This window comes from Podarcis melisellensis, assembly GCF_964234715.1.
Source record: "Podarcis melisellensis genome assembly, chromosome: 12".
Lineage (NCBI taxonomy): Eukaryota > Metazoa > Chordata > Lepidosauria > Squamata > Lacertidae > Podarcis > Podarcis melisellensis.
Window position 1 is genome coordinate 41157449 of NC_138544.1, and position 144179 is coordinate 41301627.

Consider the following 144179-nt stretch of genomic DNA (forward strand, 5'->3'; position numbering starts at 1 on the left):
GTACTGATATCAGGCTGTAAAACTCTGCTCATATAATCTGTTTCCACCTCCATTTCCATCCAGATACTGAAATTAGCGCCAGAAAGAAGACATTCAGTAAGATCTTAGCAGAAAGACGAGAGCAGGCACAAAGAACCGTGTTAATTAACTGCCCATCCAAAATCAATGAGAAAAAACTACTCAAATACTTGTCATCTCATGGAAACATTAAGAATCACTTCTTCTATGAAAGTTACGTAAGTATTTTCAGCATTAGCAACTGAATTTGTGTGATTCAAATAGAAAGACCCAAGAGCAGATGGACTTGCGATAACTCATCTGTATCCTTTACAGAAGTGGATAGCATGGAAATTAGTGTTTGGCAGATTTTAAAATACTTGCATACAAAGGTCTCCCAAGGCAACTTACAAAATACAGTTAGTTTCATATACATAGGAGGAACATTTAGCTTTACAGTGGAACCTTCGTTCTCAAATGGCTTATGGTAGTTGACGAACACATCGGCTCCCGAACACCAAAAACCTGGAAGTAAAGTGTTCCGGTTTTTGAACATTTTTCAGAAGCCGAACATCTGATGCAGTTTCGCTTGAGTGCAGGAAGCTCCTTCAGCCAATCAGAAGCCACACCTTGGTTTTCGAATGTTTCGGGAGTCAAACGGACTTCCAGAACGAATTAAGTTTGAGAACCAAGGTACCACTGTAGTCTTAACATGTTTAAAAAAATGAAAAATCATTCTAATGCGCAGCCTATGTTTACAGATAAAATCTGTTATGTATCATACTACATAAATGTTACTATTTATTCTTTTCTATTACTTCAGGGGATGTATGCAGTAGTAGAATTTTCTGAGACCGACAGTATAGCTTCACTGCAGGATGCTACTGGTTCTGTACAGTTGGTGGATGAGTGTCCTGTTCCATTTAAATCCAGAATTTTTACAATAACATTGAAAAACCCACCAAGCCAAGCTTCCAATCAGACTCCAGTTTACCGTCATAAACAGGCAACTATTCAAGTTGGAGAGCTGCTGACGAACCTATGTAATGCTGACAGTGTAAGTTCATGTTTGCAATTTCTCTTATAAGAAATAAAGCAGCTTTTATAATTGTGTTGAATATGAAAGTGAAAAGCTGAATCAGAAACGCTGATCAGAAAGAGGGTGAATGGTTTTTAATGCATGTAGTAAATAGTTCCGTTAATATTTTTGGAAAAATCGGTGCAATACTTGTTAATACAATAGAACTGTTACCAATGGAATAAATATCAATTTGTGATTTTTCTCCAGATCTTTTAAATAGAACAGAGAATGGTCATGCTTACTGATAATGAAGTAGCTCTTGCATTTTCAATACTAAGAAGCTGAAAGCAAAATAAAGAACTTCAATGAAGGATTAGATAGTTCATGTTGGTAGTAGCTACTAATTAATCTGGATCATGAAAAACTAAATTTATAAACAGTGCTTCCATTCATGCTTCTGAGAGAGGCAGCAATAATAAATTGTATAATATCAAAATGAATTTTCATGTAAAGAAACTTAACTTTTTCAGAAATCTTGATTCCAGGAATAGGAATCATTAGTGAACTCTCTTTGCATCAAGTTGCCTGGCATGAAATCACCAGCACAGTACAGAGATTTTTAGAGAACACAATCAGTTAACTGAGCCTCACCATTGGCTCGCATAAACATCCTAGGACCCACCCAACATTCTTTGTGGTTAAACATTGCAGGAGAAGCCTTGTAGCATTGAGTAATTTTGTTGTTTGAATCGAACCTTGTGCGCCATTACAGATCATCAAGTTGCAAATTCCTGATAGAATTCTGATGAACTTCCATGCCTCCGGAACCCAATAACTTGCACTCATGTATGTTCTCAGTACATTTAGTGACAAAGTTCATCCTTTGTCTTCAAAGTCGATGCATTTATTCTGGGTGCAAAGCTATATAGTGTTAACTTATGTCTGTTACAGTGGCTGTGTTTGCACTTTGTAGTAAGCCATAGTTACTGACTTACTGTGACCAAGCAGATTGCTTCTGCTTCACTCCTCCCCAATAGTTTAGCTTTCCAAACATGGTTTGTTGGAAGTGAAACAAACCACGACCCCTGGTTTGGATGTGATGCTAAGCCAAGGATCATGACTTGCTGCTCCCACTCACTAGTTGAGAGGAACAAAGCAGGAACAGTTAGCACATTCACAGTAAACCGCCAATTATAATTTAATGACATGTGAACAGGGTGACTTTACATATTTGCTAAATGTATCACTTGGTACACTCGGATAACAGTAGATGTTAGAACTTGAGACATTCTGATGATTAATATTAGGATGAAAATGTCAGTAGGTTGTGGTGGCTTACAAATTCCATCCCTTTTAATCTTCAATAGTGCACAGTAATTTAGCAAGCACCAAATAGCAGGAACAATTAAGCCAGTAGGACTACCAAAAGGGGATGTTTTAAGCCAAGTATGTAAGAATTGCTGTATATAGAAGTTACTTGTGTCTTTTCTGAATCTGTTGATCTTCCATTGAACCAGTATCTATTGTGTTCAGTGCAGAGAGAAATGATGTTTAAAGGACTTGTATTTAAATAATCTTTACGGATGGATTTGGAAAGAAAGAATGCTGAGTTTACCCTCTGCTTGCTTTATGTTGTAAAGTTGTACCTTGCAGACAATGCAGCTGTTTCTCAACTCTCAAAGGTCACCCAAGTGCCTCACATAACGTGAGACTGAGTTCCCTCTCTCCCTTTTTTTGTCGTTGCAGGTGAGCGACCAGTTGTACATGCTCGTAGAGAAGTATCAGCTAACAGAAGAAAACACTAAGCTCCGATTTTTTACCTGCTCTTTAATTCAAGACATTGCAAGTGCTTATTTTCCAGACTGCATTGTGAAGCCCTTTGGCTCTTCTGTGAACAGCTTTGGTAAACTGGGATGTGACTTAGACATGTTTTTGGATCTGGATGCGATCCGAAAAAATGCTACCCAAAGGGTAAGGTCTTTCTCTAACAGCATCCTCCATTGGTTTGTAGTTTGATTAGAATGTGGAATGACTGTTTTGCAATCATGACCATTTTTATTAATTTTAATTATAAAATTTGTTTTAATTGCCATGATGCAAATCAAAGTTGGCGACATCTGCAGCTTTTTTGGTTTGTTTTTGTCATTTTGCACAGCTGTTACTGAGCTTCCTGAATGCCGTGCATTCATCTTAAGCTGCTTTTTGTGCATCCACGTCTCCCAGTCTTTAAGTATATATACTTACTAGTTTATTCATACAACTGAGCAACAGGTTAGTTCTAAGCTGGAAAAAGCCTACCCTTGCGTGTGTACGTTATGGCTTCATTTGCCGTACTCCATTCAAATGGAGGATCAAATATTTGTAGGCCTAATCCTTTCTCAAACATAAGCTTATAATTTATACATAGCTCCTTGGAGAGCATCTATTGACATTATCTTCAATTCAGCCACCAGAAGAATTGCATTGCAGTTGATGTATGAATTAATGTTACAGCTTCAACCCAAATTTCCAGCCTGTAACTAAAGGCTTTTTCTTCAAGTACGAAACAATATCATTGCATTGTCTGGTTACCGTGTGTGTGTGTGTACGTGTACTTCCCCTCCCTGCTAACCCTACTTCCTGGAATTCCCTGACACTGAAATTTGGAGATCCTACAAATTACTCATATTCAAGAGTGCTGTGTACATAGATGGTACTATAAAGACTAATTACCACCATCTTCAAGTGCATGGACCTCCTAGCAGCCATTAGAGCATCACCAGTACCTTATCCAGTCATTGTGGACAAACGGAAGAGTCCTGCTTATGCTGCAAGTGGTAAAGAAGGCACTGAATTCCAGAGCCTAAAGTCAAGGGTGGGAAACCAGTGGCTCTCTGGATGTTTATGGAGCCCAGTGCTCATTATCACCAACCAGTAGTGATGTGGGGTGAGAATATTTTGCGGAGAATATTCTCTGATAGAAAATTCTCCGGAGAATATTCTTCACAAACTGTAAATTCTAATGTAAGAACCAGTTTTACAACCCACATTTTAAAAACCTAGTAAATAATAAATGAACCTGAGATTTTAATTATTCCTTTTACTTTAAAAGCTACATTTCATACATACACAACATAATTAGAATTCAATGTTGATGGTAAATATACGGTTAGAGGCAGGCTTAGTGATTAACGTGAGTCATTCCCGTTGAATTTTCAATTTCAAGTTTCGTGCAAAAAATGAAAGAATGTGAACCCCCTGCATTGTCACATTGAATAAAAGTATCTGTACAGTTTTTGGTTGCCATCGGAACAAGTTTACCCATGAATAAACATGTATATTAACTAATTATATCATTTTCAATGCATTAAAATGAATATTCTCCTATTTTAAATGAAAATTCTCTAATATTCTTGTTAATCAAGAATATTCTCCAAAAGATTGTTTTTGAGAATTTAACATAACTACCAACTAATGGAGTCAAAGGTCAGGGATGATGGATTCAGGGAGTCCAGCAGCATGTGAAGGGCTACCGCTTCCCCACCCTGCCCTAAACTTTTGACAGCGTTTAGTGCTTTTATCAGCGTCACCCACAAAACAGTCTGCTCTCATGCATCTTTGCTTTCTGCAATGAAACTAGGACTTGGCTGCATTTTCTGTGTGCTGCATTGCAGCTGGTGGCCATGTTAACATGCTCCTGGACAATGAATACGCAGGCACAGGAAGGGTTAAACACAATGTCCACACGGGGATAAGCAAACTAAGCAGGTTTGTTCTAGGCAGCTGCAAAGCCGTGTACATTTCCTCTATGCAATTAGCCAATCTTATCTCAAACAGCAGCATATGCAAACTGTAGTAATGCGGTTCACGGTTCCATTTTTCTCATGACAGTATAATAAAATGCTGCCCCTCAGCACAAAGGAGTCCCAGATATACCACTTCCTCCTTTTGCGTAATTTTGCCAGAGTGTATTGGCCAACACTGCCTTGTTTTGCTCATGTAAACAGAGGCTGTGTGCTTAAAAACCATTTCCCCGTCACATGTGGGAAAGCCCTGACTTTCTCCAGGTTGGTTTTTCTCTCTACTGAGAGAACTGGCTCAGTTTCAGTCTTTGCCTTGAGGCAGCTTTTCTTGTCATGGATATGGATGGTGCATGTGTTTCTAATATCAGAGCATTTCTTTAACAGCATTGCTTTTATATAAAAAAAGTTAAATCTATTCCTCTGAAAGGTCCATTAGAGCTGGACATGATTCAGACTGGCTGGGCTCCAAGGGGTTGCATGCGGCATGTCTCTGTCCTTTCTCCTGCTGCAGCCTCCATATGCCCCTCTCCCTCCCAAGCTGAAGCAGCATCTAGAGCAAGCCAGGACAAGCTAGTGGAAACCAGGTAGAAGTGGGGCTCTTTGGATCCTGGACATTTAATTTTAGGGATATAACTGCTCTTCCCTGCTTCATATAACACCAGTGCTCCGAGATATGCATTGGTCGCTGATTTGCTACCAAGCCAAGTTCCAGGTGTTACTATTAGTATAAAAGTAAAGGGACCCCTGACCATTAGGTCCAGTCGTGTCCGACTCTGGGGTTGCGGCGCTCATCTCGCTTTATTGGCTGAGGAAGCCGACGTACAGCTTCCGGGTCATGTGGCCAGCATGACTAAGCTGCTTCTGGCAAACCAGAGCAGCGCACAGAAACGCCGTTTACCTTCCCACCAGAGCGGTACCTATTTATCTACTTTCACTTTGACGTGCTTTCGAACTGCTTGGTGGGCAGGAGCAGGGACCGAGCAACAGGAGCTCACCCCGTTGCAGGGATTCGAACCGCCAACCTTCTGATCGGCAAGTCCTAGGCTCTGTGGTTTAACCCACAGCGCCACCTGTGTCCCTACTGTATACTATTATACTAGATTTGTATACTATTAGTATACAAATTAGTATATTTTGTATACAAAGCCCTTAACAACTTGGGGACAGTTTGCTTGCAAGATATGCCCACTCAGCAGCTTTGATTGGCAGAACTGGCACTGTTACAGATGCCATGTAATACCCACTCCACATTTGTAAGGACTCGATCTTTTAGTGTGATGGCACCTACACTTTAGAACTCCCTGCCTATTGATATCAGCCAGGCACCTTCACTGTAGTCTTTGCTAAAAACATGTTGTTTAGACAGGCCTACCAAGATATCTAGAATGCCACTTTTGTTTTTAGATTATTGCTGGTTTTAAGTTTTTGAATGTTTTCATTGTTTTTACTAATAATTGTACAGTCATAACTTGGTTCACAAATGGAATCCATTCCGGAAGTCCGTTCGACTTCCAAAAACGTTTGAAATCCAAGGCGCGGCTTTCAATCGGCTGCAGGAGCTTCCTGCACTCAATCAGAAGCCATGGAAGCCGCATTGGACATTCGGCTTCCCAAAAATGTTCGCAAACTGGAACACTCACTTCCGGGTTTGCGGCATTCGTGAGGCAAAACATTTGAGTCGCAAGGCATTCGAGAACCAAGGTATGACTGTATTGTTTATTCCTTTTTTGTAAACCAATTTGAAGTTGTTGTTTTTTTATAATCAAGCAGTATAAAAATTATGTTAAATAAATAACCCACATCTTTTGAGTTCTAGGTATGTAACAATAATATTTTGCTCATTCGGGGGGGGGGAGACTAAAAAGAGGCAAGTCGGTAGAAGATGCAGGTGACAATCCTAATTTTCAAGTGCTCATCATCTTATACAAATTTCTGAAGAGGACGCTGTGTCAGGGGGCTTGCCTTTGTTTTGAAAGTTTGACTTATTCTGTCTCTTTTGTGTTAGAAAACAGGTCCCTTCAACATAGATTATCTAATGAAGAGAGTACCTTCTGAACGAATAGCAACGCAGAGGACCCTTTATGTGATTGGTGAATTTATTGATAACTTTGGCCCTGGGTGTGTCGGTGTCCAAAAAATACTTAATGCTCGCTGTCCATTGGTACGATTTTCTCATCAGCCTTCAGGATTTCAGTGTGACTTGACAGCTAATAATAGGTAAGCATTTTCAAATGTACATCCTACCGTCCAGGAAACTCAGGGCAAGGGCAGCCAGAAATACCCAGTAAGCTTAGTGATGTCTTTCCAGCCTGGTACTGCATCCATTGCACCAGAGAAAGGGAACCAGGTAATCTCCAGTTGGTGAGCTCTTAACTCCCATCAACCCCAGCCAGTTCAGCTGATGGTCAGGGATCATGGGAGTTGTAGTTTATCAACAGCTGGAAGGGTGCAGGTTCCCCACCCATACACTATACAGTATACCACACCATATTCGGTTTAGATATGGGTGCATAAGTGGCTATAGAGTGGCAATGTATATCAGCAGGAAAACGCAGATTTGGATCTGCTAGCATCAATATAATCTCTCCCCCCCCCCTTTATTCCTCACCCCACTCCAGCAATGGAGACAGATTGTTTTGACCAAGCAAGGCCGGATTATCAGACAGGCCAGCAAAGCCCTGGCCTCTGTCCATTGTAATGTGGCATTGGTGCAGCCTGCAAATTTCTCCCTAAAAAATTGTAGGTAAAAGGGTCCTTCTTAACCTCATAATTAGGTGCTGGTTTTGACAATGATGGCAGCACTAAAGGGGTGGGGAAGGTCTGTGGGGAAAGTCTTGGTCCACCAAGACTAACAGCAGTTTCCAAGTGGTCTGCTGAGAGAAACCACTTGAGAACCGCTGGAAAAAGTATACAGATGGGCATTAGTGTTGAGATATTAAAGAAAACTTTGTTTTTTCACTTGATGACCAGTAGGGGGAGCAGGCCTCTTGGTAATAACATTTCTGGCACAGTTTCTTTTTTCCCCCTTTGAGCGTTTTTTCCTTTCCTTTCTTAATTCCGTGTATAGGGGAAATACCAATTGTATGAATACTTTACAGTTGCCTTAATAATAAACCACAGGAGACACCTGTGTTGATGTTTTATTGACCAGATTAGCATTTGTGAACTTTGCCATGTTGAGTTCTCTGTGCCAGACAAAAGCTATTGTTTTGCCCTCTGCAAAGAAAGATCACAGTGCTTCTTTGTTACCACTCGTGTCTGACCCTGTCTGCCAGTCCTCCCTGAAGCCTCCTGATACCGTTTCAGATGGCCTTAGTTGCTTCCCTCTTTACCCTTCTGAGTGACAGCCCTATTCTTATGAGGAGAAATAGTGGGCGAAATCTAATTAAGTTCTACTCAAAGTTGAAATTAATAACCCTGCGTTAGCCATGAACATTAATTTCTCTGAGTATGTCTAGCATTGGATACAACCTAGTATCTCTTAATGGGTCCACTTCTGGGTTGCAGAGCAGATATACTAATAAGCGCAATGCCCTCTGCCTTTCTAAAGTTTGCATCTCTCCTGATAAGCCATCTCAGAGAACATCATACATTGAGAATTGTGATTCTGTGTTGATTTGACTCTTCAGCAATAAACCAGCAAAGGTTTATGCAAGCCTTACAGTTGTAGATCCTTTGTCTCCTGTGAAACAGTCTGTTGCCATTTCTTTAAAAAGGATGCATGCTCCCAGTTTTCTTGTTCGCAGGGGCTCTCCTTAGACTCTCGTGTGTTGCACTTATAAGTTGTTGACATTCTATATTGTCCCTTTGACCCTCTTCCATTCCTTTTCTAACAGAATTGCCCTGAAAAGCTCTGAGCTCCTGTATATCTACGGCAGCCTCGACCCGCGTGTGAGAGCTCTGGTGTTCAGTGTGCGATGCTGGGCACGGGTCCAAGCCATAACCAGCAGCATTCCTGGCCCCTGGATTACTAATTTCTCACTCACGATGATGGTCTTGTTTTTTCTGCAAAGAAGAAAGCCCCCCATCATTCCAACTTTGGATCAGCTGAAGGAGCTAGCTGGTAAGTGGGAGGATTTGATGAACATGTGCAGGTGGAATAATAATTATCAGATCTTTCCCCTGCCCTTCCTCCGGAAGGGACCCAGAGCAGATACAACAAAGCAGAAAAGACAGTGCACTTAAAAAAATAATCAAAATGCAAAACCAGATATCCTCACAGCTAAGTTTCACAGTTCCCAGCACTAGCTGCAGTTCCCAGACAGTCTTCAAGGGCAGCTCCAGATGAAGCACACTGCAGTAGTCCAGAAGGGAAGGTCATTGGAATGAATGACTGAGGCCAGGTTATCCCAGTCCATGAATGGCCAGAGCTAGGCATAAGCACTTGTAACCACAGAAGCTGCTTGGCAGTCCAGTTACAGATTTAAATCGAGATTCCAGACTATGCACCTGTTCCTTCAGGGAGAGTATAACCCCTCCCAGAACATCACAGTGGTTGCAATTTGTTTTTTTGTTGATAAAGCAATGGAAGGAGGGTAAAAGTTTTTACCTGTTAAGCATTGCAAATTGGAGCAGTTGCTTGGATTTTGCACCACTTTCTACCTCTGTCTTTCCAAAAGGAGAGGCCACTGTTAGGAGCAATGAGGACCCTGCTTACTCATTCAGGCATTCAAGGGGTAGTTTGTGTATTTGTTGCTGTTTCAGTTGTATTGACTTTTTTATATGCCGTATCTCATCCTGGGACCTTCCAGTGAAGGGTGAGTAAGAGATATAAATAATCATTGTCTTTTGTCTGTGCCTGAATTGTTTTAATGCTGAAGTGCTTGAACGGTTGTTTTTATAATTTGTCACACACTAATTTCTATGTGATTCACTTCATCCCTTATCAAATTCTATAGTGTCCATATGTGATAGTTCAAAAGTGTTTCTTTTTTGTTTCAGATGCAGAAGATAAGCACGTGATTGAAGGTCATGACTGTACCTTCGTTAGTGACTTGAACAAAATTAAGCCCACAGAAAACACAGAAACTCTAGGTAAGAAGGCCCCCTTGTAAATCTTTTCACCAGTCAGAGCTGAACTTGGGTCTCTTCTTTCCTTACTGTGCTTTTCCCCCTTTTTTTCTAGATGTACTACTGAGCGACTTCTTTGAATACTTTGGAAATTTTCATTTTAACAAGTATTCACTAAATATCAGGAAGGTAAAAGTATTTAACTTTCACACCCTTGCAGGGTTTATTGCCAGTCTTTACGTTAATGTATGAAAATGTCTTAATATTGGAGACGGGGTAGGGGGAGCAAAATTGATATTAGTAATTGTTCCTGCTTTGCTGTGTTGCTATGACTGTATTGTGCAGCCAGGATGGGTTGGCATTCAATTCAGAAACCTCCAAATGTATTATTTGGGTGAGAGAGGGGCTGTTTGCTGAATGGATGTGGGTGGCTTGTGACATTTTTTGAGCAGCGATATTGGGAGAACATTTTAATACCTTGCTAGTTCCCTGCTATGTTGGATCTAAATGGGCCTTGCTGGCCATAGCCTTAGGACAAAGCATCTAAGGCCACCCCTCGTTTTTTGATTTTTTTGCTGGTGCACAGACTCCTTGGGCTTATTCACAGATGGGGGCAAAAACTTGAATCTTTTCTCCTCTTGTCAGTTATTGTGAGTGAAAGAAATATGCAAATATGAATTTTGCTGTGTTTGAGTATGTGGCAATTGCTGCCTTTCCGCTCTTGAACTTTCCCTCTGAACCCAGTTCATTGTCTCTGCCACAATCCTGGCTTGCCCATTGAAATGCTTCTCTAAGGACACAGCATATTGCCTGTGTTCTGTAGTACAGGGGTAGGCAAAGTCAGGATTGTTGGTGTCTTTTGCTAGAGCTGCAAACCAGAGCCTGGCAGAAAAGATATTCTGTTAATATTGTAGAACAGGGTGCCTCTGAGCATATTTTATGCCTAGATATCTCCCCACACCACACCCCCCCAGGACTAGAACTGAACTGAGCACTCAGACCTTTCACACACGAATCCATTTCTGGTTAGCTTACTTCATTTCAGCAGTCTGCTATAAGCAAGAAAAGCCATTACATTTCTGGGAGTTGGAAACTCTTGCTCATCTACTGCAACTTACCAGAGATCCACCAGTAGATCCCGATCTCCCTTCTGCATAACTTTGCATAGAAACACCTGCTTTTCTTTTGAAAGACCCAGTAAATGGGTGGCGGTGGTAGCAGTTTTGGACTTTGCATGGGTTTCTGCTTATTTACGCTTGCCTCGGGGCAGTCAGTAATACAGGGTGCACATGTTAAATGATTTTTCTTTCACCACTGCCCCCTTTTTCTCCAAATATACAGGGGAAAGAGCAAAACAAGCCAGAAGCGTCTGCTCTTCACATACAGAACCCCTTTGAACAAAACCTTAATATCAGCAAGAACGTAAATGCAACACAGCTTGAAAGATTTGTCAGTTTGGCCAGAGAGAGCGCCTGGCTTTTGCAGCAGACGGGGAAGGGTCCGTCCAGCAGCAACCAGCGCTGGGGACTGGCAGCCCTTCTCCTAACATCAGCAGGAAATAATGCCAGCAAGGGTACGAGAAGGAAGAGGGGACCAGCCAGCGAACGGATCAAGGGCTTGTTGGAATCCTTGAAGCTTAGCGCTGAGAATGGGAAGAGGCCTTTTAGTACGCGGGCATAGTAGTTTCTGCAGCATCAACGATGATTGATGGCTCCGTATCTCTTGAGCATCCTGGTTTCTGCATGGAATGAAAAGGTAGTCGTAGCAGCGCAGCCTTCAGGTCTTCTGCAACTGGGGAGGTTGATATGCTGAATCTCCTCTTGCTCTACTTGACTGTGCTGCTCTTTTGGTTGAGAAATATTCAATTTTTTATGAATTAAGTTTATACTCAGTAGCGATCGGAAAGGCGCGAACAAAGGATCTGAGAATCTGGGCCTTGGAAATATTATTTGTTAAATAAGAGAGGGGGGGAAATGTACAGCAAACCTCTTCCTTCTGGGAACAGCTTGCACCTGCCAAGCACACTGATGCACAGCAAACCATTGTAGCCAAAGTACCTATATCCCGTTTTTGTAACCACACCCATAAACGATGCAAGGTGAAATAAAGTGAGCAAGGCAGAGTGGTACTGCTGTCGTGGAAGTCTTCAGTGCTGAACAAGAAATGTGTTTGTGAGCTTCAGTATGAGAACAAATACTGCAGATGATGCCTTTGTAGAAGCTGCCTTTGTGCACCCAAAACAAAAAACAGCGCTTTAAGTTTTTAAACACAATATTACCATTACCTTACTGTCATGTTGTCTCTGTATTTGAAATCTTCGTTTAATTTTAATACTTGAAAGGTTTGGGAAGTTGAAATCCAGGAGGACTGCAGCCTGTGTTGTTGATACTGCCTGGAACTTGTATTAACCTGCATTGAAAGCTCTGAATCGAGCTGTCACGGACCTTCCTGTGAATTTGCAGTTATTTTTTGTTGGTGTGATCTAAGGACTCATTACATGTGCAGGAGCCCAAAGCACAGCACACATAGCTCCTGCAAATTTAACAGCTTTCCCATTGAGCTCCATGTTGCAGGGTGGCACAGATCCAAGTACGCATCCCTGAATTAATTTGTGCTGTGCCTTTTGTGTACATGTGTGATTACGCGCACAAACCTCTTCCTTTTTTTGCTGGGGGGTGTTGCTTAATATTTTTGTAGGTGGCTGCTGTGCTTAACAACTCGCTCCATCTCCCCTCTGTTTCAGCATTGTCCTTATTTCTGACTCTCCTCTCAAAATCACTCCGTTCCTTTCACTTTGGAGACCTGTCACTTTGACTGCTCTTCTTCCTGCTGGAATGGCATTCTTTTCAGCCTGAAATAAATGGATGGTGACTGGCCTTCCAGACTCTGGTAGGCAGCTCCTCTAATGAATAATGGGGAACCATTAATATGAAATAATATTACCCCTTTTTCTATTTTTAAAAAGGCCAATTTTTCCTTTGACTATTTAACAGGCTTCTAAGGCTGCAGTGTGAAACTAAACGGCACATGATAAAAATGAATCAAGAGTGAAATGTTTAGCCTACTGTCTTCATCCTCTTAGTTTCTGTGTTAGTTATCCTGCTTGTTTTCCAAATCTTTGCATTGCTATCAAAGTGCCATAGGGTGGTCTCCCCCCCCCAATGGATGTGGATGGCTTCTGAAGCGCCTGAAATCAAGGGGGAGGAATGAGGTTGGGCCAGTCCACTGTTTGTCACGGAGTAGGCGAGGAGCCTGGCTGGCTGGAGACCAGCATCCTGTTTCTGACAGTGGACAGCCAAATTCTTCTGGGTATCTCACAGGAGGGCACAAAGGCTGCAGTCTTCCCCTGCTTCCGAGCAGCAGCAGAGCAGATTTATGGAGTGTGGGGTCCAATTCCATTTTAAAGCCATCTACAAGGCTGCGGGCACGTAACCTTCCATTCTGGGTGGAGCTGTGATTTCTTTGGCCTCCCCTGAATCTAGGAGCATAGGGACCTACCTGCCTTACATTGAGCCAGACCATGGTTCCAGCCAGCTCAGGACTGTCTACACTGACTGGCAGCGTTTTCAGGTAGGTTTCTCTCCCAGCCCTACCTGGAGATACCTGGGGGTTAAACCTGGGACCTTCAGCATGCAAAGCAGATGCTCTAACACTTGAGCTGCAGCCTTTCCTGCTGCCAGTCTGTTTCATTGGACAGCCTTGAGTTCAGGAGAAAAATAATACACTCACACCAGGTATAATTGTATAATCCTTTATCATGTGATCCCTGCATTGCAGCGGGTCAGGCTAGATGGGCTCTAAGGGTCCTTTCCAACTCTGCAATTCTGTGGTCATGTACTCTGTCCATTTTTAGAAAATAATGATAATAAATTAAAACTGAGTGGCCTTTCTCTGTAGGAAAGGTGCTCCAATCTCTTGATTAATTTAGTTGTCTTTTTCTGTACTTCCATTATCCCTACAATGTCCTCCTTGGGATGGGGGCAATCGGAACTGTGCACAGCATTCCAAACACAACTGGCAACCTGGTTTTTATATACACACATTATTGTATTGTGGTGTTTCAATCCTGTTGTATTGTTTTTGTTTTAACTACTTATCTGTGGTTTTATCTTGTATTTTTATCTTGTGAACCACACAGATCTTTTGATGAAGGGCTGTATAGAAAAGCAACAACGACAACAGGATTGGAACCCGCACTTAAAACTTTTAAGGCTCATATTATGTGGGTTTGACCCTGTAGAGTTTGAAGGGGGTAGGAGGAGGTGACACAAATATCTCTTCTAAAGATTTATGGGGGGGGGTCACCTCCTGACTTGCAAAAAGGGGCTGCCACGTCTTGTTTTGAAAACTTCAGGGAATCGAAACCCTCCCAGTTCACAAAGCAGGAAGCAGATCTAAAAGCACTTTGGGACGCCCAGCTTGACGGGTCACTTACAGTGCTAAGTATTTCTCCAGCTTTTAAGCACTTGCCGATGACACATTCAGCACACTTCTGTAAGAGTAAAGTGGGATGTGGATGACAGCTGCTGGCTTCCAGGTTTCGTGAGCTTCCCTCCAGTTCTTGTGCGCCTGAGCATTTTCTGCACGATGTGGTATCAAATGATGTTCATTGTTATTTTTATTAGCTGTCACTACTTTGAAGGCCATAATTGGTTTAAACATTGCATACTCAATGAACATTTGTGCAACTTACATTAATGAAACCCTAAGAAATTCAAAATGTCACAAAAGAGTGAGCAAGTTGTCATGTCCTCCAAGTTCATAGCAATGGATAATGAAGCCTTAAGATAGAGGCCTCAATCCTATACACATGCTTACCTGGGTGAAAGCCCCATTGAATTAGGTAGTGCATGCTTCTGGCATGTCAGTGACATAATTTGGCTTTGCTGTGCAGGTTTCTGAAACAAGCCTCATGCCGCATCCCTCATCCCTTGCTTGTTCCGCCCCCACCCCCCAATAAAAACATCCAGCAGTTACCCAAATACATTAGCCAGAACATAAAGGTTCCTTGTTAGGCAGTAAAGAGAAACAAGGCAATTTTTATCTAAGCAAATCTAGATTACACTCTGCCCTTCTAACAAATCAGGGTCTTTAGGCTTGAAAGTTTGAGGTAAGTATTTGGAACATGGCAAGTCAAAATTTGTGAAATAAAGCATTAATCAGAGCAAGGGTTAGGTGAAAGTGAAAGCTTTCAGTGAAAGCGATCTGGGTTGCCCTGTAGATAGTGTTGGCTGGTGCCTATTAGGATTGGCACAGCAGAAGACAGGGAGCCCAAACAGAAGGAGGACCCAAAGCCACAGGCAGGTGGAGCCAAATAATTCTGGCTTTCTTACCATGTTCCTTCCTGCTGAGTTACACAAGGGCATCCCAGTGGAGGAGGAGGAAGCTGAAAGCCAGGACCATCCTTTGGGCTGGTTGTAAGAAGACAGGCAGGTGGGGGCTGGCTAAGGGCCGGCTTAGGTTGCTGGGGCAGTGCCCTGTTCACTAAAACAGGCCAGCCCCTATGGGTCACAAGGAACAATTGTGAGTAGATTTAATTTGTTCTTTCTGGAATACATTTCTTCTACGAAATAGTAATGGCAGCATTGTCTGTTTCTGGTTCCCTGCCTCTTATCATCCCATCAACCCATCCTCCTTTGCCAGAATCGAATGAGCAATAGGCACTGCATTGTCATGCTGACTTGTAGGGGGAAGGAAGCCAAGTGCCGGTTGCTTCTTGCTCCCAAGCTGTCGTGAGCAGGGTTACTTGGACATGACAGTTGGGCAGAAGTGATAGGATTTTATGCTCCAAATACCGGTAAGAGAAATACTTCAGATCACATAGACCAAAGCTGACTTGATTCAGAGACACCTCATCACTCCGAATCTCCTGGATTATTATTATTTTTTAAAGGCTCTTCCGCTTATCACAGAAAAAGTCCATAAATATTAACCAGTGCCAGCTGTCAAAGTGTCCAGGTTTTCTCTCTCTGGTTTCGTACCCACCATTAAAATTGGTATGACTCTTTTTGGTGGAAAGGAGAAGGCTTTGTTTTTGTTTGCTTTTAATGCCAGGCAGGTTTTGGATTGCTCTAGTGAGCTGTCTGGATTAGCAGTTGCTAACTCCCAGGAGAATAAAATGTGCTTTCTCTGCTTTTTTTTGTTGCTGTTGCTTGTGTGGAGTTTTGTGGCTAAGGAGTCAAGGGCATCTGCTCAAACTTCACATCTTGGAAGGCCTCTAAATGTGCAGATCAGGGTGTGTTGCAATGAGAGGAAACCTCCAGCCAGCACTAGGTTCTGTCAAGACCCAAACCCAACCCAGTTTATTGCTCTGCAGGCACTGAAATCTTGCCACAGAAGACCAGGAAGGTAGTCTGGTCATGGGAGGAAGAAAGAAACAGGCACCCATAAAGGGAAATAAGCAGGCCACTAGTTTATTGAAGGAGCTTGGCATAATGTACAAGCAAAGCCAGCATGAAAGGCAGAGATCTATGCCCTCCGTATGAGATGGTCACAGAAAGTAGCATGGATGGCTAGCTGTGAGGACCCCTTGGCACCACTAAGGACCAGGCCTACTGTTAGGTAGAATGGGGTGGCATTTTTGTCAGGATCACAGGGAGTGAAATGTTAAATCTATCTGCATGTGGATCCCTGATTAAAATTGGCCCCACGCTTTGTTTTTGTTTTAACCATTAATACACTTGCAAGCAAGGGATGTGGGTGGCGCTGTGGGTTAAACCACAGAGCCTAGGACTTGCCGATCAGAAGGTCAGTAGTTCGAATCCCAGTAATGGAGTGAGCTCCCGTTGCTCAGTCCCAGCTCCTGCCAACCTGGTAGTTCGAATGCACGTCAAAGTGCAAGTAGATAAATAGGTACCGCTCCGGCAGGAAGGTAAACAGTGCTTCCATTATAATAATAATAATAATAATAATAATAATAATAATAATAATAATAATTTATTATTTGTACCCCGCCCATCTGGCTGGGTTTCCCCAGCCACTCTGGGCGGCTTCCAACAGAAATGAAAAATACACTAAAATGTCACATATTAAAAACTTCCCTGAACAGGGCTGCCTTCAGATGTCTTCTGAATGTCAGGTAGTTGTCCATCGCCTTGACATCCGGTGGGAGGGCATTCCACAGGGCGGGCGCCACCACCGAGAAGGCCCTCTGCCTGGTTCCCTGCAACTTGGCCTCTCGCAGGGAGGGAACCGCCAGAAGGCCCTTGGCGCTGGACCTCAGTGTCCGGGCAGAACGATGGGGGAGGAGATGCTCCTTCAGATATACTGGACCGAGGCCATTTAGGGCTTTAAAGGTCAGCACCAACACTTTGAATTGTGCTCGGAAACGTACTGGGAGCCAATGTAGGTCTTTCAAGACCGGTGTTATATGGTCTCGGCGGCCGCTCCCAGTCACCAGTCTAGCTGCCGCATTCTGGATTAGTTGTAGTTTCCGGGTCACCTTCAAAGGTAGCCCCACGTAGAGCGCATTGCAGTAGTCCAAGCGGGAGATAACCAGAGCATGTACCACTCTGGCAAGACAGTCCGCAGGCAGATAGGGTCTCAGCCTACGTACCAGATGGAGCTGGTAAACAGCTGCCCTGGATACAGATTTGACCTGTGCCTCCATGGACAGCTGTGAGTCCAAAATGACTCCCAGGCTGTGCACCTGGTCCTTCAGGGGCACAGTTACCCCATTCAGGACCAGGGAATCCTCCACACCTGCCCGCCTCCTGTCCCCCAAAAACAGTACTTCTGTCTTGTCAGGATTCAACCTCAATCTGTTAGCCGCCATCCATCCTCCAACCGCTTCCAGACACTCACACAGGACCTTTACCGCCTTCACTGGTTCTGATTTAAAAGAGAGGTAGAGCTGGGTATCATCTGCATACTGATGAACACCCAGCCCAAACCTCCTGATGATCCCTCCCAGCGGCTGCATGTAGATGTTGAAAAGCATGGGGGAGAGGACAGAACCCTGAGGCACCCCACAAGTGAGCGGCCAGGGGTCTGAACACTCATCCCCCACCACCACTTTCTGAACACGGCCCAGGAGGAAGGAGCGGAACCACTGTATAACAGTGCCCCCAGCTCCCAGCCCCTCAAGACGGTCCAGAAGGATGTCATGGTCGATGGTATCAAACGCCGCTGAGAGATCCAGCAGAACTAGGAAACAGCTCTCACCTTTGTCCCTAGCCCACCGGAGATCATCAACCAGTGCGACCAAGGCAGTTTCAGTCCCATGATGAGGCCTGAATCCCGACTGGAAGGGATCCAAATGGTCCGCTTCTTCCAGGCGTGCCTGGAGTTGTTCAGCAACCACTCGCTCAATCACCTTGCCTAAGAATGGAAGGTTTGAGACTGGGCGATAATTGGCCATCGTGGCCGCATCTAAAGATGATTTTTTAAGAAGCGGTTTGATAACCGCCTCTTTCAGCGGGTCTGGGAAGGCTCCCTCACAGAGGGAAGCATTCACCACCCCACGAAGCCCATCGCCCAGTCCTTCCCGGCTAGCTTTTATAAGCCAGGATGGGCAAGGATCCAGGAGACAGGTGGTTGGCTTCACTCGTCCAAGCAGCCTGTCCACATCCTCGGAGGTAACAGATTGAAATTGATCCCACACAACTTGACCAGACAGGACTCTAGCACTCTCCCGCCCCGGCCCTGCTCCCACGGTGGGGTCTACTTCTTCCCGAATCTGAGCGATTTTATCTGCAAAAAAATTTGCAAAATCATTGCAGGCGAACATGTGGCCCGTACTGGGCCCCGATGTTACAGGTGGTTCCGCTAAATTGTGAACCACCTGAAAGAGTCTCCTGCTGCTGTTTTCTGCAGATGCAATAGAGGCGGTGAAGAAAGTCTTCTTCGCCGTCGCTATCGCCACTTGGTAGGCTCGACGTTGAGCTCTAACCCGTGTCCGGTCAGATTCAGAATGAGTTATCCGCCACCGGCGCTCTAGCCGTCTCAACGATTGTTTCATTGCCCTCAGATCTGTGGAAAACCACGGGGCTCTCCGGGCTTCATGCACTGCTCTGGTTTGAGCCAGTGTGGTGTAGTGGTTAAGAGCGGTAGTCTCGTAATCTGGGGAACCGGGTTTGCGTCTCCGCTCCTCCACATGCAGCTGCTGGGTGACCTTGGGCCAGTCACACTTCTTTGAAGTCTCTCAGCCCCACTCACCTCACAAAGTGTTTGTTGTGGGGGAGGAAGGGAAAGGAGAATGTTAGCCGCTTTAAGACTCCTTAAAGGGAGTGAAAGGCGGGATATCAAATCCAAACTCTTCTTCTTCTTAGTCATGCTGGCCACATGACCCGGAAGCTGTACGCCGGCTCCCTTGGCCAATAAAGCGAGATGAGCGCCACAACCCCAGAGTCGGCCACGACTGGACCTAATGGTCAGGGGTACCTTTACCTTTACCTAACTTGCAAGCTACACAAGTAGAGTGCTACCTCTACTTACGAACACGATCCGTTCATAAGTAGAGCGCCGCAACTTCGTGTGCATGAAGCATGATAGAGCACTTCTGTGCATGCACGAAGTGCGCAGATTGCTTCTGTGCGTGTGCGCACGGCGAACCCGGAAGTAAACACTTCTGGGTCTGCTGCATTCGTAACCTGAAAAGCCACAACGTGAAGCAAACGTAACACAAGGTATGACTGTATTGTGTTCTTTTTGACCCTGTTTCCCTGGGTGGCCTCAGGGATAAATTTGGGAGGCAAAAGAGATGTCACCCTCTTTTGCATATTTCTTTTTTCTTCTTCTCACAAGCTCTTGATTTAAGACATGAAAACAAGCAGGCAAGTCTTCAAGTTACAGGCGTGTTTTTCTCTTGGGTGGAGTAAATAGAAATCCTTGCGGTTGGGCTATGTGTCTTGTGTAGCCAGCCTGCTTTTCATGGCACTTTTAATTAAACATTATATGATGAGAGAGACTGTGCTCTGAGGCAGGCTTGTGCTACAAGATACAGCTTAAGGAATTGAAGGGGGTGGGTGACTAGAAAAGCACCAAGAGCTTGAGAGTACAAATAATAAACAGATCTTAATTCACCTGCTTCCTGAATTGGAATTCTTCCGTTATCAGTAAAGACATCAGTCTGGGCAACGCCTGGGAACAGGTTGTCTTTCTGTGTTGATTTTACGCTAGCCAAAGAGTTTGTGGAAAGCAACCACTTGGACTCCTTTGAACAATATTTTGGTTTATATATTCCTCTCTGTGAGCGGCTTCACTTCACCTTTTATAAGAGACACAATGGCCAATTCAAATCACGCTGAAAAATAGGTGTGGGCGGGTTGACTAGAAACATCTGCCAAATATTAATTGCAAAACAATAAAAGGCATATTAGCCCAAAACCTTCAAATTCAGGAGGTGGCACATGGTTGCAAAATATATATTTTGAGTAACCTGACAAATGCATTTGGACTTAAGAAATATCATCTGTGGCATCTAGGTGAAGGGCATCACCTGCATGGACTCAAGAGTGTCAATTCTTTTTTAAAAAATGTGTGTATATGGATATCTATTGCTCAATGAATCAATAGATATGTTTTTTAACAACACAAAGCACACAACTCTAATATTTCAATCACCCTGTAATATATTGTGCTTCTGGATTTCAAGATTCCAGCTCCCATCAGCCCCAACTAGCATGGCCCAGGGACTTTGGGAGTTGCAGTCCAACATCTGGTGACCCATCACTTTCCCCCAACCCCTAGACCAGAGGTTTTCAAACTTGTTGAGTCCATGGCTCCGTTGACCGACTACATTCTTTCTGTGGCACCCCTGTGGGGCTCAAGAGCCCACTTATGTCACCCCTTGCCTGCAGAGCTGGCAGCCTCTAATCCTTTTTGAACACCCTCCCTTGTGGAGAGTTCCCTCAGCCTCCTCCCCTCTCATAGGGAGTCCTCCAGGCAGCTGCTGCTGCCCTGGTCTCTGAACTACCACCACCCCTGCCCCAAAGAGAGGTGCCTCTTCACACTGCCCCACAGGCGCCTGGGACTTGTCCGTCCATTCCCAACAGCAAGGGCTGGTGGACTAGCTGGCTGGGCTGCCTCGCCTGCTTGCTTGCTTACTCCAAGGCCGCCTCAGCTCCTGGCAACCAGCACCCCCTGGCCAGCCCCAAAGGCACCATTCACCTGCTGAGCTTGTATCCAGGGCTGCTGCAACAAACAGCCGCAAAAGCCTTTGGGAGGCAGAGACAAGAGGAGGCATCAGAAGAGGGAGGAGAGGGAAGAGGGACAGAGGCCAGTGTTGCCTGTGGCACCCCTGACCATCATTCAAAGCACACACTGGTTGAAAACCACTGTCCTGACTATCACATGCTTAGGAAAGAGAACATTCATGCCTGGAGGTGGGGATTTTGCTGTCTGTTTGCCACATGCAGCCCTACATTGGCTCCCAGTACGTTTCCGAGCACAATTCAAAGTGTTGGTGTTGACCTTAAACAGCCTCGGCCCAGTATACCTGAAAGAGTGTCGCCACCCCCATTGTTCTGCCCAGACGCTGAGGTCCAGCGCCAAGGGCCTTCTGGCGGTTCCCTCATTGCGAGAAGCAAAGCTACAGGGAGCCAGGCAGAGGGCCTTCTCGGTAGTGGCGCTCGCCCTGTGGAATGCCCTGCCATCAGAAGTCAAAGAGATAAACAATTACCTGACATTTAGAAGACATCTGAAGGCAGCCCTGTTTAGGGAAGTTTTTAATGTGTGACATTTTAATGTATTTTTCATCTTGGTTGGAAGTCGCCCAGAGTGGCTGGGGAAACCCAGCCAGATGGGCGGGGTACAAATAATAAATTATTATTATTATTATTATTATTATTATTATTATTATTATTATTATTAGTCTAGCCTTCCCTGTCTGGCTCCTGGGATTCTCCCCAGGCCACACCTCTTACCCTTCTGGATCCATGTCCTCCTCTGGCGCTTTTGCCTGACTGGCATGCATCTTTGAATAGTGATAGTGCCTCTTGCTTGCTTACATGGAGATGGATGTGGTCCGGAACGGCAAACTCGGCAAAAGGCTTTAACATGTGAACGAGGGAGACCCGTAGCTCAGTGGTACAGCATCTGCCTTGCACCCAGAAGGTATCAAGTTCCATCCCTGGTAGCATCTCTAGGAAGGACTAGGAGAGACTTTTGCCCAAAACCCTGGAAAGCTGCTGGCTGTCAGTGTAGACAAGACTAAGCAAGATATACCAACGGTCTGACTCAGTATCAGGCAGCTTCCCATGTTTCTATGCATAGGCAAGGTTTGGATTACACAGAGCAATGGGCACAAAGAAGATGGAGATGGAGGCAACAGACCCCTTGCAGCTTCTTTTTGAAGGATGAGGTGTGCACAGCACAGCAAGCAGATGGAGTCCCGTGACTAGGCAAGCAAGCAGGGCACTCCTTTGAGTGGGCTGGGCTTGTGAGGTTGACCACCTCTCCTGGTATGTCACACGGAGGACCTTACGGTCTTCAAACAAAAACATCTTGGAGGTCCCGGGCCACAGGGAGGTTAGGCTGGCCTCAATCAGAGCTTTTTCGGCTGTGGCCTCGATCTGGTGGAACGCTCTGTCACAAGAGACTAGGGCCCTGCGGGACTTGACATCTTTCCGCAGGGCCTGCAAGACTGAGCTGTTCCACCAGGCCTTTGGCCAAGGCACAGTCTGACCACCTCCTTTGGTAATCCTCATAGAACTCAAGCCCAGTGGTTGCCATTAATTTGATTCTGAATTGATTTTAGAATGTATTTCAATTAACTAATTGTGATTTTATGTAAACCATGTTACTTTTACTGTTGTTGGCCACTCTGAGCCTGGCTTCGGCTGGGGAGGGTGGGATATAAATAAATTATTATTATTATTATTATTATTATTATTATTATTATTATTATTATTATTAATGCTGCCATGTCCTTGGCCTTGGAGATAGAGGTGGTGTCAGCTCCAATTCAGCATCTGATTTACTCTCAGTCGCCTTCCCCAAAGAAGAAGGCTCCACGTTTACAGGAGGAGGCACCTGAGGCAGTTTCGCAGCAGGAGGTTTCTGACTAGGAGTGGTCCGATGTCCCAGGGCAGAACACTCCTCTGTCAATGGTCCCTCCCCTGGATCCAGCTCTCCATTCACCAAACGGCTGGACTGCCCCCCAGCCTCAGATACCTCCTCAAGCAATTCCCTTCATCTAACTCTCTCTGCTCCCCTCCCATTGCTCCTCTGAGTCCAACCACACGCCCCATGACATCTCCATGGGGCTCATAACAGATGGCACACCCCAAAGAGAAGCAGAATGGTGGACTGGCCCAGTGGTCTTCAGCTGAGGAGATTGGGACCCTCTACCAGGTGATTGACACCTCATCCAAGGTGGGCCGCAATAGCACTACTTGTTGTTGCTGTTGTTTAGTCGTTTAGTCGTGTCTGACTCTTCGTGACCCCATGGACCAGAGCATGCCAGGCACCCCTGTCTTCCACTGCCTCCCGCAGTTTGGTCAAACTCATGCTGGTAGCTTCGAGAACACTATCCAACCATCTTGTCCTTTGTCGTCCCCTTCTCCTTGTGCCCTCCATCTTTCCCAACATCAGGGTCTTTTCCAGGGAGTCTTCTCTTCTCATGAGGTGGCCAAAGTATTGGAGGCTCAGCTTCAGGATCTGAATAGCACTACTACCACCCTACAAAGACTACTACCACCCTGCAAAGATATGAAAGCAATTGGGTGCCCAAATGCATGTTTTGGTTAAAGGTGGTGGGTCCAGGTGTGGGAAGCATGAAGACTGCTGGACTGGACAGACCTTCACCCGGCCACCTAGCAAGGTAATGATAAGCTTTCTACTGAGTCACATGGACTCCATTTCAGAACGTCCCACAGTGTGCTGCAGAGAGCCTCACCTCCCGAAATAATAAAAAACCCCTCTTGAAAGAGAGAGTAAAAAACCAACAAGGAGAATCTGAAAGTTCAGAAGCATTAATGGGAAAGGGATCTCCCTGGAGTCCCTATGCCAACAGAGGCCAGAGAACTGGGTTTTATTTATTTATGTGCAGCCGCTGGCATGTTTGTCCTCCCTATGCCCCAACCCTTTTGGACATGTTTATGAGCAGGCAGGGTTGCACTTGGCACGGATCCTGCTGCTCTCTGAGGCAAAACAGAGCCGGGGCCAACAGAACAGCCTCCTGCACACCCACAAACCCAAACAAATGGAGCAGTATCTCATCTGAAGCCAAAGAGCCCCAGGGATTCAAAAAATCTATTTCATTGCACGCTCTTCATTGGGGCATGCATTTGTTTTCATTGGGAGATGAACCCTTTCCGCAGCTTCATGTGGAATCTCCTTTCTCAACCATCTTTTTGAATGTTACAAAGAAGTTAAGGAGTTCATATTCAACGTAGGGGAGCAGTTAATATACTGAGGTATGAAACTGGAAGTTCAAACCTTGTCTTATCAGCCAGGACTTACCTTGCTGATGCCCCTCCAGCAAGTCTGTGACAAATATCATTGTTACTCAGAGATTTTTTCCCCTTCAGATGCATCTTACAATTTATAGCCAGTCCTTAGCTGTTAACCCGGATCCCCGGAGTGAAGGCCATGTAGAGAAAGGGGGTTCTATTCCTGAGAACCAGGACACAAATTATCTTAGCAGGAATTAAAACTCTGAGACCAAGCTTTGGGTGGGTGGGGGGTCACCTTGTTAGAAGCAAGACTTGGTTGTGTTCATGTTACCGTTTACTGTGACTCCAGCATGCTCCCACCCCCGATATTTTTAAGCCGGGTTCACATGACGATGTTAGCCACAATCCATCTGTGTCCCATAGCCGTAAGGGAAAAACTCCTCCTCAATGTGTTTTTCTTGAAACAAGCTCCCATCTGATTTGAAAGCAGAAACCACAGAATTACATTTGAAAGCTGCATCAGAAAATACTAGGAAGGACATTTTAATGCTAGAATCACAGAATCATAGCGTTGGAAGGGATGACAAGGGTCATTTAGCCCAACCCCCAGCAATGCAGGATTCTCAGTTAAAGCATCCGTGACATAAGGCCATCTAACCTCTGCTTAAAAACCTCCAAGGAAGGAGAGTCCACAGCCTCCCGAAGGAGAGCGTTCCACTGTTGAACAGCTCTTACTGTTCTTCCAGATGTTTAGTTGGAAAATCCTTTATTGTAACTTGAAGCCATTAGTTCGAGTCCTACCCTCCAGAATTCCGCCGTGCAATGGACACTTCAGGCTGCTCTTACACATGCACGCAGGTGAGCAGATCAAAGCTTCACTCAGTGCAGGGAAAGAAACCATCTGGTGAAGGTATCCCTACCCCTGCCTGGGGGGACTCCCAATAATCTTTCTAAGTCTCTCCATAGGGAAAACTGTCTATTATTCCTACTCTCTGCTTCCTGTTTCTAAACCAGTTTTTGATCTATAATAAGACCTCTCCTCTTTTTCCATCACTGCTTAGTGATCCGAGGAGTCTTTGCATACTTTTGACAAATTCCTTCAGCAATGTCAAGTGGATAACCTCTATTTAGATCATGGGTAGGCAAACTAAGGCCCGGGGGCCGGATCTGGCCGAATCACCTTCTAAATCCGGCTTGTGAACAGTGTGTTTTTACATGGGTAGAATATGTCCTTTTATTTAAAATGCATCTCTGGGTTATTTGGGGGCCTGCCTGGTGTTTTTACAAGAGTAGAATGTGTGATTTTATTTAAAATGCATCTCTGGGTTATTTGTGGGGCATAGGAATTCATTCATTCCCCCCCCCCAAAAAAAAATAATCCGGCCCCCCCACAAGGTCTGAGGGACAGTGGACTGGCCCCCTGCTGAAAAAATTTGCTGACCCCTGCTGTAGATGCTCATTGACCCTCTCAAAGAACTTTAACAGGTTGGTGAGACGAGGCTTACCCTTACATGCTGGTTCTGCTTCGGCAAGACTTGTTCTTCTACTTGCCTGGTGGTTTTTTCTTTGACAATGTTTTATACCAGTTTCCTGGAACAGATGTTACGCTCACTTCCTGGTAAGGGGCAGCGAGGGAGTGGCTGGGAGGCTGTTGCTGCATCTCTGCCCCATGACATGAGCTGCTCTTGAGCTCCTCTACTCATTTGGACAAAAAACTAGTTGACTTGCCTTCTGTAACCTTCAAATTCACACATATAACTTTATGCCAATGTATGTCTACAGACTCACACCCTGAATCTTTTAAGGACCTGGCCACAGGTTCATAGGTCCCCCATGCCTCCTAAAATGAATACTGTGACAATATGTATAAAGCATACAATAACTGGAGCTCTTACGTGAACTTCTAGTATGAACTACATAAGAACTCCTAGTTTGCCGATCTGAGTGTTTTGCTATTGGATTGACCCTCCTTAAATTTCCTCGCAGGTTCATTAACACAGGAGAATTTAAAGAGCTGCTAACTCGGAGCAGATATTTTGACCATGTTAGGCCTCTCCTTTCACAAGCATCTAAGCCCTGTGAAACCAAAGTACAAAGCACAAAAGATCAAAGTCCTGACCTGCTTAATGATGTAGCCAGGCGAAATCAAGGCAGACCCAAGAGGGATATTAGTAACCTTCTCAGCAAACGGTCTTAACACAGAAAAGATCGATTTCCAGCTGTTGGGAGAGGAAGGTTTGCTGAATACAAAGAATGACTGCTGGAAACAGCTGTTGCATACTACTGGGTGATGGGGGGGCGGGGAAGAGAGTAGGAAAAGGAGCACCATTAATTGGACCAACTTTTAGTAAAATCAGGCACAAGCTTATGAATGCCATCAGTGTGGACTTGAGACCAATGTGGGGCTGTGGAGCATTAATGCGTGGGAGTGCAGCTCTGGTACTTTTTTCACAGCAGGAGGGCTGGCATCACTTGTTGAAATATTTGCCAGTGTTGTATGTTTGGGAATGACCTACATTTTGGGGATCCTGAAGCTCAAACTGTTATGGCGGCCCCTTCACAACCTGCATTGAGGTTTGCGTCACCCCTGTTACTTTCTTCAATGGAGTTGTTCAATGACAGTTCACCACATTTAATTAACTACTACATCTCAGATTTTGATTAAAATGGCAGTCCTGCCCTATGCCTATTAGTTTTCGAGCCCCATGTTGAGCAAAAGATCCCTGTGTTGCAGGGTGCTGGACAAGATGATGCTCAGAGTCCCTTCCACCTCTATCATTTCTGGTTCTTCTAGCAACTTACACCCAGTTTCATCAGCAGAGAGCCTTCTTGCAATGTCATTTTCTGGAGACAAAGCGCAAAAAGAATCTAAGCACTGTTCAGGAGAACAGCCAACTTACCAACTTGCCTTTGCAGCAACTGCACTACTGACTCTCAAACTTTGGGATTGTCAACATAGGTACCACCAAAAATTAACCTATTTGAGCTGTGTGACTCAAATTGGATTTTCAAATTGGATCTCTTTGTTTTAAGCAATGTAGACTAAAGTCGCTTCAGGGGTCACTCCAGGGTTCAGGGCCCTGAATCTTAAGCTTCATTAGTTTCGTAATAGATCTGCCCATGGGATGGCCTGGCACATGGGCCCTTTTTTAGGCAGGCTCAGCCCAGACCCAGGAATACCCAGTGAATGTCATGACTGATGAGACATGAAAACCCAGGTCTGCCCAGTCAAAGTTTCACAGGTGAATCCCTGTACCACCTTTTATGTACTGAAGTTCTCATCCTGGGCCAGCAGGGGGATACTGTAGATAGTTATGCAAATAAGGGATTGAAAGTGACGTTCAGTGATTGGATAGTTTTAGAAAATTGTTACAGTTACGTTGTACTGGAGCTCTATATAAGCAGGCTGACTGAACCCTTCAGTTCAGTTCTGTTCTGGCCTGTGAATAAACAAGAGCTGTTTGAAGAATTGCTGTGTTGTCTGATATGTTCACCCACAACTTAATACCACCCTTTGCCCCAATCATGCATTTCTTGATTTTCCTTGGGGTTTAGGGTTAGGTCTGGGGATGATGAGCTCCTGCACTGCACCGCTGTTTGAGACTCCCAAATCCCTGTGCTTGGGAACACCCCACAGGAAGGAGTTAATGGGGAATCATAGGTAGCTAAAGCAGAGGAAGGAGACACACAGTGGTTTTGCCTTGGGATCAGTCTATTTTCTGCAGTCTGAACTGGGGACTGGTGCCAACCAGCAGATCAGCAGAATAGCCAGCCCTTCGCCGGACAGAAAGAAGCTCCTCATTGCCAGTGCAAAGGCACAACGTAAGAAGCCTTTCATTCAACGGAAACCTTAAGGCTAACTCTAGAGAACAAAGCCTTGCTTACGGTTACATCCTGAACTTAGGTCACAACATTGAATTCAGTGGAACTTAAGTGTGATTTTTTTACTAGTCTGGTGCAGTTAATAACCCGTTTGGCTTTAGAATAATAGAATTGTGGAGTTGGAAGGGACTCGGGGGGGGGGGTGTCATCTAGTCCAACCCCCTGCAATGCAGGAATCACAGTTAAAGAATCCTTGACAGTTGGCCATCCAACCTCTGTGAAGAGTCCACCGCATTCAAGGTAGTCTGTTCCACTGTCAAACAGCTCTCACCGTCAGAAGGTTCTTCCTAATATTTAGTTCCAACTTAGCACAGGCTGCGTGTGTATTTTTTACTGTGAATAGTTAAGTAAATGTTGGAGATCTTTATAATTTCCCTCCAACTTTTTCTACCTTTAAAAAAGACACAAAAATACCCACCCATTAGGGGAAAACCCCTGTTCCACCCCCACTTCCAGAATTTCTAGAATTTGTACATGTTTAAAACACAGTCACCCAAAGCAGAAGAACGGCCCTGCTAACATGTCACAGCCGACAGCTTTTGCTGCAGTTGTGCTGCAGTTTATACGGAATATGCCTCTCTTTGATTTCTGTTGCTATTTTCGCATACACATTTCCTCCTCTTTCGGCAGTGTTTCCCTGTAATGATGACACCCTGGGGGAATAAAGTGCAGGAAATTGTGAACTGTTTCTTTGCATTCCCAGCAGAAAAGAAATGGAACCAGCAAGCAGTTTTGCAGAGTGTTAAAACCAAGGGCCACCAGGAAGGCCACATCCTGGCTCATCAAGTCGCTGGATGATAATGCACACACCCCACCCCCGTGTGTACAAAGAAAAGAGACACTTGCCCCCCAGCACCCCCCCCATTTGACAGGAAGTTGTTTGCAGCAACTCAGTTGTGTTTCTGAGCAGGAGTGAGATGATTGCAATGATGGAGGAAGATGCTAGATTAAAAAACAAAAGCATGAGTGGTCTCCTGGTTCACTGCTGTGATGGATGCTGATACACACTGACAGCCACATGATAGCAGTGGTGACTGAAGACAAGAGCTGTGCAATCACATCTTTTTAATATAATCCTGGTGTAAGGAAAAGGCTCATACAGACTTTTTTTCAATAAGGAAAGTGAGAGATACCACTTGCTTTGACGCAATGTCATATAACCTCTCCTCAAACAAATCAGAGTGAATGTTTATTAAACAGCCAATGTCTAGTCTTCCTGCAAACGAAACAGGATAAATGCTCGACAAACAGGTAATTCGGTACCCCATGACATCTTTGCCCACACAGTGTATATATCCCTAAACTGTGTCTGTACTTAACAATCTGAGGCACTGTGTTTTCTAACCACTGTCTTTGCTCTGCTTTACTGAAGATCACCGAGTCTTGTAACAAGTGGATCATAATAGAATAATCTTAATGTTATATGGAGGGTATTAAAAACGAATCTGCCTTTATTTTGTGACATCTGAGATTCAGCACATTTCCTCCTTTAATAAACTGCTCTTCAAACGTTGCCTCTTGCATTTCTCCAGCACAGTTAGGTGGCTTGAGTTTCAGCTTCTGACAGCAGGAAAAGCAATACATTTGTAGTAATAACCACAAATTGACCTTCCTTATTGAAAATGTCAACTTTCTCTAATGAGAGCAGAGAGTCTTGGGCACTCCAAAGCTGATTTAGATTTCAAACACCAATTCCGGAATCTTTAACTTCTCTCCCACAACGTCACTCCCTTCTGAGCCATTAGTGTGTGCATTCAAAAGGCAACAAAAGACAAGGATGGTTCCTAGTGAGCGGCAAGGAGAAGCCACTTTGGATGACTACTGTGCCTTTTAAGTGGAATCATTTAAACTTAGAGCCAGTACAACTGCTAAACGCATGAATGCCACAAAGGGAAGGTTTCCTGCAAGCAGGGGGTTGGAGACCCCTTGGGAGTCCAACTCTACAGTTCTATGATTCTTGGGAGAGACGTGTAAAAGATTGCACTGTAAGCTTGCTTATCTCGGGAACAGTGCAACCCTATAACGCGAGTGGCGCTGTGGTCTAAACCACTGAGCCTTGGGCTTGCCGATCAGAAGGTTGGCGGTTCAAATCCCCGCAATGGGGTGAGCTCCCATTGTTCAGTCCCAGCTCCTGCCCACCTAGCAGTCCGAAACATGTCAAAGTGCAAGTAGATAAATAGGTACCTCTCATGGGAAGGTAAACGGCATTTCCGTGCGCTGCGCTGGTTCGCCAGAAAGTGGCTTAGTCATGCTGGCCGCATGACCCAGAAACTGTCTGCAGACAAACGCCGGCTCCTTCGGCCTATAGAGATGAGTGCGCAACCCCAGAGTCGTCCGCGACCGGACTTAATGGTCAGGGGTTGTTGTTGTTTAGTCATTTAGTCATGTCCGACTCTTCGTGACCCCATGGACCAGAGCCCGTCAGGGGTACCTTTACCATTACCTATATTTGTCTACTTAGAACTAAAGTCCCATCAAATTTGATGGGCTTCTAGGTAAGCGGGTATTACGACTGCAGCCTTCATAATTCCTGCTTGAAAGCCAGAGATATTGAGGGACATTCTTTCTCAATGAGAGCCAGAATGTGGAGCTAGTGATTTTCTGTATTTCTGAGATGAAAAGGAAACATCTCTCTCTCTCTCTCTCCATTCTGCTCACTACAGACTCTTCCTAATCAAAGGGAGTTTGCAAACTATGATGAAGGTGTCTTGTTGGTTTATTTGCTGAAGTTAGACTAAATACACAACGCAATAATACTGATATTTTCATCTGATATGTTACGGTTATATGACTCTTTGGGTTATTCTTTTTTCTTCTTCTTGCACTGTCTTTGAATTAAAACTTTTGTCTACCTGGAGATGCCAAGGATTCTGCATGTGCTCTGAACTACAGCCCTCTCTCAAAGACAGCGGTCGGCAAGGTTTACCTTGCCTGGGCCAGTTCACTCCAGCGGAGATCCCTCCATGGGCTGGATCGCACGCTCATGAGCACGTGCGCAGATGCAATTTCCAGTGCCATGAAAGCGAGTCCCCGTGCCGCGCTGCACCAGTTTAGCACAGCATGCAGGGACTCGCCAAGCGGGCGGCTCGGTTTGGGGGCGCCTCATGGGCTGGTTAAACGACCCCCATGGGCCACTTGTGGCCCATGAGCCTTAGGTTGCTGACCGCTGCTCAAAGAGAACTACTTGTTGCCCATGACTAGGATCAGATTCTGAATGTGATTTGGGTATTGTGACAGAACTAGGAGGGAGGGAAGTTTTTTTCTTTTTCACACAATGCAGTCCTTTTTTCAATATCCCCCCTCCGCAAAGTCTCCCTAGTTTATACAGGCTAAACATAACCAAACTGTGGAGGGATTACAAAGGATCAGAAAGACTTTAATAGTGCTGCTGATTGGAGCTGATGTATTTATTCAGCTTTTTCCCTTTGCTGCTGAAAGGCTACAGAGTTACTTCAGGTAACAATAATGGGAATCGGTGGAGCCCCATTCACATCCTATTTAAACTTGAAGGACTTAGACTTAAACAGATTTGCTCCTGTTGAAATCAGGAGGAATACATCACGTTAAAATGAAGTACCGTGGCTTAACTAGGCTATGGATTAGAGCCAGGCAACTTGTAGCCTAAGCGTGAGCAAGGCAGAGCTGAATCAAAGTTTTTGAAAAACAGAACACAGGTCGTGCCCCATCTTTTACAGCAAGACATGCATAGATTTCACATTCTTTTTAAATACAGTCCGCAGGAAATGCTGTATGGCATATGATAACGTTTAACTACACAGAGGTCTGGACCAAATTCAAGTGCTGCCAGTGAGCAGATCAAAGCAAGAAACATATATTTATGCTTTATATAGAGGAAACCTTGCAAAAGAAAAAAGAAAAAGGAAAGGAAAAGGGCAATGAATATGTTTAAAGCCTAGCTGGAGGGAAGAACTATATTATGAACCCCTTGTAAAACAAAGGATGAAGTAGAGCTATGATTCTGTTTTTACTGGAAGTCCTGTTTATTATGGCACATACGTCCAGATAAACTCCACAAAGTCTTGTGCTCTTTGTGTAAATATATTTGGCTTCTTTGAAGCAAAGGATAAAAAGGATATGATAAGAGACATTATGCTACGCAAATTTATTGCTTTCTTAACCAAATGCAGAAGCCTCAAAAGCTACAGGGAGTGGTCTGTGCTTTCCACCTTGAGAAGGACACCCTGATTGCTGTGGGGTTAGGCCACAAATGACTTTGGTCACATCACTCATAGTGGGAGAGGAGAGCTGGCAGGACTTAGTTCCGTTCTCTGTCCTCTTTAAACACTGGCCAACTGCTTGCACAAATATTATTAATACATGTTGAGTGAAGCCTTTTATGGAAGTTCATAGCAGCCTTCGAGGCTTCCATGCTGCCAAATGACTGTGGAAGTAAAATAAAATAAAGATTTAAAAGTATGCGCTTGTCAAAAAGCTTTGGGTTGTTGTAGGCTAAACAGCACCCACGTTAATTGATTATATTTGCATCCTAATTCTCTGCCAAAGGAACCCAGGTTCAATTTATCAAAAAACTAAAATACTGGTCTTCTCCATGAGGAATTGAGTTTCTAAATGACTTTTGGACAAGCAAGTTAAAACCTTCAAGTATTGAGGCTTTGTTTTTCAGGGTCCTAGATGGCTTATGGTAAAAGCATTTTGGCCCAGAGCTAATAACAGCACAGCTGGGGTTGCTCATTTTTATTGGACAAAAGGAAGCTGTTCAATTCTTCCAGCAGGTAAATTCTGTAGAGTCTGTGTCTCAGTTATTGTTTGGGATTCCAGTTTGGCTCAACAATAAAACTACTATTTAAAGAGAATCCAGAATAGATATTTGAGAAGCTGAAGCACTAGCCAATACAGTATGTGGAAGTTGGCTTATCATCTGCTGAGACTTCAGCATGGATAACCACTCTAAACATTTATTTGCCTGCAACCACTGGGATTATTACCATCAGTGTTTGCTGACTCATATGTGTGTTGTCTCTTGAAGAACCAGCAACTTGATTTGCTTACCATTGTCCTTTCCAAGGAATTAATGGCTACTTTAGCAGAGGGGTGAGGAACCTATGGCCCTGCAGATGTTGCAGCCCACAACTCCCATCATCTCCAGCCACCGAACATGCTCACTGGGGCTTATGGGAGTTGGAGTCCTGCAACATCTAGAGGGCCACAGGTCCCCCAGCCCTTCTTCAGAGTACTGTGTTGTAAATCCAAAATGTGGGGCAAAGACATTTATCTATAAATAATCACTGGCATACTGGGGCCTCTTCCAGGAAGTGTGGCTCTCCTGCCCTGTTCTTTTACCTTCATCATTCCCAGCACCCTGTTTACTGAAGATGGTGCAAGGTTTAGGTGAGCTCTTGACGTTTCTAGGTTTAATGCCTGATGGTTTGCTCTATGGACAGGCCATATGACAGGAATTCCTTCTGCAGATTGCCTGAGGAAGTGGAAACTCTGATTCGTGTTTTCTTCCAATGCATTTCCCATCCGAAAGGCAGATGTGAAGTGCTTAGCTCTCAGTTTGAATCTTACCACCAAGGTTGTTTTTCTTTTAGCAGACACCAGGCTTAATGTTACCGGGGGGGGGGGGGCTGCTGCTACGTTTTGTTGTTGCTATTAACACATAGTAAACTGACTGAGTTAATAACAAATTACCTGAAGCATGTGGGCTATCCTGGTAACATGTATTATTTATTTATTATTGAATTTCCCTTTGCATACACGTGGGAGAACATTGCAGTCTGGACACTCTGATACTGATATTGTGGTAGCCACAATTTCAGAGGAAGACTCCCAAGAAAGGAAAATGCTGCATTATAATTCATCAAGAAGCCCAACTCTATTCATCCGTGTCTGAATGAAAAGAATGGTTTCCTGTCCTATTACGCATTATTTAATTCAGTGTTGCTATGTTGATTGTATTATTATAAGTCACTGCTGTTGTAAAGGGTAACTGCTTATTTCCACTGTAATTGAATCGCCACTGCTTGTACTTTTTGCATTTCCTTTTTCTCTGATCTCATTGCTTACTTTTGATGAAGTGGACTCTTGCCTGTGGAAGCTTATGCCATTCTAAATGTCTTTAAGCTTCCACAAGAGTTAAGTCTCTAGTGAACTCAGTAGACTATGCAGTGGTTCAAAGGGTGTGGTCCACAGGCCACCAGTGGTCCATGAGCTTCATGCAGGTGGTCTATGGTGGAGTGGCTTAGTATGTATGAAGAACAGTGTGTGTGTGTGTGTGTGTGTGTGTGTGTGTGTGAGAGAGAGAGAGAGAGAGAGAGAAAGAGAGAGAGAGAGAGAGAGAATATTTGCATCATCAACACCATACTCTAACCAACTGAGCTATTCACTGGAGACACACACAGAGAGAGAGAGAGAGAGAGAGAGAGAGAGAGAGAGAGAGAGAGAGAGAGAGAGAGCGCGTACCTGCTCTGGCAGTCTTGGCAGTCCACCTGGAAGGTGAGTGGGATGGGCCAGAAATAATAGGGTGGGGCAGGGGCAGGTTTGCAAGACATAGAAAGGAGTGGAAACTCACTACAGCGGAATGAAGGAAGAAGCTAAGAGAGAGAGTAACTCTGAGTGTCAATTTAGAATGAAAGTAGTCAAGGTTTCAAGCTGAGTTATATCACACAAAATACTGAATAACTTTAACACAACATGCACACCCATTGCATTATCCATCCATCCATCCATCCATCCATCCATCCATCCATTACATTTATATACCACCTTTCCTCCAAGGAGATCCAAAGTTGTGTATATCCCCACAAGGACCCTGTGAGGTAGCTTATACTGAAAGATAGTGACTGGCCCTAGGTCATCCAGTGAGCTTCAAGGCCAAGTAGGAATTTGAACCCTGGCCTGGTCTCCCAGGTCCTAGTCCAGCGCTTGCATTTTTACTGCTTCTTTTATTTCTTACTGTACAGTGGTACTTCAGGTTACATATGCTTCAGGTTACATACGCTTCAGGTTACAGACTCCGCTAACCCAGAAATGGTCTTCAGGTTAAGAACTTTGCTTCAGGATGAGAACAGAAGTCGGGCTCCAGCGGCACAGCGGCAGGAGGAGGCCCCATTAGCTAAAGTGGTGCTTCAGGTTAAGAACAGTTTCAGGTTAAGAACAGACCTCCGGAACGAATTAAGTACTTAACCTGAGGGACCACTGTACTGCATTAAAATTTGAATTCCATATTGTTTTAATATAATACTTAATACATAGAATAATATGCATGTCTGAAGAGCAACATATAAGCAATACTGAGCCTGAATCATGTGCTCCATTCTGATAAACATAATATAGCCCATGAGCATAATGCATTGTGAGGATGTCAAGGCCAAACCGTGGGTTAGCAGACTGAGGTGAGCCAGGAACCCTGAACTGTGGTGGAAAAGCCAGCCAGCGGGATCAGAGAGTAAATCAGAAGTGAGGACAAACCAGGAGACAAGATCAATGAGCAATCCAGAACTAATGAAAAATCAATAAGGACTATGCCAGAGCTCAGGAAGTCATTGCAGCTCAAGCAATGCTAAGCTAGGAAGCCATATTGTACTCTTTCCTGCCTATGGGGAACCAATGACCGACCTGAGTGGATGGAGTCAGGGTACTGCACCACTACCTGCAGTCTCAGGGATCACCACATGGGGCAGCTGTCTGTGGATCTTGGCAGCTCCTAAAGTTAGCTTAGATGGGGGAGAAATTTATGAGGCAAGAGTGAACCAGACCCTCTGCATGCCTTGCTATCCCATGCTATCTTCTGTCAGTAAGAAACTGATGATGAAGCTATTGCCTTGTTTCTCAGACATCCCTGGCAGCTTCCACAGATGTTTACATCAACCCTGGCAAGCCTTCCTCCAGCCACAGCTTCCAAACAAATGTCCTAGGTAGTTCCTGGGCGTGGAGCCCACCAGTCACACCCATCTGGTCCCAAACATTTGGCCTGCTGCACAGGCCTCTGTGCCTCCCATCCTCCATCCATTTCCTATGGAGCTGGAGGCAGCACCACCTGTTTCTTCTTTTCCCCTGCAGCTGTCGAAGCATCTGCGCAGCTTAAGAAGCCGCAACAGAAGCTTCCATCTATTCTCCTGGTATCCTAAGGACACACACCTTAAGACGTAGGCATAAGATCACTGCTGTTTCCTGAGGGAAGCGCACATGTTGTGTCTGGGGTGTGTGTGTGCGCCTGACATGGAACTGGCATTAAATAATTCTCAAACCTGGCGTCCATATTTTGTGCCCTACAGCCTGGCCTGTTCTTTATCCCGTATTTATTTAAACAGCCACAAGCAGGATCCTGCACAGCTATTTTGGTCACTTCCTCTAGAGAGTTCCTCCAATTGTTGGCTAGCACTGTGTGAGTCACCAAGTCACTGAGCCACACTTCCTGTAGTGCTCGCTCGCAGCTGGGAAGATGGCCTTCTGCTTTCTCTTTGTTTGACAAAGCATCCAGAAGCAGCTCAGACTATGCTCACTGTTATAGGAATTCTAAGGTCTTATATATATATATAATAAATAGATATAGATATATTATACACACCCTATGAAAAATGACCATGCAGAAATCTTTCCTGGTCACCAAGACCTTTGCAAAAGTTTGTAATGCAAGGAGGTCAGACACCCCCATTTCAAAGAGGCCAAGTAATCATTGAGCTTATGGACTAATTTCTTTCTGGAAATCCAATCAGGGCTGATAAGGATTGTCATGCTGACCCAGACCAATGATCTGCTCATTGCAATGTGTGCACAGTGCAGGAGCAAGGAACTCCTGGGGACTCCTCTAGACCTCTCTATCCAGCTCTCAAGATTCCCCCTAGACTACTCTTCCCTCAGTGGCCCTGCCTTGCTCTCTACTTGCCTGGAAAGTGCCAATGAACTGTAATAATGCCTCTTGCTTGCCTGGGCAGAGAGAGAGAGAGAGAGAGAGAGAGAGGGAGGGAGAGAGAGAGATTTGTCAGAGAAATCTGACTTTTGCATGGCTGGAATGTAGCCAACTACACAAAGGTAAAAGACACATCAGTTGTTCTGCCCACTCTGGCCATGTCCATTGCAGCCGGTGTATGCGTGTAACCCCAGAACGCTGCCCATGAGGTGATGCAGCCCTCAGACTAAAACAGAAACACACACACACAAAGAAACCCTGGTATAGTGAATTCTCCCAACCCTGGTTGGCTAGATGTCCCAGGGGAATTTGCAATGTTTGCCCTATTCATCTTCTACACTGATTACACGTATATAGTATTTCAGCATGAATAATGCTGATTAAGCTGACCCTCTGTATAGTTAATCCTTTTTTAAAGCTAGATATACAATGGACCTCAGAACATTCTGTGGGAATGACTTAAGGGAGCACCCATCGTTTGCTGCATTTGAGCTTGCTCAAGCTGAGAAGCTGTACCTCACCGCTTGATGAAGCTTGTGATCCTCACCTGCCCTGATCTTAATCCACCTGAGTGACCACCAACCTCCTCCTCGACCTAAAAAGCCCCATGATCTCCAGTCCACTAGTGGCCTGGACTGTGTTCACTTGCCTGCCTCAGTCTCTTAGAGTGCACTTCTCACTCTTCCTGATGCCTCAGAACCCACCGTTTCCCTGGTGATAGGTTCCCCCTCCCCTGAACTGTCAGCTGGCCCTGCGATGTCCTCCAACATCCTGTGAGCAGGGCCGGATTTAGGTTTGATGAGGCCCTAAGCTACTGGAGGTAATGGGGCCATTTATATGTCCAGCTGTCCTTTGTCAACAACAAAGTGTCGCTGTTTTTTGTGCTGAATATAATAATAATAATAATAATAATAATAATAATAATAATAATAATAATAAATTTGATTTATATCCCGCCCTCCCCAGCCTTAGCCGGGCTCAGGGCGGCTAACAACAATAAAACAGTACAAAACTACAGCATAAACAACACTCTAAAATCATTCATTATAAAATCTGCTATATGGTAATTTACGAACCTAATAGGCACCCTATATATAGAAATGAGCAAACCAGTGATATTTTAGGGAGCAGGCTAGCAGGCTGGGCCTATTACTTACATCATAGGAGCCTACACAACACAAAACACTGTTGCTGTATGTAGGTTTTATTTTATTTGGTTTTTTATCTTATATTTTGGAAATGTACATCCAGGTTTTTTCCCTTTAAATTTTTTTGGGGCCCCCAAGAGAGTGGGGCCCTAAGCTATAGCTTGTTTAGCTTATACGTAAATCAGTACCTCCTAAGTCCCCAACCTCCCGTTCCCCATGTTCAGCTTGTCCCGGTGGTGTCCTGCCAGTTCATGACACAGGGGTGTTCTGCCAGCATATCTGTCACAGAGGCAGTGTATCCAGAACTCTTCCAATGTTGCAGGGCTTCTGTTTTATTCCATTTTATTAATGTATTCATATCCTGCCCTTCTAGTGTAAAAACACCTCTCAGGCCACCTTGCAACATAAAGCATTAACAATTTCATAAAACAATTACAAAAAAAAAGAAAGGAAGAGATCAGGCAGGCAGGAAGAGGAAAAGCAGCAGCTGGTGAGAAAAGCAGTGATTTTTTTTGGGGGGGGGTGGCAGGGGCTATGGAAGGTGTCTCGCTCTGTTACCTGGAGCCAGGTGTAGCATTAGCTTTACATTACTGTTTTGGGAATAACCAGGGATATCCAGGGATATTTTGCCCATGACCATCAGAGCCCTTTAGAGCCACAATGAGCAGAATTGCATATATACTTTAGCTGTTTGTTGTCATGGACCTGATACAATCTTTTGCAGATGGCTGAAAGAAATGCAAACCAATTATGTGTACTTCATGTGGAGAAACCTCAGCTGAAGCATCACACTAAATTGCCAGATTGTTAGATGGTTCACTCATATGACAACGAAAGCTTGTGTTTGAAATCACACCTCATCTCTCCTAAGAGCTTGCATATGCTGAAAATTAGAAACATCAATGCTCAGATTCATAGGAAAAATGACACATGGGGGGGGGTGGTAGGGAGAAGTTTAATCGCCTGGGTCCACCCTTCCATCTTAGAGAAAGAAGAATAAAGAAAGTGGATACTAAGAGCAAATCAATGGATCACCTGCAGCTGAGATGAGTTGACTTCTTTCCTTTGTACTTCATGCACTGAATGCTAAAGTGCATCTGTGTGGCATATGTCACCTGGCCCATATGTTTCGAACATGTTAGGAAGCTCTAGTTCTGATGAGCTGCTATGCAATGGATGAGCAATAAGCGTACCTAAAAATACACCTAGCAGTTCTATTTCATATACTTGTGGAATGCATTTTTTGAACCTGATACAAGGAAGAAATATGATCATGGAGTGAAGTGTGCATTTTGTATTTCTTTTCAAACCAAACCAAACACCTGTTTCTTATTGTTGAGACCAGGTAGGCCTAAACTCTGTTCAGACACTCAAAAGTGCAAGCAGTGAATACTGGGAGGGGGAGACTCTGGCCCTCAACCTGTGCCTTAACAGAGCATCTGCAGGGTGCCTCCACATGTATAACTTGTCACACACATCCATGTGCTCATTGTACACATTTTGAACTCTTGACTAGGGCCTAGGTCATGGGTAGGCAAACTAAGGCCCGGGGGCGGATCCAGCCCAATTGCCTTCTAAATCCAGCCCATGGACGGTCCGGGAATCAGCGTGTTTTTAGAATGTGTCCTTTTATTTAAAATGCATCTCTGGGTTATTTGTGGGGCATAGGAATTTGTTCATTTTCTCTCTCCAAAATACAGTCCTCCCCGCCACAAGGTCTGAGGGACAGTGGACCGGCCCCCAGCTGAATAAGTTTGCTGACCCCTGGCTTAGGTTTTCTCTCATATGTATATCCCACTGTTCCTCTGAGAAGCTGAGGTTGACATTCATACATAAGCTCATCCTGTGTTTTGGTGTCACATTTACTGGCCCAAAAATGGTGACCCTTTTTTGGGAGGGGAGGTTGGGGTGAAAAGTCAGCAAATGCTGTTTTCCCGCAGGACTACTTCACCAGAACTCTGTACTGGCTCCTTTTTCTTACCCACCAGATTTTTCCTGGTTTTGGAGACACCATAGCTCAATGGTAAAAAGGTAAAGGACCCCTGACAGTTAAGTCCAGTCGCAGACGACTCTGGGGTTGTGGCGCTCATCTCACTTTACTGGCTGAGGGAGCTGACGTTTGTCTGCAGGCAGTTTTCCCAGGTCATGTGGCCAGCATGACTAAGCTGTTTTTGGCGAAACCAGAGCAGTGAATGGAAATGCCGTTTACCTTCCCGCCGGAGCAGTACCTATTTATCTACTTGCACTTTGATGTGCTTTCAAACTGCTAGGTTGGCAGGAGCTGGGACTGAGCAACGGGAGCTCACCCCGTCGTGGGGATTCAAACCTCCGACCTTCCGATCGGCAAGCCCTAGGCTCAGGGGTTTAGAACACAGCGCCACTCGCACCCCCTTCCTCAATGGTAGACTAACAATATAACTTAACTTTGCAATAAGTCTATTTGCATACGAAATGCCTTTAAATGAAAATACCTTATGACTTCTTACTTTCCATATATGAAAACTTGTAATGTCTGCTTAGAGTGTTTTCCACTTCCTTTATTATTTAACCAGTTATGTAATTTTTTAGTAATTTAAATTTAGCCTATTTATTTATTTTAATTTAGTGGTCCCTCATATTCTAAGGTCCTATGTTGTTGCTTACAATCTTGTATGTAAATCCAGGACTGATTTGGTCCTTGATTATATGTTTATTCATCACAGAGCACCCTCTCTCCCTAAATTAGGTCCAGCTATTTGCCTGGGATGATTTACACAGAGAAAATGCATTCAGATTATCTTCTGTTTCTACTGGAGGAGCTAATTCAGAGCCTGCTGCTGCCTAGAATTTATCTTCAATAAACAATGAATTCTCCGTCTGGGAAGAAGACACTAAAATCATCACCTATTTGTAAAGGGTAATTACCATTTCTTCTAAGCAGACACTAATGTTTATTGTTAGTATCAACAATCTACATGCAAGAGTCTAGATTTCAAAGAAAGCAGATGGTAAAAGGGACTCTTCAGAAAACTAGAGTGAAATAGAGTTCATATGTGTTTGCAAGACTTATCTGTTGCCTTTCTGAAGACAGCATGATTGGCTTTGCAGAATAGGAGAAGCCAGTCAGAGGAAAATAAAAGCGGAGTAAGGGATCTTGTCTGGTTTAATCATGTTGTAAAGAGACCCACCCACTGTAGCGTTTGCAAGATTATAAATCATCCACAGACTGGATTAGAGGGAACAAACTTTACAGATTAGTGCCCTGCTACCAAAAGTACATACTAAACTGAAATTAGTCAGGTACTCCTTAACTTCCCTGATGATCTTACCCAGAAATGATTTCCCCCATATAACAATTTCTAAGTCACTTTAGTTCCTACTAACATCACACCTATCATCTCAAGATGTTGTTTTGTCTATTGAATCTTGATTGCTTATTCAGGTGCCCTATAAGATGTTGGCAATGCACCTGGCAGGGCTCTAAACACAGGCCTACAAGCAGGATTTTTTCTCCTAGCCCAGAAGTAACCAACCCATATAATATTGGACTACAGCTCCCATCATCCCTAGCTGGCATGGTCATTTGCCAGAGATCATGAGAGCTATAATCCAACAACATCTGGAGGGCACCAAGTTGGTTATCCCTGGCCCAGCCCGTGGGAAAAGGAAGAGAGCAGGAATCTGTAGGCTGAGCTGTATTTAAAGGGACATCCTGTTTTCCATCATGAGAGAATGGTGGCCATTTTGGTTGCTGTGATCCCAAGCAAATTCACCAAGCAACCCCCGAAAAACCACTTTTTGGGGCCGCAATCTCATGTGGCACCCCAAAATGCATGTTTTTGGGGCACTGTGCCCAAAAAGTGCTTTTTTGGGTGGGGAAACCGTGATACAAATTTCGCAAGATCACAGCAACCAAAATGGTTGCTTTTGCAATAAAAAAAATGAGAAGGCTACGTTTGGGAAGACAGCGCCCCAGATTTTGGCTTCAAAGTGTTGGAAAGTATGCAGTGGGCAGGGGAAGAATGTCTGCCTCAAGAAATATCTGTTTTAGAGATCTAGATGGGGACCTAACAAAAGCACTGGCTCATGTTCTTCAAGATCTTTGTTCTAAGGGGTGCTCAATTTGTATTTGTAAACACACCCACACAAACACCCACACAGACTCCTTTTTAGAAAGACGCTTTTGTGGCACAGTTTGACCACTTTCCTCCTCAGTTTGCTGAGCTGTCGAGGCACGAAAGGGAAAGATGGTCATTGAAATATTACTGTCATGCTGCACAAGAAAACAGGAAGATAAATCACCTTCTGTGTCCTGGTTGCCCAGGGCAACTCCTAATGGATGGGCCTACTCAGGTAAAATCTTACTGCCTTGTCTTTTTTAAAAAAAAAAAAAAATCCAAACAAACTTAAGATGTATTGCCAGATGAAGGGGCTAAACACATGTATCGCTTCACTCAAAAATGTATACGTCCCGCTCTCTTGCATTTTCATCGTTCAGAAATGCTAAAAGGCCCCAGGAAGGCCACCAGAATCCCTTCTGTCTCTCTCACTCCCTCAAGCCGAGAACGGGGCTAGGGCTCATTAAATGCTGCTGTCAGTAGGCCTGGATCCCGTCCCCACACAGCGCCAAGTGATTTTAACCAGGTACACAGAATTAAGAAGAGTTCAGAAGTTCAGGGAGTTGGGACCTGGCAAGTCACCGCCAGGTACAGAGCAAAGCGGCATCCATTTTGGGGATGTTGTTTGTTTGAGGTTTTTGGAGGGAGCAATTTGTGGGGATTCATCAAGAGAAGAACTGATTTGCATGACCCGTTTTTGAGTTTTGACCCTCTCAAGTTTTTTGTGCGGTGAAGAAGTTGGGATTGGAAAGCTCTGTATGGTGACATCACAAGCTACCACATCCTAGAAACCAAAACACTGTGTGAAAATGGTAGGGTGAATCACATCCCGTGGCCTTCAGGCACGTTGGTGACACCCACACACCATGGCTTCCCCTAAATAATCCTGGGAACTGTAGTTTACACCCCACAGAGCTACAATTCCCAGCACCCTTAACACATAAAGTTTCCGGGCTTCTTTGGGGGGAAGCCATAGGCCTGGGGCGGATGTGATCTAGGAATTGTTCACTGTGCTTGTTCGGCGCTGCAAGGAAGACACAGTCTCCACATCCTCAAATGACTTCACGCTTTATCACCTCTCTGGTCTGAGGCCTAATACTGAAAGCATTTTCTAGTACTAAGCACTGATGATTCCTTACTCAAACTCATCTCCAATAACAAATGGAGAGTACAATTCCTTTCAAAACAGAAGTCTGCATTTCGCTATTGCCCTACCTCACAAAATATAGAGAAACCTGTAAACAAAAAAGAGGGGGCAATCAAGCAGGTTTAAACATTGCATTTTTATACCACCTTCCAATAATCTCAGGGCAGCGTACATATCCCTCCCATTATCCTCACATCACTCCTGCGAGGTAGCCACTAGACTGAGGTCACCTGTGAGATTTGTGACTGCCGTCCTCCCCCCACCGCAGCCACTGTAACACACCACCATGAAAACATTGGTGCTTATATGCTTCACAAGTTTCTTCAACCTCTAGAAGACTGTACAGTGGTACCTCAGGTTAAGTACTTAATTCGTTCTGGAGGTCCGTACTTAACCTGAAACTGTTCTTAACCTGAAGCACCTCTTTAGCTAATGGGGCCTCCTGCTGCTGCTGCGCCACCGGAGCCCGATTTCTGTTCTCATCCTGAAGCAAAGTTCTTAACTCGAGGTACTATTTCTGGGTTAGCGGAGTCTGTAACCTGAAGCGTATGTAACCCGAGGTACCACTGTACTTTGAAGAATCTTTTCTGCTCGGTACCTTATGCTCTCAAATGGCAACATCATAATGAGGCACCATTTCATATACAACGAACATACCTTTCCCTTATAAAATCATGCATGCATCAGTGATGTTATATATTACTCCCTCACAAAAACAAACCTGAGCATCTGGCTTAAGCTTGCAAACCCAGGAAATTTGATGGCTGAAATTACAGCTGTGGGCCTTCTCTTGGTGCAGTTAAATAGACCACTGTATCATAATGTTGAGGATATTAGAGATGTATATTATTTCTTCTAACATTCCACAAGATTTTTGGAGGATGGAAACAGGGCAGTGTTGTTTTATAGTACCACAACTATATTTCTTTGGGGCCTGTGGTAACTTTGATGGACTCAAACATGCTCTGCATTTCTCTGTAGTTACCATTCTTGCCAACTATGCAGCATTTTACAGAGTTCTCCTTGAAATTCAGCTTGCTCCCCACTTAGGTTGAAATGCCATGCAAAAACATAGGCTGCGATCCTAACCCCACTTGCTTGGGGGTAAGTCCCACTGAATTCAATAGGGTTTACTTCCCAGTAGGATTGTTAGGATTTCTGTTAGTCAATCGGTGCAAGTCAAGTTATGCTTCTTGTAGTTTAGTCTCTTTCTCTTGTTATGAATTCACCCAGAGCTTTTAATGCTGAACTGACATTGAGGTCTATGTGACCTTTGTGCTATTTAATTTTTTGCTGTTAAATAGCTGTAGCTCATTTTACCCTTGATGAGAAGAGTCCTGGTTTCACTCTGCTTTGCTTCTTTACTGTTCTGAATTGTGTGCTCTACTGTACAACCTGTGTGTACTCCTTGCGATTTGTTTCCTTATCTGTAACCTGGCAATGTGAAAATACATAGTGGGCAGTTATCATAGTGGGCAAAATGAAGGCTTGTGCTTTCTGAGAGGGGTAATATCTATTTCAATTTGGCTTTTTAACAGTGAGGTCTCGTGCAAAGGTGATAAAGAAATCTTGAGCAAGACCCCTGTATTATTATTTTTATCAGTCCAATGTATGTGTGTTGCAGTTAATGTATTCCAGGTAAACCCCACGTTTTTCATATGGACAATATCTCCTGTGTTCTGGGTATTACTTTGGCATACAACGACTGGCATTATGTTTGGTATTGGGGGCTGCTGGAAATGAAATGGGTAAGTTGTGTTTCGGTGATAATCAAAGGAAACGGAAGTAGGGAAGTGTTGAAAGAGACCACCTACGAAATGCACATGACAAAACGCCCGCTTACAAATGTGCTAATGAACTTCCAAACCAACAATGACTGTGGATGTTTAATATCTTATCTTTACTTACTGGATTTTCCATGGTAAGTAATTACAGTCAAACCTCGGTTTTCGAACGCCTCGGCTGCCAAACGTTTCCGAATGGCGAAGACCCGGAAGTGAATGCTTCCATTTTCAAATGCACCTCGCAATCGAACGGCTTCTGAGGTGTGTTTCTCAAATTTCCCCATTGAACTTGCTGGCAGCCCTTTGATCCTCGCTTTTCAAATGTTCAAACAGACTTCCAGAACGGATTACGTTCGAAAGCTGAGGTTCCACTGTATCTAAATTAAATATATCTAAAAAAGTAAAATCTGGTGTTTTGATGACAATGGCATCACGTGGATGCTACAAAAGAAAGTTATGGACCTGAGCAACATCAATTCCAAAATACATTCATGTTTGGAAGCTCCTTTATCAGTGGCAGGTATAAATATTCTGAGCAAAGAAATAGTCTTTTCTTGAATTAATCCTGGGATGGACAAGGCATGAACTCTAGCAAGCTCTTCTATACTAATAAACTTGTTAGTTCTGCAGTGACTAAAAATGTGGCGGCTTTCCCATGGAGAATAACAAAGTACGCTGGCTTGCAAAGTACGGTATGTTTTCACTTTGCGTCTTTGGTGGAATTAGGTTATGGTTCACAGAGTTCCATAAATATTCTCATTTAGTTATGCATGGAATAATTTATATATTTCATGTAGTTCCATTTCTAGCCTGCCCCATCCCTAGGACTTCGAGTGGGTCATAGTTTTAAAATAACAGCACCAGATAAAAATAAGACCCCCTTCCGAAACACCAAACAGAATTTTTGCTGACAGCTTAATCCTGCTCACCAAAAGCGAAATGAAAAGGTTTACGTTGCTTCTGAAAAAAGGTTGAGGTTTACCTTTGGCTGGGTACTCCTCCAAATGTTATGCATTTCCTACAAAGCAGCTTTTATATGTAGTAAAGTAGATGAAATATATGTGAATGGTGACCTTTCCTATATGGTTTTCCCCATTTCATACGGGGAAGTGCTTTCAGGTCTGGAATGTGGAGCATTTGAAACAGCCCAGAGTCTTCTAAGGAAGAGAGTCTCCTGGGGCAGTGTTTGAAGTGTTTCCCTACAACTGTATGAAAATGGCAAGTTCTGGCTAACAGAAATGAAACAGAGGTCTCTTCCACATATTGAGGGAAGTGCCCGCCCCCTCAATGGAAGCACAATTGACTTTTGTGCTTTTGTTGCAATGTGTGAAGTGGAAACTTGTGCATCTCCCACACAGGAAGCACAAAAAAAGAAGCATGGCACTTCTAGATAACCTGTTTATTGAGAATTCATCCTGATTTGTTTGCAGGGAAACCAGATGACACTGGCTGTTCGATGAACATTTATTCTGACGATGATACATCCCACACTTTCCTGTCACATTTCTCACTCCAAACAGTTTTATTTTGGAGTAAGTGGGTTTGTTGTGCAAGAGGACAAAATTGTGCAACCTAAATTTGCCAGTATGTGATTGAATCACCCCCCCTCCAATAGTGACAGTTTGGAAGCACTGCAAGAGTGGAGTCTTATGATCTGTTTTGTTGCATGTAGCACAAAAGAGTCCCCAGAAATAAGCCTAGCTAGTATCACCTGGTGAAATGAGACCTTCCAAAAAGAAACAAATCCCACTGTCTTTCTCCTTTGGAGAGAAGATTCATTTATTTCATTTCTTAATGTATATTTTTGTATAGGTACATAGGTAAAGGTAAAGGTACCCCTGACTATTAGGTCCAGTCGCGGACGACTAAGCTGCTTCTGGCGAACCAGAGCAGCGCACGGAAATCCGTTTACCTTCCCGCCGGAGCGGTACCTATTTATCTACTTGCACTTTGACAGGCAGGAGCTGGGACTGAACTTGCACTTTGATAGGCAGGAGCTGGGACTGAACAACGGGAGTTCACCCCATTGTGGGATTTGAACCGCGGACCTTTTGATCAGCAAGCCCTAGGCTCTGTGGTTTAGACCACAGCACCACCTGTGTCCCTTATAGGAGCATAGCAGAAGTCAATTAATTCAATAATTTCTTGCCATGTTTCTAAATGTGGAAATATTTTGTGGTGATGGGATGTTTTTGCTCTCCTCTTTTATATAGTGCTAAATAAACAATCCCTTTTGATGCTCATTTCTCTGTGAAGATGTTTGATCCTTATCACGCCACTCCCTTATCACTCCGCTTTCATTACATAATTCCAGTGTTCATTCCTGACAGATATTCTGCATAGGTATCCCAGAATCAAGAATTCTAGAACACGTGAAAACACAAACCATTTCTACAGTACATCAAAATAAAAGCAGTTTATTTACTGATGTCATTTATTAAAAAGTGTTTGTACTTTTTAATGAGCAAAACATCAGCTTTGATAGGAGTGTTTTGGTTGGTTGGTTGGTTTTGTATTTCTGAGTCAAATACATATTTAAAGCAAATTCGCCTGCTTACATAGAAAACTGCAACCTACTTCCGAGCAGTTTTGTGATACCCCCCCCCCAATTTCCTTGTGATGAATTTTAAACACCGTATGGTTAGGACCAACGTTCTTTTCTAAAAATCTCACTTATAACAAAAATATTTTCCTTCTGCAGGAAGTAGATACTTAATAGTGTACTTATCAAAATAGATTGATACCTGAGCCTTCAGCTCTTAATTAAGCAAAACACATGGGGTGGTTTCTTTTTCTGAAATTCTGAGTTGGGAAGAACAGAAGGCAGACTGTTTTTGTTTGGTATTCATTTCTCATCATGCTTTTTTCAGTTCCTAGTTAAATATTGGAAGCTATGTTATATCTCATGGGAAGGAACTATTGCAGTGCCAGCGTTTTGCCTTAGAGAAGCTGGATGAATCAATTTCTGAAAAGGGGGAGAAGCTTACATTAGAAGTTTAAAAGAGTGGGCCACGATCCACAGATACCAGTCTGCTAATGCAACTTCCCCAGTGCCCTGGCACCAGAACCCCCAGGGACATACCACAGCCACACAGTACTAACACTCAGGCAGCTTCATCCTGTCAATTGCCAAACACACAGAGACCCACAATGTCACCCCTAAGGCTGCCTAACTGGTCAGGGGAGTTACAAGACCAGAAACCAATGACTTTCCGTTCCTCTAATAACTCTACATGCACCAACTGCAACCACTGCCGAGACATAAATGGGAAGCCATTGTCCAGGGGCTGTGTTCGTGTGTGAAAGAAGGAGGCATAATAGAATTTATTTGTTTGTTTCTTATGCTTTAAACTTGTTTTTAACTTTTTGTGGTTTTACTGTCTGGTTTTATGTTTTCCTATTGTTGTAAACTGCTGTGAAACATGTTTATGATACAGCGGTGTATAATTCCCCCCCCCCTAAATAAATGAATATAAATAATTTGAGGAACCTTACCTTTTCTGCTGAACCAGGTAACAAATCAGCATGGGGATTGTGGAAAGCACCAATGGTGATCTTCAGGCGCAGGGTCAAATGCAGCCCTCCAGGCCTCTCTACTTGGCCTGTAGGAGCCAGCCACACCCACACACCCCCTCCCTGGCTTTCAGGGCCTCACATGGTAATATGGGGATATGTGTGGCTGACATTGACTTGCATCCCTCCCCATATCTGTTTCCACTAAGCTCAATGAAACAGACACATGCCATGACATCTCCTCCAATCCAATCCAATTTGTTGGTGGCCAGGAAATTCTTAATATAAGGCAACACAACATCACATATTTTACACATCATGCTGGGGAGATAACATGGAGGTGCAGGCTGGCCACCTCCTCATGTGCCCCTTTCCTATTTCACCAATTAAGAGTTCATCCTCTTAATTTTATTGATGCACATTTTAAACCTTTTTGCATTAAAATTGTTTTAGACTTTTATCCTTTTATTGCATGGTTTTTGTTTTTGAAAAATAACCATTTAATGTTGTAAACCACTTTGATATATTTTTATCATTTAGTGGTATAGAAATATTTTTTATAAATAAATAATGATAAATAAATTATCTGTAGGTCCTATGACTTCAAGAGCTATAGAAATCAGTCAGGTTGCATCTAACCTCCAGTTCATTATCCATGAAGGCAGTGCCTGCTAGTTCAGCAAAGAAAGAACTTTATTTTTGAAAGTTCTGATGTCATTAGTGCTATTTAAAGAGGCAAACGGTGGCTAGATGATAGTGTCTGGGTTACCCCAGTTTCCTGGTTTATTTAAAATGCTGATGTATCAAATAATCTACTGGGACAAAAGCAGGAAGGAAGGAAGCAAGCATAAAAATAAGCTGCCACTAATGGAGGAGAATGAAACTCTTTGAGATAATGACCACCCCTAAGCAAATTATTCAGTGGCTTAATACGTTATCTACAAAGCTGAGATATTGACATGGATATGATGTTGACAAATTCATTGGTGTCCATGAAACTTCAAACCTTTTGAGCAGAGGGCTCTGGAAAATAACATGGCTGGAATTGTGCTAACTCTAGTGCCAAAGGATATCTGCTGTGGAATTTGAAGAGTCAGAACTTCCAGCTTAACATGACTTTGGAGAAAAAAATGGAAAAAGTGTGGGTGGTTTCCCCGTTAAATATTTGAAAGCAGGGCTTTCTGTAACAAGGAAATGCTCCCCACCCAGTGTGACTTTTCTCCCATTCTCTTCATCCTTCGATCTGTTTAACTGCCTCCCCTGCTCCTGGTCAGCCTCCTCCTTTGAAGAGTGCTGGATAATGCTTTCAATATGCCATGATCTGTAGCCAAGGTTTTCTGATCATGGTTTGTTGTAGAAAAAGAAACCATGATCCCTGATTCAGATGTAACACTCAGCCTGAGGTTATTGTTTGTTTCCTCCCAGTGCAAATATGATCGTGGTAGAATGTTATCTCTCGTTTATCACAGGGATGGGGTATCTCAGGCCCAGTAACCCACTGTGGCCCTCCAGGTCTCTCCATCTGATCATTGGAGCTCTCCAAAGGCCACACCCCCTATTCTCAGGCCACACCCCTCACTGGCCCTGCTTTACATCCTGCCTGGCTGGAATGCGTCCTTGACCTTTGATAATGCCTCTCGCTTGCCTAGATGGAGATTAGAGAGATGCTTGAGTGTGTGTAGAAAATAGCCTATAGCGCAAGGGTAAAATTTACATTAGTTGCTCTGCTTACTTTTGTCCCTGACTCCACCCACTACTGGTCTGTGGCCTCTGGAAGCTTCCTCACCTCTGGTTTACAATGGTGTCCAATTGAGGCCTTTATCTAGCCATGCCTGCCAAATATAATATTCTTATTCTTAATTGAAACTGACGTTGTGCTGCAAATCAGTGGGTGTGCCTGGTCTTTGATTGCTTGGAAAACAAGACTTATCCCATCTCTGCTAGCATCCCACATAGCTGTGAAAAAATATGTCAGAATGTGGGTGTGAGACACCTACCATCTTGTTCTGGTGATTAATCTTGCTAGCCCATAAACTAGAGAAATTCTATATTTGGTTTCAAGTTCCATTCTGTTCCTCATTCCAGGCGAGGCAACTAAAGTCAACGGAAGGCATGTCTAGAAAAGCTCCATGCCATTTTCTCTCCACCTTAGCTGGTTTTTCCTACCTGACACCTGAGTTTTCACCTACCCATTTTGAAAACATGTCTAATAATTCCACGCTGAAAAGAAATCATTGTGAAAAGCTGAAACACGAATATATATGAAAGATTAATATGTCGCTGCTTTCCCCCCCCGCAGGTGCCTCTATGGGCCCACCCTAGTTGGAAAAGCATTGAAATTTATCAGAGTGAGGGCCAAGTCAGAAGAGGCACTGGAATCCACAATTGCACCTTCTAACCTTTCATTTAAGAACATTAGAAGAGCCTGTTAGATCCATCCAAAAGCCCATCTGGTCAGAAAGCATTTTGTTATAGTCCGATGTTCAGTACAGTTTTTATACGTTCCATATGTTGGGTTTATTTTATCAAGTTTACTAATCACATCCTTATTATTTATGACTACCTAATTTGTTATACTAAATTCTTCTTAGCAGATACTTGTTAACATGCATAGGATTTCAGGTTTTATCCCAACTTGTTTCATAATTGCCTTGCGTGTTGGGGTAGAATTCCAGTTTGCTCAAGTAAGTCCCAAAACAGGATAGGAGCGCAATAGCACTCTGCCTTCCTGGGATTCCCAGCAAATAATAATAATAATAATAATAATAATAATAATAATAATAATAATAATACAGTGGTACCTCGGGTTAAGAACTTAATTCATTCCAGAGGTCCGTTCTTAGCCTGAAACTGTTCTTAACCTGCGATACCACTTTAGCTAAATGGGCCTCCCGCTGCTGCCGCACGATTTCTGTTCTCATGCTGAAGCAAAGTTCTTAACCTGAGGTACTATTTCTGGGTTAGCAGAGTCTGTAACCTGAAGCGTCTGTAACCTGAGGTACCACTGTAATGGCATTCAGGAGCATACAGCCTCCAATGGTGAAGGTAGAGCATAGCCATCCTGGCTAGTATTCATAGATAGCCTAATCTTGCAGGAGCCAGAGACGTGTGTCTGTTTCTGTAATGCTTTCCTCCTTTAGCCATTTCCTTAATCTACACCCCCTTGCTCCCCGCTGCTACTTGCCTTGACTTGGACAACAGACAAGTATCATTATACTTAATGGAATAAAGCAGCTTCAGAGGGCTGTTTAGTATTGGAAAGCAATATAGGGGTTAAGGGCTAACTCCCTGTTCCCTTGCACTGTGACCCTGATCCAACTAAGATGCTGCTTTCAAATGAAAAAGGGAAAGGCAGGGGACTCCGTTAAACATCTCCCTGCTGGAGTTTCCCTTTTGCCCTCTAAGAAACTGAGCAACAAATTCCTCTGGCCACTAGGTGGAGTAAAAGGGCAGCTGAGGCTTTGCGCTGAAATTTCTTTAACAGTTTTGCAATGATAATTAAATAGATTTGAGCCCTTCGCTTAATTGGAGCATGCTCTTTGGAATATCAAAGGAGCTCTATGTGTGTTAGGCTTAAATACTAGCAAAGGACTGGCTCTTCTCCACCATGTCATTTTTCTCAAGAGTAAAGGGTATTAGTCTTGACATGCTGGCCTGATTCCAGGGTAGGTAATTGCAGCCTATTCAGCCTTTTTAAATCCCCCTTGTGGTTTCAATGGGATTTGCTGTCCTTTCCTTCTTACACTGGTAGCAGAGCATTCCGGCATCTGTGCTCTGCCTGTGACTAAAGAGATGCTTGCATTTTAGGGGCGGGCAAAACAATGCCCCACCATGAGCGGTTTTTCATAGGGCTTGCTTATTTATTTATAGATCTGGATTTTGCTCTCAATGGAACTAAGCCCAAGTGTTTTTGTTTCAAAGGACGGATTAAAGTTGATCCTCGCTTTCGCTGTGTGTGTTCCCCCCACTGCTCCCTCAAATTCATGTATGTGTGCGTGTGTTTTTATTTGTTTATTTTTTTAAAGCATTCATCTTAGGAAGACAGGGTGCTATTAATGGCTATGGATTTTAACAATTGCTTCTGAGGTGTGTACAGAAGCCCAAAGCTGTATTGCCATGAAATAGCGTGACATCAGGCATGTATTATCTTAAGCCTGGGATCTAATCCAGATGTTCCAAACTAGTTTTGCAGGAACAATTTCATCCTTGCATTTAATTAGGTCTGTAATTATTTCTGGTACACATGTCTGTGTTAAGACATGTTAGCTGCTTCCTTCCTCTTGCAAGTCAGGAGATCTTGCCTACATTCTAGCATCCAAATACAGAAGCCTAATAGGTGCATGTGTAGCAATGAGCCCTTTTAGGGCCTGTCCACACAACCGCTTGGCCCAAAGCCCTTTGCCCTAGTCACATTGTGCCTATGGGAGCAATGACACTCTTGAGGCCCCCCCCATCACCCACCTGCCTGCAACTCCGCCTTGACAATTATGGACAAATCTCCCAAAATATGAGCAAGCCACAAAGGAAATATTCAATTGGTGACACACAAAACACCCTGTTGTGCATTTCTGCACGGTCAAGGGATCCCCCCAGCCAAAGGAATGCACATGGCACATCAAAGAAAACATTTGCAGCCATTTCTGCAGCTCTGGGTTCCTATGCACATCAATCAGCTATTTCCAGGTCTGTGCTCTATGGAGCAGTTGCAGCATCCCCCCTCCACCCGTTGATGTATTTTCCCCTGGCAGGTTGTAAGCACGCAGCCAGAGGCTGTGCCTGCATGGAAGCTTCCTCCGCTCATCCCTTTTCAATCCCCTCCTGGTTCAGGAGAGGGTGGGGAAGCAACAGCCACTTCACTTACCTGACCTGCCTTTTCCACCTCTTCTTCTGACACACCCTGTGCTCCAGCCTCTAGCTCTGAAGCTTCCCAGCCTCCAACTCTTCTCTTCTGGCTGGTACAGTCCCCCCCATCACTGCCCCCCTCTCCCACATCAGACTCTGCCCCTCTTTCCCCAGTGCACACTTGTCAGCATCCTGCCAGTCCCTGACATGCACTGAGTTGAGAGGGCAAGAACACGTGGACATGCCCCAAGTGTAAGGATAGGTGAATCTATCCATTTTAGTTTCCTTCTGTTTCTCATTTTCCCAGTCTTCAGCTCAGTTCTCCATATTTCTGTATCCATTCATAAATATATATATTTTAGTCGTTATGAAACTTCACCAACATTTTAGCGCAGATTTCTCCTAATATATATCTTTGGGTGGAATTTTGCTTAATGTGCGTATTTTGCAAAGCATTTTTCCAATATAATGCATTTCTGTTTGTTCTTTTTCACTAACATGTACATTTTTATACACACTTAATGGTAGCATATGCACCTTTATAAGCATTATTTATCTAGAGAACTGCATTGCAAACTTCGGAGAAGCGTGAATTTCACAAGTTGGCTGCATTTCTGTCAGTATATTGTTTCAGAAAGTGTGAATTTAAATGTGGACTGCATCAAATTTCTCCCCTAGTCCCACACAAATGGATGATTTGGCTGCTGATACCCATTTTAGCAGGTGCTGGGCATGCTTCTTGGTCAGGTATGCTCAGGTATCAAGACAGAGGTTGACCCACACTGAGCACATCTGCTCAGCCTCCCTCATGTCAGTCTCTGGCATGAAATTCCACACATGCCTTTTATTTAGGAAAGAACACAAGCGTATGTTATCTTACTCCTCTGGAATTTTACAGTTCCTTAGCATGTTAGTTTAGCCATAATTGGCTTGCAGGGTCTCTTGAAATGTATCTCTCGACACAAAGTTCTCCTTTCCGTCAAGCTTTAGGGCTGGTTCATTTCTCCAGCATTGAATGCTGAGCATTAGATTGCAAACGTACCTAATCCATCTCTCCTCCCCCATGACTAGAAATCCTGCGGTTAAAATAACACAGCCTCTATTCAGAGCACAAACTTAGAGTCGCTAGCCAAAGTGGGATTGAAAGAACTCTCAGCAGGCGGGTCTGTGTTAGGGTGGCTTTTTAAAAATCCTGCTTCTTCCGATCCATGAGAGGAAAGCAAAGTGTCTCCTCTTTGCATTCAAGGTAATGATTTTCTGGGCTCTGTGTGTGAGAGAGAGAGTGTTGCCGTCTACGTGTGTGTGAATGTGGCCACAAAACTGCTGTTGCTATTATGAGAAGTGTTTAGTGGCAAAGGCTTTGAACTGTTCACAGCTGGTCTTGTGGCTATTTCTGTACATGCAACCTGAGTGAAATTATCCCAGTACCCTGAGCAGATAGGAGCAAACCAGCACTCCTGTGTCACATGGAGAAGAGGGCAATGTGTTTGGAAAACTGTTTGTGAGTCTTGGGACATCGATGGCACAACTGGATGTTGCTGCTGTGGAGTTGATCTGATGTAGTAACGCTCCACTCCTGGCTGGTTTTGTCTGGTTGAATATTCAGCACAGCCTCTCTCCAGGTCTCTCGGTGTAATCCCTATGCCAAAGGCTAAAGCTGTGCCTGACTTGGATCGCACTAGCTGTGTTTACAGTGTATGTCTTAATGCTGTTATAGTAACCACAAGACTGCCCTGTGTTCCAGAGTATTTCTTTAATGCAGCCTTGCCAGATAATTAAGCACCTCTCTGTCTGCTGGGTTCCTTTCAAAGGCACAGTGAGGGTTTGCTTCTGGTGAAAACCTCTTTTATGCTGAAATGCAAATAACAAAGCAGCTCTGCAAAATGCTGGATTAAGGGAACTCTCCATATAGTACTCTGATATGCAAACAGTACCTGCTCCTTCCTCCTCTCCGTGCTGTGCAGATAATCAGAGGGGAATCTCAAACCACATTCTGGTTCAGGTTTGGCAATCAGTCATCACCATTAAAAAAAACAACCAACCAAAACTGGAAGAAAGGGAATTGCTTTGTGGGCTCCCTCATAGGTGCCATATGCTTAGACACCTGCATGTAGGATAATAATAATAATAATAATAATAATAATAATAATAATAATAATAATAAATTATTTATTCCCCAGCCACTCTGGATGGCTTCCAACAGAACATTAAAATACAATAGTCTCATTTATACAAATGCACTGTCTCATTTATACAAATGAGACAGTGACTGGCCCAAGGCCATGACTGTTTGGAGATTTAAACCCTAGTCTCTCAGGTCCTGGTCTAGTACTCTAACCACTACACCACATTGAGTCTTTCTTAGTATGTGTGGAGATGCAATGCAGGCAATGCACATATGTGATGCACATCATTTTCCTGCATGCTGAAAAAGATCATGTGTTTGCACATGTTGGCCCTTGGGATTATAGCCAGGCCCTTCCTGGGCCAAACTCCTCCATGGTTTGCTGCAGACACTCATTGAGTGCTTCTGCCTGGCTGGAATGTGTCCTTGAACTGTGATGCCTCTGGCTTGGAGATATGTGTATGTACCGGTATATATGTGTGTAAACCTCTAAAGCTTGCACTGCTAGAATATAGCCTACTGTACAATGCACATTCATTGCTCCGCCCACTTTTGCCTCTTGCCCTCCCTGCCATTGGCATGTGGCTCCTGGCTGGTTGACCACAAGGAATTGTGGCCCATTAGATTGAAAAAGGTTCCCTACCTCTGTAGTACAAACATATATATCTCCCTCCCTTTAAAATACACACTTGTATGTATTTAGAAATGTTAGGTGCCTGTCTTCAATGTCATCTTCAATGTCACTGTTTTTATGAGACTTGTGGTTGATGAAGGATGCAAGGCTCCTGTTTGCCTGAGAATGGGTAGCATGGCTGTGAAGCAAGTCAGTAGTTCTGGCAGAGGTATGCACATCCCCAGTGGTGGTTGGTGCTCATTGAGGCTAGTGGGGCAGAAGGCAGAGAGCCAACAGCAATAGTTGGAGCCAGAGTCAGTGGCAGAGGCAACTACCAGTAATTCTAGTTTGGTCCCCACGTAAAGTGTCTAAAAAGGAGGAAGAATCTGACAGCCAGGGCCACCCCCGGACTAGATTTAAGTAAGACGGCAGGCAGGTGTGGGCTGGCTGACAGCCAGAGGTGGATTTAGGGGAGTGCAACTGGTTTGATCACACTCAGTGCAGAGCATTATAGTGGGCTAGGAGAGCTGAAAATAATGCCAATATATTTAACATTTGGCAACCAATGCACCCCTTTGGCTTCGGATAGTATATGGGTAGAAGTGTCTAAAAAGCCCAGGACACAAAATCGGCTATGTTGGCTCTGTAGCAGAAGTAATGTATTTAGCATTAAGTCTGGAAAATGTATACTTGATTCTGACCAATCGTAGAGCATAGGAGGCTTAGTTTGGTCAGAATTGAGCACACACTTCCATCAACAAGTACAGTGGTACCTCAGGTTAAGTACTTAATTCGTTCTGGAGGTTCGTTCTTAACCTGAAACTGTTCTTAACCTAAAGCACCACTTTAGCTAATGGGGCTTCCTGCTGCCGCTGCGCCACCGGAGCACGATTTCTGTTCTCATCCTGAAGCAGAGTTCTTAACCCGAGGTACTATTTCTGGGTTAGCGGAGTCTGTAACCTGAAATGTATGTAACCTGAAGCGTATGTAACCCGAGGTACCACTGTATACCCTTCCTTACAATGATGCAAGCCACCATCATTGCAGTGCTTCACAGGTGCCGCCACACTACCCATATAAAGGAGGCTGAGGTGGCCAAGTGGCAGGGCAGCACATTCCGTTTTGCCCCAGGTGGCAAAATGGGACACGCCACCCCTGCTTCATGATGATGGTACTTCTTTTTGTTGCATTGAGAGAGATGCTGCCCTAGGGTTTCCCACTTTTGTGGCATGCAAGTCAGGGTTGCTCTGAATACAGACGGCCACTTTGTAAACACACTCTATTTTTGGTAAGAGCTGCATGAAAGATGCAAAGCTGATGTGTTCAGAACAAAGAAATGTGGTTGCGTTTCAATATAGAAAGTCCAGCTGATGTCATTTTAACTCCACACAATAGTGCCAAGAATTTTCTAAGTTCCATATCAAGACTTAGTTTAAAACACACACACTGAAAGCGTTTGCTCATGTGGAAAAATGAACTTTTGTGGAAAATATTTATGGGAACCTGCCAGAGAAGTATGTTAGCCCTTTTAAAATGGACTTGAATTACATATATAGAAAAACAAGGCACTTATGTGATCTTGCTTTCCAGATTGTTTGCAAAACCTTGGTTTTTCAAGTATCTTACAGCCTTAATTAGCATTTCTTTTTTAAAAAAATGAAAGTGGCACATGTTGTGTGCATTCATTTTTCTGGAACTATGGAGTCATTCTTCATAACTGGGTCCCCCTTTAGAAAATGGAGCTTCCTGGGTTTAGACCAGAGGAAGCGCGGTACTTCCGGGTTTCACCACTCGCGCATGCACAGATGGTCAAAATGACATCACACGCATGCACGGAAGTGGCGAAACGCAACCCGCGCAGATGCGCTGTCGCATCTTACGTTCTGTTCAGGATGCGAACGGGGTTCCGGAATGGATCCCGTTCGCATACCGAGGTACCACCGTATGCAGAAGCATTTCTGCCTCCTATGGTGGATTAAAATGTTTTCTGCTCTGCAGGACTGATGCATGCTGCAAACAAACTGAAAGAACTCTCTCAGGTCCTCTGAGATTATAATGAAAGGGCTAGAAGCACCTGCGTCAGGTCTCTTGTCCAGAATACACGCAGATAACCAGAGTGAATCCAATGCAGAAATAGAATCAGCATGGCTGGGTATTTGCCAAGTGCCTTTACCCCAGCCAGGCAGCCACTGACATGAATCTTCTGCACCTGCTCTTTCACATCACCACTGCAACCTTCTTGTTCACGCATCTCTTGCTCTGCCCCAAACTATGGAGTATTAGCCAAAAAAGAACCAGGAGATGCCACTGACAGCTCCTTCATTGGTTCCCCATGTAGCAGGCAAATGGGTGCTACAAGGATGCAGAAAAGGAGCAGGACAGCAGGTAATGGTGGTGGTGAAGAGAAAGGCTTATGGTGGGAGGGGGAACCTTGGGGTCTACAATTCCATGATTCTACGATTCTAGTATTAAAATGCCATTTTCTGATGCAGCTTTTTAATGTATTTTCCTCTAAAGGCTTTCCTCCATCGAGGAAAGAGTTAATTGAAATTGGCAGTTAGATCCAAGCCAACTGGAATCAGTGGGACACCCATCAGGTTCAATATAAATACCTTGACAGTCAGGGAGTTACAGGCTGGGCAGTTAGACACATTTTCCCTCCGTTTAATTTCTGATGGAGAAAGGGTTCTTCACCGGAATCGACAATACAGGCACATTAGCCTCATAGGGATGCTTATAGCCACTGGCCTAGTCATCCCTCATGTTCAGCCAAGCATCTTGTGATTATGTCAGTGCCGATTATTCCAGCTTTTCGTTTCTGCACTTGCAGCGTCTACTGGAAGATCTGTGAGCTCAGAATAATCTAGCTAAACAAAGGGGATGTCCTGAGCAAAGAGCTTCAGGCTTTATACAGCTGTGGCTGTGCATTCTCCACTGGACATGTGCAAAAGAAGCTGGTGAGAATACTCAGGATTCATTTGCACTTGTGATTCACTTATACTCAGGATTCATTCAATACTAGGGCGTGACGAGGCACCAAAAGTCTTAAATTGGGACCCCAGTATGCCCGGCACTGGTTTTCTACTCTCTATACTGCCAGGCTGCTGGCTGGGAAAGGAAATTGCAGCTGGTTAGAGATAGAACAACCGTTGAGATGTTTTCACCGGAAGCAATATCTTCATAATCACCATCAACAGTAATAATAATAATAATAATACGAATCAGAATCCTCCTGGCTATCAAGTGGTGCTTGAGAGGGACTCTCCTGTCATTTCTCACTACAGATATTCCAGATTGGCTGAACACTCTGTCTGGGAACTTCCTCATTGAGGGGAATTGCCAAGCCAAGGGAGGGAAATCTTGTTCATCCACACCCCCTTCCAGGCAAACACCCAGCAGCCACATGCAGACCCTCCAAATGTTTTTCCAGGGACAGTCCCAGATTTACAGAAGCCGTCGTGGTTTCTGATTTGATCCCCGAATGCCCTGCTTTTCCTTAGGGCATCCATATTTTCATTGGAGAAATGTTGGAGGCCATGGAGGCAAGGAGATAAGTAACTATACAACCTTTAAAAGACATCTAAAAGCAGTCCTGTATAGAGAAGTTTTTTTAATGTTTAATTATGTGTTTATATATGCTGGAAGCCAACCAGAGTGGCTGGGGCAACCCAGTCAGATGGGCTGGGTATAAATAATAACATGATGATGATGATGATGATGATGATGATGATGATGGAATAGGATGTCCCCATTTTCATCAGATAAATGTTGGAGGGTATGAACATGCCAGGAGTGAGTGTGACCAGAAGCAAAAGTGGGTGGAGCAACTAATTTTACCTTAGTAGACTGCTTTCTCTGCACTCTCACCTGTCTCCTAGACAAGCAAGAGACATTTTATCAGAGTTCAAGGACACATTCCCAACAGGGAAAAGCACTCAAGGAGGGTCTAAAGGAGGCTGGTAAGGGGCTGTGCCTGAGGAGAGTCCCAAGGTCCAAGCAAAGAGGTATGGAGGACCACATTGAGTCCCAGGACCAGAGGTTCCCCACCCTTGCACCCTTGTTTCCACATTACCTGCCTGCTTCCTCACCTGCTCTAGGTTTATTATCAGTACTCGGACCTCAGTACCTGACAGAGAATATTTTGTCAGAGATTTGAGATGCCTAATTCTTAATGACTTTCACCAGGCCAAAGCCTCTAGATTATGATGCTGAGCAAGTCCCACTAAAATGAGATTCTGTGCAGCTTGTTTTTCATTTCATTTAGTTTTTTTAAAAAAGCTGTTGAAATAGTCAAGCTGTATATTCTCGAATCCTTTGAAATTTACGCCTGTAATAATGAATTACTCACTAAAAGAGTGATTGCGTCCTGCAAAAATGAAAACTTGGTTAATAAGTGTGTGTGTGTGTGAGAGAGAGAGAGAGAGAAAGAGAGAGAGAGGGGGGGGGGAGAGATGGATGCAAGATTCTCTCCCCCCCCCCACAAGGAGCAAAGAATTAGTCAGGAAAACATCTACCCACAAAACTGCTGTTACTTTAGCTGCATAACTTAACACAGAACTAACTTTGGAAAGTTACTTAAATGAATATTTGGAACCCATGAAAATAAAGCATGTTGCTATGCAGAGTGATAACAAGTTGCAGAGGATTGTGGGGGTTTTTTTTTTAATGGCTTTTTGAAAGTGCACCAGTTATTTGGTCAGATGCCAAAGACACAATTTGTTAAAAGTTACTTAGAAGGACAAAGCGTTTTTCATAGTTAAAAATGCTTTCAAAACAAGGGCTAATCTGGTGTGTGTGTGTGTGTGTGTGTGTGTGTGTTACCAAAATAGCACCCACAGATGCAAATACACCTGCATAGGCCCTCCATAGTGCCCAAAGGGCCCTCCCGCTGCTGATAATAAGCTCTAGAGAAGCACTCTGTTGCAGCCAACAGAAGATATTGAGGAAGTATTTATCCAGTTTGCAAAAGTGCTCACCTCGGGCTAACAGGCCTTACTTTTACTGAGATTAAATAAAACTTACTCCCATATCTGTATACCTGGACAATGGACTGTACTGATAACTGGTAACAAGATTGTTTGCTCCCGAGCCAACAGAGATGTGTGATTACTCTGTGTCGCTTTCTGAGTTCACTATTTCAATAGTTGCCTAGTGGGTCAATGTGGCATTGCCAATTCACATATACACCCACCTATACAGAGATGGAAACGCCTGTATCTGCATACGCCTTTGAATCTACCTACTGTCTAGTAGCTTGAACCCTGCAATTTCTCTTCTCACCTCCACTCCGCAACTGAGCCACCTCACCAGAACTTATTTTCCAAGGAGCAGTCTGTCATGTGCTCTGCTTACTTTTATCAGTTTGGGCTTTAAATAATCTGGGGTCAACTGACCTTTCTCAGACCCAAATGACCCCAATCAGTTAACCAGCACCAAAGCAACCCCCCCCCACAAAACCCTGAGGTTAATTTCCACCCTATGAAAGTTGGCTGGAGAAGGGTGTAGCAGATGGACCTATTGACCCTTTGCAGATTAATTTACCTGCTGCTGCAGGATCACCCACACATTATGAATATTTATATTTCCCCCCCCACCCATTTGTTACCCTATCTCTCCCCAAAAAAGCTCCGTTCAGCTCACCATAGCTGACATCCTAAAAACATGCATACTAAGCTGTCAAAAACTCATAAGAGCAACAAGCAGTCAAAACAGAAACAGATTGCAAAGAAAGAATTAGTCATATGTGAGAATCATATTTAACCTACAGCCTTCAGCAGACTGTGGCATTAAAAATGAAGCAAATTTAAAATGAGCACAATTGAAACTACATTCCATCCATCTCAATCCAGTATTTTTGCTTGGAATCAAATCCTTTTTCTAGTTGCAGACAATGATTCTCGTTCCCACTACCCTTTCTTAGGAAATGGGCCCCCTGTGCTCATTTAGAAGTGCAGTTAAGAGAGTGATAAAACAAGGAGGTCTGGACTGTGGATGAACTGTTGATTGGCCTGCACAGCAGGACCTTAGTTCTGTCACTGCTTGGCATCACTTGTCCATGGAAGAAGATTAGTCAAAGGTTGCAAAGAGCAAAAGGAATCCTACACGGAGCTTCCTTATCCTTCTTGCTTTGATAGGCCTGTGTGCTTTGTGCAAGGATTCCCTGGGGGAAGAATTCCCGCCTTAGCTAGCTTCTTATATCAGCACATTTTGGTCCGTAGTATCACTTTCTGTGTTATTTCTGTTGAACAATCTTTGATACCTCCAACAATTATTTTGTTTTGTTCACCTTCAAAGTTCACTTCCCTGGAAAGAAGGGAATCACATTACAGCAAGGAAAGCTAAAGTAAACTTAACTGAGCTTTTCCAACTGCTGCTCATTTTGAAACTGAATTGGAGGTGGCGAAATAAAGGGAAGACCACCAAGACTCTTGTATTCTGTATAGACTTCTTCACTGTATTTTGATAATCCAAAGCAGTGAATAGGAAACAAAAACAAATCAATGTTTGTAACAATGCAAAACAAATGTACAAAAAAAAATGTTGGCAATGAAACTGTGGTCTTCACGCTATGCACTCACATGCTTGCTTGTTCACACTTAGCCATGGTTTGGCTTAGCATTGTGTGCAAATTGGGCCAATGACTCTCTGATGTCAGGTGCATAATTGTCCAGGAGTCCCAAGTTTCCAACACATGATGGATTGGATGTTACTTTGCTCATGCATTGACAACTCCTGTGAATGAAAATGTGCACTTGAGATAATGTGTAATCCAAATTTGAAGCTTAAGCAAGCAGGTCAGACCAAAGGCAATGAAGACCCTTTGGACTGAGGGACAAAGTAAATGGTTGGAGATTCATGGTCAGCCCCCCAACCTCTTTTTTTTAAAAAAGGAATTTTCATAAAGACGCACATAGCAGGTGAAGGTTAGGACTTGGGGTGGGGGGCTGTTCATAGTTTTTGAACATCCTGTCTAATGAGACTCTGACAGGTATGAACTAAATGGGTCAAGGGGACACATTTGTAAAGCCTTTGAAGGCATTGGGCATATTCTGCAGAGCAAACCTGGAGTTGCCATTGAATGTACACTTAACAAGGAGCTGCAGCCAACTGGAGAGCCCCGATATATTTTTGTCATACTAGGTGTGTACATCTATACGTACATACAATGTACACACATTGTGTGCGTACTCAATACATCTTATGCATATGCTTTACATTTAAAGTGTGAAGTGGTCTTTATCAATAGGCTTCAAATACCTTAAACATTTTCTTCAAAGTCTAGAATAATTTAGGATTATCTCACTTGTATGCGTGGTATTGGCTGTGTCCACACTGGGCATTTACTGTGAAATTGGTATGCTTTATTCATCCATTTTTATGGGGCATCTGCACAATGTCCTGAACAAAACATTACCCTTTCATGTTTTCTCTGTTCAGTTGCTGTTTCATTCTAGAGCTAAGAAAAGCTTACTTTTTCCTTTTTTAACGATGTGGAATAGTAGTGCAATTTCCCCAGGCCTATTGCCCTGCTTTTCTACCCAGGATAGATTGCTCTTGCCATTTGCTTCTCTGTGACCTGCCTCTTCTCTCTAGGAAACTTCCTTTTCCACATGCACTGCCATTATACGGTACCTGTTCTCTCTTCCCCACTCCCAAAGTTCAGCTGTGGTGGAGGGCAGGGGGAATCATGATTGGAAGTGCATGAAAGGAAGTTCACCCACAATGAAAATTGTCCCCTTCCAATAGTTTGGGCTTGGGGAAATGGGACTGCTCATTTGTCTACAGAATTCTAGAAGGCTGCTATTCTACTTCCAGCTTAAAGCAGAACATCAATGATTGGGTGCTGCTAAATCTCCCATATACAGTTGCTCTGCCCACACACTATGTAAGGAAGATTTGCAGAGTTCAGTGACTGTTCAGCACCAGATGTGTATTATCTCATCTCATACATATGCTGTAAAGGGGAAAAAAATGTTTGAGCCAGAATATTCCTTCTCATCTGAAGAGGCATGACTGGTACCACCAGTTTGTGCTGACATGAGTAATAACCTACCCAACCATCTCCCATATCAAGCTGTGGGAGGGAATGAGAAGAACAAACGCTCCAGGTAGAAACCTAGCTAGAGCCCACTCATCTGGCATGCCTCTTATATAATGAATCCCTATGCAAATGCACCAGCTCCTCTGAGTCTGCTTAAATTCCTACTGATATGTGGATCATATGCTTTATTGTTGCAAAGGGGTGTAACTGTGTGTTCCTCCCTTCATCAGCTGCTGGCCCACCCTGGTCAGGGATATGGCAGGAGGGACTGGTGAATCTTCCATTCCACCTGCATGCTGACATAAAGTGGGGAAGTCCTGCCTCTTCCATGTTGGCATAATCTGAAAAGGTCAGCTGGAGTTGGAAGGAAGTGAGCAACAGTCAACCAAACCCTCTAGCCAGTGCATAACCACGGAGAAGGCTTACTAGAAGGAGACAAGAGAAGGGATTGCAACTTAGTGCCATGTTATCTCCTTGCCCTTTCTCCCATCAGTTCCTTGGACCTCCAGAAGTCTTTTCTAGAGGCTTTTGCTAGCCGGCTGCTGTCATTACATAGGACTTGGGCTCTCCTGGAGCAGATGCACATCTTTGAAATGCAACTCTAATCCTTCTGTGTCTAAGTCAGGGGAGGGAGGATGATTTAAAGGCCAAAGAAGTGCACTGGTGCGGGGTGCTTGGGGAAGCACTGTGACTCTGTGGTAGAGCCCATGCTCTACATGCAAAGGAGCCCAGGTTAAATCCTCAACATCTCTAAGTAGGGCTGGGAACAACCCCTGCCTGAATCCCTGGAGGGCCACTGCAAAGGCTTTGTGGTTAGAAAAAGTAAAAGTAGGAGGGGGGGATCAAATAAAAATAGTGGAAGTATACAAAAAAGAACAACATTATTTTCCATCTTCTTGTAGGTTTCATTTCATTTTGAAAAACACAATTTTATTTGATAGTTTGTTATTGTTTATATTTTGAATTAGATCTATATATGGGGGCACCAAAATCTTTTAAATGCATACGGCCTCTAAAGGTCTTAATCCGACCCTGCCTATGTGATCTAACTTACTAAACCTTAATGCTTCAAAAGGTTGCTGGTTATATTTTTGTCATATTTTGGAACGTTTGCAAACTAAAAGTGGCAGTTTAACCCTCATCATGCATGTTAACCTACTTCTTCCTCTGGTCAGCTTATTTGAGTGAGTTTGTATCTGATAACAGTTTCTTTATTTGGCATACAGGGGTCTGGCAAATAGCACCTCAGGAGGTGACATTATCATCCCAGCTGTGAAATAACAGGCAGCACCCTTCCTTATCCCTGTTTTACTACACCACTGGTCCACAAGCACTTATTCCACAATAAATATATTCTTATTCCTTCATGCAGAGTTTCACAGATGTCCTTTATCCTCAAGATATGCCTTCAATTGGGCTGTTCTAGTCTCTCATTATGCAACAGTCCATTTTCAAGAGGTTAATTGCTACGTTTTTCTTATTTTATTTTCATTTTGCCAGCAGCACATTCCTTAGTGCCTTTCCTTATTAACCTTCAAGATTAAGCTGTAGGTGATTATGTGCTTTCCATGTGGAAATGCTGTTCTCTTTTGGCTAAAAGACTGGGAGCTGGTTCAAATGGCTTGTAAATGCCACCTCAGTGTGAGCTTGGCTAATAAACAGTTGCAACTGTATAAAGGATGGATAGGGTTTTACAAAATGCAGACCTGGCTGAATGTCTGGAGATCATTACTGAGCAAGAAGAGGCCCGTTGGCCCTTCTTTCTTAGAAAGTGTGACATGTAAGCCTTCCTGAGCCGCTTGGAAAAAGAGTGGGATATAAATGAAAAAAATAAAATAAACCTAATTGATGGGTAGAATTTTCCAAGCTTACCATTCACTCAGCAGAATCCCATTGTGTCCTAAACTAGATACTGTATGGTGTTCTGTAGATGCAGTTAATGTGCAGTTTGTTTTAGAAAACATGAATAGCAGTTGTGGGGTCACAGGGGGCTGATAAGGAAAGTTTACCCTTCTTTTCCCCTCTGCCTTGGTCATGATGTAAACCAGGGGTCAGCAAGGTTTACCTTGCCTGGGCCAGTTCACTCCAGCGGAGATCCCTCTGTGGGCCGGATTGCGTGTGTGTGTGAGAGAGAGCGCACGCGTGATTTCCGGTGCCACAGAAGCAAGTCGTCGTGCTGTGCTGGTTTAGCGCAGTGCGCGGGGACTTGCTGAGCAGGTGGCTCAGTTTGGGGGCAGCTCATGGGCTGGTTAAACGATCCCCGTGGGCTGCTTGTGGCCCATGGGCCTTAGGTTGTCGACCCCTGATGTAAACTGTGGTAAAAAGAGTTATATCCAGCTAGATGATGTTATCAGAAAGGGGAGGCTTTGTTTTGGAGTTACATTAGTTGGAATACAGATCTTGAACAAGTCAGACCTGTAACAGGTCTCTTAATACTGGGGGGGGGGGGAGTCTCCCTGAAACTGCTCTTTCTGTTGGCAGGGAAGCCTGCAGTTTGGTTCCAGTAATGGAGATGGATGAAACAAATGCATTTCAAAGGAAACAAATGCATTTTAAGTTCACATGTTCAGATGCAAGTCATTAAGTGATGTGCAGGCTTGTGTGAACCAACCGTTGGAGGCAGTAAGTCCTATTCTGTGTCCAAATTCTCTATCTGTGTAGCACAGCATCATATTCATCCTTTTCACCAGGCTGTAGTAAACCTTCCATCATAAACTGCATTGATTTACAGAGATGATCTTGAAAAAGATGAGCCTACTGGAAAAGTTGAGATAATCTGAAAGTATCCAGCCTTCAGGGAACAGAGTAATAGTAATAACATAGAAAAAAAACCTCCTCTTACCTAGCAGCTCTGACTTAGTACTATTCCAATTAGATGCTGTGTAGTGCGTTCTAGAGACCACTGGAAGGTGAAATCCCTGCAGGGAAGGATTTGTGAGATTCTGCAGGAAATTGGTATTACATGTAATTGTTTCCTGCTGAGAAAGATCTAAGAGAAAGTTGAAGAAAAGCTGCTAGGCTTTTCAGCAATCACCTCTTGAATATAGATTGAAAATGAATTTCACTCCCTGCGTACCTACCATAGGGGCCCCAAAGTATATTTTGCTAGAATAATGCCTCATTACGTAATACTGGTGAACTGCAAAATAGTTTACCCTGTAAGTCAGAAGTCTACTGCATCTCCAATAAGCAAGGTGTTGGATAACATTAGCTAGGATGACCTGCTGCTTGGAGTATATGCCTGGAAATAAAGGGACAAAATTGAACTTGAAAAACAAGCCCTGGTTACAACTTTCAGAGGGGGTAGCCCTGTGGCTCAAAGGTGTAAAAAAAAAAAAAAGACAAACAGTTGTTAGAGCTGGCCCCAAACTGTTTTGATTCCTGAAACGAAGGGTGAGCTCACTATTCCTATATAATCTGGATGGACAGGTACCATCAGAGCACTGCAAATGGCTGAGGGGTTCAGCAGGGGACAAAGAATAGTGTGTGTGTATGAATGTTGCCACCACTGTCCAGCATCATCTACGTAAGGTAGCTGCCTGCCTCTGCCTAATGGTAGGGACATCCCTGTAATAAGTTTTGGTGGGTGAGTCCCCACTTCAACAGATGCACAGTGTTATCCTTGTTTGACATATGCACATGCCTAAATCCTAGGGGTATGCTTTGGAAGGGTCCCAAATGCCAACTTGAAGTAGGGAGCCTCAGAAGGAATACTGGGCTTGTCCGAGGTGAAGCAGGATCTGTACAAGGTGCCCCAAGTCAAAGTGGGGATTCCACTCCCAGTGGCCTTGTTGGCAGCTCAGGTGCTGTCAGGGAACTGCCATCTAAAGCGCCGGGGGCGCAAAGGCTCACTGAGGTTGAGAGAGGAGTAGCAGCGGAAGAGGGAACCAGTAGAGGGCGAGCAAGAACTCCAAGGGAAAGTGAGTCGGAGGGATGGCTCAGAGACGCTTCCAGCGAAAACAGTGGGGAGGTCTCAGGACCTCCTATAGGGACACCCACACCTCGCCGGAAACTGTCACGCCGAGAGGCCAGACGACGTGTTTCCGTTAAAGAGCTTTTATGTTGGAAACGATTCCGAAAGCAGCCACTTTCGGATTCTACTAGTGATTGACGCAGCCATGCTGGAGGGGCTCCGTCACAGGCAGAGGTTTGAAAACCTGATCAAACTCTGAGGGACTTGCATTTTACGCACAAGCAGCTCATCGTCCCACCACAGGTGCCAAAGAAGTCAGCACTATTCTCCCCATAGGCAATTGAGGCTTGCCAAATCCTTCTAATGAGCATGGAAAATAAGTCATAGGTGAGATTTTTAACTGGGCACTTTCTTGCTCTGCCTCTCAACCAGTGTGCTGCAATGAACATTTGACCTGCAGAACAAATAATAATCCTTTGCAATATACTCTTTGAAATGAGAAGACACGGACATTGCCTTGAGTTTCATGGTGACAGACGAAAGGCAGGATATAAATACTGTATAATAAAAGTAAAAACAATGGTGCCTGGTTTTAGATACACTGCAAAAAGATGCTGCTTGCAATCAACTTAAATTCCCAGCTAAAAACTTTCAGTTTAGCCCAAATGCACAACTGTCTTCTCTCCATGCTGGCTTACAGTGCAATCCTATCCATGTCTACTCAGAAGTAAGTCCTATTGAATTCAAGCAGAGTTAGGACTGCAGCCTTATTACTCAGTTGCTTCTTTCATTTGTTTGGCTGCTCATGGGTTTCTGCAGAGCCATTTTAACCAGACATATCCTGGGGTGCACTGTTCCCACATCTCCCTCTAGATTTGCAAAAGTAGGCCATTGCCAGCCAGCTGCTGGTTAGGGTGCCCCTCCTTGTTGAACACAGGCTCTGTATTATTTATCTACCCAGGCAACTGTTCCAAACTCAAAGGCTTTGAAGTCAACAAAACAGGGGAAAGTAGCAGATCACTGCTGTAATTATTGCAAACAAAAAACAGAATTTTAAAAATGTACCGTAATTATTATTCTTTTTACAATGTGTCTCACTTTCTTGCTTCCAACTGGTGCCAGATTTATGTCCTTAGATCTCCAAGAAAATTGCTACTTGGACTTTGTTCACTTGGACACTAAGATGCATTTGCTCTCCAGAGCGAGTTTGCTGGCTCCACAGCTCCTGGTAATTTTAGAAGGAATGATGGTCCCTTAGAAACAGGGACGGTAATACCACAGTAGTACAGCAGCCGGCTGCAGGAAATAAACTGTATAACAAGTACAGAGGACCACAAGGCTCTTTAATCTTCAACACTGCTCTTTGTCATGCTACTCATTATTCCCTTTCCCTGTTGTTTGCAGGCATGTGCATATTTTAAAGCAAGGACACACATTTATATGCTGGCTGAAAAAGAAGGCTATGGGCCTACACAAGATAGGGGAGAATTTCCTTCCCTCCCAAGCTCATGCTCACATTGTTCATTAAGCTGCAACTGCACTGTCCTAAGGACAGATTGATTCTAAATGGAAATGATGCGGTTTCTGAAATGTGCCCACCCACCATTTCATAGAATCATACCATTGAAGGGACCCCAAGGGGCATCTAATCCAACCCCCCTGCAATGCAGGAATCACAACTAAAGAATGACTGTCCAATGGCCATCCAGTCTCTCCAATGAAGGAGAGTCCACCACCTTCTGAGGTAGACGGTTCCACTGTCAACCTGCTCTTATTCCTGATGTTTAGTCAGAGTCTACTTTCTTGCAGTTTGAATCCATCACTTTGGGTCCTCTGGAGTAACAGAAAACAATCTTGCTCCTCCTTCCGTGTCACAGCCCTTCATATATTTGAAGATGACTATCATTGATCTCTTTGAGGGGGGGCTTTCTTTTTTGAAATAAATTTATGTATTTGTTTTCCAGATTACAGTTTTATAATCACATATCCAACATACAACATAAAGAGAAGATTCCATAGAATCTCCTGGACTTCCCTCCTCCCCTTTGTGGGTCCTATTATTAGTCATTTCCTCCTGCATCTTTTATAATAATCCAAATCTTTTACATCTTCATTATATCCAAAATCCACCACTAAACTACAAGTGTTATTCCATTCCTACTAACAATTTTAACTGTTTACAATGGTTTTTAAGATAAATTATAAATTTTCCCCGTTCTTTATTAAAATTTTGGTCTTCCTGATTTCTGATTCTTCCGGTCATTTTTGCCATTTCGGCATAATCCATTAACTTAATCTACCATTCTTCTCTGGTCAGGACTTTATCTTCTTTCCATATCATATAATCTCTTTGTCTTCTCTTCTCCAGGCTAAACATACCCAACTCCCTCAACCGTTCCTCATAAGGTTTGGTTTCCAGACCCTTTATCATCTTGGCCACCTCCTCTGCACATCTATATGAATTGGTATTGAGGTTCTAACAAAGGTTCTGTTAGTTGCTTTTTAATCTCCTCACATCTCCTCACAGTCAGCTCACACATTTGCCACAAATGTAGAGAATTCACTTGTGCTATCTGCACGTATGACCCAGGCTTGAGTGTTGAGTAATCTAGTGATGGCAGATCTAATGAAAGAACTGCATGTGCGAATGAGCCCTGAGCTGCGTAATGACCTAGGCTTTTTCTCGAGTCTGGAGTGCATTTATGGAGGCTGCACTGAAAGATCCCCAGACTGCATGACTTAATGAATAAAGCACATTGTTCACAGAGGGTCTCACCAGAGGCAAAACTTTGAAAAGTGCAAGAGTCACTGTTTTGTGGACCTCTAACTGCTTTATCATATGGTCGGAGAAACCTGGCAGTTCTCATATGGCAGCATATGAACTCATTTGAAAGATTTCTGTCAGATCACCCAAACAGATAGTCAAGTTCTAGCTGAGAGGCATGGCCAGTAGAACAAACGAATTCCCTGCATGGATTTCTCAACCATTCATTCCTTTGTGAGGCTCACATAAAGGGAAATTATTTGTTTCGCCCCTATTCAATGTACTGAGAAAGTCTCTGACTTAGGCAGAGTTCAGTAAAACTGGCAGCCCTCTTGAATGCCACATAATATTATCCAAGCTCAAACTACTAACTGAGCATCAAGCGCAAAAGCAGTTGAGTTGTCTATAGTAATCACACACAGTCCTTTGCCTGTACTTCAACCATGCTAGAATTTATTGATCTAGGGCAGGGTGGGGGAACCTGTGGTCTTCCAGCTGCTGGAACTTACCCTAGTGTAAGCCTGGAAAATGGGTGGTTGAAGGTGGGGATGGGCAAATCCTGGATCTTAACTTTCTTCAGCTTATTCATGTGACCTGGCAACCTGGCAGAACTTGTGCCCGTGAAACGGTAAAGGTAAAGGGACCCCTGACCGTTAGGTCCAGTCGTGGATGACTCTGTGGTTGTGGCGCTCATCTCGCTTTACTGGCCGAGGGACCTGGCATACAGCTTCCAGGTCATGTGGCCAGCATGACTAAGCTGCTTCTGGCAAACCAGAGCAGCGAACGGAAATGCCGTTTACCTTCCTGCCAGAGTGGGACCTATTTATCTACTTGCACTTTGACATGCTTTCGAACTGCTAGGTTGGCAGGTAGTGTAATTCAACTCTATTTCAAAGGGTTATTTCCCCTTTGCAAAGCTTAGGCTGGCTCAGCTGGCAGTAGCCCCACTCCTGAATGGGGTTTGGATCTGGGTTACTTTATGCTGGCTAAACTTAAGGAAGCGTAACTTATGCTGGCTTCCCATACAGGCAACTACCCATTTATGTACATACAAGACATGGGCAACAGTGCATCACCGCAAACAAAAAGGGGTGAAAATGCCTGTAAAAGAGTGTGAAAATTGGAAAAATTGCACACAAACAGCATCTAGCAATTCCACAGGCCTTTGCAAGTGAAATCCCAGGAGCCCTTGCACTGACCTTTGAGGCCTGTGGAGAGTTCGAGTTTGAGCAACAAGGTTTGGAGGGAGCAACTGTGTGCTTGCAGGCTTTTTCAATGGTGCTCCCAATATACATGACTTCACTTAAATGTGTGATACCTCGGAATGTAACCCCCGTGTAAATGGGGAGTTGCCTGTATTTAGGATTGCTCCCTAACATAGGTACGAATTTATTATGGGCAGGCAGGTCAGGAACAATTTTGTAGCCTTGTAACTTTTGTTGACTTATTAGCAAGGATCTTTTTTTGGCTCATCCCTTCTTAGGAATTCTCTACTTCCTGACTGCAAAAAGAGGACAACTCATATATTTTGTTTAATTCAGAAAACAATCCTAAGCATATGTAATTGACTTGCAATTGACCTCTTCTTAAAGTTATCTGCTTCATCTTTTACTGATGTATGGTGGGCCTGAGTACTTTCCCTGAACCCCTCTTTGATCTAGCAGGTCAGCATTTGCAAAGCTTATCTTAATTACCCATCCCCTTGTTTAGGTAGTCTCAAGAAAGACTCCCCAAAGAAGCTTAGGGAGCAGCTGAGATGAAGCAAGAACAAATTAATGGCCATTTGATAAGATTCATAAAAGGCAGCGAGATAGATCATCCATTTATCTGGCAGCCAAATGTATAGAGTAAATAAGTATGCTCTTTGCCTCTGTATTATCTCAGATGTCATGCTTTCTTTGGATTAGCAGAGAGGTGAAGAGAAGTAACAACAGCACCAGTTCTGCTTTATCTCTCCATGGGATTTGAATTGAAGTCTGATGCCCTATCAAGCTAAGGGATGTGTTTGTCTATGTGTTTGCTACCCTTCTGTAGCTACAGAGTATCTTCTAATTTGTGTGGAAAGTAGGATACCTGTTTTAGAAGGAGTTTCCTGCCCTGTCTTCCATGCTACAGCCGCATATCCCCTCCCCCCCAAAAAAAATCTGGAGGCTCAGGAGACCCTCCTATACGATGTTCGATTGCGTGTGGGGAGCCGTGAGGTGAAGGAAAGGATGTTGTTAGCTAAAAGTTGAAGCAAAGGTGTGACTTTATGTCTAAAGGCCTTGGATAGAACAAACACCATTAGATGTACTGTTGGATAAGTGTTTCATGGCTCTAACATTTGTTTTAAAAAAATACAAATTGTGTGTGCTTGTGTGTGTGTGTGTGTTAACAAAAGCTTCCTCTTCTTGGCAATGTGTGACCAGGAGGAGGCTAGACTTGTTCACATTGCACAACTGTGGTTTAGTGCTGCATCCAAACACTTCCTAAGTTTATCTCACTGTTTTATGCATAGAATTGCAGCCTTTGTCCTAGGCCAAACCAGTATTCCTTCTAGGATTACGAAAGAGATTCATAGGCTGCTCTAGAGCAAATGCTGACCTGAGGACTGCACCTGCTAGCATCATGTGTGAGGTACAGAGAATAAGCCTGTGGGATATGTCAAGGAGCACATTGGCAAAAAGGATTCCTTGCTTGGCTTCCTTCATTGCCTCCCACAAGCCCTCCTGTTCTTCATGCGAAAGAATGTTTAGGAAGCTGTTAAAACTGTTAAGAAATTTAATCACCACATGACCAAGGTCAAAAATGGTGTGAAAAAGGAAGCAAAGTGCTAGTAAAAAAGAAAAAGAAAAAGAGGCAACTCCCCCCTCTTTCCAGATTGTTGCGGTAAAGCACTGGGTGCTCCTCTGCTTTAGATGAAAATACAGGGGTGCATATTTTTTCTAAACAGGTGGCTAGCCATCGTGGGACATTTTTCCCTGGGAAGGCTAATTGTGACTTTGTTTTTGAATAGCGCCTGTTGAACATGTAATATATTGCAGCTCTAAGATCTTCTGTGTAGGATAAGAGGAGTTGCAGAGCTTGCACATTTAATCTGCATATGTGATGAGTTAGTTATGGTCGCCTTCAGGTATTTGGCAGTTTCGAGATATACTCTGAAATGCAAACCAGGCCTCAAGGGCTTTAGAGAAAACTGTGTAAAAAAAAGAGAGAGTTTTGAATGAAAAAATTAACACACATATTAACTTCTGCAAAGTGAAACCAGCTGGCAGCTGCTAAAGTCTGCTCATGTCATTGAGGCTGCAATCCCACACCTACTTCCTTAGGAGTATGCCTCATTGAGCTCAGCGAGACTTACTTACAAGTAGACACATGTAGGATTGCCTTGTTAATCACTCCTTTCATGCCCAGCTGAGTGATTTGTTAAAAGTATATATACACAATTTCATTTTCAGAAATAAGTTGCAATTTGCACTCCTTTAAGCTGTCAAATAATTCTGGGAACTGTCGTTCGTTAAACCCACTCTACCAATGGCCTCTCTCTGTGGGTAATAGGCAACTCTCAGCACCCTCAGCAAACTGTGGTACCCAGATTTCTTTGGGGGAAATCATGACTGTTAAAGCAGTATAATGTTGCTGCAAATGTATGGGATGCATGTGACCTACGGCATCATAATCTAAACAACTCATGAGATGTAAAGGACAGGGGAAGAAATAGGGAGTGGGCTCTGTCTTCTAAAAGCAGAGGAAAATCACTGACCCTGGTCAAGCAAAGCTGAGGATGGGGCAACATCTGCCAATCTAGGTGCTTGTGCTTTGGGGAATAATCACTTGCAGCCAGGCCTTGATCCCACTGAAGACAACAGTATCACCCATCTTGGTTTTCAACAGACACACCACTTCACTTACCACAACATGACTCATCAAAAGTAATATGTGATAAGGGGACACAATGTGAAGGGGAGATATAGTTTAACCTCTCATCATCTCACACCATAAAAAACACAGACTGAAGCTTCCATGCATAAGCGAAGTGGTGTATGCTTTCCCCAATAGGCCGCTGCTGCCATTCTCCAGAGCATTCCTTTATTAGGGAATTGTCTTAGATTTTAGCTCCCCTTGTAAGAGTAAATAATGGCCATCCATCCCATTTTTCCACAGACAGCTTTGCCCCTTCTCCCGTTCTTCTGCTTGCAGGGAAGGTTTGCTACCCTTCTTTGTTATTGTCACATTCACACATGACATTTAAAACCCTCTTATACTAGTGAAACAGTCATCACTTCCCCCCAAGAATGCAGGAAACTGTTGCTTTTAAAGGGTGCTGAGAGCTGTTAGGAGGCCCAAACATCACCTGGCATGGTGGGGAAAGTTTCACCTAATAATTTTCTGTGTCACACTCTTGTTAAATGACAAAAAAATGAATCAGTCTAAAAAATGTAATGCTTTATATTAACACCCAACATGTTTGACCTTCCAGTTGAACCCTAATCCCCAGATTCCCAGCTTTCATTTTTCAGAATGAGTAAGTTAATTGCATTTGTAGAACCTGAGATACGCAACAAAATGTACAGGTGTTATTCTTTGCAAAAAAAAAAGTTGCTCCCACCTTTCAGTGCTTTTCTTTGCCTCCCGCCCCACAGTGACAATAATTCCTGTGGATGCCTGGTACAAGTATTATGCTTTCTTCTTGAACAAATAACTCTTCTATGCATTTTGAATGAAGCAAAGTCAGTGTGCCTCAGCTGACAGGGACCCTGAAGAACATGGTTCTTGCTCTGCATAGATAAGACAAGTGCAAGGTGGAAGGATGAACTCCGTTCATAGGAAATGAATCCATAATAAACAGGATATAAAAAGATATGGGGAAACATGCGACCACAGTAGGAAGGGATGGAGCGGTGCACTTCTCTTTCCAACAGTGGCCATGCAGATGCTTTAAGGGAGCTGTGAATCATGGTCTGAAGCAACACCCCCCCCCCCTTAGTCTGAAGTGGTACAACCTGGGCACAGGTTTACCATGTCAATGGTTACATAGTCATGGTGTCTTCATATAGCAGTAAAACCGGGGGGGGGGGGGAGGAACAGCCCCAGGGTTTCCCTCCCTGAGCAAGAGCGACTTCATCTACTGAAGTACCTGGGTAATCAACAGGCTCCCCTTGCTGTGACAAGTAAATGAGATGATAGTGAGACTTCAAGTTTGTTTGTGACTCATCATCCAGAGTCCTGCCTCTTTTGGGATGATATTGTTACCCATATAGTGGCAAAAGCAGCATCAGCGCTGTGCAGAGTGTGAATATTTCAAGTGGGCCGGGGCGGGGGGGGGGGGTTACCTTAATTTTTCATGGCATACATTTTGGAACAAGGATTCTCAAGCTGTGTCCTGTAAGAGGTGTGGGAGGGAGGCTCTTATGGCACATGGCCTGAGAATCTCTGTTCTAGAGAAGTGGGAGAAACCCCTGAGGAAGTTTACTGATATTATCAAAAGTTCTTTTGCTGCACAATCCTTTGCTTGGTGGCATTGGAAGCTGCCTGAGACTGAGTGAGATTGTTGGTCCTTCCATTTTAGTACCCTAGCAGTGGCTCTCTGGGGTTTCAGATGGGGGTCTCTCTCCCAGTCCTCCCCAGAGATGAAAGGGATTGAACATAATGCACTGTAGCCTGCACCACTGAGTCATGGCCCTCCCTTTGGCTTCTTGCTCAGAAGTAATTCCCACTGTGTTCTGTAGAATTTGCCCCTAGGACTAGGTCAGGACCTGGCAGGTAAAGGTAAAGGTACCCCTGCCCGTACGGGCCAGTCATGTCTGACTCTAGGGTTGTGCGCCCATCTCACTTAAGTTCAAATCCCAGCTATGTTGGGGACCTTGGAGAGCAGTCATGACTTTCAGCCTAGCCCTACCCCACAGGGTTGTTGTGAGGATGAAATGTGGAGGAAGAGAACTATGCATGCCACCTAGAGCAGCTCCTTGGAAGAAAGGTGAGCTCTAAGTGTAGTCATAAGAAGATTGTGTGCCCTTTCTGAGGATGCTCGTGGGTATGGAGGGTTGAGAGGGGTGTGTGAGCACGTGTAGAAACTAGACTGCTGTACAGAGGTAAAATTTACGTGTGTAAATGTACAAGTGTGCCTCTGGCCCCGCTGACCGCCAGCTTGTGGCCCGCAGGAAAGTTACCCAGAAGAAGACAGTGCTGCTCTCGAATTGAAATACGTTCCTCACCCCTAGCTGGACCACCAAAAACCTGACCAAGCTGTCACCGAAAGTTTATGTGTCTTATCCCTGCTAAACAACAAGGATGCAACTTTCCAAAGATTTCATGGTGTGTTTTGTCTTTTGTTTAAAAGCCACGGTGATGTCTTTGTGGCTCTTTCTGTGTGTGTTGACAAGCAGTGCGCTGAGAGAATGCTACCGCCCGGCTCTGTGGGTTTGCCAAAGAGGCTGCTTTCCTTTTTCAAGCCGAAGCGAACTTAAGGAAGCCCACAAGGTGTTCAGGAAGGAGGAGGCGGAGGCGGAGGCGGCTTGCAGAACTTGCAGGGAGAACTGCTCGCTCCCTTCAAAGCCAGCCGAGCGCTGGAGAGGAGAGGAAGGGAAGGGAAGGGGGGCGAGGCATCTCTCTCTCTCTCCACCCGGCCTGCTCCCTCCGCACCGCTCCCTCCTTGCGGGGCTCCGTCCCGAGCGCAGAGCGCACCGAGGCCACCATGGGGGCGGATGAGCCCCAGGGTAAGTCGCCGGCCGGCCGAGCGGCTGCTTTTCTCTCTCTCTCCCGTCCATCACCTCCTCTGGACTATTGCGGTGCCTTGTACTGGAAATCTGCCTCGGGGGAAGAGAAGAGACCTCCCCCCCCCCATCTCCGCCCTCCTTTTCCAAGCCGGCCTGGCTGTCACGTAGCCGTGCGATTCTAGACTGGGGCGCCTCAAAAGTTTCGGCCGTCGTTCCCCAGCCGATTTTTGTGTTTGGGGTGGGGGGCGGGTGTCGTTTCCGCCTGCCTTTCCCTTCTCGCCATCTCTCCCCCCCTCCCTCTATGGAGATGGACGGAGGGTGCGGTCGCCGTCTGCACGTGCTGGCAGCCAGGACGGTGGTAGCCCAGCAGATCTCGGCGCGGCGCTGCCCGGGCTGAGCTGGAAGGGTGCGGAGTAGGGGATAGGAATAACAACTCCGCTCCAAATCTGGAGGCCAGATACTCTCTTCTCACGCTCTGCAATGTAGTTGGTGGAGTGTCTCACTCAGAGTTTTATTTGTGTGTGTTTGGGGAGCGAGATTATCTAATTGTTGCCCCATTTCACTCCCCCCCCCCCACTTTTGGGGGAAGGAGGGTAGAATCAAAGCGGTGGATTTGCACCTGAGAAGGTCTTAGCCCTGGAGCAGGTTTCCGCTATCCAGCTGATAAGTAAGGAGGCTTGGTTTGAGCATGTGCAAAGTGCCATTCTTTCCACCACAAAGAGCCCGTCTGCTGGGTGGTTTTGAATCCTTTGCATCTCTTTCTCTCCCTGGGGGTGGGGGGCACGAAATGTACTTCTGCATCTTATCTACCTGCTCCCTCTCTTTCAGTTTGTGGGAGAAGCACATAGAAATCTTAGATGATTTTAAGTTTACCTCCCACACCCTTCCAGGAATCAGGGCTGCCCTCCACCCCTCCCTCCATTTCATTCTCACAACAACCCTGCGAGGTAGACAATGTGTGTCACCCAGGGAGCTTCTTGCCTGAGTGGAGATTTGAACAGCGGTTCCCCACTGCACATCCCACACTTAACATTAAGCCACACCAGTGGAATGAAAGGAAATCCCTGAGAAGTTTTGGTGCGTTTCCGTTTTACACAGGGCTGGATTTAGGGTTAGACAGCTTAACTGAGCGGCGCCTGTGGTGCCCTGCTTGGAAGGCAATGGATGCCACGGACTAGCTGCTTGGCTATAGTAACTCAGTACAGAAACAATAGCATTTCTATATGGTCTGAAGAAATGCAGATTTGCAGATCTGAGCACGGACATTCCTTGTCTTACAGGACAAGAGGAAAATTATGCCTGCAAATTGTGTGATGAAATGGGCTATCAGTGCAATAATGAAAAAAAGGTGTTCCAGGCTTGAACTTGGTGCCCTCCAGCCTGCAGGCTGAAGTTGTAGTCCAAAAAATTGGGTAAATGGAGAATCATTGGGCTTAGATTGTTTTCTAAATGCATATTAAATGTCAGTTTCTGAGCACCACTCTGAGATTCCCTGCCCCTGTTTGTTTTATGTGTAAGTTGAATCTTCCATGGAGATCAGGTGTGCTGAAAGAATGCAGTCCATTCTCCCAAATAACAAGTACCTAGCAAATGTCATTCTTGGTACAATTCAGAAACAAAACGTTTTCACCTATGGCAAAAAGGGGAGCTTTTATATCAGTGAAAATGTTTTGTTTCTCAATGTTTATATCTAAATGGTTAAGATATTTGTCATACTGAACAGTGATTTAAAATTGAGGACTTGTGTCATAATTTGCTAAGGCTAAGGGCTAAGGCTCAGATTGAAAAGTGCAAAGTCAGAATGAAGGAGAGTGCCTCTGACCATATGCAGAGTGGCCTCTCCTGTACTCTTATCTACAAGTGAGTGTAGCCAGCTCATAAGCAGCAGGTAAAAGAGGGCAAAGCTTTTTATCTGGTTGAATGCTGACACCATTTTCTGTACTCTGTTTTAAGTGTAAAGAAATAAAATGAGAAAGGAGAAAAAAGTGGGGTGCAGTTTGCTTTCCTTTAGCAAATTACATAAATATTTGACGTACCCCATCCACCTGGCCATGCAGTCTGCATGTGCCTTCAGACCATTGGCCCATCTTGCTTGTCTGTATTGTCTGGCAGCAGCTCTCCCAGGGAAATTCCCAGCCCTACCTGGAGAAACCAGGGATTGAACCTGGGACCTTCTGCTGAGTTAAGCCTCTTTCCCATCACTAATATAGTTTATAGACGCCATGTAATATTCCCAGCCCCCTTTCTCAAAGTTTTGGATTAGTTCGTGTGCTCTTAAAATCCTCTTGAACTGGGACATGTGATACTTCTGGTGCTCACAGAGTGATAGGCATTAAGTCTTAGGGATCTAACACTTAAATTAAAGCATGCAAAATTCTCTGCCAGGATCCTGCTGCCTTTGCATCCCTGGGGTGTTTATTGTTCCCCAGCTAAAGCTCTGTCCAGAGCTATACACTATAAATATATTGAATTAAATGCTTGTTGAAGACTGCAGTGAACTCCAGGTCTCCCATTCTCTGCACCGCTCTTCCAAGATGTAATCAATTTCAGCCATAAAATGCCACACACTTGTCTGCTATTTTAGGTGCATTTAGTTTATAATAGTCAGCAATGTTGACACAGTCAGCTTTAGTTGAAAAAAAAATCCAGCTTTGAACAAGTATAGGTAGGGTTTTTAAACTTCATAGCCTACGGAAAGAGTTTAATGAAAAGTATGGTTCCTTCAGTAAATGCTGTAAGTTGGTTTGGGGTGGACTGCGGGGGGCGTTGTTTCATCATCATTTAATAACCCCCTTTAAGACTGTGTTCATTTCTGGGTCAGTCTTGGACAAATTGGTGCAGAAAGATACACCTCATTCCACCCCAAGACTTGGTGATGGGAATGAGTGGGAGGTTCTTCATGTTGCAGATTGCAAGCATATGGGGCACTAATCCAGAGCAGGCCCACAATGTGGGGGGGCAAAAGGGTTCAAGCCCCCCTGCCCCACAGGCATAGATCCCAATCTTGCTTGCCTTCCTGTGCCTTTAGTTTGTTGCTTAAAAGCTATTCCTGCAGTTGCTAATTGTGCAGATGTTGCCAATAGTAGATGGAGTGGTGGGGCAGGGGGAGGTTAGTGCAGTGCCTCTGATGGGCTCTGCTGGTGCATTTGCACCATGCCCGCCTACCCGCCCCTCTTTTCCCTAGTGACTTGGCTGTCAGGCTTTTAGGTTAGCCCTGCCCCAAAACCACATCATCAGCTGTTGGACTCCAACTGGACATCAGACCCAGGGAAAAAAGGCAATGGTCAAGGTTGGTGGAAGTTGTATATAACAATATCCGGAGGGCACAGGCCCTTGTATGGGACCTGAAGCTCTTCTAGTCTTTGACAAGTTGTGCTGTGCTCAATTTGCTCCCAAGGTGGTCTGTGATAAACTGATCCAAGAGTGGATGCAATTTGCATGCCACCCAGTGTGCCAATCAACCCCTAGATTTGCATACCATGTGACATGCTACCAGTGACAGTAGTGGGTGAGGAGGAAATAACTCCATATTCCAGAAATAACACTGCAAAGAGTGCCTTGATCCCTGAGACCACTCTTCTGTAATTGCTTGCTTATTTCGGAGTAGCCAACGAGACGAAAGCAATTTGAGGATCCCCACTTTATCCTCTCTCCATTTTTGACAGATTACAGTGGTATATTGTATTGTACACAATTAGACTTGTCTCTCATGATCTAAGGAACACAATGGGGGGAGTAAACAAAGGACTTCTTGTTTGATGAAGAGGAAAGCAAATAATCTTTGCTAAACTGTGCTTAATTATGGTGAGATCGTTGAACAAATACTTTTTTTGGACTGTGTCAAAGCAGCCACCTGCACAAATGCAAGCCTCATTTTGGCCAGAGTATATTTATCTTCGGGGTGATGGTTTCTGAAGTTCTTGGGAGAGGTGACCTGCTCATTGTGAAATGTGGCCTGAGTCTTCCATGTTAACAGATTTGGCTGGAGTCCACCCTAATTAACTTTGAGCTGGAGTGCATGTGTGTTTGATGGAGGGGAATACAGCACAGCATGCAATCATGGCTGTGTTTAAACTTTTCTTTTTCTGAACTCTCTCAACTCACCGAGAGCTGCACCTCCAAAGTCCTTTGGGCCTTTTAGCAAAGCCATGTATTTGGGTTTTAACAGATGTTGTTTTCCACTCCTTTCGTGGAAAAGGTTATCTTGCTGGCTATTGTGCATTGTTCCAAGGGCCCATGGCCTGGCAGTGGAATGCTGGGGGAAGCTTGCTCGCTTCCAGCTACAAAGGAAAGTGCAAGTCTTCAGCGGCCTCAGTGAACTCTGTAGGATCTAACTGTAGATGACTGTGCAGGCTGATGGGATCTATTAACATGCATGGGAGGCCTGGCCAAGTTTGTCTCGAGAGCACCGTTGTAGAAAATTCAACGGAACAGTAATCATTATAATAACAGATGCTGAAAGATGGCTGCATAAGGTACATAAGTTTTTGACTTCTGGAGCAGCTGGTGGTTCACAGCATCCACACGTACCTACCATACACTTACAGGTCAGTCTCTCACTAATGGCACCTTGATTTCTATCCTAGTGGCTTTCCAAAAGTTGCAGCTGATCTTTCCGGGGAGCACAGATAGCTGAAGGGAGGAGGACTAGGGTGGCAGACTTTGCTTAATTGAACTTGATCCAAGCCTAACAATTTTTGCATGTGGTATAGTTTCCATTTTATTAGATGCATGGAGGGCTGTCCTCGGTAGGCAGGCATATATCTTCATGGGTGCAGAGGAAAAGAAATGGCATGCAGCCCCGTTAGCTGGCAATGAAATGCAAAAAGTACAGCCTGAAATTCATGCCTTAAAGGTATGCAAACTTGAACCATTCAGGTGAAAGGAAAGTAACACGGATTTCAGTCATCCCAACTAGACCTGGTACAGGAGTCCTTGTCTTCCTTTACTTGTGGTCATCCTCTTTTTCTCATAATGCTCTTTTTTTAATAAAAAAAAGGAAAGGAAAGGAAAGGAGACAAAGCTAAATGCTAGGTGACATGAGCTGTCGGAAAAGCTATCGGAAAAGAGCTGTCAGAACAGGTTGATCACTTTGACTGTATTATGAAGCAAACCTTGTACCCCTTTTCCGGGGGTTTTTCTATTCAGGGTTTGTTCTTGATGACTGCAGTTTGTTGGGGATGGGAATTTCACCTCCCACCAGAACTGTCAGGGACGGGAATCAGGTTTAACTCCAACCATAATTTCAGTAGTTGCAGCTCTTTGTTTTGTTTTCATTCCAGTTGGGAAGGGGCATTCTGGTACTGCTCTTTTGGGGCACTATGATGATAAGAGCAGAAACCACTCTACACTCTTGTTACTGGGAAGGTGTGTAGGGGGGGCAGCTCATTCCTACTGATGGGGATCCCATAGGTTACTGCAATTTTTCTCTATGTACAGAATGAGCCAAGATGCAAAAGGCAAGCCTGCACATTCTTCACCTATCACAATGATGGTAGGGTTGGTCTAAGTCAAGGTGCCTTGTATCAAAGGCCAGCCAAGTGATTGCTCCCTTTATAACTCTGTAGAGAAATATTGGTATCTAATAGGCAACTATTTGGAACTTTTATTTGCAGAACAAGGTATAAATATTCTAATGCAGGGTTTCCCAAACTTGAGTCTCCAGCTGTTGTTGGACTACAACTCCCATCATCCCTAGTTGGCCTGGCCTCTCAGTTGATGAGGGTGGGGAACTGGAGGCCCTTCAGGTGTTGTTTGACTTCAATTCCCATCATCCCCAGTCAGCACAGCCAATGGACAAGGATGATGGAAGTTGTGGTTCAACAACATCTGAAAGTTCATGAGTTGAAGTTCCTGCTCCCTTGGTCATAGAGGCGTGGCATCAGCCCCATGAGAAGAGTTTGGATAGGACCCTGAAATTAGCCAGGCCTTCACTGTGGGTAAACTGAAATTTCTCTGAATGATGGAGTTACCCTGAAACAACAATAGTCCTATTCACACATTGTGATGAACAAAGAGGTGACCCCGGGTGGAAGGATTATCCACATTCACACATTCAGCTGAGCATGTATTTTTATTTATTTGAAATATTCATAGGCGGCCTTTCAGAGCAAAACAAGCTCATCTGCATGTAGCTGTGTGTGCACATCGCTCTTTTCAGCTTTTGTTGTGTACACACACACAGGTTACATGCAGATGTTAAGCAAAATGCATGAAGGTTTGGAGTGGAGTGGGGGTCAGCATGTTCAGTCCTGTTCCTCATCCACTCACCTCAAATACAACTTAACAGGGTTATCTCTCTGCAATAACAAGATAAACAGCTGGCGGGACATGTGGAATTCACTACAGAGGTGAAAAGATGAATATTGCATCATTATTATTTCTTAAATTTTTGACCCACCCTTCCTCTCCAAAGGGTGGCAGACAACGAAGTAGCAAAACAATACTGCTAAAAATAAAATGAAAACTTATTTAGGACATCTAAAAATATTAAGAGCATCTAATTTTTTTTAAAAGGTCGCATACCCTCATAGCTAACAATTTCACGGTTGCTGGGAACATTGTCTATCTTTAAGCCATCAAGTGAGCAGAATTGTTAAAATTCTTCCTGAATGTTTTAATGAGGACATTTCCACCCAGAACGAGTAGGCCCTTTCATGGGTCAACAGCAGCTGGGCAGCCGTGAAACCAACATTTTTTTTGGGGGGGGGGGAATCTAATGAATGGTGAAATTGTCCATGAACCTTTGCTTAGAGCCAGGTTGATGTTTTGTATATTTAGTTAAGGCATTCTGAAGTGTACAATAAGTAAGCATCCAAATAAGTACAGTGGTACCTCGGTTTAAGAACAGTCCGGTTTAAGAACAATTTGGTTTACAAACTTCACAAAACCAGAAATAGTGTCTTGGTTTGAGAACTTTACCTCGATCTAAGAATGGAATCTGAACTGTGGAAGGGCACCAGTGGTGGGAGGCCTCATTAGGGAAAGCACACCTCAGTTTAAGAACGGTTTTGGTTTAAGAACAGACTTCTGGAACAGGTTAAGTTCGTAAACCAAGGTATCGTACCACTGTACAGCAAATAAGTATTTTGGTAACTTTCTAACCATAAACCTGTGATCATTTCTGTTGCTGATACAAATGTGTCACAACCAAATTCATTTCAGTAGCTTTGTGGCATTAATTTAAGTCAGCTTGACAAAAAAATTTCCCCAAGCCATCCTAAAGGTCTTGTAAATTGTCCCAGAAGACAGGGCAAGGAAGCAGGCAGAGCATTTGGGTCTTTAACTCTTCACTCAGTGGGTAGTCTGTCTGTATCCCAACCAACAAACCCCTTTAAAACAAGTGTTTCCCAAGCTTTGGTCTCTAGCTGTTTTTGGACTGCAATTCCCATCACCCCTGACTACTGATCTTGCTAGCTAGGGATGATGGGAGTAGTAGTCCAAAAACAGCTTGAGAGGTGTCTTCAGTTATGCCCTCCCACTTAACTCCCACACTGAATGTACTATTTTGCGTTGTAGATGTGTGTGTTCCATTTGATCGTGGAGCCCAAGTTTTATAACCCGTGTTGCTTGCCATACAAACGCCTTGATGGGATTCTTCGTTAAAACATTTCTTCTCACTCAGTGACCAAATGCAGGTATTGTAACCTTGTAGCAGTTCATGCGAAGGATTATTTTTGGGGGGGCGGGGGAGAGGGATGGTTTGATATAGTCTTCCTTGTAATTCCCAAGATCTTACAAGTTAGGTGGCAACTGTAATCAATATGAAAGAATTTGGGTTAGTGGATTTTCTTGGGGTAGGTGGGAGGTATTGACACTATATTTCCACACCAACATACACCTCAAACGTGTGCATTGAAGACTGCGAAATAGGAGTTGTGCCTGGAGGAAATGTACACTCTGCCGTGCCAAATAACTAAAGGAGGCTGTGACATCTCTCTGGAATGCCAGTGAGCACTGCTTAAGCCTCCCTGCTCTTTTTCTCCCTCCCCTCCACCACCACCAAGAACAAACTTGGCATGTTCTCTTTGGAGGACCTTGTCCGGTACTAGGTGTCATTAAGAACCAGCAGAATTTATTTTGATGCTGCTGTTCTTTTGTTTTCAGAACTGCTAGCGGTGGATCAGAAGGAATAAAACATTTCTGTCTGAAGTTCTTTCTTGAGTTGATTCTTTGAGTGGGGAAAGAGGTCCGTTCCCTGTACTTTGATAGGTTTAATTCATGAGATGACATGGAGGGATGGGGAAGGAAGGAGAAGGCTGTCAAGAAAGATGAGCCTCGGGGGTGCAGGGAAAGATGATTTAGGGGGATGCACAGGGGATAGAGAGGGGAGATCATTCTGTTGTGCAAGCACAAATTCTGGTGGGAGCCAGTGTGGTGCAGTGGTTAGAGTGACAGACTAGGAGCTGGGAGACCAGGGTTCAAATCTCCAAGCTCTTGGGGTGACCTTGGGCCAGTCACTGCCTCTCAGCCTACTTTATATGTTGTTGTGGGGATTAAATGTGGAGGGAGAGAACCCTGTATGCCACCTTGAGCTCCTTGGCGGAAAAGGTGGGGTCTAAATGTCAGAGACCAAAATGGGCAGAGCAATGGCCAAACTGTTTTTGCAGGTTTTAAAAGCAATTTGAAAACCTGTTTTACCAGCAGGAAAAACAAAATGAGTGTTCACACCACACAAGCTGCATCTTTCTGTTTTGAAGTTCACAACACTCTTGTGAAACTCTTAAAACCCCACAAGTGCACAACCCTGTCACCAGCCTTACTTTTCTTAACAGGCATTTACTCAAGGCAGGGATTATTATGAAGATAATGAAATAAAGCCAACGTCTGAACTGGATATGCAACAACTGGGAAAAGGTCCAGCTTTGCAAGGAGGCAGAGCCAAAGATTTGGCGCTACTTTCCTTGTGTGAACTGTGCCATCTCTGCAGCGTCTGGAATGCTTGGCTTACAAATGCGAATAATATGACAGTCCTTTTCTCAGGCTTACAATATAAAATACATGGCATAAGAGGAGAAGGGATCAGGAGGGAGGAGGAAATGAGCAATGTTTCTTAGTTACTGAATTATTGCAATGGCTAGCTGGAATTGAAATATTTCAAGGAGAGGAGGAGTAACAGTGTTGGGTAGAACTGCTGGAAGGATTTCCAAAAGGATATCTGCTCAGGAACTCTTGATTTCTTTTAAAATCTCATATTTATCTATTACATCCTCACAAGAACCCTGTGAGCTAGCTTGGGTTGAGAGACGGAGACTTGCCCAAAATCATCCAATGAGCTTTGTGGCTGAGTGGAGATTTGAACCCTGGTCTCCAAGCTCCTGTTCTGACACTCTAACCATTACATCACACCAATGATAAAGCCCTTGGTTTTCTCTCTCTTCCTGATGGGTCTTATTACTCACCTCATGACTGTTGCATGGCTTACTATTGCATGACTCTAAATGCAGAGAGAAATGTTTGAGATTTGAGATGCTGGGACTTAACATTAAGGGAGAAACTGACAGCCCATTTCCAAGAGAGCCGAACAGACAATAAAGTCTACTTTTGAATCAACCTGGCATAGTTTTACTTAGTATTCAACATCCATAGAACACATGGTTATAGGCAGTGCTTTTTTTCTTAAAAAAAATGTTTAGGGGTACTCTCATTTTCCTACTATTGAAATACTGCCCCGTAATGAGGCCAAAAAATGTTTAGGGGTATGTGTCCCCCTGCGTCTCCCCTGAAAAAAGCACTGGTTAAAGGCTTCTGGGAACACAGGGCAACTTGTGGAATGAAACTTTGCTTTAAAAGCTGAAATGACTTAAAGGTTAAATGTAATTAAATAGACATTTGGTGCTTGGGAGGAGAGAGTTCTTGAATATTGACTGTTGTACAGAAGGTGGTTTTTTTTTAAAAAAAGAGCATGGAATCCGGGGATAAAAGAAAGAAAGATGGAGGGACCCCCCCCAAAAAAACCACACCATGTTCTGTAATGTTGGAGACTGATGTGCTTTCTTTATCGCCATCAAAGGAGCTTCAGTAGTTATCTTGGCAGCTGCGAGCTGGTCTCTGCCAGGGCTGTGTCCTGATGGCTATCTGTGATTCAGCACCACCCATCTACTCAAGAATCCACTGGTCACCTCAGGTTGACTTCATCTGACTGTGCTAGTTACTTCTCTCTCTCTCTCTCTCTCTCTCTCTCTCTCTCTCTCTCTCTCTCTCTCTCTCTGTGTGTGTGTGTGTGTGTAGCACATCATTCATGATTATAACAACCATAAGCCATGGCTTTTTCTTTAAGGAGGAGGACCCCCCCCCCGCACCTCAAACTGTTGTTAAATTGTACTTCTGGCCACAATTGAATGTGTGTTTTGTTTTTCTCCCACATCTTCTCCTCCACCCCCATCCTTTAAATAATATTTTTGTTATCCATGAAAAACGAGAGGGCGGGGCTTGGGGGATAGATGTTGCATTGTTTTTATTATATTTTCAGTTATTTATGCAACTCCAGGGGCACATCAGCAAAGAACATCCGCGGGTGGTGCCTAATAAATTAAAAGTGTTGTTCTATCGTTCTGAAGAGTACAAGAACATTTGTTTTGTTTGCCTTTTCTCAGAAAAAAAAATTAAGTCCATAAGATGTAATTTTATTTATTTATTAAATTTATATATGGCCCTTCCAAAGGAGCCCAGGATGACATATACAACTTTTAAAAGCATTCTTTTGAAGTTTCCTTTACACCAAAACTTATGATAAATGGATTACCACCTCCCATGTCTTCTGCCAAGGGGCATTATACAGGTTGTCATCTTCATACTCTCTTGTTTGTCGCTTTTCACACAATGGAGCAAATGTGTGTATGCATGGAGGAAAGTAAAAGATGAGCCAGCATGTCCAGGTAGACAAAATCTTTTAAATAAATAAAAAAGTCATGCTGAAGTTTCATTGATGATGAGACGGCAATTAGTCACTGCTAACTTGCCATATTGAGACAAATATTACTAACTTTTACCTGGATTTGGGCCATATTTTTTTCTAAAGTAAAAGCTGAGGGTCTCAAAATGCCATATTATAAAGGCTGTGCTCTTTCAGTTCTCAAAATATAGGCAATTCCATTCTTTGTAGCATTGTGGGTCGGAAGAACACCACCCAGGAGCACCCAGCATCTACCCTAACATCTCTCCTCTTGTCTAGATTTTTGTCTAGATATGTGTTACACACTGTCCTCTTCCCCCTGCCCCCTGAAATCTCTTCTGTGGATTAGCAACTTCCATTTAGATTGTGTGAATGTGTGGCTTTACAGACATTGCTGAACTCCCAGCTCCCATCAGTCCAGCCAGCATAGCCAGTGGTCGGGGGTAGTTGAACCTGGAGTCCATCACTGCCTGGTGGGCTAACAGCAGGCATAGGCAAACCCGGCCCTCCAGATGTTTTGAGACTACAATTCCCATCATCCCTGACCACTGGTCCTGTTAGCTAGGGATGATGGGAGTTGTAGTCCCAAAACATCTGGAGGGCCAAGTTTGCCTATGCCTGGGCTACAGGTTCCCCACCAGGCTTGATTCAGATAATAAATGTTCAGACATTTTTTGTTGTGCGAAAACCGCCTTGAGAGAAACAGCAATGTGTTGAGATGAACAGGCAAGCAAGGAAATTTGGCACCGGAGAACAACGTGTTGTTTTCTTTGACATTCCCCTCCAGGCATCTTTTTCTTCTTTTTGCTCACTTATTAGAGAGATAGGAACTTAGGAGAACGGCCTGAGCTGAGTGCCTGCCTGTAGCACTTCTGCATCAAATGACATTCCTGTTAGCCCTCATTACGGCCTTAATCCGGGGGAAGGCATGAGAGTGATTCCTCCTCTTTGAAACAAGTCATCTTAGTGAGTTGCAGGAGAAGGGGGGGAGGGAATCAGTAGGATGAGGGTGATCTCATTGCTTCCTCTCTTTTCTGCAACGGCTGGGTGAGGAAGTCCTTTTTAAAATATAAGCATGTCCAGTGTAGCTTGGAGATAGCTAAAGAGAGTCTGGCTCATGTTTCCACAAAACTGCTCTGGCTTAAAGTTTGACAAGTCGGAAACTCTGGGGAGATAGCCAGCATCCTGAGGAAGCGAAATCGGCTCCGAAATCTGTGATGTCATTGGCAAACAAAACAAAGGAGCCCCAGGAAGGTACAATGTTTTCCCAGCCTTTTTAACTCTTGCATCAGATTAGAAAGGCTGCACGTTCAATCTCAGCCAGTTTCTGATGGGAAAGACCAGGGGTCCACACTGTTCGCTTTCTTGCTTTGTTTGCTGCTCAGTGGGCATTTGCTTTTAATGCGCACTACATTGCCTGCTTGATATTATAATTATGAGCCCCTCCAGATGTCCCTTTTTTTGTGTGCATTCATGATGATTTGCACCCGTGGTGGTTTTGGGGCAGTTATACGTGTTACAGAAAGCTAACCCCATAACTGCTGTCAATAAAGGCTTCATGGAACTTTGTAAGGTAGAATTTCAAGACCTCAAGAGAGGTCCAGAATAGGGAATTAGAATGTTTAGTACAGCTTAAACAATGGAAAGCGGCTTTATAATTTGTATGGAATGTTCCTTTAGATTTGAGATTGGTCCAGCAAAATTTAATGTTTTTGGTATATTGGACTCCACAACCGTTTGTAAAGACAGCGGTGGGAGGTGTAAAACTGAAAATGCCTCTTTGAGGCATATGATTTGGGCTTGTCCAGTGACATATTCTTTTTGGTCTGAACTCATCTGTATCAATTGTGTATTGGCGAAATCCTAAAGGTTTGCAGATGTTCATGTACTTTGAAATTTCATTCCTATAAAATGGGGATTAGCAGCAGGACAACAAAAGCCCTTAAAGTTGCTAGGAGACTTTGAGCCTGGAAGGATAAATATCTACTGTCATACAATGATCTGAGGATCTCATTGCCCTGGCTACATGTGAACGTTATTTCCTATAGACATCAATTTCATGTGGATATCTATGTGGACATTTGGAGGCCTTACATTAATTGATATATTTAATGGATGTGCTGACAGTTACTGCATCCTTTTTATTTTGTCTTTTTTTCTTTGTTAAATTTGCAAATTAAAAATTAATTAAAAAAACACAATTTTCTCACAGGATCGTATCAAGGCAATCCTGCTTTCAATACAGTTTGTGTTTGTAAAGATTTTGGGGCAGGTATACGACTTATTCCTAATCATTGCATGTCCCATAGCTTCATGTTGAAATCCTGTAATTTTTCATACCACAAAAATTAGGGGTTTTGTTTATTTTTGCCCCACTTTTGCTGTTTTATACACTGGGGAAGCATTGTAGAACAATGAATATAGCAGAATGATGTGCACATGGGCCAATATAAACCCATCATGGTTATGAAGAGATGCTGCAGAAAACACTTGCAAAAAAATAATAATAATCACACCATTTGAGAGTGGGGAATCTATGTCAAATGGTATAAAGGGCAAATGTGATCAGGAGGACAATATTGTTTCCATGTGCTGCTCCCTGCTTCTGTAAACTGTAGGACGTTTTAGGGACATCAGATTTATTTCTGTTTGAAGAGAGAGTAGCGGCGATTGTGGACATTTTTGTGATAGCTGCTTGTTTTCAAAAATACAGGTTGAGTAGGAGAGCAGGCAAGCGAGCAGACTGATGGTACTAATCCTGAATGCATCATCAGTTCAGTTCTCCAGAAGCAAAGCATAATGTGTATGGTTCCTTTCCGCCAGCTCATAACTCCCTTGCCAGAGAAACATTCCAACTCTTCTAGCCTCCACCCGTATGTATGTGGTGTGCCACAAAAATTACCTCCTGCCGTAAATACTTACTCGAGCAATGCTTTCTGGCTAGCAAAAGCGATTGAGCAGAACATCTGCAGCTGGCTCTAGAAAAGTCCACTGACCATTAGCAAACAGTCCACTGTTCAAAAAGATTATCTTCTCTCGTAGCTTTGACACAGTCCAAACAGTCCTTTTGTTTCACCATCATTTGGAGAGCTGCAAACGAGTTGCCTTTCCGTGTCATTTGGGAGGCTATGAACAAGTTTCCTGTTTAATACTTTGAATATCATTTTCTGGAGCACAAAGGACCTGTTGGGCATGTGCAGGACAAGAGTTCTTGTGCCAATACAGAGTTCTGCAAATATTTAAGAGATTGAAGTCTAGCCAGATGGACTTGGGAATCAGATCAGAAATGCATGAGTCTGGGTTGCCTGTTACTTGTTTCATTGTTTCTTATCCTGTGTATTTGTGTGTTTCTCATCTCATGTTCAGGCTTAATTCCACAGCATTTAGAACTACGAAGCTCCGCTGGGGCAGGCTGGGGGAGAAAGACATTTTTGATAGGGCTTGTTTTTTTTCATTTCATGAACTTCCAAAGCCAGCAATACACATCTAAAAGTACTGATACTGCAATCACCCCCCTGCGGCTTTGGCACTTCAGACCAAAGTAGGAATTCAGCCAGGTATTAGCACACACTCATACTGTCCCTGCTATTGGGTTTGTGAATGTGTGTTGGGTGAGGCAACACCTTCACTGAGGGATCTTTCCCATGTGCCTTCCATGTTTAGAGAATGGCTACATAGCCATATGAGCCACAACCAGCTTGCTGTATAATATAGAGATCCATGATGCAATTATATTTCTTTGTAAATGATGTAGCTAGCTTTGGGATCAATATAACCAATGTGGGGGAGTAGAGAGGGAATAAAAGGTTGAATATCTGATACAATGGCCACAGTTTACTTGTAGTGCTCAAGCAAACTATGGCTTAGGGAAGGGGGGGAATGTACAGGGACATTGTATAATATTTAGTTTCCATATAGTTGTGTTATATGGAAAAAGAGACAGAGTGGGGTGGAGAGAGAGAGAGGACAATGAAAGCAAATACTGTAACATGCCTGCCAAGCTTAATTACAAAACACATAGCAGATTAGAAGACTCCATGTGATCTTATTGGTTGTAAGTCATTTTGGGTAGCCTTGCACAAGATAAATGACTAACAAATGTAATCATCATAATCATCATCGTTGTTGTATTTTTGTTATTTCAGAACCTAACACAAAGAATGACATTTTAAAAATAAAGTTCTTACCGGTATTTCCTTTTCTGCTGTCTCTGTTTTTCTTGTGTGCAAATGAAAATTAAGAGTTATGCTGATGCAGCCCATTAGCCCATCTATCTCCATATTGTTTGCACTGACTGGCAGCAGCTCTCCAGGGTTTTAGGCAGTGAGTCTTTCCTAGCTGTACCCAGATTTGCCCATGATTGAAGCTGGGAACTTCTGCATGCCAAGCATGTGCTCTGTAGCCCTTCTCATTGAATTCCATTTCGGCACATATTTCAGTTCTCTATTTCCAACATAAACTTTCACATATCCCTGATTCCACCCCTTCCCTAAGAATCCTGGGGATCAAAATTCAGGGAGTTTAAGGTATCTAACGGAGAAATCTCTGCATCCCCACTGAACTACAGTTCCCAATGGCTCCTTGTGGTGAGCTGCAAAAATGGTGGTGATGCTATACAGCACTAATCAGGGTGCTTTGCATAAATTATTCTCACAGTATCCCTATAAAGTGGGTCCCTCTGCTGCAGGTGGGGAGGCTGAGAGAGAATGGTTTGCCTAAGGTCATCCACTGAATTAGGGGCAGAAGTGAGATTTCCCTGCTTTACTACATCAGTTCTTAAGTTTAGATTTACAGCTCAAGTTTGGGTCTGTTTGTTCTTCACACTGGGGTGACCTCTTTCCCCTTGGCAATATGAAACCTAAGGTACCATTTCCAACTTCCAAGATGAGAATCCTGCTCCCAAAGAGACTATCTTGGAGTAGTTTGTGTCTTTCAAAGAGTATTTGTTTATCACTCTTCACAGCTAGCTAGCCAGGTTTCTTGAAAGTCTGCAGAGTTATGCTGGGATGGTTTTCATCACCTTGCAATTTTGCCGCTAATGATTTACTTCCACTGCCAATTCTTGGGGTCTCTCAAGAGCTTCTTAGATCCTATTTTCTGCCCAGGCAACAGTGTGTCAATGGACAGAAAATGGACACTGCACACACAACCATTCCTGTTAATTTATATACCACCAGGAAAAGCACATTTCTTCCTTGCACCTGTGACCTGTCAACACCATGCTGTTGTTTTACGGTGCTCAAAGTGGATCTTCCTCTTGGAGGGCGAATTGTTCTAGCAGCCAGCTGTTCGTCCATGTTCTGTGCTTATGAGTTCCTCGCACAGTCCCAGGTGTTTATGCTTGAAAAAACAATTAGGGATGAAGAAATAATTGCAAGTTGCCCTGAACCAACCTCCCCATCTGTTAGAAGACTGCTCCAGAATTGGCAGTTCTTCCTTCTCTTTGCCACCTCCCTTCAAGAATGGGACTCCTTGCATTTGCAGTGTCTGCCGCAACTGACAATGACTTGCTCCTGTGTGGATTTGGCTGCTTTCAAACTTCGGCTGTGCCTCCGTGGACACTTGGACTAGTTCAGCTTATCCCTCCAGGTCTCTCTAGCTGGTCCTCAGGCCTCTCCTTAGCCACAGCCTCCCTCTCCAGGCTGCCCCCTGGATAGTCCCTGTTTTACAGCCTCCTTGGATGTTTTTGCTTGGCTGGCACATATCCTTGAATTCAAATAACACATCTTCTTTGCCTGGGTGGAGTACAGAGAAGGGAGTGTCGAAAGTACCCTAATGTGAAAAGAGTGGAGTTTTCCATTTGTTGCTCCACACACTTTTGTCTCTGGCCCCACCTGTTCTGACAAGTGTCCCCACGAAGGTTGCCCAGAAAGGAATGTGGCCCTTGGAATGAAGATGGCTTCCTGCCTCTGGATTAGATTAGTGCGTCCCAGACTTGGATCTCCAGCTGTTTTTGGACTACAATTCCCATCACCCCTAGCTAGCAAGACCAGTGATCAGGGATGATGGGAATTGTAGTCCAAAAGCAGCTGGAGACCCGGGTTTGGGAAACACTGGACTAATGGTGGGAATAATCCTTTTCAAAGCAAAGATGGTCATGCCGTTAAACCACAAAAGTTGATTGTGTGTGTTTAAATCCACTGTACAATAAACCTTGTGTGACGAACGTAAGTGTTAGACCAGTCTTTGCCAACCTGGTGCCCTCCAGATGTTATGGACTGCAATTTCCATCAGCTTCAGCCAGCAAAGGCAGTGTAAAACACCTGTGAATTCAGACATGAAGGAGATATTAATCTTTGCAGTTTTGTCTCTCCTCATTCCCCACATAAGTTTTTTTCTTTAGGATGCATATCTATCACCAAATAGCTGTGATGTCCAGCATGGTGAAATGTCCATCATAGATCAGACTCTCTAGGCCAGGGGTCAGCAACCTTTTTCAGCTGTGGGCCGGTCCACCATCCCTCAGACCAAGTGGTGGGCCGGACTATATTTTTTTGGGGGGGGGGAATGAACAAATTCCTATGCCCCATAAATAACCCAGAGATGCATTTTAAATAAAAGCACACATTCTACTCATGTAAAAACACCAGGCAGGCCCCACAAATAACCCAGAGATGCATTTAAATAAAAGCATACATTCTACTCATGTAAAAACACACTGATTCACGGACTGTCCGCAAGCCGGATTGAGAAGGCAATTGGACTGCATCCGGCCCATGGGCTATAGGTTGCTACCCCTCCTCTAGCTTACCAAGTGTCTGGCATTGCCTCAATGGCAACTTTTTGCAAAGGACGTTTCATTTCCAGGTGCAAGAGCTAAGGGATGCCCATGCACACGTAAATCTCCTTTTAGAAAGCAGCTGCAGGGAAAGTAACATTGGAGTTGGCTTTGTGGTCTTTGAATTTCCAAAGTCCTGTCTTTCCTTTTATCTTTTTGTATGGTTGGCTTATACCAGGGCTGAGAGATGCTATGTACCTGGGTGTCTATGAAGTTCAAGTGGGCATCTAGGCATTTGGTAATTTTCTCCCCAGAGCTGCAGAGGATTCAGGAAACAGCACAGCAAAACAAGTGGGTAGACCCAGCCACATGCAGCCAGGAAAGACACACGACTTATACATGGACCTTCAAGTTGGTCATGCTAGCAGAGGCATTTGATGTGGTTGACTCTTGAGTTATTCAAGTGTATCATTGCTGGGTTTTTGCCTTTGAAATGTGCTACCAGCGTTCTTACATTATGCATAAGGAAGAGCTACAAAATGTATTAAACCTCAGCCTTTTACAGTATACTAGTCCAAGACGATTCAAGACAACTTTTATCTCTTTGCCATGAAATACCTTTCCAGATGGGTTAAAATCCCACCTCAGTTATAGACTTGGTAGACAAGTAATAGAAATTAAGGGATCACAATTCATTGGCACTCAGCCTCAATTCCCTAAGTATGTAACAGTAGCAGTATAGCTTGCATGGAGATTGCAAGAAGTAACCAAATAAAGATGGTAAAGCACACTTTATGTTAACAGAATTCTATAAATCATTATAGATTTAATGGCGATTTAATGAAATCTCTCTGCATGCAGTTAGATCTTTTATATATGTATATATAAATCGGGGCTGGTTGTCTGCTTTGGAGTTGGATCAATATGCCTTTCTATACTCACACAAGTCCTTTGCGTTCTCTCTTTTTTAGTGATGGGCCCAGTTCGAGAGAACTTCCAGGAGTACCAAGGTGAATGAAGCCAGTGCAACATGTTCAGCGTAGAGGATCTCCTGATTTCTCATGGATACAAATTGTCTAAAGCCCCTACCAATTCATATGAGAACAGAACTGATGGATTCCAGCAAGAGATCACAGATAGGAGAGTTGGTTATAGAACTGTGAATGGGTTCCCGACAAACACTGGAGCCAGTGTTGGCAGCAAGAAGACAGTAGCTAAAAGCTACCTGAATGACAATGAAGCTAGGCATGCCATCCAAGGGAGGCAACTGGGTCCCAGTTACCATAAAGACTTCTCGAGTTTGGCTAATACTCATGCTTCAGAAGGACGGTAAGATCCCCACTTCCCAGGTTTTCTTAGACATGTGCAAATCCAAGCAAAGGTCTCAGTTTAGCTTTCCAACAGCCTTGATTTTGTTAAGAGCAACTATTAATTTGTTCTGCTTGTGACCACCTCCAGCCTTGACAACCAGTGGTTGTTTTTGCTAATAATACCCTCTTTGTGTCTAGCCCTTAATCAGAACAGGACAGAGAGAGACTTTGGAAACATCCAAAGCATCTCTAAGTAAGTGAGTTTCTTTGCTTATTATGCGGTCAGTCTGTTGGTGGTTCTAAGTGAGTATCTCAGTAAGATTGTGATGCAGAGGATGTCCAGTCGGAGATTGGATTTTCTTGAGTTGGCTTGTCAAAAGCTTGGAGGACAGGGGAAAATAAGAACTGAGGAATGTAGGATGGTATGAACAGCTGTCTTATTCCATTGGCCCATCAAGCTCAGTATCATCTAAACCAGTGTTTCCCAACCTTTTTTGGGCAAAGGCACACTTGTTTCATGAAAAAAATCTTGAGGCACACCACCATTAGAAAATGTTTAAAAAATTAACTCTATGCCTATATTGACTATATATAAAGTAACTCTCTTTAATAGGCATCAAATAAACACAAAGAAAGTATTTTATAATTACTTTATTATGAAATAGGACGCACCTACTTTTTTTGGGGGGGGGGAAATAAAGGGAAAAATTTTTTCCTTTATTTCCCCCCCCCAAAACCAGGTCGGGGAACAGTGGGATGGCGGTGCTGCGCCTCCCCGCTGTCCCCCGAGCTTGTGGGGCTGGCCCATGTCTGCCTGGCGCGAGCGCGGAGCACGGGGCGTCCTCTGAAGGGCGCCCCGTTCTCCGCGCTGCCAGCTGCCAGCTGCCGCCCGCAAGCCTTGCGCTCCCAGGGGGAGATTCCCCGGGTGCGCAAGGCTGGCCAACACCAGCGCGGAGCACGGGGCGTCCTCCAAAGGGCGCTCCGTGCTGCCGGCTTCCGCCCGCAAGCCTTGCGCTCTCGGGGGAAATCCCCCGGGTGCGCAAGGCTTGCCGGCACCAGCGCGGAGCACGGGGCGTCCTCCGAAGGGCGCCCCGTGCTCCGTGCTGCCAGCTGCCGCCCGCAAGCCTTGCGCTCCTTGGGGGAGATCCCCCGGGTGCGCAAGGCTGGCCAACACCAGCGCGGAGCACGGGGCGGCCTCCGAAGGGCGCCCCATGCTCCGTGCTGCCGGCTGCCGCCCGCAAGCCTTGCGCTCCCGCCGCCCGACTCGCCCGCCTCCCTCCCACGGCACACCATGCAACGTCTAGTGTGCCGCGGAACACCGGTTGGGAAACACTGATCTAAACTGATTGGCAGATGCTCTCCATGGGTTTCAGGCAGAAGACACCCCCATCCTTACCTGTTATGCAGGGGGTTGAATCCTGAGATCTTTGCATGCAAAGCAACCAGTGCGGTCAGGCCAGGATTGGTGTTGTATGCTCAGACCATCTTTCTACCATGAGCAACCTGGCCACTGAATTCTGTGCCAGCTGAAGTATCTGAATCATCTTCAGAGGTTCCTCTTTTAAATTAATACTTGATCAATGCCATTAATCAGTTAGTGCATTTTGTATAGTGAGCTTTAAAAAAATGTTACAGGAGTATAATGGGTAGATAAGAGAAAGAGAGAAATTGCTTGGGGAACCATATTCATGATGATGATGATGATGATGATGATGATGATGATGATGATGATGATTATTATTATTATTATTATATTTGTGCCCCACCCATCTGACTGGGTTGTCCACTTTGGGTGTCTTTTTCTCAGTACATGTTTTACCTCAGTACAGGTAGATTCAACCCAAACTCAGCCTTTATATGTTGCCCCCTTTTAGGGCACAGGTGTTCCTTTTAAATTAGTTTCATACCAGTGAAGTCAGCTGTGTGTGTTCTGTCCAAAGAGGGTGGTCTGTTCTCAGGAGCATTTGCGGAAGGTCTCGTGAAACTAACTCCACCCTGTAGATAGCTTCAGAAAATGGTGCCACTGCAGTTGCGCTTCCCTGTAGCCGACTGTCCATGCACTTTTGAACTGGGACAAATCGTCCTGGAAGGGGGGGGGGGATGTTTGTGTTTGGCGGGAGACAAATAGCAACTCCGCTCTGGCAGCCGTCTGCCAGCAACAAAATTTTGAACAAAAGGAAAGGCAGAGTTTATTTTAAGGGACAAATGCTGAAAATACAGGTTGTGCTCAGACAAAAATGGAAACAAGCACTCCAGAACAAATGCTTTCTCTCTCCCCCACCCCACTGTCACTCCTTCTTCTAATGCAGGACTTTAAATGTGTTTCAATCCTGGTTAAGTAATGGAACCCATCTCTAGGTTTCAGTGCAGTGTTTTCCATCACTTTTTTCTTTCTTTCTTTTAATGTGGAAAGCAGTTTGTGCAAAATGACCTCGATGCAAAAAGAGTGACAGCTCAAAATAGAGCTTGTTTTCAAGTCTTCCGTCTCCTGTTGTCATTCTGGGGAAAGGCTGCAGTGCGTAGTTAAACTATGGCACTCACTCCCACAGGCAGCGATGGCCACCAACTCAGATGGCTTTTAAAAAAGGATTGGACAAATTGGAGGAGATGGCTATTGATGGCTACTAGTCGTGATGGCTGTGCTTCACCTTCATCACTAGAGGCAGTAATGCCTCTGAACACCAGATCATGGAAACCACAGGAGAAGAGAGAGTTCGATTCCTGCTTGTGGGTTTCCCACAGGCATCTGGTTGAAAGGGATGCTGGACTAGATGGTCTTGATCTAACAGGCTCTTCTTTTATTCTTAGCTCACTAGTAGAGCATCTGCCTTGCACACAGAAGGTCCTGAGTTCAATCCTGGCAACTCCACGTGGGCCTGGGAGAGAGCCACTGCCACTCACTGTAGACAGTGCTGAGCTAGATGGATCAGTGTTCTGACTCAGCTTCCCATCTCGTACACAAAACATTAAGGTTCAGGTAGGTAGCTGTGTTGGTCTGACACAGTCGAATAAATAAAAAAAATTTGTCCAGTAGCACCTTAGAGGTCAACTAAGTTTGTTCTGGGTATGCACACTTCTTCAGATACCTGGGTATAAGCTTTCCTGTGCATGCACACTTCCTCAGATACTTATACCCAGAACAAACTTTGCTGGTCTCTAAGGTGCTACTGGACAACTATTTTTTATATCTATATATTTCGACTGAGTCAGACCAACACGACTACCTACCTGAATCTAGAATCATGGAAGGCACCACATTGAGTTGCATGAAATGGAAGTCCGTCTGGTATCTGAAGAAGTGTGCATGCACACGAAAGCTTATACCCAAAACAAACTTAGTTGGTCTCTAAGGTACCGCTGGACAATTTTTTAATTTATACAAAACCTTAAGATACAGAATGATCTGAAGGCACATGAGGAACCAGTCAGCAGTTGGACTAGGAGAACACCTGAGAATTCTCTGTGTGCCACCTTGAGCTCAACTGAGGAAAGGCAAAATAACTAATGTAACAAATGCATCTTGTATTAATCATTCCTCTCTTTGTTTGACCTTCTTGCTTCCATGTATAGAGCTCTCCAGTCTTAGAGTATTATTTAGCAGGTCATAAAAACACACTTTCTACACCTTTTGATGGACTGTATTAGAACATCCTCTGACCTTTAATGAAATTGACACAAATGTGATAATTTCAAAATGCTGATGGTGGTCAATTGCACACTTCATTTAAGTGAGAGATCCTGGCTCTAATCCAAACCATACTAAGCATTCTTGTTCATGGTGTGATTTTATTTATATAGCCTGGACTAATCTTGTACATTGTTGACATGATCGTGCTCTCATTTCTGGCCCCTGGAAGGATGTAATTTTCCATCCTGAACATTTTGCCCAGATGATTTCATTTAATCTTTCTGATGAAAAATATTTATTATCTCAGTTTGGTCTATGAACAGTTTTGCTTTTGATAGGATGAATCTATGCACGTAACAAAAGTGATTGAACAGTGCTTAGAATGAGGATTATTGGCAGCCAGATGTGTATGTGTGCATTTCATTTTTTTAAAAAAAATAATCTTTTTTTGGGGTGCATTACATTTTCATTTTTGAATATTTCTGTTTTTAAGAGGAAGGGAGTCCTTGGGTTCCCCATCCATGGACAATTCTTCCTCTCACTCACGAACAACCTCCACACATTTGGATTGACAGGAATGGAAGAAAACGATCCTATCTGAGCTATATTCTTACCCTGTCAGTGAAGTGTGATGTTTCTTTTGGCTTATACTCAATGGCAGTTACATGTCTGATCCTCCAGTTTGCAGGAATACTAACATTGCATCTTGATGTGCTATAGAGAGTGGACAGTTTTAGGAATTTGTATGGATTTCTCACTAAGAGACAACTCATAAGTTGCAGACTGCCAATGCAAAAATCACTTCCATGTTAAGAAAGATCATGAAGTTTAGGAAATGTGATTATGCAAAGGAATGTTATGCATGCAGTTTTACAACATGTATGCACTGCAGTAAAAGGAAATGTCTTGTAAGTAAAGAACTCTTTTGTAGTTCCTCATAGAAAGATCACGTGCATCATATCTGTGGGGATGTTGGGATTAGAAACAAGCTCATGATTCTGGGTGGCAGAGATTCTATTTTTAATTATGGAGGAAAAGAAAGCTTGTTTGTGTGTTTTTGTGTGGGCCTCTTTAGTAAGATTTCATTTTGTTTTTCAGGTTTTATGACCGACCACAGTTAGCCTGGCCTTCACGTCCCAAGACGGATAAAGATCTTGCCTACTGGAGAAGAAGGGGCCAAGATTTTAGTGTATTGTTGGGTTATACTGACAGAGGAGACTCTGAAATGAAAGGCATGGCAGTGCCCTGTGCCTTGTATGGGCTTGATAAGGAAAGTCAGTGGGAGGTAGGAGGTGGAATGGAGAATGTGAGGAGAACTGGCATGCAGGAGACCTGGAATGCCCCTGGGGACTACAGGTGGCAAAGTCTAAGGACAGAAGGTTGGAACCAACCAACCAACTTTGGAGGACTCATGACAGATGGTGACAGAGAAAGGCTGCTTCAAGAGATGTATTCGGTGAGACGAGGAGGTACTGCCATTGCCTCCCATGCGAAGGGGAAATCGCAATCTTTGCCAAGAGTTCTTTCACCAGAGAGCCTGCGGTGTGTTGAAATGCCTTCCTTGGTCAACAGCAAGCATTCGCTCCATGGAACTAAAGCGACATCTTGCCCCCCAACTGGGTTCGGCTTGGAGACCTCCAAACACCCTGAGCCAGTGGCCCACTTCCATCCCTTGCCCAAGCCTAAGTACGGCAGACCCCTAAAGCCCCCGTCATATGAGCTGCATCAGCAAACCAGGGGAAACCTAGAAGCCGGCTCGCTCCAGGATGACCAACGGAAAGATGAAGCCATCTCCTCTTTGACCAAAGCAAACGATCAGATCCAGGATGCTTGCAGCCAAGATGCTGGTCTGGAGCCCCCTTTGTACATACCCCCTCCCTGTTACAAATCTCCAGCTCAGCAAAGTATGAGCCGGCATTTGCCTGGTGAAGTGCCTGACTATGGTATGTGCTTTAGTAATGGTATGCAGAGTCCAGTGGAGAGAACGAGAGCCATGCTTGGTTACCATCCCTCTGCTAGTACCTACTGCAAAGGTGAGCAGGTTCCTCGTGACAAGAAAAGCCACCTGAGGCATGGGGAGGGCTACCTGTCTTCCGTCCAGTACATTCCTTTTGATGACCCTCGAATCCGGCATATTAAAGTAGCGCACCAAGACAGTCTTCAGGACGAGGAGAAATACGCTGTGGATACAAATAGGACAGGCTCCCATGCCTTCCAAGAGAGCTCTCTGGAACGAGAGTACAACAGTGCCTTTTTCGACTCGCTAAATACTGCTGTGAAATGTGACCAGGTCCCTGGCAGTTCTGCACATGGCAGCAAGTGGCTAGCTGAGTCCAGCGTCGATCAAGACAGTTGTGCCTTGCCTATCCAAAGAGATGGTTATGACACAGGTAACGGCTTGGATCACAGATACCCAAAAGGCAGGCTGTCTGTCCAAAGCTCACAGATGGAACCCCCCTGCGAGACAGTCACTAAAGTGAAAACGTTTGAACCTGGGACTGAGATTCAGAGCAAGAGGAGTTCAAAGAAAAAAACCAATGAGACAATATTTTGTTTGGTCTCCGTCCCAGTTAAATCTGAACTGAACCTGCCTGATACCGATAGGAACAACAACTTAACCCAGGGAGCCGAGGAGAAGAATGGTTTTGACGATAGCGGGGGTCTGCAGGAACAAAGCCTCCTCAGTACCTCTTCCACTGACTTGGAGCTCCAAGCCCTTACAGGAAGCATGGCCAATAAGAATGAGCTACAAAAACAGGAGTTGTGGTGGAGACCAGAGTTCAAACAAACGAATGACCTCAGACTCCTGCAGCCTGCAAAGCACAAGGAGCTCCAGTACTCTGGCTCATGGCCAGGTGATCAGTACAAAGACCAGCAAACGCAGACCAGCTTCACAGAAGAACCCAAAATCTTGTGTCATCGTCTCCAACGCTTAGAACCCAGCGGCTCAAATACAGCGACAGCTTCGCAGTTGTCAAGATGTGGGGCATCCACTGCGGAAGCGGAACATCTATCTGTGTTACCTGCCGATGACAGAAAATGTAGGCAGGTTACACTCAGTGCAAAAGCTCCAGGGTATCTTGACAAAGCTAGCAATAATGTGTGTTCTCGGACTGCAGTCCTTAGCCCAAAGGCATGCCAGAACCTGCCTTGTGCTTTGTGCACCCCTCTCCCTGGGCAGGAAAGAGAAACTAGTTGTCTCATCAGGGAGGAAGGAAGCTCCCCTTGCAGTAGTAAGGAGCTGTTTGGGCAGTTCCTCTTGAAACCTGTTAGCCGCCGTCCTTGGGATATAATAAGTGAGCTGGAAAGTTTTAACAAGGAGCTTCAAGAGCAGGAAGAACAAAGTGAAGATGGGGTAGAGAATGAGAGTATGGAGAATGAGGACAACCAGGAGTCAGAAAGGGAGAAAGGAGAGAGGACAGAGAGCAGTGGGACCTCTAGGATTGATGGGCCAACCCAGGACCATAGACCTGGCATGCAGTCAGAAACTGTTATATCAGTCACTCCTATATTTAGACAGGAGAGGGATAAAACCAAACCTGAAAGTTTAAGTGCATCTGAAAGCTCAAGTGCAAGGGTCATATCTTGTGCTAGGTCCCAAAGCTGCTTGCAGGCAAAAGAGGTGGGTGGTTCAGTTAAGGCCACGAATGAATATGTGGTTGCAGAATCAAGGAATCAGGAAGCTGGGAAAAGGACAATAAAACAGGTTGTGAGTCCACACCCAATCGAAAAAGTTCTGCCAAGCAGCTATGACGATGAGGATCACTACAATCCATTCAACAGCATTAACTTCAGTGAGGAAATACAAGTTAAGAATCACAGAGACAACATCAACTTTGGTAGGCTGACAAAAAATGCAGTGCCGTGGAATAACTTGGCTTTGGACAGAGGTTCTGTAGGGCGATTGTCTTTAACAAATAGGAACCAAGGTCTCTCTGAGCCAGATCTGAGATCTGTGGGGTTTGATGACGGTCAAGGAACTGAACTAGATAGTCATGGGAATCCTATCACCAGTGAGATCCCCCCAAATGAATCGCTTCAGGCAAGAGCAGCTCGGATATTGGGTATAGAGGTAGCTGTGGAGTCCCTCATTCCTGACAACAGCAGTCTTCAGGATGAACACTCTCACTCTGACAATGTCCCCCAGAGTCTTGAATTGCCAGAAGAAAGTGTGTCAGAGGGCAAGGTGGAAGCAAAAGTATCTTCTTACGAAGGAAGACGAAAGTGTGGCTGGACAGAAAGCGCCCTCTTCGTTGGAGACAGAAACATCTCATTGGGGTCTATTGAAGACCAGCCTTCTGGTCAAACAGTTTTGATAGCCGAACAATGTTTTCAGCACCATGGAGGTCTTGGTAGACCCAAAGCTGACCAGACTTCCTCTCCTGAGTCTGTTGTGCTTCCATTTGCTGAAAGAAATATGGTTCCACCTGGTGTGGAAAAGAGAGCTAGATGCACATCGAAGGTGATTGAGACCTTGCAAGGCAAACTTGCATCAGCCCCTAGCCGAGCTGCCATGGACCGTTTGGTGAGGATGAAAGAAGTTGACTCGGTCTCTCGTATGAGACGTCTAAGCATAAAAAATGCAGATTCGGTGGAGGATGGAGATGAGGATAAGCAGCTAAAAGGCCCGGAGGAAAGAGGAAGTGACATTTCCTTTGGCCGCAATGAATTGCCCCGCAAACTGTCCCACGGGAGTTCCGTTTCCAAGCGCATCATCTCATTGGCTGAAAATGGGCTCTGGGACAACGTGAGTGAGAAGAAAACTGGAAGGGATTTAGTTTCTTTAGGTAAGAGCAAAATTCCTCCAGGGTTTTTGTGGTCAGCACTTTTGCTGGGTGATGATGGCTATACACTTCCTCTGAAGCCTCCTTGAAAAGAAAGGGCATTTTCCTGTTCCATCTCAAATATAAACTTTGCAGCTGCCATTTAATTGCAAGCAAGTGTATAAGCAGAAAAAGCTGCCAGTCAGTGCCTAGTAAAATCCATGCCTGGCACATCGTTTGATATGCACTGTTGGGAAAAATAAGACAATTTTGACACTGCCCAAAAGGAGGGAAGATCCATAGTGAACTTCGAAGATCTGCCAAAAAAAAAAAAAAAAAAAGCTGTATATTTTAAGTGAATGGATAACCAGCTACATAGGTACTGCAGAGGAATAATTGCATGTGATCTGAAATATGGGCTGGGTCTCCTCCCTCCCCAAGTGGTCTCCCCACTTCAGAAGACACTTAATCATGTTACAGCGTAACTTCTAAGGTGACTATACATAGCACCTATAATTTTTAAAATGAAAGACTCTCTTTCCTTGGAGGTTTTTAAGCAGACGTTGGATAGCCATCTGTCATGTATGCTTTGAAATTCCTGCATTGCAGGGAGTTGGACTTGATGACCCTTGGGGTCCCTTCCAACTCTACAATTTTATGATTATATGTTACGAAAAAGCCACCAATATCTGTGGTCTTAAGAATTCTCCAAATCGTCAGAACACCCTTCCATTCTGCCACCCTTATCAACAGGCAAGCTGGTTTTTACCCATTTTTCTAAGCAGCCCAAATCTCTTGTTATTAATTTCATTTCTTATATTTCTATGCCGCTTTTCACTCGCACGAGTCATAAAGTGGCTCGCAAACAATAAATAACAAAAACGTAATAGAACATCACAATTACAACATAAATCATATAAAATAATGCACAAATCATTAGTAAAACAACCACCTTCTATAAAACATTCTTTAAAAAAAATCTTTAAAAATAGGCTAAACAGCACAACCACAAGTAAAGTTCACTTAGTTCATCAAAAGACATGCAAACATAATGGCCATGGCAGCAACTGCTTTCTGAAAGCTCCCAAGAGCTGGAAGGTGAGGCAAGGCAGGTGGAAAAATCCCTTGTCTGGTCGACAGAGAGTCCCATTCCCCTTAATGTTCTTCCTCTGGAAACAGCTCACATGAAGTACATTTTGATTCAACAAAACACTTTATTCCCCCTCTTGAATTTTAGGTAGGGTGTGCAGCTAAAAAGTTAACGAGTCCACTCTGAGAACATGATGCTAGGCTACATGGGCCTTTAGCCTGATCCAGTAAAGTTCTTCCTATTCTGTCCTCTTTCCTCCTCCAAAGCTCTGTATCCTGCACCATTACCAATTTGTGTTAAAATAGTTCACATGGACCGGTTATCTCAGTTTCCTTCATTTCCCTTTTCCATGCTTGGAATCCTGAAGTCAACCTGGCTGTGCCATATGACAGCACCCCTTTTGCAGTGGCAGGCCTCCAGTCTGGCTGGAATGCCCGGCTACAATCCGTCTGCAGGGCACTCACAGTTGCTTTTCTGTCTACAGTCGTACCATGGTTTTCGAACAGCTTAGTTCTTGAACGTTTTGGCTCCTGAATGCCGCAAACGTGGAAGTGACTGTTCTGGTTTGTGAACTATTTTTGGAAGCCAAACATCCAACGGGGCTTCTGCGTCTTCCAATTGGTTGCAGGAGCTTCCTGCAGCCAATTGGAAGCCACGCTTTGGTTTCCAAACATTTTGGAAGTCGAATGGACTTCTGGGACAGATTCTGTTCTACTTCCAAGGTACGACTGTATTAGCTGTCTGCATTTATGTCATAGAATCATAGAATCATAGAGTTGGAAGAGACCACAAGGGCCATCGAGTCCAACCCCCTGCCAAGCAGGAAACACCATCAGAGCACTCCTGACATATGGTTGTCAAGCCTCTGCTTAAAGACCTCCAAAGAAGGAGACTCCACCACACTCCTTGGCAGCCAATTCCACTGTCGAACAGCTCTTACTGTCAGGAAGTTCTTCCTAATGTTTAGGTGGAATCTTCTTTCTTGCAGTTTGGATCCATTGCTCCGTGTCCGCTTCTCTGGAGCAGCAGAAAACAACCTTTCTCCCTCCTCTTTGTGACATCCCTTTATATATTTGAACATGGCTATCATATCACCCCTTAACCTCCTCTTCTCCAGGCTAAACATGCCCAGCTCCCTTAGCTGTTCCTCATAGGGCATCATTTCCAGGCCTTTGACCATTTTGGTTGCCCTCCTCTGGACACGTTCCAGTTTGTCAGTGTCCTTCTTGAACTGTGGTGCCCAGAACTGGACACAGTACTCCAGGTGAGGTCTGACCAGAGCAGAATACAGTGGCACTATTACTTCCCTTGATCTAGATGCTATACTCCTATTGATGCAGCCCAGAATTGCATTGGCTTTTTTAGCTGCCGCATCACACTGTTGGCTCATGTCAAGTTTGTGGTCAACCAAGACTCCTAGATCCTTTTCACATGTCCTGCTCTCATGTGACTGCTGGCATTCTGAATCAGTATGTAGAAAATGCTGAAAATATCAACATCATGGGAGGTAGGCTGTCGGCGACGGCGTGCCCCCCCCCCCCATTTCTAAAACATGATGAATTTGTGAAGTTCCTTTCTTTGTAGTGGTTGGAGCTGAGGACAAAATTATTTCATGGTAGTGAGAAACAGAAAGAAAATATATCCGAGCTGCTTATGAAAGCTGCTGCTTGCCCTCTGTCAAAGCTCAATACCCAAATAACAAGTGTATCTGGAAATCTTTACTTAGGTAAATTATTCCTTGTAAGGCTTTCTCTATCTACAAGGATATGGAAGTCATTATCCTCCAAAACTTAGAGTATTCTGTATAGTCTCATTTATCTGTTTACATTTCTTGAGTTACATTTTGATGGCAGCTGTGTGGATAGGGAGTAGTGAATTCTGATTTGAATGAAACAAACGTTAGCTTTCTGTTCATTTTTTTTTAAAAAAAACCCATCTCATGGTATTAAAATAGGCAGGTGCATAGATTAAAGCCAAACTAGAAATGGAGGAGAAGCTCATTTCAGTTCTCATTTTAATACAGAAGAACCTAATTCTCAATCCCCCAACAATACGTGAACCAAAACACAGTTTTCCTTTTAGATTCACACTGCTCTAAATTTCATAGTTCAGTTTTTACCCAAGTAATGTTTACAAAAAAATAATAGGGGAAAGTGTAAACAAAATGCATCTTTGGTGAAGAGAAATTGCTTGCAAATGTGTACATTTTTGGCATACAACGGTATGTATATCTGATGAATTCTCAGGACATTAAAAAAAATAAAAATAAAACTGAAATTAAGAATGGGAAAATGAGAGATGGAGAAAACCGAAACTGACTGACTGATTCATCCATCCTTAAACCAGGTTCACACAACTGACTCCCTGCTTCATGGAGAATTCTGTGCAACTTTGAAAGCTTCCTATGTTTGTTTTTATTATTATTATTATTATTATTATTATTATTATTATTATTATTATTTCTGTGTTTTCCATTTTCCATTTACACATCATTTTGCCTGTGTTATAGCCAATAAGTGATATGCTGTCAACAAAAGCTATCTCTTGAAACAATTTTGAAGCCTTAGGAACACATGGCAAACATATTCTGTTCTTTCACAAGACCCAGTAAACAGAGCACCACAGCCCATATTTAATAATACCGAGAGCTTATGTGGTCCAGTGGTTGGAGTTTCAAGTCCTACTGTACCATTTAATTCAATGGGTATCCCTGGACAATATGTGGTCTTTGTGACTTAGCCTGTAAAATGTGATGGCCATCATATGGGATTGCTGATAGAACAAGCAATGTAAAAATTGTCAGATAGTCTATTTTAAAGGAGGAGGAGCCGTTTTTCTTCTTTTTCTTCCTGTAATCCTGTGTGTGTAACCTGTTTTGTCACCACCTGGGAGGGAATTAGCCTGCAATCTCCATCTTAGGCTCAAGCTGTAAGTGGAGCTCATGGCTCTAACATGCAGCCTAATTTTCCTCCCTTTTTTTGTTGGTTGGTTCTCCTCATCCCACCACCCCTGAACTCAGGTTCAGGAAGCCTTTAGCTCCCAGATGCTCCTGAACTACAACTGCAGTCATAGCTGGCCACTCTTGCTGGGGCTGATGGGAGTTCTAGTTCAGCAACATCTGGAGGACCAAATGTTCCCCATACCTTCCTGAACCTCTGTGACCTCTTTGCCTGCTGAAGAGTCCCGGAGAACTCAAAAGCTTGCCCCATTAGGACCATTTTACCCAACTGCGGTGGGCTTTGGTGTTTTAAATGTGTTGACCATGCGGCATTCCAGTTGAAACCTGAGGGACCTGCATTAAAGGAAAAGGGGGACTATTATAAATTGCTGGTAATAATCATGGCTGCCTTTCCTATTTTACAGATGCCTACGATCCCACCAGAGTTGAAAGGGTGTGATGTGGAAAAGACCCGAGTCTCAGGAGATGTCTGCCTTCCGCAAATGTTTTGCTGGTTTCCAACACAGGGAAATAGCTTTAAGCTTCCCACAAGCATTGACTTCAGAGTCTACTGACAAAGCCCTCATCTCTGCCAGTGGGGGAAATAAGTAGTTCATATCCCACAGCTTTACGGAGCTTGCATGAAAGTGAGTGAGTGAGAGAGAGAGTGCACAAAAACCTCTCACTTTGGAACCATCTGTTTTTTGTAGCATTAGGCCTTAATGCCTCTACTTGGCATGGGTTGGTCATTTTTAAAACTCTGCTGAGCCCTGTTCAGGCAGGATGGTAAACAGGATGAAGATGGGAGGGGTGTGAGGGGAAGCTGGCTTTTGCTCTGTTTAAAATGTAAACAGGGGAGATTAGCAAAATGATTTTTGAAAGAATGTGAATTTTCTGAGCTTAAACCTCCGAACCTCTGCACCCTCAGCTTTGTTTAACTTTGGTCTTCGTAAAGCAGGCAGCCGGCGAGAGACCGCATTTCCAGCTGAGGGCTGTGAGGGCCGAAGGGGATGAAGACTGATTGACTGGCTGGGAAGTCAGCTTGGACTTCTACCATTTGAAGGGGCTTTGCTTTTTAAGTTCCTTACCTGGCACCTGCAAACAAACAAACACAAAAAATGCCCCCTCCCCTCTCTCACACAAATCTAAAACAAAACAAAGTCACGGCATTGTTTTACATGTAATTACAACCTGTGCAGCCTCTGCCCCCAATTTCAAACCAACACTATAACCCCCACCCTGGCTACTGTTTTGCACTCACTATTATGAAGTTTGTTCTATTTTCTCTCCTGTGGTTATGTTTTTGTAGATTGGACTTGAAACTCTTTGTATGACCCAATTGCTGGTTTGACAGAGCAGATCCTTGTAACAAGGCAACTTTTTAACAGAATGTGATCTCTATTTTTCTACAGTATTAAGCAATTTGCTAACCGTTGGCGAGCAAGTTAAGATATGGGGTGTCTGCCCCCCCCTTAAGCTGACAGGCTGTTCAGAGGAGCTAGCAAAGAAGCGTTTACTTTTTATATCTAGTGCACATTCCACACCATCCTGTTCACAGCTGCAACTCTCTCTGTTGTAAAAAAAGAAGAGGTATGTGTGTATGTGCATATGTGTATATATATCTCCTATAAAGCAAATATGTATGTATTTAGAAAGGCCAAAGTTTTTATTTTCTTATTGGTTAGACCACTGCTTCTAAGGTCCCAACAGTGGCACCAATATTGCAGACTTGAAGAAGTGCACATTTATGAACGGAATGAGTCAGAGTCTGTTGTGTCTTCCTTCGTTGTTGGGCAGGGGGTCCTGTCTCATCCTTTAACTTCAGGATATGGAGGGTGCTGCTTCACACCTGTCTTCAAGTTGCCCATGGCACATAGGAAGTCACACAAGAAGATGCAACTTTACCCATTTGGGCTTTGGCTGGTACTGAGGTGCTGCAAAGGGGTTAAGGGAGCACCAGCCCGTGTGTCCAGGGTCAAGTCCATGCTGGGGCTCTTAGACCAGATCTTATAAGCAACTCATAGCACTGGGCTGTAACACTCTATGCATCTGGATTTTTATATTTCCCACTCATTTTGTGTTTTTTAAAAAAATGATAGTTCTTGTGGCCACACATAGACCTATTGTTGCCAATCTTTAAAACATTCCTTTCTCAAAATATTATTCCAAGTGTATTTTAAGAGAACCTTGTACATTCCCCTGGGATTACAGCTGATTTAACCTGTACAACATGTATTTATATATAGATATACTTTTAAATACGACCTTATCTGTTTTTGTTTGCTAACACACCTCTCAGTTTCCCCCTCTTTCTGTTTGTATTGGGCGTTTTATATGCTTTTGCCCCTCCCAACCTCCTAAAGCCATGTTATCTGTTAAGCATTTCAAATTCCTAGTATCTTATTTTTGGGAGAACGGTCCTATTTGACCAAATATACAAATAACCCACCTCTTGTGCTTTGGCAATCACAATTGCTTATCTGTAATGCCTGATTCTATTACATAGAATCTTTATTAAATATTTAAAGTTTGTTATACATCTAAACAAGATGGTTGTACAGTTTCCTTTATTAGAACATGTGGATTTTTCTTTCTTCTACAGTTTTGGGTGGCCTGCAGCTCTTTACCCTTTGGGTCCTTCAAAAACTTCGACATAATAGTTCCTTAGCAAAAGAGAACAATCTGTTCAGCAGCAGCAAGTTAGTGGTTCCTGAAACAAATGGATAAATATTGTCAGGTAGCCAATTTAATTTACAAATTTCATATTCTTTAGAAGCTGCTCTTCGTTGTAAAATATTGTGCAAGAATGGTTTGCAAAATAAGTAATAAAAGCTCAGCAACAACATCTTTTTTAAAAAAATGCAATAGAATTTTCCACATATCTATTCAGAAATAAGTCAATGGGACTTACTCACAGGTAAGTGCATATAGGAGTCCAGCCTCTGTAAAAAAAAAGCAGCTGTGAGGCACAGGAAGACAGGGAACCTGTCAGATCTTGCCAGGAAGAACAGTCCACAACTGTGACACTAATACTGGAGAGTCCCCCAGCTGTATTTCCCAAGGTGTTGGAACAGAGCTGCTAAAGCCAGTTTTATGCCTCAGTTTAGGTTTATATGGGTGAAAGCGGTCCTTATGGAAAATTAAGGTCATTCAGAAGTGCATACATCATGACTTGAAATGTGATGCAGCCCAAATCTGAGATACCATCTTCTGGATCTGAAATCCCATGCTAGTCATGTCACCTGCATGAGATTGTGGACTTGAAAAAACCACTTTTTCGGGCATGGTGCAATATTGCAGACCCAAATTAAACACTCTTTCAGGGCAAAAACTCAGCCTGATATTGTGTGAGAGCAAGGTACCCCAAATGGTTGCCGTGCTCTCATGGGGGGGGGGGATGAGATGTCCCATTTTTTCTGGTGCAGTTGGGTATGATATATATTTAATCATTTTGGCAACAGATACAGTGGTACCTCGGGTTAAGTACTTAATTTGTTCCGGAGGTCCATTCTTAACCTGAAACTGTTCTTAACCTGAAGCACCACTTTAGCTAATGGGGCCTCCTGCTGCCACTGCGCCGCCGCAGCACGATTTCTGTTCTTATCCTGAAGCAAAGTTCTTAACCCGAGGTACTATTTCTGGGTTAGCAGACTCTGTAATCTGAAGCGTATGTAACCTGAAGCATATGTAACCCGAGGTACCACTGTACTAGCAAATGTCATCTACCATATTGAGGCGACTTACCAACATTTACTGGCATATCTCTGAATTTTCAGACGTTCACAAAATGTGGGCTTTATGACATTCACAGTAGCTCACATCCTGGAAACTAGTTTGCTAAACTTGCTGAGAATTTTAACCCTAGGGGTAAACTACAGTTCCCAACATTCTTAGGTGTGTTTGCATAGCCATAGATTCATGAGTGAGAGCATAGACCATATGTCAGTAGGAGAGAGAATGACAAGTTAATGCCTGTTTAGTCCGCAGATATTGGCTAAACTTATGGAGCAGTTGAGGAAAAGCAGACACTTATTGCTAATTGCTGTTATTCATGCGATTGCCCGCTAAGTCTCTCTGTAGGGGAGTGGAACAAATGCTGCATACCACAATTGTTCATTTTCAGATTGCTAGGAGAGTCCCGTCTCCCACCCAGTTTGAGCAATGTGTTGGCAACGCAGCTTGGAGAATTACATGTGAGCACATGGGCGAAGGAGTAAGAGATTAGGCAAATTCCACACTCGTATTGACCAACACATGGCGGAGATTAGAAATAAAAATGAAATCCTCCAGCCAAGGAAACCACAATAACACACTGCTTATGAAACAAACGAAGAAATTTCCATCCTAGACAGCAGAAAACTCTGTCTTCGTGCTGGAAGCCTGTTGGTGAGAATAACCAGACCCATCCCAGGAGGAACAGCTGAGCTCAGAGAAGACAAGAGCATGGAAACACTAGGTAGCATCTTGACGAGTCCCCAAGATGATATAGTTAAGCAAAGCAGGTGATTTTTCTAAAGAGACCCTGTGACTGATTTCTACTGCCAGAAATAAAAGGTTTTATTCAAGACAGACCAACCCAAGGAGGTTTCAGAGCTAGAAGGGAAGGGAAGGAAGGCTAAGCAATCACACAGGCCTATGGATAATACCATAAAGTTGATGCTTTGCATGCCGCCTTTTATGGTCAGGCAATATCTGAAAAGGACTATCTTTGCTGGGTAATGTTAGAAGTGGCAAGAGCTCTGTTTCCCTTCCTTCCAAGCTGACACTTCATCCCTGCCACTTCTCAGTGAACCAGCTCCTTCCAATGCCAGAATTAAAAGCAGCAGATTGTTGTTGTTCGGTTCTCTGCTCTGGAGGGTGAGGACAGCTTAGTGGCTCTGCAACTCCTGGCAGACTAGGTCCTACACTATGGAGGCTGGCTTGGCAGAGTTGAGGTTTGAGGTCCAACTGCAATTCCTGCAAGCAGGAAAGGCTAGGAGAGAAGTCTAAAAACTCCATCAGAAAATAAGGCGTGGTGGGATATTGTCATGAAAGATGCATTTGATTTATTTACTTGATTTACAAACCGCTTTTCCTCCAAGGAGCTCAAGGTGGCATCCACCCACTTCATTCTCACAGCAACCCTGTGAGGTAGCTTGGGCTAAGAGACAGTGACTGGCCCAAGGTCACCCAATAAGCTTCATGGCCATGTGGGGATTTGAACCCTGGTCTTCCAGGTCCTAGTCTGACAGACTATATAACCATTACACCACACTGACTGTCTAGCTGGGGAAACTGCAGGCTCGTGACAAAGCCCCAAGTCCAAGTCGATGTGACAAGTAGTGGCACAGTAAGAAACAGTCCCCAACTACAACTCACAAAAGGGGTGAGAGAGAAGAGATCCATTTGTCAAGAGAATGGATCTTTTGGTCTCTGCTCTGATAAAGCCAGACTCATTCGCTGAAGGCAGCATGGCTTGTCTGTGAAAACAGGGTGACCCCCCAAGCACAACATTCAGTCATGGAGACCTTCTGCCTCCTATTGACCATGGAGAGAATACTGCTCACACCTGCTGGAGACAGAAGACCTGCAGGAGAAACACAATTCAGTTTGCATGTACAGTAAAGGTGAACTGATTTGCACTTCCCCAAATAATCTGCAATCCGAAACACGGCCATCCTTCGCCATTCACACCTCTCTGAATTTTGCGATACAGTTCTCTAGCCAGGTAATGTGTGCAAAAATGCATTTACAGTGGTGCCCCGCTAGACGAATGCCTCGCAAGACGAAAAACCCGCAAGACGAAAGGGTTTTTCGGTTTTTGCGACGCTTCGCTAGACGATTTTCCCTATGGGCTTGCATCGCAAGACGAAAGCCCATAGGGAAATCTCGGGGACCTTTTTTTAAATGCTGGCGGTGGGGAGCAAAGCCTTTTTCCCCCCTCCGGACTTCAGAAGAGGTCCAGGAAGGCCGGCGGGGGCGAAAGGCTTTGCTCCCCACCGCCAGCATTTTAAAAGCGGTCCGGGATAGCAGGGAAGCGCTTCCCGCTATCCCGGACGGCTTTTGAAGGCAGGCAGGGGGGGCAAAGACTTTTGCCCCCCCTGCCTGCCTAACCGGGGGCTTTTAAATCGCCCGGGACTGTCCGGGGCGATTTAAAAGCCCCCGGACGGCTTTTGAAGCCTCCCCCCCCCGCCCGGCTTCGGGGCATCATCCCGATGCCGGGCGGTGGGGCAGGAACGCCTCCCCCAGCCACCCGGCTTCGGGGCATCGTCCCGATGCCGGGCGGTGGGGCAGGAAAGCCTCCCCCAGCCGCCCGGCTTCGGGGCATCGTCCCGATGCCGGGCGGTGGGGCAGGAAAGCCTCCCCCCCCGCCCGGCTTCGGGGCATCGTCCCGATGCCGGGCGGTGGGGCAGGAAAGCCTCCCCCCCGCCCGGCTTCGGGGCATCGTCCCGATGCCGGGCGGTGGGGCAGGAAAGCCTCCCCCCCCCGCCCGGCTTCGGGGCATCGTCCCGATGCCGGGCGGTGGGGCAGGAAAGCCTCCCCCCCCCGCCCGGCTTCGGGGCATCGTCCCGATGCCGGGCGGTGGGGCAGGAACGCCTCCCCCAGCCGCCCGGCATCGGAACGATGTCCCGAAGCCGGGCGGCCGGGCGGGAAAGCCTCCCCCCCCGCCCGGCTTCGGGGCATCATCCCGATGCCGGGCGGTGGGGCAGGAAAGCCTCCCCCCCCGCCCGGCTTCGGGGCATCGTCCCGATGCCGGGCGGTGGGGCAGGAACGCCTCCCCCAGCCGCCCGGCATCGGGGCATCGTCCCGATGCCGGGCGGTGGGGCAGGAAAGCCTCCCCCAGCCGCCCGGCATCGGAACGATGTCCCGAAGCCGGGCGGCCGGGCGGGAAAGCCTCCCCCCCCGCCCGGCTTCGGGGCATCGTCCCGATGCCGGGCGGTGGGGCAGGAAAGCCTCCCCCAGCCGCCCGGCATCGGAACGATGTCCCGAAGCCGGGCGGCCGGGCGGGAAAGCCTCCCCCCCCGCCCGGCTTCGGGGCATCGTCCCGATGCCGGGCGGTGGGGCAGGAAAGCCTCCCCCAGCCGCCCGGCATCGGGGCATCGTCCCGATGCCGGGCGGTGGGGCAGGAACGCCTCCCCCAGCCGCCCGGCATCGGGGCATCGTCCCGATGCCGGGCGGTGGGGCAGGAACGCCTCCCCCAGCCGCCCGGCATCGGGGCATCGTCCCGATGCCGGGCGGTGGGGCAGGAAAGCCTCCCCCAGCCGCCCGGCATCGGAACGATGTCCCGAAGCCGGGCGGCCGGGCGGGAAAGCCTTTGTCCCCCCTGCCTGCCTTCCCAGGGGCTTTTAAATCGCCCCGGACAGCGGAGAAGTCCTCCGCTGTCCCGGGCGATTTTAAAATGCCGCCCGCCAGAAGAGGTCGGGGGAAGGCTTTTTCCATAGGAACGCATTAATTGATTTTCAATGCATTCCTATGGAAAACCGTGCATCGCAAGACGAAAAACTCGCAAGACGAAGAGACTTGCGGAACGAATTAATTTCGTCTTGCGAGGCACCACTGTACTAGGGTACAGCAAGCAACAAAATGCATATGTTCGTGAACGTAACATTATATCAAGCCAAAATGCATACAAAGATTTGTACATTAGGATAAATCCGTGCTGAATTGTTGATGAATTTTTACAAAGACTTTAAAAAATATTGCAAACTGATGTAGAAATGTGGAGAACAGAACTTCAGATTGTCAAAAATGAGAAACAGAGTCACCCATCCTTACTCACAAGCAAGTTTCAGCATTCCAATATGGTTTTCTTTTTCTTTCTTTTTTGTATGCGTTTATGGTTTATCTGATGGTGGGAGGTGGTAGTCAGTGCAACAGGCTCCCTTGGAAAGTGGCAGGCTCTCCTTCATTGGAGGTTTTTAAACAGATGTTGAGTGGCCATCTGTCACGGATTCCTGCATTGCAGGACTAGATGATCCTTTGATTCCCTTCCAGCTCTACAATTCTGTGATTCTATGACCTTGATGCAGCAGAGGACATGCAGCCCTGTATCATAAGTAGCAATGCAACAGCGCTAGTTTTCAAGCCAGGCTTCTTCTTTTTATAGAGTTCTCTGAAATCTCGTAAAAGGGATGCGGGTGGCGCTGTGGGTTAAACCACAGAGCCTAGGACTTGGCAATCAGAAGGTCGGTGGTTTGAATCCCTGAGACGGCGTGAGCTCCCGTTGCCTCGTCCCTGCTCCTGCCAACCTAGCAGTTCGAAAGCACATCAAAGTGCAAGTAGATGAATAGGTACCGCTCCAGCGGGAAGGTAAATGGCGTTTCTGTGTGCTGCTCTGGTTCGCCAGAAGCGGCTTAGTCATGCTGGCCACATGACTGGAAGCTGTACACAGGCTCCCTCGGCCAATAAAGCGAGATGAGCGCCACAACCCCAGAGTCGTCCGCAACTGGACCTAATGGTCAGGGTTCCCTTTACCTTTCCTGAAATCTCATAAACGCTTGGCCCATTCCTATTGCTTTCCTGCTGGACCTGTCCTCTGTAAATTAGGATCACTGCAACCATCGCTTCCAAGATTTTTACCAGCACCACCACAAAGCCACTTACAGCATTACAAGAGAGCTGCCGGGCATCTTTTGGCCACTGTGTGCTTCCCCCTCTTCAGTACAGAAACTAATTTCTTCCCCCTTTTCATTCCAATTTCATTCGTGCTTTCCTTGCAGCAAAGCAGACACCCACCCATACTGTTCATGGGAGTAGCATATCAGATTGACTAGGCTTGGACTGAGGCCAGCATAGATAGAGCTATTGATAACAAAGAATAATTTTCCTGTTATCCGGAAAGGCCGCGAGCTATTCAGTGAAGATACTTGTTCTTGTCTCACCCATTCAAACACGACATGGGATGGGGAATTGGACCACCCACTGGCACCCATCTGTCAATCACCTGGCATCATATGATGTTAGGTGATTCTGAGCTCAAGTTACAGCTTGAATTGTGCCCTATTTTGTGTGCTAACATGGTAGCTGGTACTATTTAGAGCAGACCCATTGGAATTAATGGGTATGGCTAATTTAGGTTTTGTTCAGAGGATTTATTCTGCATAGAACTAACACTGGGTGTAACCTCATGATTATTCACTTAGATATTTGTCTTCCTCTTCACTCTAGGTCAGGGAGTCATGTTTATATGAACTTCCTCTAAACTACGATTAAGGAGAACATAAATAGCATAGCTCAGCTTTATAACTGTTTAGAGAAGATGGACTATATATAATGGTATATTAACATTTAGCTTTACAAAATATGCAAGACGAGCATAGATAAGGCAAGCAAGTAAACACCAACTGTACTTTTAAAGGGCCTTTGCAAGTTCCGAAATGCCAATTAAAATATTATAGTTGATGCGCCATTCAGTGGAAGAGACAACACAAGCAATTCTCTCTGTGTGTGTCTTTTGCTGAGACTGAGCATTTTTAGAATGACATGCTATGTCCGATTGGTCAGGCATGGTGATGAATGGTAGAAAAAAGAGATAAAGGGACTTAAAAGATTCATGGATTATTTATTATACCCTGCCTGTTTTCCAGGGAGCCTAGGGTGTCATGGGTGGAATGATAAGAAAGGAGATTCTGACTAAACATGCGGAAAAACTTTATGACAGTAAGAGCTGTTTGACAAGGGAATAGATTCCCTCAGAAGGTGGTATACTCTCCTTCCTTGGAGGTTTTTAAGCAGAGGTTGGCTGCTTTAGCTGAGATTCCTGCATTGCAGGGGGTTGAACTAGATGACCCCTGATTCTATGAGTTTATGATAACATTTTAGACTTGCAAAACCCCTGTGAGGTAGATAAGAGTGAGGGACAGAAACTTGCCAGTGCCCTATGAGCTTCAGAGCTGAGGAAGAGCAAGAATCCTGTTCACGTGACCAAACAGGATGTCAATTCAGGGGTTGTATTAACTGCGTACAGTGGTACCTCGGGTTAAGTACTTAATTCGTTCCGGAGGTCCGTTCTTAACCTGAAACTGTTCTTAACCTAAAGCACCACTTTAGCTAATGAGGCCTTCTGCTGCTGCCGCGCCGCTGGAGTCCGATTTCTGTTCTTATCCTGAAGCAAGGTTCTTAACCTGAAGCACTATTTCTAGGTTAGTGGAGTTTGTAACCTGAAGCGTATGTAACCTGAAGCGTATGTAACCCAAGGTACCACTGTATTGTGCCCTCAAATACAGGCCAGACTCCTCCCTTACCCTCCTTCTCTGAACTAGGAGAAACCCCGCTGCAAGCCTATGTTTAGAGCCCTGCCAGTGAGCTGTGTGTAACCCTGTTTAATAAACACATTGGCAGTGTCTGTGGCGTTCTGCAGGTCCCTCACTGTATACCTTTCTGGGTAGGAGCAGGATCTCAGCCCCTGCCACATTCATTGATTATTTAGGCTGCATATGTTTAGGCGCCATGCTATGTATCCAATTGGCATGTGGTTGTCGGAGGTGGAGCCTGCCAATGCAATCTCATCCCCTCCCCCTTCCATTGATCCAGTATCCCACTGGTCATGCAAAAAAGACTCGGGATTTTACAAAAACATGGAGAGCTGCCACCTCCAGCGGCTGAGATTGCACAGAACACTAAACTTGTCGCTTAATGCTATGTGCACAAGCATCAGCAAACCTTCAATACACATGCACCCCTAAGCCACTAAAATGTGGCTTAGCGTTATGTGCAAACAAGGATAGTGTCTCTCTCTCAGATAACCCTTGATGAGCAAAAGTTGGAGCTTACATTCTATTCCATTCTGTCTCGGTTGGTTCCTTTTAAATGTGGGGAATTATTCCGGTGGAGTAAAGGTTTTGCAATAGCACCACCTACTGGATGGTTGTTAGAAACGTTCAAGCATATGCTCCCGGTGCCTTTAACGGTGTAGCTATCTCCTAAACGTTTTCACTGTAAATCCTGTAAGAACTGTGTTTGTTCTGTTCTGTAACTGAGTTGCAGACAAACCACTTCAAAGAGGGATAAAAAGACGGAATCCGGGGTGTGATGGAAAAAATGCACAGGGTTTCAAAACATCCCACCTGTCATTACTCAACACCTTTCATTTATTCTAGGAGAGACTTTTTGCCAATAAACTAGCATGACTAACAGGAGCTGGGATAATCCCACAACCTACAGATGTTGCGGTGAACAAACAAGGCACCTTTGTTTCTTGCCCCATGGAGGGATATTTTAAAGATGCTGCCAAAGTAGCAATTAAAAGCACCTGGAGTGCCCTGACTTAGTTACAATATGCATCCAATTGTTAAAATCCAGGAAAATGCTAGGTTGGGCAAGGGTTGCCGTACGCCCGGGAGCGATTTTGCAAAACAAAAAAGAACCTCAACAACTTTTTTCTCTGGATTTTCAGTTTGAAATATGTCAGCCCTAGGCAACTCCCCCCTCCCTCCAAAGAGCACCGCCCCCCCGGAGAATAAATCTAATCTTTGTAAGGTATGAAGCATGTCCAGAATTTACTGTAGCACCCAGAGATATCTGGAATCTGTTTTGATGTGCAGTACTGTGTGTGATTGCTCTGCTTCAGGGTTTAGTAAATGGTTAACAATGGACATGTTTAGGATGCAAGGTCTGTACAGCTGCCAAAGAGGGGCAGAGAAATTTTCCAGATACAGGAGTAGGAGGAAGGTAGTATTACACGTACTGGGGTGGATTCCCCACTCCCACCCCCACCCCCCCGGTTTCTTTTTGTGTTCTCGTTGAGAAGTTAGAGTGAAGAACGCCTCCAGATTGTTAGTATTCTGTGGGAGAGATTCATGCACAGAGCAGAACTTTACATTTTCATGTTTAGAGTGGATTAAAGTTCCCTGTTGCCCTAGTGCAACAAATCCACTTAAAAAATGAGAACAACACCTGACTTTTCGCAGTTCGGGGCAGACAAGCGATTTACAGGAAGACCCCTAAATTACTTGTCAGCATATCAGGTTGAATGCTCATTGTCCTAAAACCACCACATAAACCAATTAGAAGAAAGGCTCAAGAAAGACCAGGTGTAATTTAAGCACTGTATAAGCTTTGCATAAGCAAATCAGGATGAGTGCCGAACAAAGTGGTTGGCTAGAGGAGGCTGAAGTGGGACACACAGTTTGATGGTGGCAAATTCCTGAAGGGCAGCCATGTTAGGCTGCTGTAGCAAAACCAAAAAGGGACATTCTGACATAAAATGATATGGTGCTTTTCGTGGCTGTCATCCATGAAACCATATGGGGAAATCGACCTGTTAGTCTCAAAGGTGGCACGAGACATTTTGATGGGTGACTGTACCACGTGCTCCACGGCACGGAGGGTGGTGCTAGAAGCTTTCCACTGCTCTGCAGGGCCTGGGCAACATTATAGTGCGATCCTTCCTTGGTGTCTTCAGCTTCTGCCTCTTATTTTTGCTTCCCACTGTGCACGCAGGAACCAGCACTGTACACAGCACATCTCACGAAAACGAGCTCTGTAAGAAAAACCCGCTAACACCAATAAATCTTCTTTTAATGAAACAGGCCTGTATTTTGCTTTTCCAATCTGAAGCTGAGCTGGGCTGTCTGCTGTCTGGTCCAGGCCAACAACAATACTCCAGCTAATCATTGTCATGAGAATACCGGGGGAGTTTTTGGAAAGGCTGGGGTTCCTCTCGCACAATTTCACATCTGCATTGGATTACCAGCCCATCCAGATGATTTTGCTACAATCAGCAGTGTTCTTGGGGCATATTTACTTTATCAGACAAGGAACTGCTAATTTATTTGCTCAGTCTTTGGTATAAATTGATTGAGATCCCCTGTGTGAAACGCCTTGTGTTATTTACCCCCGCCTGTCACTTTTTAGGGTTTTCCCCCCTCTGCTTCAGCTGGATTTTTAGTTTTTGCAATGTATATCAAAGTTGACCTCTTTGAATGGATGAGTTCGCTTTCCTGTTTTCCCTGAACGTCTCTTGACACCCACAGGAATATGAATCTGTGACACTGCCTTCATCTGAGTCCATCACCCCACTGGCATTGGGTCCATCGAGTCTTGTACAGTCATGTCTCCATCATGTCTTTCCCACCTCTACCACCTGAGATCCTTTCACTGGAGATGACAGGGACAGTGGGGCCACTGGGACTGGACCTTGTGGCAGAAGTCCGGGGCCCTTCCCAGCAGAACGAAGCAAAAGATCCACAGACACCACATTTTGAAGTGAGTTGTTGGCATCCGTCTTGTCTCGGAAGACAATCGAAGAGTGCACCTTTGGGGGTAAAGTCAAACCGTTGCATAATACACTGGTTGTTTGCAGAGGAATGGTCTCCCAGAACCAGAAGAGAGATGAAAAGGGAGGAGGTTGGTTGTGCCCAGATGCAGTCTCTGATTGCTTGGGCAAAACCTTGGAGAGGAGGGTGGGGACTTTCAGTCTCAGCAACTGCTTCACAGGAGCAAGACCTACCGAAGATGAATTGCTGTGTTCATTAGGCCTGACACTCCTGTATCAATCATGTTTTTGCCAAGAAAGAGTTAACTCCAACTTGCACAGTGTGATTTACTGCTGGCTTGTTCCTGACATGCTCAAGAGTTACAGCGGCTGTAGAGACCAATACAAAAGAGACATGCTGTATTGCAGGTGGGGCAGATGAAGGCATCTGGTGGTGCTGCTGCAGATGCACCATGGCATTTCTTCCCTCTGCGCTCCTTCCAGCGATCATTCTTCCTCTGGTCACTCCTGTGGATACACAACCTGACTGTCTATCTCCAGGCACTGCAATAAACTGCAAGGGATTCTCAAGGGATGGATGGCGGCTAATGGATTGAGGTTGAATCCTGACAAGACAGAAGTACTGTTTTTGGGGGACAGGGGGCGGGCTGGTGTGGAGGACTCCCTGGTCCTGAAAAGGGTAACTGTGCTCCTGAAGGAGCAGGTGCACAGCCTGGGAGTCATTTTGGACTCACAGCTATCCATGGAGGTGCAGGTCAATTCTGTATCCAGGACAGCTGTCTACCAACTCCACCTGGTGCGCAGGCTGAGACCCTACCTGCCCGCGGACTGTCTCGCCAGAGTGGTGCATGCTCTGGTTATCTCCCGCTTGGAATACTGCAATGCACTCTACGTGGGGCTACCTTTGAAGGTGACTCGGAAACTACAACTAATCCAGAATGCGGCAGCTAGACTGGTGACTGGGGGCGGCCGCCGAGACCACATAACACCGGTCTTGAAAGACCTACATTGGCTCCCAGTACGTTTCCGAGCACAATTCAAAGTGCTGGTGTTGACCTTTAAAGCCCTAAACGGCCTCAGCCCAGTATACCTGAAGGAGCGTCTCCACCCCCATCGTTCTGCCCGGACACTGAGGTCCAGCGCTGAGGGCCTTCTGGCGGTTCCCTCATTGCGAGAAGCAAAGCTACAGGGTACCAGGCAGAGGGCCTTCTCGATAGTGGCGCCTGCCCTGTGGAACGCCCTCCCATCAGATGTCAAAGCGATAAATAACTACCTGGCATTCAGAAGACATCTTAAGGCAGCCCTGTTCAGGGAAGTTTTTAATCTGTGATATTTTAGTGTCTTTTGGTTTCTATGGAAGCCGCCCAGAGTGGCTGGGGAAACCCAGCCAGATGGGCGGGGTACAAATAATAAATTATTATTATTATTATATGGCAGGGTTGATGAGTTAATTCGTTTACACTACCGTCTATGGAGGAGAGCATATGTTCAGTCTAAAGTACTTCATTGGGTGGGATTTGAACCCAGGACCTTCTGTTTTCTGCCACTGAGCCATTTCCCTCTCCAAATGCTGCTTTTCTGTAGTCCATCACTTTAGGGTTGAAATCTTAAATCAAAACCCCATAGTCCATAAAGACGTAAATCAGGACTACCTGCCTATTTTATCCCAGAGATCTTATTTCTTGATTACATTTATATCCTGCCTTTCCTCCAGCAAACTCAGAGAGGTGCACATGGTTCTCCTCTCTCCCTAACTTGCTGTCACAACAGCCCTGTGAGGTAGGGGAGGTTGAGAGACAGGAAGGTTCAATGCTACAAGGGCATAGGAAGGGGGCGGGGGCGGTCTGGCTCGGGTGTCACCCTGGGGGGGTGTGACAAAATGGCCAGCTGAGGGCTACACTCACTGTAGGGTGGCCGAGGGCGCGTGCATGCCGTCCATATCGGCGCTGCACATGCCCCGCCCCTCGACACCCTGCCCTGGGTGCCGAAGAGCCTTCCTTCGCCACTGAGTGGGGATTTGAAACTGGGTCTCTCCAGCCCCTGGCCCAGCCCAGCCCACCTCCTCATGCTCTGGAGGTGAAGAAAGCAAATGAAATGGGAAAGCACATGCTGTTGTTTATGTAGTGCAGGGGCAGAGAGGATGTTTTCCACACAGCTGCCATCATGCAGACTGCTCTGTTGACCTTGTAGTCTCCACCACTAGCAATTTGGACTGGTCAGTGGGGATGGATGAAGGACCAGTGCAGAACTAAGTTATGAGTGCAGGCTGGTGAGTCACAGGAAGAGTTTAGGAAACGGAGCTCCAATAACTGGTGTATTATTAGGAGGAGGAGGGGATCATTGCACAGTGAAGGCCAATCCTTAATGTCTACTTTTTCAATATTTAGCAGAAAGGGAAATAACCCTTTATTACTTTTGACTGCAGCTGCAGAGTATATCAAGTATTAGAAGAAGAAAGAAAGAAAGAAAAATGACCCACTTCATTGCAGAGAGGCTTTTGAGAAATTCACGGAGATATTGCTGCTAAAATGCTTAGGAGCAAGGCTGGAAAATACTGTGGAAATTGTAGAGACCCAGATGAATTCATACGAGGAAGACTAGCAGGTGGTGGTATAGGTGTAAGGTTCAACTTCATATATGGGCCACTTTGATGTAGAGAAGCATCCATTTCTAAGTCAGAATGAATTCAACCTGGGAACATGTGAAGCGAATGCTATTTCAATTTGTTACATAACTTGTAGACCCCCAAGCAGGAAACTGATCTCCTTAACTTTCTTAAGGGAAAAGCATTTTGGAGAACCTGAATGAGGTGAAAGTTCCTGCCTCTCGGAGCATTCTTGGATACTGATAATGTGTCTGGTTCTGAGCACCACATTTTAGTAGGTTTGCCAATAATGGGATGTAGGAAGGATGCAGTGGAGAGCTAAGATGATATTGATGGGTCTCCAAAGTACATTAGATGCAGTAAGGGCAGAGAAACTGGATATTTTTAGCCTAGGGGAAATGTTAGGGGATAACAGCTTTCATATTCTTAAAAGCGAAAACAGGGAGAGTAATGAAATCATCACATTTGACATTAGTTGCCTCTTCACATTGGGTTCTCTGGTACTAATATTTCTTGAAGAGGAGATTTCAGCTGGCATGTTTTTTCTTACCCCTGCCTGAGAAGGGCATCTTAAAAATACAGAAGCCCTTTGCTTCTTTGCCCTTGGTGACTCCATGTTAGTCCAGACACAGGCCTTTTCTCAGTAAGCACTGCCATTGTTGTGAAATCACCGCCTCCTGGAACTCGGCTCACTAAAGCTGCTGGGAATCCATTATTCCTGCTCCAGCAAGCATGACAACTGCATATGTATTTGTACATGCATGAAGCACCTATTGGATAGTACCCATAATGTCATTGCCAAGTAATCACCTGATTAACATAGTTCCTGCTTAGACTTTCCTTTGTTGAATTGACAATATCAGCCTGTGCATACACTGAACTTGCATAATTTGTTTTGATTTTTTTTTTAATTCTAAACCTGAAAAAGCCAGTGTTACTTAAAAGCTTGTTTTAAGCATTTTCAGCCCTAGTTGGAGCCTCGTTTGCTCTGCATTTTATATTCTGTGGGATCAGTAAGCCTATTAAGGCTCTATTTACTGTACAGTGGTACCTCGGGTTACATACACTTCAGGTTACATATGCTTCAGGTTACAGACTCCGCTAACCCAGAAATAGTACCTTGGGTTAAGAACTTTGCTTCAGGATGAGAACAGAAATCATGTTCCAGCGGCATGGCAGCAGCAGGAGCCCCCATTAGCTAAAGTGGTGCTTCAGGTTAAGAACAGTTTCAGGTTAGGACCTCCAGAACGAATTAAGTATGTAACCAGAGGTACCACTGTATCAGCATTGGGCAGTATTATGCCGATGAGTCTGAACAAGAAAGTCATGGGTTCAAATCTCATCTTGAATTTACTGAGCAAAAGACAAGCAACCTTTGTCTGCTTCCCTCTGCAGTATGTACCAGTATATGATATGCCCCCCTTCATCATCATCATCATCATCATCATCATCATCATCATTATTTTTCACCCTTCCTCCTGAAGAAGCCCAGGGCAACAAACACATCAGTACTAAAATGTTTTTTTAAGCATTCCAAAAATAGTCAAAACAAGAAAGATTAAGATCAAGACAGAAGAACACAAAAGTTGTAATAGGAGTTGCTGGTTTTTTTTAATGGTGCATTGAGAAAGTGTGTGGCACCAGGAAATAAAAAATGAAGGTGTTCAGGTGGGTGTATAGATTAAATACAGGAGCACCTAATGGACTTAATAAGGACATGGAATGGATATTTGTTATGTAAGAATCTGAAGGTATTGTCTTACAGGAAATTATGCCACACTTCTCATTGTGGTTATTACACTGTATTAAAATATATATGTATGTATTATTAGTTATTGCTGCCACTGTAAGTCTTTGCAGAATGCATGGGATTTCTGTGAAATGGGGTGAGGTGCCTAATTAACACTGTAAGATCTCATGAGCAATATATATTGGTTAGTAATCTAACAGCACATCCTTTTACAGGAATTCATAGGAACAGCTCATGACCAGTGGGTCCAGGAATTTTACATTGGTAAGTGTGTGTGTAATATTTTTATATTTTGGGGGATAAGGATATACGGTAAGTGCTATACAGTACATTATTTTAAACAGATGTGCTCAGTTTATATATTAAAAAGTTTTTAAACAAAAATATGTGTGATGAATAGCAAACTTTTGCAATCATACCTCCAATGATAAGCTATATATACCTGTCCTTTCATTTATGCTAACAGCAAAAAAAAAAAAAAAGCTTTAAATGAATTGCTGCCCAAACTAAATGGCACATCTATCTGCCAATGATTAAGAGGCAGATGATTAGGCAACTAAAAACTCTTCACTTCGTTTACAACCTAAATGGACTCTAGCAGGCATTCTTGGGCGTTGGTTGATAATTCTTTGCTTCTTGCTGCCTAATTTACCATATGAGAGATGATGGTATCACATCTGTGTTGCAAATTAAATTCATATCTAGGTGACAGATTGAGCCGGTGTCTGGATGGGAAACAAATTTCTCATATATATATATCAAAACTCTCTTTACCTTCTATCACTCAAGCATATAACCAAACACTTGCTGGAAAATGTGCTTGCTCTTCTGCAAAGTGGATAGAAAATGAGAGTGTTTCTGTGTGTGTTTAAAAAGCAATTCAACATTTTTAAAATTCAGCATCTATGTTTCTCTGGCTTTGTCATGCATTCCCCAGTTAAATCGGGTGTGTTTTAGCCTCTCTTTAGCAACTGGTATTTGTGTTTGGTGTTTTAACGGTGGAAAGATGGTAATATCTTCCTGTGCACATATGAACAAAACTAAGAGCAAACAGCTTCTGCTGATGGGGAGCTTCAGACTGGCCAGGGTGCAGAGTGTGGGCAAATATGGCTTTCCAGGCCTCACTGTGTGGCCCTGCTCTCCCAGGACACACACACCCCGGCCCTGCTTTGCGTTCCCAGTGTGTCTTTGATCTCTGATAATGCAGCCCTCCATCCAGACAAGCAAGAGGCATAAGTGTGTGTATAAGCGAGATTACTCTATGAAAGCTTGTTGCTTTGCTCACTTCTGCCTCTGGCCCTGTTGATGTGGCCCTAGGAAGGTTGCCCAGAAGCAATGTGGCCCTCAGGCTGATGTTCCCCACCTCCGATCAATCCTCACATTCAGAAAAGGATGGCAAAGATGAGAAGCTTGCCCTGCATCTCAACAGCTGATTTGATTACTTTCAGCATTCAATTTCTTCATGTTCTCACGACACAACCCTCCTCATTCCCAGAAAAGCAAAGTCCTCTTCCTGGGAAATCTGCTGCACTCAAACAGGCTGCTGTTTATAGTGGAGACACGGCTCACATTCTCTCTCCTCTCTGCTGGCAGCTTCTTCCTTCCTTCCTTCCTTCCTTCCTTGTCCTCCGGCAGCAGAGAGCAATGCCATGCGCATTGTGTACCCTGAGCCAAAACTGTGAGATGTTTTGTTTATGTTGGACTTTGGGAGACCATTTGGTTTTTGTTCCTCAGTGTTTTGGAATTTGGGCTTTGTTAGAGGATGCCCAATGGCTGCAAGGCTTGGCTTTTATTTAAAGAGCCCAAACGTTCCCACGGAGGGCGAATTGAACTTGGATCCTGATGGCCTGCATCCAAACTCCAGGATGTCTCTTCCTCTTCATCCAATGAAAGTTGAGTTTGCTTTGCTGTAGCCTGCGTTGAGGGCAGTTACTGTCTGAGGCCTTGGGCACTGTCAGTAGGGATGTAAGAAGGCATTATTTTCCATTCTACCTTGTAGATGCTACCTGCAGCTGTGTTTCTGTTCCGCTGCATTTCATCTTCCACCCCAAAGCATGTTATTCATCTCGCTGTCCACTGTGTGGCTTATGTAGTTAATTACAGAAATTACCTTGCCATTACGTCATTTCACTCCATTCACTACAGCGCAAAGGAAGCACAACGCAAATGGAGAGGAAATGTAATTAATTGCATATCATTTGTAGGCTCAACGGCAGCAAATTCCACTTGTATTCATTGGGTTGATTTATGTTCTGGACATGGGCCAAATGAGCAAGCACCAACAATTTCTGCTCCTGTTTCTATTTTTGTTGGAATTTTCCAACATCCCTACCAGTCAGGAAGACCTAAACAATCCTCCCAGAGGAGCAATTAAGAACAGAAACACCCTTGGAGTCAGCAGCAGAACATATGCCTGCACTGCCCAGGACGGGTGTGCTCCCGAGGGTGGCGTGGCACGGAGGATGCCCTCCCAAGCGTGGGATAGCTGCTAGGATGCCCGGAGCGGCACGCGCACCCTGCAGCCAGGGGCAGAGCGAGTTATCCATGGTGGACATTCGGCGTGCTGCCCGCCAGCGACTCCCATACCAAGCTATCAAAACAAAGGGAGAAGGAGGGAATGCTGCCGGCAAAGTGGTGCAGCTCCCCATCATTTTTCCTTAGTCTACTCCTGACTACTGAGAAAACAAAGCAGGACTGTAGCTGTTTCAAATTTTCCAGGTGCTGTTGTCACCTTGTGGTAACATTGCTGCTCCCCTCAGAAAGAGGCAGGAGGAGACAAAACGGCGCAACAGGGAGAAGCAGAGCCAGGTGACCTGCACAGGTGCCACAAACAAGTAACATTTGCCTTATTAAGTTAGTTGTTGACGGTAGACAGCTGAGTGTGGAAGCAGCCTCCATTAGAAAACCCTGTTTCTTTATCTGCATTGCCAACTTGAAGTATAAAATTCTGAATGCCCAGGTAAAGCTTGGGGGAGCAATCACTTGGGAACATGGACAAAAGCTTCCAATAAGCATTTTACTATAACTTTGAATTAAAATTAGAATTGAATCTTCTGTATTCAACCATTCAGTCGGGATTTTAAATTGTGTAGCAATATGATATGATATAAGGAAATCCTGCCCCCCTCCCATATTCTGCAGAAAGGAATTAAACATTTTTAGCCACATCTGTTAATTTGACTGATATTACAATATTCTGAAACAGAAATATTATTCTGGGAATTACATTCATCCACAATCTTCCAATCCAGAATATATCTATTTTTGTCAATTTTTCCAGTCTTCCTTCTAAGTTTTTGAAAATGTTTATATGGTTTATTTGAAACTATTCCTCATTAGTTGATGTCAAGTATGCCCCAAGGTGTTTGGTCGAGCATCTGCCTCATTGATATTACTCTATAATTTGATAATTTGATTTTATCAATTTTTAAAAGCGAGTGGCTTTCTTTTCTTTTTTAAAACATCAGTTTTAAATAATACCATTTGTCCTCCATATTGGCTTGTCTAAAAGAGTCATCATGTGAGAAAATGCTGATAATGAACTGTTCAACCTTTACTGAAGAAAGAGGGTTTCTTTATCAAACGTTCAATCTTGTGATTCTGTATCTGACAAACACAAAACTTCCTCAAAGGCTTATTAATATCTTATTCTGTTGTTCTCTCTCCCTCTGCACACACATTCTGAAGGGATGGTGAATCCTCTTGTTTATCTGGCAAGCTACTGACAATCCATTCATGGGTCGGCAGCTTAAAATGAAAGGAGCCATTGTTGTGTGAACCATATGCAGTAGTTTATCAGGATGGAGACTGATAATGGAGGATGGAGTTCAGCAATTTAAGGTCATAAAGTTCAGAAGACTGTCAACAACAAAAAAATCCTGGTTTTGCTCATGTACACATACTTGCACGAGTGAATTAGCAAGGAATTCCAGCCTCCATCTGCCCTGTTCACAGGCCACAAACTTTGCAGAAAGCCATTTACTGCTTTCTTCACGCAACACATATTTCATTTACGTACGGAATTTGCTGTCACAAGAAGTGCTGATCACCTTTAGTTTATAGGGCTTTAAAAGTGGATTAGACCAGTGCATGGAAGCTAAGAATACTGACAGGTGTAACAGGCAGGTTCAGAGGCAGTGTTCTGCTGGGGCTGAATAGAGAAGGCTGTGACCTTCATGCTTTGTTTGTGGGCTTCCTGGAGGTGTCTGCTTGGCCATTGTGCAAACTTGGATGTTGGCTAAATAAGCTTTTGGTCTGATCCAGCAGAGTTCTTCTTGGGCTCATAAAATTATAGGCTGAAAATGCTCTAGTTGGTTGCTCAAACTACATAAGAAGATAGGTATATGTGCCCTATATATGGCAGGTCTGAATGTGGTCCTAAGGACCCTGCTCAACTCAATGTCCTCCTAGACCGCACTGCTCAGTGGCTGTATTCTGCACTCTGGTGATTTTACTTGGCTGTAATGTGTTCCGTGAACTGTGCTAATATCACTTGCTGGGCTGGACAGAGGTTGGAGAGTGTGCCACACCCATTTCTGTCCCACCCACCATTGGTACATGTCCTCCAGAAAGTTGCCCATGAAACAATGTGACCCTCAGGCTGAAAAGGTTCCTCACTCCTCATCTATGAAGTTTCACTATGTTTGTGCGACCAGGCTAATCCTTGGCTGGTTACCTGTCTGAATGTTATAGACCAGTGGTTCCCAATTGTGGTCTGCAGACCCCAGGGGGTTTGCATAACCCACCCGGGGGAGGGGGTCTGTGGCACCATTCACATAACAAAAACTACCAAAGAGATAACAACATTTTCAAAAGTAGGAGGTCCATGGCTTGGCTTTTGAAGAACCAAGGATTTGTGATAGTTAGCTAATTGGGAACCACTGTGACAACCAGCTCCCTCTGTGGTTACAGAAGGTTTTCATACAACTACAGGGGAAGCGGCCATCTGTATTTTCAACAGCCTCTGCACAAAGAAGAGTGGTGTCCCTTGAAATCCTGAATCTGTCATACTACGGTAACCATATGCTCGAAGAGTCAACCATCTTCATTGGAGCTTCCACACGCTGGTGGCCCTTGTACCACAGGCCTGAATCACAGGGCCTCACATGATTTCCCTGCTTATCTTGTGAATCCCTATGTAGAAACCCTGCCATTTTCAAACTTTCCTAGTGTAGTAAGAAGTCTCTCTGCTCATTTACTCCATAAATTGAGGAAATGTGCCAGCATGAAGGGAGGGCAATGTCTCATCCTTTTTTCAAAATCCTTGCTAGGTGAGGAACCAGTTTCTCCTGCGCAAGTGAATGAGAGCTCACACTCATCTCAGTCCTGTTTGGATACCACAGATTTCAGTCACCACCAGGTAAGAATTGCATCTCTTGTGGCAAAACAGACAAAGACTCTGGCAGATTGGCTAGTACAGACACCCCATCACCTAAAATAATTTGTGGTCCACAACATCTGGAAGTGATATTGTTGACTGCCTCTGTCCTAGATTAATGCCAAAGTGTCCTACAAAAGAAGATGATGGCAGGTAGAAGGATCCTAATACTTAAAGGGCCCAGAAAGCAGTTGGAAGAACAATGGCAGTGGATGTGTTGTTGGAACTGGTGTAGTTCAGGGATTGTTTCCTTTACGAACCTTCAATTCTATTAAGATCAGATGGTGAGATGTCCTGTCCAGATTCCTTCAGCCAGAGATGCTCCTGTCTGTTCTGCGTTTTTTGCTACGATGCTGACTCATTCCCAAGTCATTCTGACAAAATGAGCCAGTCTGTTTAAAACAAAAAACAAAACAAAACGGGTTCTTGTGCTATCTTCAGGGACTACCTCATTTATTTTGGCATATGTATATTTTAGAAGAGACCTCATGAGGCAGTGCTGGCATACTGAATTCATTTGCGCTGACATATTTCGAGAGTTAGATATTGAATTATGGTGTTGCACTAAAGGGACTCCTATGGACGCACATCAACCTGCATGCCAGAAGCCGAAACCTATCCATGGCTGGGCTTGCCTTCCTGCCTGTGGGGTTGCACAGCTGGAAAGCTTTCTGCAGCACGGTGGCTTATTGCTGTTGGGAGTAGGACTGGGGGAACTGGAAACAGGTATTGATGCTGTTTCTTTTAAAATTTAAGAGAAAGGGAACTTTTGCAGAACCTTCTCTCAGTAGGGAAGGTTGTTGTTGTTTGAAACTAGAGAGGTATGTGCTAATGGTTGTTCTCTGAACCCAACTGGACTCTTTCCAAAGTCTGTTTGACATCTTCATGATCATGATGTTAGTCATCCCAGGAAGGGAAAACAGCCAGCTGGCTTCCTGGTGGCATGGATCAGCTGCTTGAAGGCACCCAGACTCCATCCATGATCTCTCTCCCTCTTCTGCTTAATGCGTGCTCAGTGCAGGGCAGGAGAAGGCAGCCCAGGTGTGCTTTAGCAGAGCTGGCAGCTGACAGGGGTGTGATGGTATAGAATGAACTGTGTAGCAGTTATTTCCTGCACATGCAATGGAAAAGTAGGGCTGATTTATATGTGCAAGCTTATTTATTGCTTTTAATCCCCGCAACAAGCCTAGATTAGGCTGAGAGGCAGTGACTCCAAGGTCACCCCATGAGTTTCATGGTGAAGTAGAGATTCAAGCCCTGGTCTCCCAGGGCAGTAGTTCAACACTTTTGCCACTATACCACATGACTATAGGATCATGCTCAGAATAATTTGCTGGATTTTTCAGTATTTTCTTATGAATGTTTTATACTGTTTTATGTAAACCATTTTGTGGGAGGGAGGCATTTTAAATTAAGCAGGATATAAACCTTGTGACATAAATATTGTGTGGACATTCATGGTACTGATACCCTGTATACTGATTTTTGTAAGCATGGCAGCAGGGAGATTGAAGCACAGCACCCAGCACACATTTCTTTTAAGTTCCACTTGGGAGTTGACTTAGGCAGCATCCACAGCCTCAAAGTTTGAGAACTGCAGCCTCTCAGTTCTCAAAGCTACCAGCATGAGTTTGACCAAACTGTGGGAGGCAGTGGAAGACAGGAGTGCCTGGTGTGCTCTGGTCCATGGGGTCACGAAGAGTTGGACATGACTAAACGACTAAACAACAACAACAACATCCACAACCTGTGCTGGGGTGCAGGTCATCTGGGTCTCTACCCTTATTAATGTGGACATAGGAGCCAACTGCTAGAGGCCAAGGTCCCTTTGTCCCTCCCCATAAAATGCTTGAGGGGCTGGGCCCCCTACGTTGTTGAGCATTTCCATTCAAATAGTGTGTGTGCACCATGTCTTGTGATAGATTATGTGGGGCAGGGCTTACCTTGCCCCCCCAAATGTTTTATTCAACTTGGCACCCTTGAACATGGAGCTGCTGCCTATCCGAAAAATGCATGGCGTCATAACAATCTGTTCAAAAGTTCTGAGTCAGACATGATGAAAGTAGATTTTCTGACACCCCTTTCATAAAATTATACGAAACCCAGAACTTCTAAGCTCACTGATGAACGCAAGATGCAAGGTCTTGCCTTCGCCTCTTTACCTTTGTGTTCCACCTCTGTTTTCAGCAATGGTTGTCAAGAGACTTCCTTGCGGATTGATCTCTTTAACATCTTAACTTTGACACCTGATGGACACCTGCTCCTTCCTCCAAATCACAGAGATTGGTACGGAATGGGGGAAATGATCAGGTTTGTGCATAAGGGCTGAAAGCAAGTTTACACAGAATTGCAGCATCGTGCCAGCCTCGGATGTTGCAACTGGTTATTGTAAAAGATCTGATCAACACGCTTAGAGACCAGGCAGATTTGAAACAGTCTGCACAGAATGAGTTCAGGCCCTGAAAACCCTTGTCTTTTCTTTAGCAAATGTTAGTGGAAAGTGTATTACCTTGAATTGTTCTTCCTGCAGTAGAAGCCCCATGTTGTAATTATTCCCATAATGGGATAATGGCAGAAGCAGATGTTCATGATTGTCTGTTATTCTTGTTAATCTCCATTTAAGTGGCCCCTCTGTCTCAGCCTGTCACTTTCTCTCTTCCCCTTGCCTTGTTTTTTATCTGGCTCAGGAGGAGGGCCATGAGATTTTGCAGCAGGTGGGCAGAAGCAGAGATGGGAAAGGAGAAAGGGCAGCTCGCTGTGTATTTAGTGCTTCCTTCGGTAGATTGGGTGAAATTAAATTTCAGAGGGTACAATGAAACAGAAATAAAAAGATTTTTCCAGTCATTTCACACTGGATGAATATGTCAAAGGGACCGGTGGAAACACCATAACTAGGGCTAAGTGCTCACAGAAGGACTGTTTAATTAGCCATTCTAGGACCTGTCACTCCAGGTTCAGTGCAAAGACACATTTAAAGTCATGTATACTTTTGGCCCTTGGTTTTGCTGCAAATACGGAATTTGCATCCCTGGTGAGGCTGATGATAAGTCACAGACCACTGAAAACAGCAGTGCACTTGCAACACCCCGCTGGTTTGGTCAGGATTTCCTCGCTGGTTTTGCAGGCCTGTGTGAGAAAATATAAAAGAATGCAGAGCCACAGTTGTGTGTGGTTCAATTAACATAAGTCTCCCCCGAGTCTTGGCCCATTTGCACTTCTCTGCTATCTTTTCTTTTTTTTCTTATTTTAGCAAATTCGGAACTAAACTTTGCTTTGCCCTGAGGCTTAATCTTGGCTTCTTTAAAGATGAAGAAAACCCCAAAGCACCTGATGTGAAGCTGAACAGATGTAGAAATGAATGCACGCACCCTTCTTTTATCATGTGAAACCCAGAGGGGGAGGGGGGACTGAAACTTTTCCTTAGCAGTATGACTGACTCCAAAACCACTCTGCCTGTCTTCTCCTTCTGCATACATAGGAAGTTGAACCAAATCAGGGGTCGGCAAACTAAGGCCCGGGGGCTGGATCAGGCCTAATTGCCTTCAGGATCTGGCCCGCGGACTGTCCGTGGATTGGTGTGGAGATTCTGTTTATTTGGGCTGTGCCATTTTTTTTGCTGCACCATTCCATTCCCCCTCCCACCATGGCGGCACCTCCTCCCTCCCTCCTCCTGGCTTCTTCCTAGAGGAGGAAGGGGACTGGGCTGAGCTGGCTAAGCACCATTTTAAGCAGCCCCTCTCTAGAGCCAGCCCTTTTGTGCCCCTCATCTTCCCTCCACCCTCGCCACCGCCCTGGTGTTCCTGTGGGCCAGAGAGCAGAGCGAACAAGCTCCCTCTGCCTACCCACAAGAAGCAGCAGCCCCTGGGAAGGTAAGCACTGGGGCTGGGGGCTGGGAAGGAGGATTACTCGCCTCTTCTTCCAGCCCCCCCCCCAGTGCTGCTTCTCCAGCCTGCCACAAGGTAGACTAGCCCGGGGCTAAAAAAAATTGCCGCCCCCTGAACCAAATCATGCCATGTGTCCATCTGGCTCAGCACTGTTTACAGGGTGACTGTGGTGGAAGTTAGATTCCACAGCATCGAGGACACCATATTGACTACCCCTGGCTTAGACTGCCTGATAAGTTCTCCAGGCTTTCAGATGCAGCCAGTACCTTTTCCAGCCCTGTTCAGAGATGCCTGTGGTAAAAACTGTGACCCTTTACATGCAAACCTATGGGCTGCCAGCTCTTCCCAAAAAGATTTGGCTCGCTTGTGTCAAGATTCACCTTGCTGCTGCTGCTGTGTAGTAATTCTGTACCCTGTGCTAGCGTTTACCTGCCAGCTGTAGTTTTTTGGCTAGGGCAACGTAATTAGTATAATCTAAACAAAGTTAAATACTTTTAACTTAGCACCATTGGAAGCACATGATTAAATCCTATTTGCATTAGACCAGTTGAAAGCAAGGAAGTTAGTCATGACTGTTGTTGGCATCCGTCTGTCTCGTGAGACAATGGAGTGTGCCTCTGGGGTTTGGAAGCAAGCTGCTGCATGAGCAGCTCTGACGTGACCTCCGTGGGGCACAAGCTTGGGCAGTGTGTTGGAGGTCCTGGGCTGCCCAGATGACAAGAGCCTGCTCTCAGCCTTGCTGATGTGGTCCAAAGGAAAACAGAGCAAGATGTTTGGCACCAGCTTGGCTGCAGGAATTTCCAGAAGGAGGTGTACAAGACACCATCCAGCCGTCTTAGGGACTCCACTCCTGATTTCCGTAGGGTTTACTCCTTAGCCTTTTCTTCTCCCAAAGATATTCTGCAAGGCAGCAGAGGTTTAGGATCAGACTTTTCCTTTTGCCAGATGGGCTACCTTCCCAGGTCAATGAGCCTCAGCTGCCCCTCACTTTTCTCTACAACATGTGCAGAAACCACCTTCTTGACTGTGGGACCCACACTTGGCCTTGTGTCCTCAATCCTGTCTTCGCATGCGGGAGAAGTCCCTAACTCACCAAAGGTTTGAGACTCATCGGCTATCCTCACTTGTTTTGCTGGCCAGTTGAAGCCATTTCCCAGGGTGTGTGTCTGCTATCACATGCTGATAGCTTCTAAGAGCCACAGGTGAGAGTTGAGTGCAGGGTGGGGACAAAACGTGGGCAAACTATCCCAGTAGAAGCAAAACATGTACCCCATCAGAGATACTAAAAGGGTAAAGGTAAAGGACCCCTGGATGATTAAGTCCAGTCAAAGGCAACTATGAGGTGTGGTGCTTATCTCGCTTTCAGGCTGAGGGAGCCGGCGTTTGTTCACAGACAGCCTTCTAGGTCATGTGGACAGCATGACTAAGCCACTTCTGGTGCAATGGAGCAGCACACAGAAATGACGTTTACCTTCCCGCCAGAGCGGTACCTATTTATCTACTTGAACTGGCGTGCTTTTGAACTGCCAGGAGCTGGGACAGAGCAATGGGAGCTCACGCTGCTGCAGAGATTCGAACCGCCGACCTTCTGATCAGCAAGCCCAAGAGGCTCAGTGGTTTAGACCACAGCACCACCCACATCCTCCAACCACCAAAGATACTACCCCTCCCCTAACACCCCATACACCCCTAGTCATGACTAAGTCCATCCATTTCAATGGGCCTCCTCTGAATGTGTCTTAATTGGATACTACCCATTGATTTCAGCATGGAACCAATGGGATTCATTAAATATGGGAGGAGTTTGGATTTGATATCCTGCCTTTCACTCCCTTTAAGGAGTCTCAAAGCGGCTAACATTCTCCTTTCCCTTCCTCCCCCACAACAAATACTCTGTGAGGTGAGTGGGGCTGAGAGACTTCAGAGAAGTTTGACTGGCCCAAGGTCACCCAGCAGCTGCATGTGGAGGAGCGGAGACGCGAACCCGGTTCCCCAGATTACGAGACTACCGCTCTTAACCACTACACCACACTGGCTCTGATACCCTTTATCAGAGCTGTAGAAATGTCTGGCTCGCTACCTTGCTTTGACATCTTTGGTCTTCTTACATAAAGCAACATACACCACTTATCAAAGGAAATTTAGCCCAGGTAGACCCTTGAATTAGTATGTCAATCTGAAATGTATAAAGTCCGTCTTTAACAGCCCTTTCAATGCAATAGCCTTTGGCTACAAACAACAAACTGACTGACTGGATGACTTCCAGTATCCCTTGTGACATTTTATGGCCTTAATTAGAAAAGTCTTCTGAGTAAGCAGGAGTGTGTTGCCAGTATCATGACTTCAACGAAGCTGACTATGTTTGATCTGGTCCTTTATTTCTTGAGAACATGACCTGAGCCCTTTCCATCATCAGATGAGAAGGTCAGACTAATACACTGCAGACCTTTCATGGCTGAGGTGGACATTCTGCTCAGAGTGAGCTGCTAATAGTTTCTCTATCTCACGGCCCAGCAGAGGATCCAAAAGGTCACCAGCAATGCAATTCCACATCACTTGTTTCCAAATGTCCTCTGGTTTCTGCCTTAGGCAGCCAATGACAACAAAATGAGATGTTGACAAACATTAAATGTCAGCACCCAGATTGTGCCCTGTTACCATCAGCGAAAGATTGGATTCATTGGGAGTTATTAAAAGTTCTGGACTAAGGATATGATAATTTCTCCTGGAGGCACTCCATTTCCATGCTGGCACCAGATTTCGAAAGAAAATCTGTTGGCCAAATCAAGGTTTGGATAGTAACTTGTGGGCTGCTGTCCATTGAAATATTCACTCTAATTCAAGTTTCCATATACCTTAAGTCTTCTTGGACATGTGATTTGCTTGGTAGCCCACGGCATCATGGGCTTTGCAATATGACTTGTTGTTGTTTAGTCGTTATGTCGTGTCCGACTTTTCGTGACCCCATGGACCAGAGCACACCAGGCACTCCTGTCTTCCACTGCCTCCCGCAGTTTGGTCAAACTCATGCTGGTAGCTTCGAGAACACTGTCCAACCATCTCATCCTCTGTCGTCCCCTTCTCCTTGTGCCCTCAATCCTTCCCAACATCAGGGTCTTTTCCAGGGAGTCTTCTCTTCTCATGAGGTGGCCAAAGTATTGGAGCCTCAGCTTCAGGATCTATCCTTCCAGTGAGCACTCAGGGCTGATTTCCTTCAGAATGGATAGGTTTGATCTTCTTGCAGTCCATGGGACTCTCAAGTGTCTCCTCCAGCACCATAATTCAAAAGCATAAATTCTTCGGCGATCAGCCTTCTTTTTGGTCCAGCTCTCACTTCCATACATCACTACTGGGAAAACCATAGCTTTAACTATACAGACCTTTGTTGGCAAGGTGATGTCTCTGCTTTTTAAGATGCTGTCTAGGTTTGTCATTGCTTTTCTTCCAGTATGACTACAGTCTTTTAATTGAGGAATTGTCAAGATTAATCAATGTAACTTTTCATCAACTAGAAAGATGCAGGGAAGGTTTCAAGAGTTTTACAAGACCTTCATTTCATACTTCTCTACTGAGCCAGTCCAGCATTTTTTTGGCTGCATTCAAAATTTGTACTGAGGCAAGTGATGCCCTGAAGTGCTCTGTATATCTACTTATTGAGGGGCTTCCATAAAGTCACAATGCTTTGATTAATTTTAATTAGGATATAAGCTTTGGAATCACCCACCAGGAACAAGATGTCCAAAGGCCTCCCTTTCTGCATAAACATGGAATCCAGGAGAGACTCCTATCCCATTCTGGGCAAATGTAAACTGTTATAAATACCGGTACTCCTCCCTTTCTGTGTTCAAGCTGGTTCTATTTTGATAGTAACTCTATAATCACACTGGGGGTTCGATTGTTCTTTGGTGTTTTGGTTACGTTATAGATTTTTCAGTGCCTTCAGGGCAGGCGCTGCTCAACACACCGAGTCACCCTGTTCTTTGCGTGACTGCGTGTTAAGACAGTTTAATATAACAAATAGTAATGTTTAAGTAAATGCACACAAATATCCATCCGCCCATGAGGTTATTTATGTAGCGGTAACCAAAGAAAACAAGCAATCCCTGATGATTTCCTTTAAGACGTTGGGAAACTGCTCTGACAATAAATCAGCTTTTATATTGTAACACAAGCTGTTAAAAATAATGGACTTCTGACACTTGCATCTATGTAGAAATGGGCTGGTCTTCTCCAGCAATTTGCAGATTGGTTCTCAGGAGATCTTATCCTAAACCTGCAAGTTTCAACTCCTCCAACCAAAGCAGAGCTCTTGGCTAAGTCAGCAACATACCCTCCAACAAATCACAAATGAAAACAGAGTTCTTATAACAGACCGATTCTGACATCAAGGAACCCCTTGTGATTGCTCAAAGGCCTGGTGTATGTTAAATCTACCATAACCAATTTCCTTAACTAAAAAAACAGCAACAAACCACTTAACATGTTTCAAAGGACATTTAATCTCACAATGGATTTGGATGTACTTAGCTGCACCTCAGATGCACTTGGCATCCTTTACTATGGAAGGGAAGCACTGCGATATCGTTTTGTGTCCACATGTCTGGATGTGTTTGCATGCAGTGTTTTCCTGAGATTTAATTAGGGTCAATTTGGACAATATTTCCCCTGCCCCTCATCTGATGCAATGGCATGCAAGGGAGGATGAACCTGCTAGTTCTTCCCACTGACCTGTCTATCCTGGCTCTCCCCATCAGATGAACTTGCAACTCCACTTCTGCTAAAGGCATTTTTTATTAGGAAGAGATACTAGAAAATGTGGTTTGTCCAAGGAAATTGATAGCTGATTCATGCACAGCCGAAGCAATACTCTAAGCACAGTGCCTGGATCCAAGCTCTTCTCATCATGTGTTGGTGCTGACCTTTAAAGCCCTAAATGGCCTTGGTCCAGTATATCTGAACGAGCGTCTCCACCCCTATCGTTCTACCCGGACACTGAGGTCCAGCTCTGAGGGCCTTCTGGCAGTTCCCTCACTGCAAGAAGACAAGTTACAGGGAACCAGGCACAGGGCCTTCTCGGTAGTGGCGCCTGCCCTGTGGAACGCCCTCCCACCAGATGTCAAAGAGAACAACAACTACCAGACTTTTAGAAGACCTCTGAAGGCAGCTCTGTTTAGGGAAGCTTTTAATGTTTGATGTATTACAGTATTTTAATATTTTGTTGGAAGCCGCCCAGAGTGGATGGGGAAGTCCAGCCAGATGGGTGGGGTATAAATAATAAATTATTATTATTATTGTTATTATTATGAAGAATCTCGGTCAGGAGGGAGGTGGGACTTGACCTCATATCAAGGCCTAGGCAATAGATGGGCATGTACTGTATGTGAAGAACAAGACCTGCAGCACAAGAGAATGAATGCTGGCTCTGTTGCAAGTGCAGGATGCCAAGGTCCAATCACATAAATCAGTGTCATATGTTCCTTCCTCTGCTCAGAGAAGCTCTGGGGACCTGGACACACGTAATTCTGGATAGTCCTCTAAGTTAGATCCCACCATCAGACAATGACGTTCAAAGCCAAGATCCCTCAATACATGAACTTCCAAACAGTGTATGTGCTTAGACCTCAGGTCTCACTTCAGAGCCAAATATTTTTGCTTGTGATGAGGCATTTTTTAAAAATGCTAGGAGAGTAGGAAATCTTTCAAAAACACCCTCACATGGTTTTCTGTTTAGCAAGCATTTAAAACTAAGGGAGGTAGAGTTTATTGTTCTGTTTAAGGAAAGGAAAGGAAAGGAATTTCTAGGGAAACTAATCAACATATGAGCTTATGAGGATCCAAAAAGGATCAGGAATAGATGAAAACCTAAGACCATAAGTATTGAGAGTTAATACGGCGTCTTAGTAAAATGAGCGCACAACTCAGGAAAACAGTTGTGGAACTTGACCGAGGAATATCTTTTTAGTACTGTAATTGTGTACAAAAGCAGTCACATGAAAGTCACCACCTCACCTTATTACTTGGCTTCAGAGGAAATTAGTCTTGCACTGGAGATTGCTTAGTTCCTTCTCCAGTTATATTACTGTATTCCAGAGTCCCCAATCCAAGCAGGGACCAGGGGGTGGGGTCCTTTTTATACACCAGCAAAAAACAGAAGACATGGGTTTGCATGATATTTGCATATGCTAATTTTAATTATAGATTCACATATTTACATAATTCCTGTAACTGAAACTGATAAATACACCGCACAATCCATCTCACCCGAATGTAGAAGACCAGGGCAGGAGATCTGTGTTCTAGCTCAGTGTCTGTTGCCCTGATGATGTGAAGAACAAGTGTCTGATGCCCACCTGTGGATGGGCAGTTTCTTGGCCCTGGCTCCTCTTTCCCATAGAATCTACTCATGGATACCTTGTACATGTGGGTTCCATGCAAAGGGCCACATGGGCACATGGAAGTCAAGGTTTGACCAGAATGCGTGATCTTGCTGTTGTTCCTCCATACATACATCTACCCCACAAAGGATTCAGTCCCTCATCTCTTCAGTTAAAAGGGTTAAGTTAGTAGCAGATGATGTGAATGATCTCAGTCACAGAGCTGCTTCCAGCTGAAGTAGATGTTCAATACAGTGGTACCTCGGGTTAAGAACTTAATACGTTCTGGAGGTCCGTTTTTAACCTGAAACTGTTCTTAACCTGAGGTACCACTTTAGCTAATTGGGCCTCCCACTGCCACCGCACCACCGGCACACAATTTCTGTTCTCATACTGAAGTAAAGTTCTTAACCCGAGGTACTACTTCCAGGTTAGCGGAGTCTGTAACCTGAAGCGTCTGTAACCCGAGGTACCACTGTACTGGATGTTATAGACTGAAGGCAGCTTCCCGTGCAGCATCTAAATTCATACTCAGAACATAGAATTGTGCTGTGAATATGTGTACCAATTTTCATTCTGGTGTTTCGGTCTCCAGGGGAGATGCTGCGTTTTGTTAAATCATTCATTTTGCTCTCTGCTTTGAAAATAGCTGTAGGGGTTGAGTTGGCATCTGAATCAGAAACATAAGAATTGAGTGTTTAGGTCAAATTACATTCTGTGTTCAGTCGAATCAATGCATTGCCAACAGGCTTATAAATGGAAGACCCAATAAGTTAAACCTCATTTCACTCCACCCCAAATCTAAACATTTACCATCATGTATAATTCAGTCCAAGCTTTGGATGGAAATAACTTAAGAAAACATATCAGATGCCAATATAAATTGTAATTTTTAAAAGAGCAGGGAGGAAAATGACTGAAGTACTTAGTTGAGTGAAGGCAGCTTGTGGACAGCGATGTTTCATTTCCTTAATACTGCAGCAGGGTTGTTTTTACTAAGTACAGCGACACAGGGTTTTAGAGGTAAGCAACGTTATTGTGCTGTTGGCTTCTCACTTAACACTTTAAAAACTGCCCTACTCACTGCTTACTTCAACGCAGGCCAATTTTTATTGCTAGGCTATAAATCCTTGGAAGTGATTTACCATCAAGATGCTGGAAAAAAGAAGAGGTACCAAGGATCCCCCAGTGGCACAATGGGTCAATGCGTCTAGCTCTTAACCAGAAGGTTGGTGGTTCGAGCCCATCCAGGGATGGCTGTTTGCAGGATTCCTTTATTGCAGGGGTTTGGACTAGATGACTCTTGGGGTCTCTTCCAACTCTGATTCTGTGATATGCCCCCAAGAGCATTTTAAGACTTTACAAAAGTATCCAGATCAAAGGATTCACACTGGCAGCTTCCCTCTCATTTATAGCTAGAGCAGCTGCTGGTTGCCTCTCTGTGCTATGAGGGGTTAGGCTTAACCATCAGTTTGTTGGTGTTAAACTCAGTAGAGGCTGATGCCCATTGGGGTCAGTTGAGCAGAAGGCAAGGATGCTGACTTGTAGCCAGAGCCAATAGCAGGCAGAGCCAGTAACAGGTGAATCCAACTATTTCTGGTAGTTCTGGTACTCCTTCTGCCCTCCTCCCTGCTGAATCCTACAAAGGTAGCACAGAGACTTAACCAGGAGGAAGAGGAGGAGGTTGACATGCAGAACCACCCCCTGGTCTGAAGGCAGGTGGATGGGGGCTGACTGAGGGCTGAAGGCTGGTGGGGTGATATTCCACTTGTCTGAATGGAACAGGCTCCACTAGTTAAATTACTGGTGGGCATATTTAGCCGCTCTGAGCCCGGCCTTGGCTGGGGAGGGCGGGGTATAAATAAATTATTATTATTATTATTATTATTATTATTATTATTATTATTATTATTTATTATTATTTATTTGTGTGTGTGTGTGTTTTTTAAAAAAAAAGACTGACAAGCTGTTTTTGTATTTTATAGCTTTGTAAGTCACTTCAGGACATTTTCTTGTGTGGAGCAATGAATAAATGTAAATAACAAAAATA

The 144179-nt window shown here is 44.4% G+C and overlaps 2 protein-coding genes and 1 long non-coding RNA gene across 5 annotated transcripts in view; all 3 read left to right on the top strand.

Moving 5' to 3' along the window:
* MTPAP (mitochondrial poly(A) polymerase) overlaps positions 1-13733 on the top strand; it is a 15475-nt gene extending 1742 nt beyond the window's left edge. Inside the window, exons 2-9 of the mRNA XM_081882448.1 lie at positions 64-236; positions 821-1054; positions 2765-2989; positions 6806-7017; positions 8637-8863; positions 9742-9834; positions 9926-9999; positions 11152-13733. Of these exons, the coding sequence (XP_081738574.1) occupies positions 64-236; positions 821-1054; positions 2765-2989; positions 6806-7017; positions 8637-8863; positions 9742-9834; positions 9926-9999; positions 11152-11490 (1577 nt within the window). The 3' untranslated portion in view covers positions 11491-13733. The remainder of the gene's footprint in view (positions 1-63; positions 237-820; positions 1055-2764; positions 2990-6805; positions 7018-8636; positions 8864-9741; positions 9835-9925; positions 10000-11151) is intronic.
* A 27484-nt stretch (positions 13734-41217) lies between these two features.
* On the top strand, positions 41218-46991 carry LOC309353460. The gene is made up of 3 exons (XR_014161874.1): positions 41218-41731; positions 42264-42401; positions 46528-46991. It is a non-coding gene; the product is annotated as an uncharacterized lncRNA (long non-coding RNA).
* Positions 46992-50971: 3980 nt separating this feature from the next.
* On the top strand, positions 50972-111492 carry JCAD (junctional cadherin 5 associated). Of its 3 annotated transcripts, none has more exons than XM_081931476.1 (4): positions 50972-51063; positions 96187-96544; positions 101252-104940; positions 109370-111492. In XM_081931476.1, exons 2-4 carry the CDS (start codon positions 96246-96248, stop codon positions 109402-109404), a joined length of 4023 nt encoding a protein of 1340 aa, XP_081787602.1. In that variant the 5' UTR covers positions 50972-51063; positions 96187-96245; the 3' UTR covers positions 109405-111492. The 3 variants fall into 3 exon arrangements, with proteins under 3 accessions (XP_081787602.1, XP_081787603.1, XP_081787601.1); XM_081931477.1 differs by lacking the exon at positions 50972-51063 and adding an exon at positions 54576-54698; XM_081931475.1 differs by lacking the exon at positions 50972-51063 and adding an exon at positions 77442-77603.
* The last annotated feature ends 32687 nt before the right edge of the window (positions 111493-144179 follow it).

Coding starts and splice junctions, on each gene's coding strand:
- JCAD (XM_081931476.1), top strand. CDS start 96,246: ATGTTCAGCGTAGAGGATCTCCTGATTTCTCATGGATACAAATTGTCT. Junction 96,545..101,251: donor ACTCATGCTTCAGAAGGACG/GTAAGATCCCCA, acceptor TTTGTTTTTCAG/GTTTTATGACCGACCACAGT. Junction 104,941..109,369: donor AAGGGATTTAGTTTCTTTAG/GTAAGAGCAAAA, acceptor CCTATTTTACAG/ATGCCTACGATCCCACCAGA.